General features: G+C 46.0%; 2 protein-coding genes across 2 annotated transcripts; one reads left to right on the top strand and one right to left on the bottom strand.

Annotated features, from left to right (window-relative positions):
- Window positions 1-3,516: 3,516 nt before the first annotated feature.
- Window positions 3,517-24,752, bottom strand: LOC149336024 (chorion peroxidase-like). Its single transcript, XM_089554642.1, has 15 exons — window positions 24,438-24,752; window positions 22,616-22,779; window positions 20,206-20,350; window positions 19,122-19,339; window positions 17,191-17,388; window positions 15,953-16,108; window positions 15,286-15,387; window positions 14,860-14,973; window positions 14,103-14,235; window positions 10,780-10,989; window positions 8,695-8,823; window positions 7,125-7,343; window positions 5,832-6,001; window positions 4,269-4,374; window positions 3,517-3,654 (listed from the first exon to the last, which is right to left on the bottom strand). Exons 1-15 carry the CDS (start codon window positions 24,458-24,460, stop codon window positions 3,594-3,596), a joined length of 2,148 nt encoding a protein of 715 aa, XP_089410768.1. The 5' UTR covers window positions 24,461-24,752; the 3' UTR covers window positions 3,517-3,593.
- A 57,967-nt stretch (window positions 24,753-82,719) lies between these two features.
- Window positions 82,720-131,201, top strand: LOC149336023 (chorion peroxidase-like). The gene is made up of 15 exons (XM_089552528.1): window positions 82,720-82,785; window positions 102,120-102,283; window positions 103,606-103,738; window positions 104,685-104,914; window positions 108,503-108,700; window positions 112,185-112,340; window positions 114,867-114,968; window positions 117,856-117,969; window positions 118,194-118,329; window positions 120,383-120,592; window positions 122,463-122,591; window positions 123,509-123,727; window positions 125,695-125,864; window positions 128,158-128,260; window positions 131,083-131,201. The coding sequence occupies exons 1-15, from the start codon at window positions 82,766-82,768 to the stop codon at window positions 131,138-131,140; spliced, it is 2,142 nt and encodes a 713-aa protein (XP_089408654.1). The 5' UTR covers window positions 82,720-82,765; the 3' UTR covers window positions 131,141-131,201.
- The last annotated feature ends 12,978 nt before the right edge of the window (window positions 131,202-144,179 follow it).

Raw genomic sequence — 144,179 nt, 5'->3', positions numbered from 1 at the left:
AGTCTCCGTAGCACGTCTCCGTAGCACAGCTCCGTAGAACGTCGCGTTCTTCGGAACGAGGGCTGTTAACGTTAATTTTGTCCTACGTTTCCAAAGATCCTTCTTCACAGCTAGTTCAGTGAACTGACATGGACGTTCTCTCGATGGTGCGTTTCAGTGTTCGTTGAAATAAAACCGGCTTATTAATGAATTTTGCGGGTTCTGTCGCCCATAATCGCTAGTAGTAATTTATATGGCTTAAAATAAGAGAATTGTGCTTTAATTATTGTACTGGCACCAGAGTAAGTAAAAGACAAGACTCAGAAGAGGTAGACGGAACGATCGCTGGACATCAAGTAGTTCTTTACACCGAAAGGCACTTACGTACACAAACAGATAGGGGCAGAAACAATTCGTGAAATGCAACATTAGTGTGCGTTATCACATTTGTATTTCATGGGAACAACCATCCATGAAGGCAACTTCTTTCCGCGATAAGACCAAGGAAGAAGTGCTCACGCAATTTTCAGCTTTGTTTTTAATGCACTAGGCGTCTATAATATCTGTGCAAAGCTTCTTCTATTTATCCTACCACATGCGTGTGGGGTTAAACGGTGGCTGAAATGCTCCATATTTTTTGCACGTTTTACAGTGTTCTGCCAGCCCTTTCAAAAATCGCCTATAGACTGTCTAAAGTTTTTTTTTTTTTAAAGCGATGTTGATTGCCTCAGGGCATAAAACGGTATGTAATGATAGATGCCTAAATAAATGAGAAAAGGTTCGGTGATCTAATGAAATCCAGGAGTGAACGATGATGTGGTCCCTGCGTCCAAGCAGTACATGAATCAGGATTGTTCGGCGAAAGACCCGCTGCCGCCAGGTGCCGGATTCTTGTCGGCTTCAGCGCCAGGCAAACCCACAGCAGCCGGTGAATATCGGCCTCAGTATTTGTTTTCTTGCAGACTGGACAGCTATGGTGGAGGTATAAACCTTGGAATTGCAGCCACTTTCGTGTCAAGGCTGGAATTACGGGAACCCCAACCCGGATCTTCCGACACGCAACCTCCTCTGCACGGGTAAGACCACGGGGGAGGGTTACCGTACACGGAGGGATTAAAGCCCGTGTGCGGCGCTGGAGGTGCTGCTTTCTTGTTAAAAGGAGGGTGGTGTCATCTGTTCCTGCGTTCTTTGATTTGTTTTTCCCAACCAGCTTATATGGTTCCAGAATTTTCTGGCCCCCTTTTATTTGCCTCGCGAACTTCAGCCAGCCGTTTATCAGAGTACTGCGTCATTTTAGCCTGGACTACGACCTGAACTTGCTGTTTCTTTTGTCGATAAGATTCCCATTTTTCGCCTATTTCCTGTTCAGGTAACTGCGCCCTCTTTGCTTCTCTGAGTTCCCTTGAAGCCACCCGTCGTTGTTCGATGGCCTCCTTAATTTCCATATTCCACCTGCTTCGTGGTTTCCTCTTTCCTCTCCAGCGGTTTACTTCTTTCATTTGTTTCATTTTTGTAGCGATGAGCAGTTCTAACTGATTCTAATCACACTTTTCCATGGGACGTTTCTCGATTACTTCTTCTATATCGGCTGATATTAGCACTATTTGTTCATCGTTTAATTTTGCGCTGTCTTTTTGACTTCGCTGCATTTCTCTTTTGACTAGGGCTCCCAACTGTAGACTAATACGTTTATGATCACTCCCTAGGCTGTACTTCCCCTCTTCGTCTATTTCCATTATTGCGAGCTTGCTATAGATGCCCTGCGACACTAGACACTAGTCAATGGTTGTCTGCCTGTTACGGGATTCCCACGTGATTTGTCCCTCACAGTTAGTTTCTCTACTGACAATAACTAGGTTGTGCCGCTCACACAAGTCTAGCATTAACTTCCCGTTACAATCTGTGTATCCATCCAGATACTGGATGTGGCCATTCATGTCTCCAAGCAAAATAATATCGACACCGTCTCCAATCTGCTTTATATCGTCATTGAGACACTTAACTAGATCCTTGTTTTCTTGCCTTAATTTGTCCCCGGTCCTTAAATAAACTACCCCTAGCCTTGTCCTTTTGCCAGCAATTGTACCTGATATCCAGACATGTTCTTTGCAAGTTGATTTTATTCTTTGCGGATTTGTTCCTTGATGTATCAGCATACCTACTCCTCCTCCCTTCTTCTCCGTTGTTGTTCTGTTGCACCCTTCCCAGACATAGCCATCTATTAAAGGTGGATCTTCTAGATCCCTCAGATGTGTCTCGCATAGAGCGTACACACCTACTGCTTCGTCCTTTAACTGCTGTTCTATTTCTAGCCATTTCGCTCTCTTTCTATCCCCTTGCATGTTTATGTAACTGATCTTGGCGTTAAATTTCTTTTTCGTAGTTTTCTTTCTGGGCCTCCTAGTGGCCATTTTGTTGGGCTCAGCCGCCATTGTTACATTTACTACATCGCTTCTACCTACCCCTACGCCCTGAGCCACCGTGGACCCCCTAAAAAAGCTGCCGCTCGGCCTCCCAGGCGCCAGCCTATCTCTTCTCCTACCCCTCCACTGAAATGGATGCCATCTCGTCCAAAGTCTCTGCCCAAACCTGCTCTGTGCACTTCCTTGTTTATGTCTACAACCTCAAAGCCTTTCTCGAGGCCTAACTGCCTTATCTCTCGACTAAGATTCACAACGTTGTTAGCAACCTCTACATTCCTTCCTTATACCTCCGGCACTGTACACACCACGGTCTGCGCTTGCTGTGCTATCGCCCTTATACCGTCAACTCCCTCAGCTAATCTTTTCCCTACTTGTGCGGCGTTACCATTCAGGACATCATTTAGCCCCGCCGCTACCACTACCAAGTTACGCCTTGCAACATTCTCGGAAAGTTCACTTCTTGTCGCTCTCAGAACATCATCCATTGTCCTACTGGAAACACCCCGACTGCTACCCGCCTATCACCCTTCACACGGTCCAGAATAGCTTTTTTGCAGTGCCTCATGTTTGAGTCACCAGCGATAAGCACTAGCGTACTCTGCCCCTCCCTCCTCTCTTGCGGATCTTGCTGCCTCTTATCAGCGACTGTGACCTCATTTCCTGGAATTAGCTCGTTCCCCTTCTCAGTATCGCTTCTCGACTTCCCAGCTGCCACCTGTGCGTAGCTGTTCCTGCCTGAACATGTCTTACCTAATGGCTTATCGCTGTCCATGCCAGTGCAAGCCCCATCCACGTGGCTGGCGCTGGAATGCCCGCCATTGTAGCTTCCAATGGCGGTGTCAGCAGCTTTTGACTCCAACTGACAAAGCGCCGGCGTTGGGGGCGCCATCTGGCGAAGCGCGGCGGCGGCAGCTGCTGCGGTTGCTAGGCGACGGCTCAAGGTCATTCGTGGAGTCGCCGCCACGGCAAAAGTGCGGCCACGCTGAAGAGGCAAAACGGTGGGCGCAGTGTTGTCGCAACAACAACAACAAAAAAGAAAAGAAACACCCAGGAGAGTTTCGAAAGTCGTGTTTTAAGTTAAAAGAAGGCCGCGATAAAAAATCATCACTCCAGGTGAATCGAACGAAACAGTGTGAAAGAGTTTATTAGAGGGTAGGCTGTAAGGTGGTATCAGTTTTCATGCAGTTTTCACTAAAGCCACAGTGAATAGTTCGGTGCCGGAATTCCATTCGCGCAGCTGGCGACCTGATTGCTGCAAAAGCCAGGGAAAAAAATATTGAGTACATTAGTAAACATGCAGATCGAAAAAAAAAACGCCTACACTTAGTTGCAGTAAGATTTTGCAGCTTTATACACAATCCTTCTAACTGGTATCAGTTGGAACCGAGCCAGACCTAAAGGGGACCATTTGCGCATTTGGATATAAGGTTTGTGCTTGGTCGCTCTTCAGTCAGCCATCATTTCGGTGGTTAGCGACTAGTGTAATTAGATCGTGAGTAGCGTAAATTAGACATGTCGCTTGGTGCCGTAGGCTCGAAACTGCCTCATTAATGATTTTTAACTGATCGCTTCTTTTTTATTCTGTCGTTGGCTATACATTAGCCGGACAGCTCTTCTTCTGATTTTCTTTTCTATACTATCATTTGTCTTGACCAAATGGTTGATCGTTTGTCAAATTGGCAACCCAAAATATAGCGAGATTGAATGATATCTGGAGTAATATCGCTTTATTCTGGCAGTACTGATTCCGGCAAGACAGTTGTGCTTCGTAAAGCATTGTATTCCTTTAATGCGACGAAATAAAACACACTGTGCCCGGGGCGAACAAATAGCAAGGCTGGTGCGATTAACTATATTTATACTGACCTGGTTCCCACAGGGCGGAAAACGTTCTTTGGCAAGGACTGTATGGTGTCACTGGCACCGCATATTATCCTGGCAAACGACGTTTTGCGAATTTCAGCCAGCTGAGCTGCAAATGTAAATGACTCGTCTCATTGCACATCCGGTTGGGGCGAACAACACGGAAATTGTACTGAAAACAATCTGCACAAGGCTCACAGCTTCCAGACAAGAGCACGCAGCTGTGAGGCCAGAGGCAAAGGAAACAAAAATATACATAACATGAAAGGCATTTGAGCTCACTTAAAGTGTAGTCAGAGCGTAGCGTTTCCCACGGTACTGAATTATTTTCCTTTGTTTTTCTACTTCTGCGGGAAATGTACGTCGTACTCAGTATAAGAGGGCCTAATTTAAGCTCAGTGTAACTTCAGGACAGCCATTCTGAGGCTACGGTGGAAATAACCAGTCCAGGGAACTGTGAAGTAAATTGAATCAAACACAGACAACCACATGCGGAGGAAGACGACATGACATGTAACCACGCTACAGTAAACTTGTTTAATAGACACCTTTAGCATACTGTGTGCCGTGTTACGGTTGGCGCTACCGGAGTATCGCTACCAGAGAGGCGCTACCAGAGCAAAACACGTAACATTCCGTCGCGACCGCTTGGACGTCGGCACAACCCATATACCGGGTGTCCCAGCTAAATGTAACGAAACGTTTAAAAAAGGCGAAGTGTCCTAGTCCACTGAAACCAACTGAGGGTTGTTCGTAGTTGCGTGGCCTAGTCTTGAGTGTTTTTCTCGCCCTTCAAAGTTGATTAATTAGTTAAGTAATTAGCTAACTTCTTAATTATTGACTTCAGGAAGAAAGTGTCAATGAAAAAGTTTTAGATCGCTTCGAAAAACCGCTAGTAGTGCTGTCTCCCTCAAGTTACGATTTATGTAGCTTCATTTATTGGCCTTTTAAGAAAGTTGTCACGTGACCAGCTGCTCGCTCACTTCTCTGCCCCAATGTGCACCCAAACTCTCATCGAGGAGAGAACTTCATAAAAACCGGATTTTATTCTTTAAGGCGCGTCTTGGGACGATGAAGTGGCACAGTTGTCTTGTGGAAGCTTTTTCTTGTTGTGCGGGTTGTGGTTTAAGGCCGGTAAAAAAACTACTTTACGCAAATATTACTTTGCTGCAAGTGTCCCAGTAAGCTGTTTCTCAAAGCGGTCTACAACTTTTCCATTTACACGTTGTTCCGCAAGTCAATAATTAAAAAATTAGTTAATTAAGCTTAACTGATTAGTCAACCTTGAGGAACGAAAAAAATACTGCAGACTAGGTCACGCGACTCTAAACAACCCTCATTTGGTTTCCGACTTTTTGAAAAGTTGTTTAAAAAAAGTTTTTTAAAAGCTTGGTTACATTTAGCTGGGACACCTGGTATAATGCAGGGTAGGTGGGACTCGAGGTGGGGGCGAGTGCCCTCATGTTGGCTGGGCAAGGTTCGGCTTTTCATGCCTGTCGAAAGCTTAAGTAATGATGCCTTCCCTTAGTAGGCCTAATTTTCAGTGAGCAAGTAAGATGCGCATACCCGAGGTAAAGGAGCCCGCCTGCCCTCCGTGTTCGTAGTAGAAGCGGTCGCCGAACTTGACCCTGCTGAAGAGGTGCCCAAGGATGCATGCGAACGTGGGGCCTACGATGCCCCCGCTTACGGAGAACTCGGAGATGCCAGCCGTGAACAGGTCGATGTCGGCGACGTTGCTGCGGGGAGCGGGTACAGAGAAGGCTGTGTCAGATTATGATGACAACTTTCTTTAACACAGTTAAACAAGGCATTGTGAGATCAGAGCTAGTGCGTGGTGTATATTGGTGGGTTTTTTGTTTTTTAGCAGGAAGGGTGCCAGAATGCAGACTGAACAAAATTTTTACTTACGCATGGAAACATTCAAATATTTTTACTCTCTTTTATGCATTTGCATACATCGATAATTAAAAACGTGAAAAGCGCAAAAACAAACAAACAAACAAACGGGTAGTTGCAAAGAAAGAAATATACGACTAGATGGATACGGAAAAATTTCAGAGCTTTATCACGCAGACTGGGGTTAGCTTGCCTAAGAAAACTCTGTACCAAAGACATTCGCTGGAGTGCGGGTTAAGGCGAATTTAGAGACCTGCTGTCACTTTTATTGAATGAAGCATATCAGAATTAGTAGGAAAGTTGACAGAAATTACACCGATCAGATGTTACTCACTGTGGATGGAAAATTTTTAAGTAATAAATTGGAAGAAATAAATTGCTTTATGCTCTAGAAATGTTTTTGGTGCGCGAACGTTTATACACAGCAAAATGGGCCTAGCTATGTCGGCCATAGAGGGATGGAAGTCATGCAGTCACGGAAAACGCTTCATCGAATTAATTTCACGTCGCCTTCAGATTGCACGTACACGTTTCATACAAACCTTCATTGGTTTTAAAAATGACGAACCGACATGTGAGGAATTCGGAGACAAGCTAAGAGTCGACCACATTCTTCTGTCATGCACAAAAATTGACTAAATTAAGTCAATATAGTCTGCTATTTATAGGAAAAGAAAACCATATGCGCGATTTAGAACCAAGACATGCCGTTCCATCCTATGCTGCTGCTGGGAGAAAGTGCCCTCTTTGTATTTCCTGTATATTTCTGCTTTTTAATACAAGTAAAACTGCAAATCTCCGAGTTGAAAAGGTGTTAGTTTTTCATTCCAACAGCAAACACTTAACGGGTTTATTTGACCCATGATGTACTTAGTTGCATATGCGCAGAATGCCCAGCCCACCACCACGCATACGTTACTCCCGTAAAAATATCGTCGAAAACTAACGGAAAGGGAGGCTCACGTATAAATCTGCTTGTAAAGTTCGACCACGTTGTTGTCGATGTACTGCTTCAGCTGGTCAAAGGAGGTGATGGCGACGTTTGTGCAGAACTTGAAGTAGTCCACGTACGGTCTGATGCCGTGATCTCGGGCTCTCTGGATGTTGATGGCAATCAGGTCGAGTCCGAAGCTTTCGTTTCGCAGCCGATAAAGGTGGTGCGTCACGCCAGTTGTCACAAATCTGGACGCGAAGAACCACGGGATTAATGATGAAGCCCTGGGAATCTTGAAGAAGTTAAGTTTCGTGTGGTATTGGGCTCGTTGGACAGAACAGGACAGATTCCTTGCGTCTCGACGTAGAACACTTCGTCTTCGCCTTTTTCATAACCTTTTTCACCATTCTTACCTGCGAGAAGAACTTATCTCAACCCCACAGTACGTGTCACCACAGAAGGATCACGTCCTGAAGATTGGAATACCATTCTGCAGAACAAAAAACCGACTTTCATTTGTTCTTACTCCGGACTTCCGACGAGTGGAATTACTTCCCGCACCACTGGCACTAATTAATAATCACCGTTTATTTCAAGAATGCATTAGCATTGTATAGGTAGTGACATTGCGTAAAATTATGCTCATATTTCTAGGTTTTGTTCCTTTGTATAACTACTTCCCTCTATAATGCTGTATGGCAAATGATGATATTTAAAATAAAATAAATGAATAAATAAATGTCTGTCGAGCAGTTAATTTTAACATCTACCTGGCTCCAGTCTCTACAAAGTTTTAGTCATTACCACCCAACATCGGCCTTTGCCTATATATATCCTACCGTCCCCTTTTCGACTTAATATTTTGCGGAAAACGAAAGCTCGAAAACCTGGAGCAAAAAGGTCATACAAGCATAAAAATATTCGAAGGGTGCACTTAAGTTTCCTTGCGTGCGGAAATGCGAAAGCATTTAGAGTACTGCACGGGAAGGCAACCAGGAACGAACTGAAAGGGAGCGACGCAACTTCTACTCTCGACATGATTTTTGGTCTTTTTGTCTTATGTGAAGTCATCAGCCCGTCGACAATTTCTTGTTTAGACATGTTACTATCACGTGACTGGTTGATGATGTCAATCTCACTATTACTACTTCACTAACTCGTACTATCACTACGTACTATCACCTCGTACTATCACTACGTACTATCCCCTCGTGTACACATCACGTGGTCACGTGAACCAAGACGCAAGATATTGTGTCGCATCGAAATTTAGGTGCGTGTCTCGTATAGAACGGGCTATCGTGAGGGGCTCTTTTCGGTGGGAGTTGAGACGTCAGTTGATAGGTGTATGTTCGGAAGCGCTACATTGGGGTAATCACTATGCCCACTATGCACAGAAGAGATATGAAAAAAAAATCAATACTACGAAATACAGGTGTCATACAGTGCGCGCCTTACTTCTTCTAGTTCCAGAAAGTCGTTTGTGGAGTATTCTAATTGTTCGTTACTAAAAATCCGGAATCTTTGAGCTTTGCAAAGCATCACTCCGGAAGGGAACGCGAGTTATGTAGGTGTTTCTAAGTGCGTGACAATTCTTACTTGTCGAATCTCTGCGAGCGCTGCTTGATCAATCCCAAAATGACGTCATCCAGATCACCGTTGTAGAAGTTGAAAGGAAAGAAGTAATTTTCTTCCAGCTCGAACGTAAACAGCCCGTTCACTGTGTCCCTAGGAAAAAGGGAAGAGAAAGCAATGATATTTTATCGCTTTCGAACATCCGTATACGATCTATTTACGATTAAGCACAGTTGCAGCATTTACAACGACAATAACTGTGGACCATGAGCTGAGCTTTATTGTCGCCTTTGCGAGTAGTTAACACAGGTCAATATAGTGCTACTGCAGTTGCTCTAGCATCAAACACGTCAGGTTAAATGTCTTCAGGATGTTCTCCGCATGTTCAACATCGGCGTTTATATAACGTGTTACAATAATTTGACTTATTTTCGGTTACACTCAGAGAAGCATATATTATTAAACTATTCGTGTCCGCGCACTGCGTATTAGTGGTTTGATTACAACGAAAACAAAACATTTCGAAAATAGCTTCGTTCACCTATGATGATCATAACTTCCGATGAGGAATCAACAGGAAATAGTTTTAGGGGTTACAGCCTTCTTCAGAAGCCCAGTAGGAGTGGATAAGTGGTTCGGCACTGCCATGTAATGTGATGATGTATGTGGAATTAAACGTTTCGTATCTGCACGCGGGCCACGAAGGGCGGCGTTGTGGAGGGATCCGGATTAATTTCGGCAACCGGAGGTTCTTAACGCGCACACACACCGTACAGAAGCCGGGCGTTTTTCCAGTTTTGTATTTTCCTGCAATACGGGGACCAAATGTGTGAGATACGATATCCCTAAAAAAAGTTAAGGAAGACCAACGCCAACCACTAATTTATTTTTAACCCAATGTTTTGGGACCAACTCGGTCCCTACTTCAGGCGTGACTGACATACCAGCCAGCAGCAGCATTTAGCGGCCTTCGCTTTCCCTTTGACAAAGACGTGGCGGTCCCGAAGCGTTGGGTTAAAAATAAATTCTGTCGTTGTTGTCAGTGTTACTTAACTTATTGTTTCAAAACCGAGCCACGCGGATTTCCGTCGAAGATGTTCTCGTACGATATCCGCACCACCACGTTCTGATTGCCATTGTGACGTTTAGTTTCCAATTAACGGGCTTGATGCTAAGTGTTATACCCACTGAAGAGCTTTCACCCTAAAATCTGAAGAAAGCAAGCAGTCACAATGTTTAAATTGGTGCTCTTCGAGTCCCCCCTGACTCATAAAACTTGACTGAAGTTCAGAATGGCGCAAAATACACACACACAGGAAAAATAGGGGATGACACAAAGAGCGCCTACTACCAACTGAGTTTACTGCGGAAACACCCTCTTTTATAAGGCAAGACATATCAACTACGAACCAGAAGCAGAGAAAACACATATTCATGGTTTGAATTCATATTTCGAAACACCATCGGCAGAAAAGAAAAGCTACAAGAACGAAAAAAAAAACCGAATCTAGAACTACACGTGGCCGTCTAAGAAACCCAGCTCCTGGCGGCAGAGTTTAATCGACGAAGTGCTAATGCACGTGGACCCAGATTAAACTCTGCCGCCAGGAGCTGGGTTTCTTAGACGGCCACGTGTAGTTCTAGATTCGGTTTTTTTTTTCGTTCTTGTAGCTTTTCTTTTCTGCCGATGGTGTTTCGAAATGTGAATTCAAACCATGAATATGTGTTTTTTCAGCTTCTGGTTCGTGGTTGATATGTCCTGCCTTATAAAAGAGGGTGTTTCCGCAATAAACTCAGTTGGTAGTAGGCGCTCTTTGTGTCATCCCCTATTTTTCCTGTGTGTGTGTCTTTTGCGTCATTCTGAACTTCAATCATGAACCAACTAGCCCCAAAGCAAGTTCTTCATAAAACTTCGTGCGCCCACTCATAAATGAAATGCTTCCTCATTTCGTGTCTACATGAAGGTCGGCCTCCTCAGTCGTATTTATTGCCCTCATCAACATAGCATAGTTCATGCGGTAAACAAAATCTAAAAAAAAAGAAACACCGATGACACTGCGGTGGAGCTTCCCGTACGGGTTAGGATTGTCACACTGATAGATCGCTTACAGCAAGAAGCTTCCGTTGATGAGCGTGTGGCCGAGGCGAAATGCTGCCGCCGCGAATTCATTGATCATGGTGGCGTCCACTGAGGGATCGTACGTCGTGAACCCGCTTGTCTTGGGCGTCAGTTGAAAGCTGGTCATCGCAGCCGGACCTATCACCGCGGGCAGCCACTCGTTGTAGACGATATGCTGGAACTGGGACTCCACGATGCGCCTGAAAGAAAAGATGACAACTCCGACCTGAGTACTGGCCGATAATGGTTTGAGAAGGGTGCATACAAAGTTTGGTATCAACATGTTCTCAGCAGCCATTGTGCTCCGGTGAAAACGTTTGAAGTCACTGTGGGAAGGTTTTGGAAGAAGCTGCGCGAATGTGCGACTTCCACCAAGTGTTTAACGCTTCCTCCCCTCGTAAAAATGGTCTGTAGGCAGTCTACAGACTTGTTGTAGACACTGTTTCGTTCCTATATTTATTTTGTCTATTCATACTCTATAGACTGTCGATAGACGATTGTCGACTAAAATTGTATAGTCATAAATCTGTAGATGGTCTATAGGCTCTCATAATAGGATTTGTATTGTCTATAGACTGTTCTCTGGGGTTTGTCTATAGAGAGCCCATAGACTTTACAGACAGAAGTCTGAGGAAAGTCTATAGACTGTCTAAAAAAGTTTTTATAAGGGGTCTATCATTTTCTAAGAAGTGTTTGTGAGAAATAGGGACACATTTCTTGGACAAATATACTGTTGACACTCTCTCGCACTTCGAGTTGGTTCTAAGACTTCGCTAACGTATTTCGCCCAACCCGGAATAGCTGCAAAAAATAGACCAAATTATCGTTGATGCTCATTGGCGAAAAACCGATTTCTTAAGTTTTAGCGCCACTAAAAAAGTCTCTGCTTCGGCTATTGACTGGGCCTTCATTAACAGCATAATGTGAAGGTAGTAATTGTTTTTTTGATTGGTTCAGAATTTCGCTGTTCAAGGATATAATTTCAAAATGGAATATAAAGTTTTCACGCAAGATATTCCTAGCAGTGCTCTCGAATACGCGGTGCAGACCTGTGAATAGCCCCTGAGTTCCTAGCTTGCCTTCACAAACAGAAACAACTTACAGGACGCTTACCAGCGTGCAAGCGGAGACTTAGTGATATATATTTCAGGGAGTGTATAGAAAACTGTTTATTCGTTATTATTTATCTTCTTCTCTGCCAGAGTGCTGGTAACATCTCTATGCAGCTATTCGGGATGCGACCACTCAGTGTGAGGCGTGCGTGCGACGTCTAGCATGACGTCAACGCACGCTGACCAATCAGCGCAGCGCGGTGTAACATCGACGCCGCAAACTCGGTTGCCTGCCATTAATAGCTTTCGCTGTAAAAACGTGCATATACATTTATGAACATACACTGTATACTCCACTACGCAGACAACTATATAGGCTATTTATGTTAGTTAAGCGCGTTTGGAAGAGGAAGAAGATGTTGACGAACAAGAGGACAGGCTCGACAGAGTACATTTGCTTCTATGGGAGCTTCCGTGAGTAGAGGACGAGCAGCGGAAACAAGCAGTAAACAGTGGCCAATAGCAAGGATAACTAATTGTAGTAGTAGCAAGAAGAGCTTCGGCAGCGTATTTCGAAATATTTTATCGCGATGGGTAAGCACCACTGCTATTTATTATCAGAGGTATGAGCCACAATTGCTCTACAATAAAACATCGGAGGGGACGCATAAGCTCCACCTTAAAGGTATGACGCAGTAACTTTAAAGGGTTAATGCCCATACGTGCCGAATAGGTCATTCTCTACTATACATTCATAGATCGCTGGGAGACCTCATACCACTCCAGACAGGCGCAGCGGTGCAGCGGTTAAGGAATGCGCTACTGCCCTGCGATGGCAGGCGCAGCTAGTGGTAGGGCTTGGGCGACCCAGGTTTCTGTTCCCTTGCGACCAATCATTCGTTTAACTGCCACCTGCTACGGTCACGGGACCTAGGTGGCCCTCCTTGGTTGCGCCTCCGGGGATTTTTCTCTCGCAACATTGAAGACGCCAACAACAGATTTCATACCGCCACTTTGGTTCCGGTGGTCGTGTTTTGTAGCTCTGAAGCTTACGGAATGTGGAATAAACAATAATCAACTTTCACGCATTCCCTTCATGCATAACACATTGCCTAAATGTAAATGTTCGCTGAAATTTCAAAAATTCAGGCCTAACCTACGCACGCTTATTGCCGGAAGCTCGAAAAAAAACGGAAAACCACCAGCGAGCATTTTTGGTTCCTGATGACATGAAGCACAAACTTGACAAAGAGGGCGTAAGCAGAGTTCAAGAGAGAGTCGCAACATGCTAATCCTGAAGCATTTCTGTATTTCCGGATGCCTACTAATGAAAGGTCTGCATCTACTTGTCTCTCGTTATCAAGAGAGCGGAAGAAGCGTTTTATAGCACATTCAGAGGTCTACGCTCATCAGTTTTGTTCAAAATGACTTGACGAGACCTCTTTTGTGCGCAGAATTGTAGTAGACCTGCGGCTTTAATACTGTCATTCTTAAGTGCATTTACGGACCAGTCGCTGCATTTCGTACTGATAATCATCTGAGCAGTTGCTATTTTGCTTAGGTAGGTAGGATGTGTATACTTTTCCTAGTCGGCCTTATCTTTGTGGATATAATGAAAGAAAAAAAAACTGCTGGCGGTTTAGCAGTGCTATTCAGGAAATATCGTATGAAAGCAGGTTTTTGCAGGTGGACACCCGCGCCATGAACTTGCATGCGTGATTGAAAGCGCGTTTCCTTTTCTTAGGTTCGCCAGGGTCATCCATTTCAAATCTCTTTTATTTCTCCTCATTTTTGGTATCACGTGACAACCTACGGAGGCTTCGCCACACTCCGACATTTACTACGTTATAAAGCCAAAAAGGCTTTCGCGCTAAAATGAACACTTCACCCATCCATACAGTCGTGGTGCATGATGATTCTTCCCTCCATCTTAGCCTTTCCCAACACTGTCTGTCGAACCCCCCCCCCCCCCCCCAAATTCTTTCATACCCTTTCTCTCGTGTTTATGGGTACCAATCAAGAAAAGCCTCAAAGGCAGTTTCAAATCATGAGCATAAGACATGTAAGTTTAGAAATAAGGAGGCCAGGCTTTTGAGAGGTAAGCTCATGTTCTTCGGTTGTTAAGAGGGTTAATTCGATTCTCAATGCTTTAGCGACACTGACCACGCTTCGGAAGCACTGAAATACATCGCTCAGGAAGAAAGAAAAGAACGGTAGAAAATAGTCGATCACGTGAGGCAAATGCAGTCTGCAAGACTTACTTGGTGGTTTGAAAGTAGGCTTCGTCGGTTGCGCTCACTTGCTGAGCAAAGTATGTCGCGAGCAGGTTGTGGTGTCGCAGCCAAATAGTGTGGATCGAAGTGAGGCCAGGATGCTCGTTGACTCTCTCATCACCTCGAGACAGAAACAGGTTTCACGAGAAACATTACTCGAATAGAATAGTAAATGCAAAAAAAATCCACAAGGAAAAGTAGCTTTCCACATTTCACATTCATTAAAACCGGTGAAGACTTTTCACAGGCATAAGGAAACTTCTTTTCCTAAAGGTTAAATTATTCAGGTAGTTTAAAAACCATACTTGGTAATAACTTTACTCCTGAAACTTAATAAACAACTCCTATTTGGCTCTCTTTACCGCCATTCTACTATAATAGTAATGTTCTGCTCCCCTTGCTTCCTAAGAGCCCGCGAAATTTGGTATTGAGGCGAAATTTCTACGTAAACACAAACGATCTGAAGATTGTTTTTTGAACTTCACAATGTCAAAAACTTTATGGGCCTTCCCAAAGAGGCGAGATCTTCGCCCTTCATGTAGCCAACCCTAATTTCATTCTATTCAGATCCTACTTAGTAATGAGCTATGGCGCGTTCTGCTATAAGGCGTTCCCCGTCTTCAGAATTAAAAACCGGAGCGAAACATAGAAGCGAGACGAACAAATAAAAATTTTCAAACACTTCGGAAAAGAGGAAAGGAAACTGGCTATGAAATTGCCTTCGATACGGTAAAATGGCAGTTACCTGCTCGGAAGCAATACTGTCCTTTGCTTGGGTCACTGCACCGATCTCTGGTCGGATAAAAACTTCGGGGAAGAAGAGCGCCAGCCCCGGGAACTTGTTGGTACTTCAGAAGTCCTGGACGGGAAAGGCAGATGACGTATGTTTTTATTTATTCAGATGTGGCCATATCATCCTCACGAAGCGGTCAGTGAGAGGACGGTAACAGAAGCATGAGTAGCACTTAAGACACTTTAGGGCAGCTATCGTTGCATGGTGCATCTGGTGCAGTACTCGCGCATTTTTATTTTGCTGGCATATTATGAATTATTCAATTGCTTGAGCAAATTTTCAGAATGCGTGTGTTAATGCTCGATACTGCAACTGTGTCGCGTTAAAACGTTAATTTTCACCGGAGGATTGAAGTATGTTATTACATGCGATACTAACCTCCACTAAGGAGCCGCAGCCTAGTGGTGTCATTCTGACTGCTGCCGTAGATCTGAGAAGCGTCAATATATGACGTCAATATGTCCTGCTGCTCCCTGTAACCTGAGAAAAGAACGTGCGTTTTCACAATGCGTGGGTTGATAAGGCAGGCATATTTGTAACAGGAAAAAAAAAGCTACAATTAGATTGCAGAATGCATGAAAAGCATCAAATGTGTGGCATAGCTCAGAGAAAATCTAAGAAAAATTCTCCCGCCTGAACTCCTGTCTTGTTCCCCCTCAAATTTCGCACATAGCTGGCATTTAGCGGTAGTTTTTGTTTTATTTTACGTTTTGTGTCGGCACTTGCCTGAATTGCTGTAGAGTCCGCGGTCACTGTCAATGTGATCGGTGATTATATGTCTTTCCACCTGTACTGCTGTGCTAATATTATTTCAGTCAATGAAGAACATTTTATTGCAAATGCAGAGGCAGTTAAGCCGACATAAGAAAATGTAGGTCATGTCGCTCGTTTGTATTCGAGCTCTTCAACTTTTTTCTGTGTGCTTTTCCTTGTATAATGCTAATAGGCATAATTTCATGATAAGTTTGATATCTGGGGGCAAAGATTTGACGTATTTATGCATTTAAGAAGCTATATACAGGGAGTAAAAATGTGTGCTACACACCTAGTTGGCAGCGCGAGCAAGGAGCCGAACGTGGTACGTTCATGCAGGTCCTCCCGAATTGGGAGAAAAAAGGGTCCCCGGCAGGGATGTCGATGGAGAAGCACTCAGGCATGTTCCGTGTAGCCGCCGAACAGCAGTCGATCACATTGTTGGGATCTGGGCAGAAATACAGTACGCACAAATGGTGCGGATTGCTAGAACAAGCATATGCCCATTGGTCTCCTTCGAGGCGAACACAAGGGATCTATTTTACCGTGTTGAAATGTATTCTATGTAAGCAGCCCTTACAAAAATGGTCTATGGAGTGTCTATAGACTTCTTACAGACTCTAGTCCTTTCCTAAAGATATTCCCGTATGTCTATTCATAGTCTACGAACTGTCTGTGGAAGAAAGTCTACTAAATATATGCACATAAATCTACAGATTGTCTATAAGCTCTCTATAGGATTTTTATTGCCTATAGACTATTCTATGATTTGTCTATAGAGTGCCAATAGATTTATAGACAAAAATTTATGGACAGTGTATAGACTGCCTAAAGACATTTTTTTAGGGAGTATTGTTCTGCTGCTTTCCTGTAAGTAAGCTAGACATGAATGCTGCAAAAAAACAGTAGAGGGTCTACTGAAAAGCATCAATAAACACATAAGTAAAAAACTTAGTAACGTTGCGTGGCGTTTAGCGCCACGAAACGGTACATGGTCTACCAGGGTGGCCGCAGTGAATGGCTCTGGATTAATTTTAGAAAACCTTGAACCGTTTGGTGCACGGCGCCGACGATTACGCACGCAAATTTTCGAACTTTTTTCGAACCGTCTAGAGCTGTGTTCCCGAAATAACTGAGGCCAGCTACATTTGAAATACCTGCTGGACAAAACGGTTGAGCCATTTAGTGCCTATAAAACATGATCGGTTATCAGAAAAAGAAACGAAGATGGGTGCCTTGAAGGTATATGTTGCAGCTAGGAAGTGGTCGGTTGCTGTAGCTTTCTTCTTCTCTCACTCGGTAAGACGTCTTGCTAAAGAACATCGCAGCTGAGTTTTCGGCGTGGAAACAGCTTCGAATTATAAAGAAGTAACATAATGGGCATACATTTGTTATTTTTCATCTTCATCGTTCTATACCCGTGCTGTTCCTTTATCATGTCAAATCAACTAGCCCTCAGTAGCACCCTTGTGAACGCTTTTAGTGTTTGAAAATAAACAGTGATAGGAGCAGCGATAGTGTGCCACCTACTCCCAAGGTTGACAATCTCCTGCGGGTCGGGTTCCAGCGGTGCCAGGGCAAAGTCGTGGTCGATGAACTGTCCCACCTGCATCACCATGTGCGTGATGTCGGTGGCCGGGTTGTTGGCGTCTGGATGAACGGTGTAGGATATCTTGCGCGCATTGGGCAGAGCAGCCCCATTTGATGCCACTCGGGGTTTGCTGATACCTGAAAGTTGCCGGTGGGAAAGGTACAGCCTTTGTCAAAAGTTTAGAGCCCAGGGGGTTTGCTTCTAAGCACTATTGTGGCGCTCCTGTAGCACTAATGGAAGTCCTACGCATCGGAGGGAGCAGGACCAAAAATCTTCTTACCTTCAGGAGATTTGGGACGCTGAGGACGCATTACGAGCAAAGCAGTGTGGCCCAGAAGCAGACCCTCTGGGCTCTAAACTTTTGACAAAGGCTGTACATGTAAGGCTTCGGATTCTAATGAATATAGCAGCCTTGTAGCTATGTGGCGAAAATAATACACGCAGCAGAGCCCACAGCAAAGTCCAAGTGATATGGGGGCTGTGAGGTTAAATTAAAAATAACAAAAGAAACTCTTAGGTGATCCTCGGTGGATTGGTTGAATGAGTTAGCATGTTCATTGCATGTCTTTATATCCATTTTTACAACACAGTGCATCCCTTTTTTCGATCACTTGCTGTTTTCCTATACGGTGGTATACTTAGGTTCCGAGGTTGACACACCAAAGTATGTTATATGTGAGATGGCACATTTCGGTTCGTTATATCCAAGGCCAACACACGAAAGTTAGTTACATCCCAAGTGGCCTACTTAGGTTCGTTCTGTTCGAGGTTCGCACAATGAACTTCGTTATATTCGAGGAGGCGTCCTAAGGTTCGTTATATTCGAGGTGACGTAATAGAGTTCGTTATATTCGAGACGGCCGCGTGTGGCGGTGGCCGTCATTTCCGCTTAAGCAAACCCATCTAATGATAACGCATTAACAACAACTGCTGGAACCGCCAATTTGCTTTCGGTTTTCTAGAGGTAGAAGACGGTGTCGCGGTCTAGTGCACCACCTGGTACCCAGATACCCGACGCATATGTTTCCTTAGACCAGTGGCACGAACTGTACACATAAAGTTTATGTCGGACGCCCGTAGTCAGGCCACTGACGTATTTGTTTAGTTCCACCGCAGTTGCAGGCAACATTTTATGCGGACAACTGTCTGCGTTCAAACCAGCACAAGCAAATCGTGGGCTCGATGCCAAGCTATTGCCGATATATGGGCGATCACTGGCAAGAGTGCTTGTGCGGACAGGAAGCCTTACTCAGTGACATAATTTCTAGTATCACACAAAGCTACAGGTACTTCAAAGGAAGTGTGTATAAAAAAATGGCTGAGGCTTAACTTGGTTAAGCCTGGAGAATGCGAAGCATCATCGTGTCGCGTAATTTGGAGGCGCACAACCACAGCGACGGCGCGAGGTGGGCCCCCGTTTCTCCACTGTCGTGACGTCATCGTGTCACGTGGTGTGACGTCACGTATCACGTGATTTGGAGGCGCACAACCACAGCGACGGCGCGAGGTGGGCCCCCGTTTCTCCACTGTCGTGACGTCATCGTGTCACGTGGTGTGACGTCATGTATCACGTGATTTGGAGGCGCACAACCACAGCGACGGCGCGAGGTGGGCCCCCGTTTCTCTACTGTTGTGACGTCATCGTGTGACGTGGTGTGACGTCATGTATCAAGTGATTTGGAGGCGCATAACCACGGTGAAGGGCTGAAGTGGTAGCTAAAGTAGTATGCTTCGCATAAAAGTGTCCCATCACCGAAACGCCTGCACGGAGCTGACGCTTCACACATGCTTATGTCCTAGTCGCGTTGATTGCTGACCTTCCCGCCATTAGCCTGCATATGCTGGATTCTTATGGTGTGAAGTGATGTACCGTCGCTGTATGCGGGGCTCAGGAGGCGATTCATGCAGGAACCGGCCCGTCCCCAACCCGGATTCTGGAGGTTGTTGCAGCTGCCGTCGGCTTCACGGTACTTCTTAGTCGAGCTGCATACCAGGTTAGGCTGTGGGCATGCGTTGGCCAGCGATGAACCGGCGACGCTACCGTTTCCCAGCTCGTTGGTGTCCTGCCGGGATCCTGCACCGTCAGCGCTAGAGGTAGAAGGGAAAAAAGTGATTCTTAAGCGATGTTTGCACTTACACCTGTGGAACAGCGTGAAAGTCATAGTAGTTGCAGAAATGATTACCGTCACTCGAAGCCTGACAGTTACGGAGTGCCTGTCTTTTTAGAACGCAGTTCTTAGGCGCCCGTTCCAGCGCCCATTGCAGCGGCGGTCTTTGGCGTCGGCCTCGGCGTACCCGATCGAACGGGCGCATCGGAGGATTAAACTGTATTCCTCTCTTTCTATTAAGGCTTCTCCGTTTCATACACCGGCGGTGTTCAGAGATGTAATTAGATGACAGATTCAAGTTTACATCAGTTGTTGTCCTTATCAAAATGGCCATTTTCCTCCACTATTTAAGCTTTTTCTAATACAACTAAAAGCGCACGATTATACCTAACTCGATTGCCAGAAAACCTAGATACGTGTGATACTATACTACCACTACTACAGCTAATACTGGCACCAGTACTCTCCAGCTTAAATAACCAGTGCCTATATTACTGAAAGGTCTACTGCCACCAATAGCACTACTTGCAACGCTGATAGTTCACCTATGCCCCATTACTAGAAACCACTGGACTTATATTCTTCGGGACAAACTCCTCCGGGACTCTTGAGTCGTAACCGAAGCCAGTAGCTCTGTTATTGTTTATTGCATCGAGACCACATCTGTGGAGCTGGAAAGCACACACGTACAGCTTGTTCGCGAAATGAGGTCGTCGTCAGCAGGTACCACCAGTACACGCTTCGATTGTTTTCCGCGTATCGTGGAGACAGTTGGCCCTGCAGTACATCTACCATCCACAACCTGAAGTTCGTCCAACTTGTGCTACTCCAACTATTGGTACCAACCTCTTAAGCAGCTCTCTGGTGGTCTCCTCGAAGAGCCTGGCCACCTCCGCGTTCTGCACCGCTTCCTTGGTTGCTCGGCGTGTGTGGGCGTGTCGCTCGGAGGCGAATGGGCAGCCGCTGGAAGACCTGGCTGAGACTTCATGGCCTGCGAGTGCAGAGTGAAATTTCTGTCTCGATGCTCTGTTCACAAGTGTCGAGGATTATGTGGAGTCGGCAATAACTCCCTTAGAGGTCTTAGTGTTTTCTGCTGTGCCTTCCGCCGCGCCAACATCTGCGAATGCACACCATGCCTGAATGGCTAAACATTGAATCGAAAAATAGTGACCGTAATAAGAGCCTGCACTATCGCCTTACCGAAGAAAGATACTTCTAAACGGTGAGTAATGCTTCTTCTTCTTCCGCTTCATCCTCTTAAGAATGGTACTTCTTGTTCTTGTTCTTCATACTCTTTATAATGACACATACCCACGTGGGTGGATTGGCCAAGGCACTGCCATTGCTTCTTCATCTTCATTCAGCTCATGCCCCTTCTACACATCGGGTTATTGCTTCTAATGCATGTCGTGCACATCTTTGTGTCCTGAGTTGTCCTCAATGAATTTTCTCTTAAAGATGATTCCTTTATATCCCAATCTCCTCTTTCGTCATCCGGCGCCCTCTTCCCTTCGATGTGTATTTATAATACCGTTCTTCTGACACATTGGTACCAATAATGCGCTTACTTCTTCTTCCTTCACCATTCCCACTTTCCTTTCGCGAGTGTCTTCTACTTGAGTCGGTCCTGCGTTGTCTCCACCGAGAATTGCTCTCCCAAAGACGTATCTCTAGCCCGCTCTCTGCACCTCTTATTTGATCGTCCATGTGGCTGCTTTGCTTTCATGTCAAACTCTACCATTTTGCTCTCGACATATTCCGAAGAAAAAAAACTGAATATTCTAAAACAAAAAAGAGTTGCGAAATGACTATTCATTGGCGCTCACCCGCCGTGGTGGATCAGTGGTTACTGCGCTCGGCTAGTGACCCGAGAGACGCGGGTTCGATCCCGGCCGCAGCGGTCGCATTTCGATGGAGGCGAAATGCTAGAGGCGCGTGTACTGTGCGGTGTCAGTGCACGTTAAAGAACCCCAGGTGGCGGTCGAAATATCCGGAGCCCTTTACTACGGCGTCTCACACAGCCTGAGTCGCTTTGGGACGTTAAGCCCCCTAAACCAAACCATCTACTCACTGGCGTTCATATGCTTTCCAACTACGCTATCTGCAGATTTTGTAGCGTACGTGTACACTAAGAAATGCAGTAATCTTGTTTGAGAACATGCCCATGGAACTGCAATGTTTGTATTCATTTTAGAAGTATAAAAGTAAGAAAATATGCACAACTCCAGCTACCAAATTCAGAAAGAGGCTTAAAATGGTTGTCAGCCTACGGTACATGGCTGTGTGCCTTATGAGGAGCTTTAAACTCTCGGCAGACCAGGCAGCGCGTTTAAAGACTGAATGAAAGCGGCGCGATATCTGTTTGTCTCATATTTTGTAACCCGTATATTTGGAGAACTCCTTTCATTATTTGCGTTACCGTGTCATGCTGACGTAAAATAAATATACCGTCTTTGTTAGCTCAAATAATCCCTCTTGAAGAGGAAAGAAACTCCAAGAAGAACGCCCCTCCTTCGCATCCTTCTTTCATACTCCTCAATCACCGCGAATCAAATCTTACAGCATAAAAACAAGAACTATAGTTCACTTCTTCGTGACTTCGCCAACCACCTCATAGTGAAAGGCCTGCTATCCCCGCTGTCAGCAACGTGGTTCCTTCCCTGACAATACGCAAACATATTTGTCGTGTCCAAACACCACAAGTCACCGCACTATGTAGCACGGTCTGTCCTACCCCACCCTCATCTCTCAGTGCAGGCCGCCGCGGTGGCTCAGTGGTTACGGCGCTCGGCTGCTGGCCCGAGAGACGCGGGTTCGATCCAGGTCGCGGCGGCCGAATTTCGATGGAGGCGAAATTCTAGAGGCCCGTGTACTGTGCGATGCCAATGCACGTTAAAGAACCCCAGGTGGTCGAAATTTCCGGAGCCCTTCACTACGGAGTCCTTCATAGCCTCAGTTGCTTTGGGACGTTAAACCCCAATAAACCAAACCAAACCATCATCCCTCAGTGCCCTCTATTCCAAGGAAAGCAGAACCACTCGGAAGACAGTTGAACTCTGTCAACGCCGTGAAAGTTCTTGATGGCTGCATCAAACACATTGCTTGCTGTACTGAACATAGGATTTAAACCCTCTACTTAGTCCAGCTGAGCAGTTTTGTTGAATTTTCTTTCTCTCACTCTAAACGAATAGCACTTGCTGTTCACAAGATGATTTGAAAAAAAAAAATAAACGAGAAGCAACGAGGAACATCGTACCGTCAGCTTCCCGCTTGGCCCGGAGCCGGTTCAAGTCGCTCTGTCGTTTCACTCGCAGGGACTCCCTCGCCCTATCCGCTGCGGCGTCGATTTCGGCCGGACTCGGTTGCCAAGAGAGCACCGACGACAGGCACGCCACGATGATGACAGAGGTGGCTACATACCTGCGAGGTTAGAGCACCAGTGATCGACCAAGCAGCCCATACCAAGCCGCCTATTTCGGGATAAAGAAGCAAGCTCAATATTATCAGCTGCGGGTTTTCATCAACTCCTCAGCACCTTTAGTCTCATCAGCAGTGTCAGGGCGGATTTTCGGCGTGGCAGATAAGAAGGAGCAAACATTTTTGTATGTTATGCTGGATTTAACACCCGAAACAGCGCATTGACTATGAAAGAAGCCGTACAGTAGGGCTTTTAGACGAGTCAAATGGACCGTTTTCGCACCCAGGAGCGAAGCTGCGCTTGGTACCCCGTTGTCATTATTGCGCCTTTGAAGCTAGATTTGATTAATGTATTGCTTCTCACCTAAATGGGTAGATTTCTTGTGCGAGGGACGAAATTAGTTTGTTAGGATATAAGGAATAGGTTAATAGGTATATAACACACAATCCAGAAGGCGGAGCTATCCGGCAGCACGTATCAGAGGGTTGCCGGTTATTTTCACCCCCCTGCGGACCTTTACCGTGGTGAGAAATAATAGTACACGGGTGTATTTTCAAGAAAATGCCAGCCACATCCAGGATCGAAATTAAATCATCGTGCTCAGAAGCCGAACACCTAAACCGCTAAGCGACTGCAAGTTACGACAGTAAATGACGAAAGAAAAACATCCGGAAGGTATTCGTATGAAATCAAGCACACATAGTGCGATCTACACCACTCTCGTCGATTACACAATATACCATATTCCCTTGAATAATGTGCCGCTCTAGCCCAAAATCACACAGCCGAATTATTTTGCTTGTGGACCGTGTAGTAGGACTTATGCAGAATTTGTGGACGTCCTAAGTTCCGGGGTGATGGGAACGAGAGTACTAGTGAGTTTCAAGAGATTTGAAACTATGGTGATGCATAATGAGCTGCACAGCGTGGTCCAGACAGAAACACCTTCGCCGCTTTACTTTTGAGAGACAGTGTATGTAGTAACGTACAACAATATTCTTCATGATAGTAAATAGTATAATTGCTATGAATTTTCAAGAGAGAGCAACTATCTCAGAGTCTTTAGGGACGGATGGACTACATGCCATTCATACACACTTTGAGACCTTTCACCCATGTTCTGTCGGCTGGTTAGATTTCGTGGGAAGACTAAGAAAGGTCAGCAATTACAACATGGTTGAGCCGCCGCGTTGCCTCAATCCTTATAACGCTCGACTGCTGACCCGAAAGATGCGGGTTCGATCCCGGTCGCGGCGGTTGAGTTTTGATGGAGGCGAAATTCTAGAGGCCCTTGTACTGAGCGATGTCAGTGCACGTTAAAAAACCCCAAGTGGTCGAAATTTTCGGAGCTCTTTACTACGGCGTCTCTCATAGCCCGAGACGCTTTGGAACGTTAAACCCCTATAACCAAACCAACCAAACCAACATTGGTTGGCAATCCGCTGCAATCATCTGATGAAATTTTGGTCGTGAAATCACCGCCGTCACTTTTAAACGTAGCCATAAACATGCAACAAGCAGGATTTTTATAGCCCTGTCATTGAGATGGCCAGTTGAATGCCCAAGTCAACCGTAACACCTGTTTATGCCCGTAACAATAACTTGCACCCTCAATGTCATAGAAAACACAAGCGGGGGCTACCCCGACAAAGATCCATACCGAAAAGGCGTGTCCCGTGCCATCGTGGACAAGTGGGCGTTTACTCTTCTTTGACGCGAACAGCTCGCAGATCGTTTTTAAACACTGGCCGCCTCAAGCCACGTGGCGATGGTGAGGGCGGAAATGGCACGAAGAGAAGTTAACGGGGCTGCAGCACCTGTTCGAGCCATTAATAAAAGCCTCCCCATGCGTGAAAACAGTGTAAGGTTCTCAGAAGCAATGAAAGTCATGACTTTAAAAAACAATTCCAGTAGGTGCAGGTATGAGTTATCCAGTGAGAGAGTGAGTGGGTGAATGTGAATGTGAGTGAGAGATCTGCACTTTAATGCAGATTAAGACGTATGGCGGGGGGTGGAAAAGGCTGTCTCAGTCTACAGTGTTCATCCGTACCATGTGTAATAACATTATGAATGCTATTGTGCGCCTTGCCGAGTGATTGCATGTTGCGGCTTTCAGATAGCGAAATCGTACTCAGCCACAATAAAAAAAACAAATGTGACAGGATAAGTGCGTCACACAAGACACGTTTGCTGCTTCAACGCAGCTGCGATGTGGGGGTGAATATAGTGCTCACTTAATAACCAGGTGCGATATACAGCGGTTTTGATATTAACCGCAAGCGCATCTAGTATGGCTCGTGTGTTCCGAGAAAAAAGGTGAGCACATTCGTCTCCCAGACAGGCTCTCGGAACTTGTAATGTTTGTGGGCGACAATGTTCTCCGAAAATTTAAAGAGGAATAAAGTTCAAAACAGTCTGCACGAAGACACACTACCGTTAGGAGCGCAGCGCTACGTCGTCAAATCCGGATCATTCAACTTTACTCCTCATTTATCGTATGTAGAAACGATGTACGTACTGAGCCCGGAATTTGGATGCAAATCTGCTACAACGACATCGCTGCAAACTGACGTCTAATAACATTGATCGACGGCATAAGGGTGCAATACTACTTCGCTCTTGTGTGTTTGTGACAGTTAAAGCTTTAAAATCACATGAAAACACCACTCTCTAAGCAGTGCCGAAACTGATGATTAGGCTTAGCGGGAGAATGAGAATAAGCGGCCCTTTTGCGCATAGGACAAAGACATGACGCTGTTTTCGCTTACTGTGAACGCCGTCGGACACTGAACGTGAATTCAGTGAATATAAATGAGCGGATACAGTACATAAATCTACATAGACGGCAGTATGACAAATATTAGATTTGCCCCGCACTCAAAGAAGCGTCCCGGATGGTGTAATTACAGCGATATGCAGAGCGGAAGTTGCATAGCCCAGACCTCTGGCACATTACTCTTCATTAACGAGTACCTGGCAGCGCTGAAGCATGATCTGTGTTTGGGCTTCAATCAGATACCGAAAATGCATGCCACTAGATAGACAGAAAACCTTGAGGCTTCAGGACTGTTGGAGTGGGAAGAGCACGCTAAATCATTCTTACCAGCAACTGCAGACTTCAACACGAATGTCATTCCCACCTCTGATTGTGCAAGCTTCGGTGGCAGGCGAAAGAAGTATTTTCTACGAGCTAGTTAAGCTGTGGGGCTAGTGAAAGCCAAACACAACGTGAACAGTCGAACTCTAATGCTTGTATTGATGCCAGTCACTGCTCACTAGAAGCTACAGCATATTAATAGCAAATAAATACAGGCACTGTCCATAACTGCACGCATTGGTATAAGATTTGAAACACTCAAGAATCGAAGATGAAGACCTTCACCTTCTTTATTAACAGCCTAGTTCCAGATGTTGGAGACGTTACCCAGCAGCCGATGAAAATGCGAATTATTAAGCAAAAAAGGAGGAGTAGGAGGAAAAAGAGGAAAAGCTTTAATAAATAGAGGGGTTAACTCTCCCCTCCTTCGGTGCAAGCGTCAAAGGGCATTCCTTTAAGCTAGCGTGTGAGTTTCTTCACAGGTATGTTATGGAGTTCACAAGAGCAAGGTTACGGGCTAGTTGGTAATGCATTTAAAAGGAAGAAATAGCGCAAAGAAACACGGAAAGACGAAGAAACGGTACACACACGAGCGCTGACTCACAACTGAAATTTTATTATGGGGGAAAGACACTAAAATAGAAAACATGAGAGGGTGGGTAACAGGGCTGCTGCAGCGATAACCGGCAATCAGTGTGGTCGGGTCACAAGATGGCAAAAAAACGCGGCAGGGAACAAAAGAAAGTTATAAGCGATAAAACGACGGTGTAAATGACCTCGGAACGGTGGTCAGGCAGGTAACAGTAACAAAACAAAAAACAATGAATGAGTACCCAAAAAGGTGGGGAATGCGTAAAAACCATGAAGGACACAGATGAGAGTATACAGGTGAAAAAAAAAATATAAAACTATAAAAACGTGAAAGAGGTAAAATCTTTAAAAAGGTTCCCAAAAAGGGGGGGGGGGGACTAAAAGTAAGATAAAAGCAGTACCAACGAGGGATCCGTGAATTATTGAGCTGTGTGTGGCACACAGGAAACCTTAGGTGTTTGTCAAGTCACTCAGAAAATCCAGCTCTTTTCCTGCGGGCCACACGCAGCTGAATAATTCACAGATCCCTCGTTGGTACTGCTTTTAGCATACTTTTAGCCCCCCCCCCCTTTTTTTGGGAACGTTTTTTAATGATTTTACCTCTGTCACGTTTTTATATTTTTCTATATTTTTATGTTTTCACCTGTATACTCTCATCTGTGTCCATGGTTTTTACGCATTCCCCACCCTTTGGGTACTAATTCAATGTTTTTTGTTTTCTTACTGTTACCTACCGGACCACCATTCCGCGGCCTTTTACACTGTTTTTTTTTACCGCTTATAACTTTCTCTTGTTCCCTGATGTGTTTTTTTGCCATCTTGTGACGCCACCACACTGATTGCCGGGTATCGCTGCAGCAGCCCTGTTACCCACCCTTTGATGTTTTCTATTTAAATGTCTTTCCACCACAATAAAATTTCAGTTGTGAGTCAGCGCTAGTGTGTGTTCCGTTTCTTCGTGTTTCCGTGTTTCTTTGCACTGTTTCGTCCATTTAACTGTTATGGAGCCCAGGAGATTTGGTGTTAACTCTTCTTTCGCTTTAGTTTTCTCTCAAAATTTATTTATTTACTAGCATCATTTTTAAATAATTTCTGTTCACCCTAACCTCTTTGTTTCCGCGATTTTCATTCCAATCTCCTCTAAATCTCTAAAAATTTGTTTTTCGTTTTTCCAGATTCTCCAGTTTTTATTTATGAGCCGCTTGAGATAAGCCTGAACGAATTTTTTTTTCCTGTTTGGATTTGAACCAAACCGTGGCCAATCTGATGAACTAAAGCGGCTGTTTGGGCTTGTTGGTCAGTGATCATGGTTAAAGAATGCAGCGCGAAAAGACAAGGACAAACGAAGAGTGTTGTGAAGGTGTAGGTTGCGCAACCTGTTTGTGTCTCTGTGTCTTTTCTTCGTGGTTCGTCCCGTGGTTGCGCAGCCTACACCTTCACAACATCATGTACCAACTAGGCCTAACCCAAGTTTTATTGAAACGAAGAAGTGGACAGGACTGGCCAATCCTTCACCGGTATGTGCCATCGCTTCAAAGGAGTTGGGCGAGATTATGGGTGGTTTGGTTTGGTTTGGTTTATGGGGTTTAACGTCCCAAAGCGACTAAGGCTATGAGAGACGCCGTAGTGGAGGGCTCCGGAAATTTCGACCACCTGGGGTTCTTTAACGTGCACTGACATCGCACAGTACATGGGCCTCTAGAATTTCTCCTCCAAAGATGCGGTCCTCACTCCAGTGCTTCACTGGCTTGAACTGCCTGCGGACCTGTTGTATGAGGGACCGTTGGTCCTCCAGGCTATCGCTGGTCAGCAGCGCCTCCCACCGCTCAAAAGGCGTCTGTAAAGTGTTTGGCTTGGATCTACATCCCCACGAAATGTGGAAGAGTGCAGCGCGGGCCTGGCACCAGGGACAGGTGTCGGAGTATAATGTTGGGTGCATTAGATGTAGTCTGTGGTGGTTTGGAAATGTACGCGGGGAATAAATAGGTAAAAGCTGTGTTCATCGGCCGCGGCGGCCACGTTTCGATGGAGGCGAAACGCAAAAGACGCCCGTGTGCTGCGATGTCAGTGCACGTTAAAGATCCACAGGTGGTCGAAATTATTCCGGAGCCCTCTGTCCCGGAATCTCTCTCTCTCTCTTTCTTCTTTCACTCCCACCTTCCTCCCTTCCCTTACGGCGCGCTTCAGGTGTCCGCCGATATATGTAAGACAGATATTGTGCCATTTCCTTTCCTCAAAAACCAATATACCAATTTACCTGCGTTCATTAACCTGATTCCGACTAGGACTAAATATACCGTTATGAGAATAAAGAGTTTCTTAGGAACATTACGCGTGTTGGCCGGAACATGTGATTGTGAGAGGTACCGCGATTTGACTTCGTCTACAGCCCGTTTCTATACCACGTGCTCATTACATTATGAGCATATATTTCCTGATTACAGTAAAACGCGCAGTCAGTACTAACCATGAAGTGGAAATAAACGAATGTTAGGAGGTGCTTATCATGAACGCATTTTTGGGGACCATAAGCAAGTACAGCAAGCGACGCCATCCCATTCTATTTTCCATAGAAATGCCAGCGACTATCGAAAGCATTTAAGGCGATAGAACAAAGTTCTGAGAGCATGCCTCGCATTTATGCCCGACACACAATCGCTGTTACGTGCGCTGGACCGACTTGCATCTCTCTCGCTGACGGATATCAACATTATAGACATTGACCGCAGCGATCATTGGCTCTCATGGCCTCTCTACACTGCTAAGTTGATGAGATGGCGTGCCTACGCTTTACGCTATGGCTGTGCGCTGTGAAAATGCGTACTTTATTCTGTATTTCATTCTACCTCAGCACTCTTATCTCTCCGCTCGTTTCCTACCCTCCCATTTATTTCCTCCTCAGCAGGGTAGCAATGTCGGTATCTTCTTATGGTTTGAAGGTTTGAAGGTTTGAAGGTTTATTAAAACGAAATAGAAATGAGTTGTAAGTTTCATAAAAAGTTAGTACAGTAGGAGGTCCCAAAGTGAAAACTGTCTGGGAGACCTCCTCGCCTCCCCTCACCCTCTCCATCTATAGAAAAGGGCCAAAGAGTTCTCTTTAGTATGCACAAGTGCCGAAGCTTGGCGTCGGTGCCTGCTTTGAGTTTAAAAATATATATACGCATAAAGAACGCGCGTAAGTAAGTTAACGAAGCATCACCCGCTATATGAGGGCAGGCTGCATGACGCTATTGATAGTGCAGCAGATGTTCGTTATTCTCAAAGTAGAAGTAAATAAAATTGTTTATAAGAAATATAAGATTTTCAGACGCGCAGTATTCTATTTTTGTAATTTATACAACCAACGTTGTGCAGTAGCAATTAAGTTTATGATCAAATTGTTCTACTTCTGGTTGCCTCTGTGAAGATCTGAATAATGGTTGTGTCACACGCTACATTTCTGGCGTTATGCCGTATTTTGTCGCCCCAATGAAAGCGCTCGCATAATGATTGCTCCCCTTCTTTTGGCTTGCAAAAGTCATTTTTTCGTCGAGTAATAAACAAACTCCGTTCCTTTGTCGTGAAGTCTGCTGACGATGGCATCGAATGCTATGAAAGGAGCTTTTTTCAACGCCGAAACCACTGCGAAGTAATACTAGTTACATTATGTTGATCGTCAACACAGTTCTTACCCCCCCCCCCCCCCCCCCCCCTGGAAGAAGAGCCACTAAGAATGTTTCGCAAGGGATCCAAGAGCCAATAGAAACCATGTTTGCTCACAAAAACTCACAAGAGGTGTTTTTGGTCGATATGCCACATTATAGACTGCGGAAAGTTGTTGCTTGAGATACATGAGGAATGCTAAATTGCGATACTGGACTCGCCCGATGCACCCCCAACCCGCCAAGTGGAGCTGATATGGGTGCCTGCGCACTCCGGGAATCCCGGAAACGAGGCCGCCAACCTTTTAGCCCGAGGTTCTTTAAACCGGGCTCAGGTGGCATCGGATCGGGGATTCACGAAGGAGCGCATGCACTCATTCAGCGAGCTGACGCAATGCTACAGAGCCTCTCGCCAGCTCTACCCCCCGCCCCACCCCTCCCTAGATAACAGACACGCAACACTCTGGCGCAGATTACAAACACATACTCTCCCCTCGCCCCTTACCCTGACCCACTATCATCCCTCCTTCCCCACTCCTGCTTGCGCCCTATGCCCAGAACCCTTCGCTTCTTCCCTCCACATCCTTTCCCTCTGCCCGGCGGACCCTCCCCCGCGGGACCTAGAGAACCTCAAGACCTGGGAGGACTGGGAGACCCTTCTGCGCTCGGAGGACCCGGCCGTGCAGACCATCGCCACCGGCCGTGCTGCCAGTGTTATGGACCTCAGGAACATAAACACTTGAGTGCAGTGGGGTCGTGCGGGGACCCTGGGGCGTGCCCCGATTTCCTCTTCAAATGAAGTTTTTCTCTTTCTCTCTCTGTCTCTCTCCTGCGTGTTTACGACGACATTTTTGGACCAGGCAGCTTTCGAACCATTTTGAGCACGCGAAATTTTTTTCTGAGCATTTTAGCCCGCGCAATGAACGCTCCAAACAATCCTTTTAAACCCTTCAAATTCTGGAATTTTTTGGGAAGAAAACTATATCTATTATGCCAGCAAATATGGCATACCTTACGAGTGGGGTATCATCATTGCTATCCCCATAACCGATGTTACGTACACCGCAGGACAAAACAGCTATCCAATTGATCTTCGAATTTGCCGCTTTCGCGGGAGATTTGACATTATGTGCTTCTACGCATCTACAGATTTACCAAATTTCTCCGTCCAATTTGACTATATGGAGCCCCCTGCTAAGTTATGATGTCCTTAGACGCTTCAGCATTACTCTAATCTTATATAGGTTATCTATTTTTTGAATTTAATGACCCGCTCAAACTCGTTTGCTCCATTTGATTTCGGCAGCACATAATTATCTTATCATATTTTAGTCAACGTCGCCTTCTTTCTGGATATAAAGTTAGCGCTCCGTTTATTTTAAAAGGCAGCTTGCAGCGCTTTCTACAATTCAAAGTATTTTAGCAAATCTCGGAGGTTCCACTATGTGCGTAGAGTAGTGTCAGGGTGCAAATACCATATAATGTTTTTCTGAGGGGCACCCACAAGTTGCATTTGAGACTAGAGTGCCTAAAAAAAATCCTTAAAACCACATATTTTCCTCAAGAGAATTCCTTTCTCAAAATCTGGAGCTGCTTTAACTACTTGATTACGCATATAAATTTCGTTGAAGTTCCAAGATCTGAAATAATTTGGCTAAAGGTTTCCTTCATCCCAGAACCGTCGAACATTACTTTTGGTTTCAACATGCATACACTCTGTCTTGCGCTGCGATTCATCTCATGAAGCACTTAACATTAAATGCTGACATTAAATATTATCATTAAATGTCGGTTTAATAAGGCATTCTTTATTCACCCCAGCGCACAGATATTGCTCAGAGTAGCGCACAGACATGAAATAGCGTGCAAACCGCCTGACCAATTCAACGCAGTTTTGTGTGCGCTTCAGTCTTCTATTAGACTGGATGAGTAAATAAAGGAAGTTATCAATCAGTCTCGCCGTTTCCCGCTCTGTCCTGTGCGCATGCATTGCATTCTCTGGGCGTTTCATCTTTAGAGTAACACTTTGCTCAAGCCCTACAGTGCCGCTAAAGGCTCAGCTACCGTCATCTAACCGATGCCGTGCTGATTGTGCAAAACACCCCACACGCTGTAATAGTCCGGGATTTGTCGACACAAGGAAATCGACTACCCAAGATTACCATAGTACTGGAAATTATGACAATAATCAGTGTTTCAATCAATGCTTATTTATAGCACCCACGAACAGCGAGAGTGATTCTGCTAGCGCGCATTGTGAGGAAAGCACAACAAATAAAGAGTGAGGGAAACGATACCTAAATATATTGCACAAAACCATAGTATGCAAACAACAATCTCGAGAAATTCACCATGAAAACTATATAAAACTACTAGAGGAATGATGTCATAGATCATAATTTTAGAGAAATAAGATAATGAGACAAAATAGATGGAGGGTAACAAGAACACAAGACAGAAGTTGCATATAGGACATAACATTAAAACAGAAACCTTTGAATATAAAGATAATCCTTGCTGACAATTAGTAGAAAATAAAAGGAGGTTCAGGCCATGAAAGCCAAAAAGAGGATTGGGGGCTTGGTTTTACCGGTAAGGACAAAACGACAGAATGGCAAAAACAACAGTAATTGATAACCGTAGTAGATAATAGATGCAAACAAAAACAAATATGGCCAACTAAACAGAAAAACAAATTTCGCGAAACGAGTCCAAAGAACGTCAATACTAAATTCAACCAGAGTACATAACAAAAATGCTTCAACCTGTAACTTCAGGTCACACTTGGAGGAGACAGAAAATTAACGGTGTTTTCAAGCGTACCTTAAGATTGACCATGGAAATCAATGCAAAAAGCACCTGATAGCCCATTCAAAATCTCGAATACATAAGGCAGCGTCTTGATTTTTCATAGCTAGTAAATAATAAAAATATTATTTTATTGTCACGAAGTCCAGTGGCCAGTCTAAGCGATCAGAAGCCTGTGGGACTTGGCCCTACAAGTTTGCAGCGGCTCTATATATTTTAAATGCAATCAATGACAACAAAACTCCAAGATAAGCCGCCGTTTCAATCAACAAAAAGCCACCTGCTATTGACACAAGTAAAATTGCAAAATTAACGTAAATGACACGCGCATCGGTGAAACACACAAAGCAGAGAACACTCAAATTGAACGAAGTAGATCTTTCAGCATTCACATAGAATTGGCTGAATAAACTTGATCAGGCAAGTCATTGAAATCTTTGTGCACATAAACGCAGCACCTTGCTTCGCACTGTCTGGAGTTAGAACGAGGAAAGGGAAGACAAAAAAAATAATAATATAACAAGCTTATTTCCGGCATAAATGGAAACCAATATATATATATATATATATATATATATATATATATATATATATATATATATATATATATATATATATACGACAGAAGCCAACAGCCACAGAAACCAAGGGACACAGGGGATTTTTTTTTTAAGCTAATTTATTTATTTTGTGGTGTTGATCAATTTAGAATATTACTGAATATGTTATCGCTTAAAGCTAATTGATTAGAAAAGCAGAAGAATTGATCAACACCACAAAATAAATAAATTAGTTAAAAAAAAAAATCCCCTGTGTCCCTTGGTTTCTGTGGCTGTTGGCTTCTGTCATGTTTATAACGAGCCCCTCATTCCCCTTCCCTTGTTTGCTTAATTGCTTAGCGAGGGCCTCGGTTCTGGCAGCCTTGATGCCATAGGAAGCATAAGAGGGTTCTCACGCAGCTTCCACCCTCCCCGTTCGATGACGTTCTACGTCACACCTGCGGTTACTCAGGACGTTCTACGTCCGCCGCTTATGAACGTGGGTGGCGCTGATGAACACTCTCAAGGTTAGGTTACTTGTAAACATAAATACCCCCGAAAGCAGATGGTTTGACAGCCGTCGCCGTAGCTCAGAGGTAGAGCACCGGACGCGTAATTCGGAGGTCGTGGGTTCGGATCCCACCGGCGGCACATGGTTGTTTTTTCTTCTGCTTTTCTAATCAATTAGCTTTAAGCGATAACATATTCAGTAATATTCTAAATTGATCAACACCACAAAATAAATACATTAGTTTAAAAAAAATCCCCTGTGTCCCTTGGTTTCTGTGGCTGTTGGCTTCTGTCATGTTTATAACGAGCCCCTCATTCCCCTTCCCCTATATATATATATATATATATATATATATATATATATATATATATATATATATATATGACAGAAGCCAACAGCCACAGAAACCAAGGGGCACAGGGGATTTTTTTTTTTTTTTTTTTCGGATCCCACCGGCGGCATATGGTTGTTTTTTCTTTTGTTTTTTCTTCTGCTTTTCTAATCAATTTTCTTTCAGCGATAACATATTCAGTAATATTCTAAATTGATCAACACCACAAAATAAATAATTAAAAAAAAAAAAAAATCCCCTGTGCCCCTTGGTTTCTGTGGCTGTTGGCTTCTGTCATATATATATATATATATATATATATATACAGGGTCTGTTCTGAAAGTAGTAGGACTGGTTTTTTCCTGGGCGAACGGGCGGACGAGAGGCGGTCTGCGCGTGCAGGATCGTTGAAGGCGGATATTGGGAATGCCGGGGAAAATCGGCAGTCGGCTCTCGGCCGTTGAAGAGAGGAGGTCGCCTGTACTGTGAACCCCTTGTCGAAACGTCTCGTCACGAAGAATCATAGAGCGTTTATACTGGATCAGCGATACGCGATCAAATTTTGTGTAAATCTTAGTAAAACGGGCAAAGAGACTCACGACATGATTAAGGAGGCCTACGGTGAAACTGGCATGGGTAGATCAGATGTTTTTTGAGTGGCACAAGCTGTTCCGAGAAGGTAAGGAAAGAGTGGAAGACGACGACCCCTCCGGACGCCCTTCGAACAGCAAGACAGTGGGACTCCCTTGAAGCTATCAATCGTGAGGCTATGCGCGCAATAACATTTTTGCCTCGTTTGACCCCCAAGCCGTGCTTCAGGAGTTCGCCCAAATTAATACTCTCAGTGAACTCATCGACCAGCGGGTGGCAAACAGAGCTCGCAAACAGTCTCTACAACTTCATCGTTTAAAGACGCTCCCTCCGTGGTCGTATTGTCAGCTCACAGACAATCGCCCCACTGTTTCCCCGTCGGTATCAGCCGCGCATCTGCCTGAAGGGTGCATATTGTACACCGATGCGTCACATACTGCAGAGCGGGGAGTTACCGCTGTATATAGTCCCTCCCATCCGCATCTCAACTCTCGTGCGACGTACACCGCAGATACATGTACCCCCCTGGCAATGGAACTTCAAGCCATTTACAATGCCATTGCTTCCCTTCCGCTCGTTCCCACATTCAATGCAGTTCATATTTATACAGACTCCCTCGCCGCCCTTAAACAGCTTAAGGTTGTTCGACGCACATTCCAGATTACACAATCAATTCACCTACTCTGCGCAAAATACCCATGTCCTGTACGCATACACTGGATTCGCGGTCATGCTGACGATCCACATAACATTCAAGCAGATGCTATAACTAACATTGACACATCAGACGACCCGCCACCTTCCCCTCTTCCCCCAGATCCGTTCCTGTCCCATGTCTCCGATTCACAAGCTCTGCGCCAGCGAACACGCGCTCTAATTCCTCCGTGTTCGCACCCTCTCCCCCGTAGTCTAACTCGGCAGGAGGAGGTATCAGTGCGCCGGATTCGGGCAGGGGCGGCCCTGACCCCATCTGTCCGTTATCGGTGGGGTGATAAATATCTGCCAGCAACTGACAGGTGCCCTCACTGCGGCGCTGCACCGGACATTTGTGATGTGCGGCACCTGTCGTGGACTTGCCCAGCGACGGCCCCTATTAGAAAACGGCTCCTCAGGGAGGTCGGCCTGTGGTGGAACCGCGACGGGGACTATGTGAAGTGGACTATGGACAATCACTTCACCAGCAGCCTATGCGAGTACCTCGCCGAAACTGGTCTACACTCCTTCTTTTAACTTTCTGTAACCTACATTCCACTCCCCCTTTTCTCAACTTATGCCTCAAGGCAGACTTCACGAATAAAAAAAAAACAGCAAGACCAACGAAAATGTGTAGCGAGGGAAACATTTACTTAACAGTGATTGTAGAATAAGTATCAGAACGATTGCTGATGACTTGAGCATTCCTCAAACCCAAGTTTTTGAGATCGTGATAGAAAACTTATCCATGAGGAAAGCGTGCGCGAAGTTGGTTCCGGCAGTGTTGTCAGAGGAGGAAAAGGCCAACCGCTAGGATCTTCTTCATCATCTGAATGAGGACACCGATAATTTGCCCAGCCCAAGGCGGCAACGCTGCCTCAGCCCCCCTACAGCCTCGACTTGGCCCCGCCAGACTTTTTTCCATTCCCGAGAATAAAATCGACGCTCGAGGGGAAACATCATGGATCGGTAGAGGTGGTTCAACAGGCCGTGACGAGGGAGCTAAACAGCATTCCGGTCCAGGCGTTCCTGGAGGCGTACGAAAACTGTAAAACTCATTGGCAGCAGCGAGTAGGTGCGGAAGGGTGCTACCTTGAAAAATTGTAATCGTTTGTAGTATTCTTTCGAATAAATTTTGTTTAAAAAAATGAGTCCTACTATTTTCAAAACAGACCATGTATATACAGGGTGTCCCAGCTAGCTTGGACCAAGATTTATAAAAAAAAAACAGCGTTCTTCAGAAATGAAATTACGTGGATGTTGTTAGCGTTTATCTGAAGTTACAATACCATTTTTTCGCTCCTACTATTTAATTAATATTCGAGATAAATAAATTAACTTCTTAAATATAGCTTGAAACGTTCAGTCATCAATAAGAAAGTTGTGGAGCTCCACAAATATTGTCCAAACCAGGAAATTCCAACGAGGTCGACGTAGCGTGGCCGTTTTTATCCGGGAAACCGATAGCCCGCGCAGTTTAAAAAAAAGCACGTGACAGCGTGATTTTTTTGACAGCGTGGTTACACACACACACACACACACACACACACACACACACACACACACACACACACACACACACACACACACACACACACACACACACACACACACACACACACGCACACACACACACACACACACACACACACACACACACACACACACACACACACACACACACACACACACACACACACACACACACACACACACACACACACACACACGCTGTTTAGGAACGTGGGTGGCGCTGATGAACACTCTCATCTTTGGGCAACTTCTAAACATAAACACCTCCGAAAGCAGCAGATCTGACAGCCGTCGCCGTAGCTCAGTTGGTAGAGCACCGGACGCTTAATTCGGAGGTTGTGTGTTCGCTTCCCACCGGCGGCATGTGGTTGTTTTTCTTCTGCTTTTCTAATCAATTATCTTTAAGCGATAACATATTCAGTAACATTCTTCACTGATCAACACCACAAAATAAATAAATATAAAAATATCCCCTGTGTTCCTTGGTTTCTGTGGCTGTTGGCTTCTCTAATATGTATAACGAGCCCCTCGTACCCCTTCCCCTGTCTATATATGTATATATTGTGAGCACTTTATTCGGCTTCGTCGTCGTCGCCTCTCTGGCTGCGACTTCATTCTCTTTCACCTGTAAATTCCCATCGTCATCGCTTGGGGCTGTTCGCTTGGAACACGTCTATTGCAGAGGGCTAGAATAAACGTCTTACGTGAAGGCTTCCCTTACACGTGGTGGAGGTGCACCTTGGATTCCCCGTGTTCTCTTTCCACGCTTCCCTGGAGCTGCGTTCCGGTCACCGCTTGTGTACTCTCACTGTCATGTCTTAAGAGGAGAACGCCGACGGCCCAGGTCCCTCCCGCTCGCCCTCTGCTGCCCCCGCAACTTGGACCGTGAGCAGCCGTCAACGCGAACCTGAGATGTTTGCTGGCCTTCGCGGCGACGACGTCGACGACTGGCTTGACAACTACGACCGCGTGAGTTCTTTCAACCACTGGGACGACTCCCTTAAACTCCTCAATCTGGGCGTTTACATGAGCCCCACAAAAGTCGGGTTAAGCAGGCTGTCGGGCCGAGAACCGGTTGTCGGGCTCATGTATACGCTAGGGGGTCGAGCAAAGGGACCGTCGAGTCGAGCTGGGCCAGCCCGACTGCAGGGGGTGGGTTGGCTCTGCCCGACCCGGCTGGAAGGAGCATTTATACGCTGCCGCATCGGCTTAGCGCCTCCTCTCCTGCCTCCTCTCCGGTCTGGCTGGCGCTGTGCAGGAACTCGGAGCACTCGGCGCGCGCGCTCTTTCTTAACGGCCTGTGCATGAGGGGCAGTTGCTATCTATCGCCGCAACTTTGCACAAATTGCAACTTTGCACATATTGCTGAACGGCTGCTCCGAGTACTGAAGAAGAACTTGACGACCATATCTTATGCAGCCACTGCTATCGGCACGCAAAGCAGGGAACTAGTAGATGGATCTCAAAACATTGGAGTCGGCATGCAATGATGGCGCATAGTATTAACGAATAGGGCTATATCATTTGCGTCTAGCAGGAATAAAAGTGAGGCAAGATATTACAGGGCGAAGCCACGGTTAGGAAAACATTTATTTTCATCTTCAGGGCTGGCACAGTCTCTGTTGATACTTGGAAATGTATGAATAAAATAATAGCACTTGCCGTTTGAAAACATTCGAAGTATCTGTGCCATCTGTTCTCACCGCGTGAAACACACCAGATCAGAAAGATCCTTTGCTCTTTGGAACTCCGATATCGTTTCACATGCTTAGGACTGAAAACAATAACAGGCGCTGCTTGTAATGGCTTATACAACATTGTTGTGCGGCTCGCAGTTCAAGGGATGTCAGTTACAGCCTTAAATGCTTTGGCGTTGGCTTGTGGATGAAACCAGACGGCTTGTCATTTTGGTTTGTCAATTTCTTTGTGTAGTTGACGAGAAGAATTCGGAGAAACTTCTCAGAAATGAGCTGTGTTAAGCATTTGGTGTGGCTTCTGTCAACCCATTCCGGGCAGCATAGGACGGGTGAATCTTCTAGATGTGGTTCAACGATTAGATACAAGACTTCGAGAATTTCGATCGTGGGAGATACTTGACCGCCTTTTCAAAAAAAAAGAAAAACGCCGGAATCACTAGAAACCCCGGCTTTGGATAGTGGTTTTCACCATGCTTTGTTCTCTCGGCGCCTGCTCAGGCCGTAAGAAGAGAGCGAGAAAGCGCGCGCGTCGAGACCGGCCGTGCTCGGAGATTTTTTTTTCCGGCAGTGGAGACACCCATTAGAAATCAAAGCGAGCCGCTGCCGGCCTCGAAGACAGCGCGCACGTGAACGGGAGAACCAACCGGCCGGAAAGAGCAGCAGCGGGAAAGGGAACTTTTCGTCTGGGCGTCTTTCCTCCTCTAGCATGCGTGTAGTTTGCGTGCTCGACGCTAGGGGTAGCGACGGTCTCTGCCCGACAGAAAACCGGTTCATGTAAACGCGGTAGGGTCGGGCTCGTCAGCCCGACATCTGGCGCACCCCGACCCGACCCGCAGCGTCGGGCTCCATGTATACGAGGCTAATGTGTCCTTCTATTTGACTGACGTCGGACGCACATGGTTCTTGAATCATGATACGCATATCCCAGATTGGACAAGTTTCAAGCAGCAGTTGCGACAGATTTTTGGCTCTCCGGCTGTTCGCTCTGAAGTAGCCCAGAAGAAGCTCGCTGACCGTATCCAGCGCCCTGCTGAGTCGTACACTTCTTACATTGAGGATGTACTTGCTCTCTGCCGGCGTGTCAATGCCACAATGACTGAAGCTGACCGTGTTTGCCACGTCCTGAAGGGTATCGGCTCTATGGCGTTCAATGCCCTTGCCGTCCAAAACCCTACGTCCGTCGATGCCATCATAGCGACCTGCCAGCGCCTCGATCAACTGCTATCAATCCGTTCGCAACTTGACCCGGCTGCCTCCATTTTGCCCACCGACTCCGACCTGCGTACCCTGATTCGAGCGCTCATTCGGGAAGCGCTTCTCACACATGGTTCTTCATGCCTGATCGAACCTGCTCCTCCTGCTCCGTCCTGTGCTGGTGCTGGCCTTCGCAGCATCAGTAAAGAAGAGTTGGCGTCGATCACCTGCTCTCTGGCACCCGACACCCCTGCTCCTCGCCCAACACCTACGTACGCTCAAGTCGCTGCCATGCCACCTGTCTATGGTCCGCTTTCAACGCCAGAGCCGCCACGTCATCATGTCACAGCTTTGGCACCTCCAACCTCAACGCCCCCGTTCTACTCGCCCTGGCGCCCCAACCGCCCGATTTGTTATTATTGCGGCATCCAGGGCCATATTTCCCGTTTCTGCCATCGTTGCCTTCAAGACGAACGTCGCGGGTATGAAGCCTTCGAAAGCGCCTACACACCTGGTGGTCCCTCTCATCAGCGCCGTTCCTTCACTGACTCTTCCGGACGTTCTTCTTCACCTCCCCCCAGTTCTGCTCCGCCTCGTGATTATCTACCCTCCAGAGCTCGTACCCCTTCGCCGTATCGCCGCTCTTCCTCTCCGCTCCTGCCGGCTTCTCCCGCGCCTGACCTTCGCTCGGAAAACTAGCTGGTGCAGTTTTTGGAGGGAAAGCTGCATGCTCTGGACACAGACAAAAACCTCCGGAGCGCCCGTCCAATATGGTTTTAGTGTGGGTTGAAGGTTTAAGGTTAGAGGCTTTGATTGACACGGGCGCTGCAGATTCTGTTATTCATACTGACTTATGTTGTCGCTTGCTGAAAGTGTAAACCCCGTCAATGAATAGCAATAATAGTAATCAATCTCGCAATGAATATTAGTAGAGGTCCTAAGAACAACCCATCGGTCCTGTTGCCGGTGCACTAATCACACCGCAGCAAACTGAAATAAAGGCAAAAGATATGTGGCGAATATACAGAGCATACATAAATACAGATAAAACACAAATTAATAATTTAAAATTCAGCCTAGGAGGGTAGTGATACCGAAGTGGGCCTTCATAGCAACGTGATATTTTCGGGAAAACGATAACAAATAAGTGCAGGGCTACAAAATGAACAGTGGCGAAGAGATATACTATACCAGGTTTACACTGGGCATTTAATACATGAAAAGCACATAATAGTACAAGATAGCTTATAAAAGAAGATCTAGAGGACAGATATATTTCACCGAAATATTATGTATGCCTCCAATTTCAAGCAGTTTCACCGAAATAATGGCCCTCAGGCGTCTGAAGGGAAAAATCCTTAATAAATCAATCAATCAGTAAATCAATAGATCAAGCAATCAACTATTATTTTTAGTGCCCAGTGTAGGCTAGGTATTTTTGAAGACATAGTTTGATAGGACAAAGATACACAAGTGATGGAAATACACTGCAAATAGACACATACAGGTACATCACAATACAAATAATGAAAACGAGAAATACATGATAGAAGTTAGATCAGACGAATGTAAGCATTATATCGCCGATCACGTATATGACTAAAAAAATGCAGGGGACACTTAACCTAGGCCTTAAGGGTATGACGCGGTAGCTAATGGGTAAATACCCATACATGCAGAACTGGTCTTTCTCTACTTAAAGGGAGGGTGAAATGGTTTTTGGAGAATTCGAGGTTATTCGAGAATTCGAATCTGTGAAACTTCTTGGTAATGCGTGCAAAGTAGTTTTGCGCTAGCATTTAAAATGGCGACGCAATCACCGATTAAAACCAGGACAATTTTCAGGCTTCTCTTCACTGCGTTGGAGAAGTTCGAAGAAACTCCTGGGGACGTCATAACTGACTACATTTCAGATGTCCACTTCCTTCGTCTACATGCTGCCATGCGTCTTTCGATGCTGCCAAACAATGCTTCTTGAGCTTCACCTTCGACGGCATTCTTTTTAATCCTTGAAACAACCGCTTCTTCGCTGGAAACTTAGCGCCGCCGTACGTGACGTCATCACTGGGGCCTCTGCCTGTCGCTGTGCACTGCAGGAAAGCCTGAACACTGATGCCCCTTTAGTCGGCGATTACATCAACATTTCAAATCCTAGCGCAAAGGGATTTCGCATGCTTTACCTGCAAGTTTCAAGCATTCTGCTCGGCTAAAATAATCAAATTCTAAAAACTCTTCAGTTGCTCTGAATTTCGATGGAGGCGAAATTCTAGAGGTCCGTGTACTGTGCGATGTCAGTGCACATTAAAGAACCCCAGGTGGTCGAAATTTCCGGAGCCCTCCACTACGGCGTCTCTCATAGCCTTAGTCGCTTTGGGACGTTAAACCCCATAAACTAAACCAAACCTAACCTAATGGATCCCTGGAAGTGCTCATACCACTTCTGGCGCAGTGGTGCGGCGAGAGAGAGAGAGAAAGGAATTTTAATGAGAGAGAGGTGGAGAGGTCGGCCGGTGGTAACATGGCCCTGGTCTGCTACTCCACACAGGGGAAAGGGAAGAGGAGGAAAAGGAAAGTGCGAATGAAGGCTGATGATGGCATAATACAATGAGTTTCACGGGTGATGTCCACACACACACACACACCACACACACCACACTGGCTGGCACTCGCATCGCGGTGAGTAGACGCACATAAAACTCATATAACTGGTGTCAGCAATACAAACACCGACACATGTCATTAACCATGTAGGTTGTGCACAGGCGGTCACAGACGAGTATCCAGGCCTGTTTCACACAAAAAGTTGAGCAGGGCCTTTGTCACACGGCACCAATCAGAACGTCTCGTCCTGGCGCCCAGAAGAGTTTCCTCAGAGAGAGGGCGAGAGTCCAGTCGTTTCACGGTCGCCTCCAATGTTGTTCTTTCAGCAGTATAGTTCGGGCACTCGCAAAGAAGGTGTCCAATAGTCTCTGGAGTGTGGCACTGTGCGCAATTTGGGTTACTTTCGATGCCGATCTGGTGTAGATAGTGTTTGGTGTAGGCAACGCCAAGCCGTAGCCGGTGGAGTAAAGTCCCATGATGTCGCACCACCATAGATGGCAAATGTAATCGTGAGCCAGCGTCAAGCTTACAGACGCGGTCCTGTTGATGACTCGAATCATGCCAGTGCGACTGCACAGTGACCTGCGATGTCAGGTATTGGAATGGCTGGGGCTTGTGCGACCCAGGTTGCTCGTCCCGAGCAACATCGCGCTACCAATCGATAATTTAACTGCCATCTGCCACGGTGGGCAGAGTTTGTTCACAATCCAATGGGCAGGTTGTGATTGCACAACAGGGTTGCGTGACCTATGCGGCCCACCTGCCTCCTAGGTGGCTTCTCGGGGGATTTTTCGTGGATTGTTAGCTTACGGTGAAAGACGCCGACTACGTCGAATTTTCTCCGACAGGAGCTTCTTACCACTGTTGCGTTAAAATTAAGGCGATGGAATAGTAGCGATAAAAAATTAAGACAAAGCAGAGAATCGACAAAAAAAATGTTAGGTATGTACAAGGACAGTTATAAGTGAAGTGACAGCAGCAGCAAACAAAAGATTCACATAGGATAGTGAAGCAAGAAAATAGCTTACAAGTAACATCACCGATTCAGAGGTGAATAGGCTGCTGTGCAATGAATGCCGGCAGTCAAGTTTAAAGAGCGTTTCGAACTTTTTTTTTATTGGAGTTTAACGTCCCAAAGCGGCTCAGGCTATGAGGGACGCCGTAGTGAAGGGCTCTGGAAATTTCGACCACCTGGGGTTCTTTAACGTGCTCTGACATCGCACAGTACACGGGCCTCTAGAATTTCGCCTTCATCGGAATTCAGCCGCCGCAGCCGGGATCGAACCCTCGTCTTTCGGGTCAGCAGCCGAGCGCCGTAACCACCGAGCCACCGCGGCGGAGCGTTTCGAACTTCAATCCGGAAGGAATACAGTGAGTGCTGAAAGAGTTCGCGGTAACGTGAGTACTACATATTATGTCTGTTGTAATCTGAAGGACAGTGCATGATGGTGATATGGAAAGTGGGAAAATCTTTCAGTTCTATTTGGTGGTGCTTTAGAGGAGATTTCAGTCTTGCTCTGCTTGCGCGTATCAAGCCGCTCAGGGAAGAACGAGGATTAGAAGTTGATGAGGAAGATGGAGGGTCATCAACGCGGTAACAGAAACTGTGCTTGCATATTGACAAAACCTCTCTTTCACATCATCAATGACCGAAATCCTTTAATACGCGACAGACAACAACCATTCGGCGAAAAGCTCGTAATTTTAGAGACCAAATATGAGTGCAGAATATTAGCCTGCAATCAATAATCACCTCGTGGCTTATGATTTCAGATGCACGAGGGAAATGTGTATTATAAACTGCATATGAAAACGAAATCTAATATGTTTTAAGGGTGGGATATGAGGCACCTCGTATCACTACTATTGATAATAATAGTAAGTTAATTTTTTGTTGGCTACAAAGATAGGCGAAGCAGCGAGGAAGCTGGTGATCTGAATGCATTCAACTCCAAGTGGTGGCCTTCCCGGCATTGCAATTTGCACATTTATTTCTGAGCCACGCCTGTTCAAAAGCCTACGAAATTAGATGCGGAGTCAAAACAAATCCTTTCCTGTCACCCTTCTTTTGGCTCCCTTTTCCCCGGGCTTAATTTAAAAGCGGATCTTCCTCTCGAAGCACCTGCCGTTATCCGGGCGAGTGGCGAACTCACAGGTGTTTTAACGAACACCAAATGGCGGAAGATATCTATGCACTCTTTCGAATTGCAGATGGCATGGAAATGAAGGGAGTCGGGCTGCGAAACAAACTGTGTGGCAAGCTTTGTGTGGTGCGGCAGTTCAAAGGAAATGCAGTACCCTGCACTAGACACGTGCTGTCGGAGACTAGCAGGCCTCCACGTGCGGTCCCTAACGTGAGTTACGGTCTCCGGTTTGACAGCTTGCGCCGTGACACGCCCATTTTTTCCTGGCACCGGTGCCGGATGCGGGTAGCGTTCTGTTTACGCTGCACGGGAGTTGATGTGGCACTCAATCTCTTGTTCAATGCGTCACTGAGGCAGCGGATATTACTGGCCATTTTAAACGCAATGTGCAGACGTACACAGAATATTAAAATGTGAGTCCGCGAGAAAAAAAAATCAATTCCTGCGTGGTCAGGCAAAGCAGGTCAGTGAAGACGCTAGAAGAATATGCATGCAAGATACGGGTGAAATGCTTGGGAAAAGGGTTGACGGGCCAGTGATTGGTTTAACTGGTGGTGGCGCTCTCTTTTATTACTCCCAAAAACAGGGGACCAGTCCAAGGACCCGTTGCGCTGGCTTAGAGGAGGTCGGCGGGGATCCCTTGGGATGTCGCGGCCTCCACCGCGCGCTGGATAAGCCGGCGTTGGTCTGCCGGCTCGGAAGTACGCAGGAGAGACTCCCACGCCTCTGGGGTGTTTGAGTTCTTTGTCTTGTAATGTGTACAAGTCCGCACCATGTGTATGAGAGTGGCTGGAGTTGAGCAGTGTTTGCACATGGGGTCTATCTGTTGCGGAAAGATCCTGCTGTATAAGAGGTGGTTTGGAAAACTGCCAGTTTGTAGTTTGCGCCATTGGACGGCCTCGCGTCTTGTTAGAACACGGTGTGCGGAAGGATAGAGACATCTTTCGAGCCGGTAGCGCTGGAGTATGTCCGTGTAAGTGGTGAGTAGAGAAGCGCGTGAGATATTAATGTCAGAGGAAGCAGGGAAACTGATCATACACTCAGCTCAGCAGCTGAGATCTCGGGCGAGAGTGTGCGCCTGGGCGTTTCCGCTGAGCGACTCGTGGGCTGGAGCCCAAAGAAGTAAGCGAGAGTTTGAAGAGGGTGCATTAGAAAGGAGAATGTGTAACGCCTGGCAAGAGATACGGCCAGCATCGTAGTTACTGTGAAACAACTTAAAATCCGCCTCGTTCGGTAAAACCCACTTATCTTGACCATCGACCCGATGCCTTACAGCAAAAAGAATGGTGGGCAAAAATAAACACTGAGAAGCGATATACCTGTATGACCAGTGAGGGGGACGCGAAAGCACACCACACGTCAAAACAGTTTGCGTCGAAGCAGGGCACAAAGAACAGCACAGCGACAAAACAGCACAAGGAAAAAAACGCTACAGCAACCAAACAGCACAAGGGTAAAACAGCAGGACGAAAGAAGAGCGCAAGGAAACAACAACACGACAAAACAGCGCAGCGGAGTACGATGCAGCGCTGCTGGAGGGGTGAACTATCATAGCCATAACTGCAAACGATAAATCACAACCCATTCTGCTGCTAGATTTGTAGTTTTTGAGTGCTCGTTTCGCTGGTTCGTTATGAAAGAGGCCAGGCTCATCCCTTGAAGAACACCCAGAGCCCTACGTCTGGCGTATTTGCCACAATTCGGCATCATGATGGTAAACCCGCCGTACCGATGCTTACGGAACTTCTTCATGGTTATTCATTCCATTGCGAGACAGAAAAAAGTGGATATTTGAGATCGCGGATATTGCCCTACCCTGGTCCATAGTCAGTGAAACGAGCACTCGTTAGTTCGAATGGTCGCTGCCGTATGCGTTGTGATTCACCGTTCGCGGTTGTGGCTATGATACTTAACTCCTCCAGCAGTGCTCCATCTTACTCCGACGTGCTGTTTTGTTGTCGTGCTGTTTTTCCCTGCGCCCTTCTTTCGTCGCGTTGTCTTTTCGCTGTGCTCTTTTGTCCGGCATGCTGTTTTTTCCATGTGCTGTTTTGTCGCTGTGCTCTTTTGTCCGGCGCGCTGTTTTTCCCCTGTGCTGTTTTGTCGCTGTGCCCTTTTTTCCCCTGTGCTGTTATGTCGCTGTACTGTTTTTTGTGCGCTATTTTTGGGCATGCTGTATGGTCGTGAGCTGTTTTTTCCAGCGAGAATTCAAACACAAAGCGTCTATTAGCGTGCATAATAGGGCTTTAGGCGCACAACATGGCAACTTCTCGGCCTGAACGGCGCTGCTGAGAGCCTACAACTGTATCGGAGATGACCTTGTAGTCAAGTTCTCTGATTTTAGAGAGAATCTCATACGGCCCGAAGTAGCTGCTAAAGTTTCTCAAAAAGAACAACATGTACATACCCGTACAGTGTCTGCATCAAGCATTGGTAGGGTCTGATTTTCAGCACCTGATCGATTTCTGTAACTGGTGCCTAATCAAATGCGAGGAGAGCCCTGAGTTTTTAGACAGCGTGATGTGGACCGATGAAGCGCACTTCTTCAGAGATTCAACGGTAAATCTGCACAACGCCCGTTATTGGTCGGCCGCCAACCCACATTGGGTACGAGGACAGAGACATCAGGTTCGGTGTTCCGCAAATGTATGGTGCGGGATATTTCAAGGACGCATTGTAGGCCCCTACTTTATTGATGGGAACCTCACCGGCAGGAACTATACCGAGCGCATCGTAAATGATGTGGTCATGAACTTTGCCTGAGAACTTCCGGTTATAACGCGCTGAAGTTTATCTGGTTTCAGCATGACGGGGCTCCACCACACTCATTCTCTCGTGCTGTGGACGTTTTGGACACGAACTTTCTCAGGCAGTGGATCGGGCGCGGTGGACGACTGCTTGGCCACCGAGGACACCAGACGTATCTCCCATGGACTTTTTTCTCTGGGGATACGTGAAGAATAAGGTTTATACGACGCAGCTCTCCAGCCTTGATGACCTGATGCATAAAATTACTGTGGCCTTGACAAACATTCCTCAGAACATGATTGAGGAGCGCTCTGTCCGCGCGATGAAAGATCGTTTTTTGCTGTGCATTGCCATGGAAAGACAGCTTTTCGAGCACGTGATGCAACGCTCTTGTATTGTACACGGGTAATGGAAAGAAATGCGAACAAAGCAGAGCCTAGGCGCTTCGTTATTCGTATTTCTTTTCATCGCGCTTTTACTTCGGTGGTAGCAGAAATACGCTAGATCCTTTCGCGATGCATTCTAGGATACCTCTAAGATGTTTTTCTTACCACCGAGGTAAAAGCGCGCATTTCTTGCCTCAAAATTACTTACACGGAAAAAAACAAAACAAGAACAGTCGGCGCGTAACTTCATTTCACATCTGAGAAAAAAAGGTCAGTGATGCCAGTTGATGCTCTTGATATGTTGGAATGGGCAGGTTAAAACTGATATACAGATAAACAAAAATCGTACGATGCAAACAGTTCATCACTGTAACTAGTCTAAGCCGCAAGCCGTGCATTCAGGCCAAGAAACTCGTTCGCCAAATGCGGCAGCCAGTGACTCAGCTTCGCTTAGAAAGCAAGGCAGCAGAACTGCCCCCTTGAGTGACGCGAGCTTTTAGGTTTGGCTGTATGCCCGCATCGGCCACGCGGCTTCGATTTCACGCTCCGCGAAGACATAGAATATCTTGCCGCGTAGCGACAAGCCGATTCGCATTTTCGACATTCTAAAAACGGATATGGTTATTACTAACGGTCGGCTACAAATCACTAATTGTGAGCGGCGGCCTATCGACAATAGTTAAAAAGCTAACTATCGGAATTTAATTAAAAACATTGCTAGTTATCATGATTCGCCTGTTTTTTGACGTCCGCCAGCACTGAATTTTTTAAATATTACTTGTTTGGTTTGGTTTATTGGCGTTCAACGTCCCGAAGCAACTCAGGCTATGAGGGACGCCGTAGTGAAGGGCTCCGGAAATTTCGACCACCTGGGGTTCTTTTACGTGCACTGACATCGCACAGTACACAGGCCTCTAGAATTTCTCCTCCAAAGAAATTCAACCGCCGCGGCCGGGATCGAACCCGCGTCTTTCGGGTCAGCAGCCGAGCACCATAACCACTGAGCCACCGCGGCGAGGCTTCAAATATTACTGATCACTTTCATTTAAAGACCTGGTAGAATCAGAATTGAAAAGATTTGCGAGTGATAAAATAATTCTACCGCATTTCCTCAATTGAGTTCTAAACCCCTTCGCGACTGCTTTAAGGCTTAGTACAGAAAATCCGGCGTCTCGTCGTCGATGCTGTGAGCGTTAAATATAATAAATTATTTATCGCTGTGAGCGACGAATAACCTGCGTAAGGTGGCTCACGTGGCAGCTTCCAGAAAAGCAACCTATAGGTGGACTACTTATATCACGTGACCCTGCAGTTTCATCACAACCTGCCCAATCGATTGTAACCAAACTGCCCACCCTGGCTAGTGGCAGTTAAATTAACGATTGGTCGAGAGAGGCTGCTTGGGCCATCACAGGGCAGTGGCGCATCGTTTAACCGCTGCACCCTTGCGCAAGGAGTGGTATGAGGACTCCCATGGACATACATGAGTGTAGAGTTGAGAATGGACAATTCCGTATATATGAGCTTTAAATCATAATTCCTATCGCGTCATGTGAAGCTGGAGCTTAAGTAGTCCCTCAAATTTTTTTTCTGTTAAACCCGCCAGCCTATTATGGCATCAATGTTATTGTTCACATGAATTATAGTTCTGTTTTCAGCCGGGAACTAAAAATATATGCACGTGCCGAATGCGGCCAAGTGAAAAACCGGAGTTTCAAAGGCAGAAACGAATAAAGATACATACAGTCATAAATCATGAACACTCTTATAAATCATGTAAGTTTTCATGTGTGCCACTGCTCTTCCTAGCTCTCCGGCGACTTGTACCGATTTATTTGCTTTCGTTTTATTATACCTCTAACCTACCTTAAATCATGAGGTTCTTGTGATTCTCACTTCTCATTAAAAACCTATACAATCTAAGCTTGGAACAGACTACGAAAAACTTGGCGGCAATGGAACACGAATTTTATTAATGTGACGGCTTTAGTTTTCACATCATGTGAGTTCGCGTCCTGAGTCAATAACAAAACTCGCTGATTGGTAGAGAAAGGTCAGGTGACCTTGTGAGGTCACAACTGCCCACCGGTTGTGAGTGGCCTGCCCATCGCACCAGGTCGCAATTAAGTTAATTCAAATGAGTTGTGACCTGCCCATCGTGGCACTGCACAACATGCCATTCGCGTCTTACATACGGTAGTAAAAATGTCGCTGATTGGTCGCTAGGGCGATGATGTTACAAAGTCACGTGACCACGGAGCGAAAAGTCAGAACCGAAAAACAAAGGGGGGGGGGGGGGGGTGAGCAACGGGAAAGGGCGCTATAAGCAACTTGGAACAGATTCTCGATGGAGTCAGTAAGCGCATGATTATGTTCGCGCATATGTCTAACATTGTCGGACAAAATTTTTAAAAATTAGAAAATTGTAGTAAGCTGCTACGGAAACATTGAAGGTCCATTCTTCTGATATGGAACAAAATCTTTCTTTAAAGCGTTTGGATCGATCGCATCCAACAGTATAAGGCTGTCAAAGAAAACCAATGGGAACCCTCTTGGCACCCACAAAACCGTTAATCGAAAAAAAGAACACAAAAATTCCGTCAGGTGATCTGAGGATATATTAATTGTGACATTTAAATCTTACTTTTATATAAAAAAATTGCGTTCATAAACGGCTCCCCGCTCAAAATTGCAGAATTGCAACAAGTGCAGATTTGTTGAGTATGCAACTGTGTATGTTGAGAAGGAATTGCCCAAGACACACAAACATATTGCAGCAACGTTGTTTATACCGCGGTCCCATTCAAAACTTAAGGTGATTTAAGCGTGCCCATATTTTTATCCTTATATTTCTTTGCCCACTAAGTACAAAGAGGCGAGCGTTGAATGATTTAGGGTTAGTGTACGCTTTCTTTTATTGATTTCATTTTTTTTTATTGTCTATGTTTCGATTTACTATACATTATATATATGTGTTCTTTAACTTTACCACAGCAAACATTTTTCTCTCCGTCCTTAAATCAACCATTTCAAGTGTTAGCTCTCTTAAGTCTACTACAATTAACAGCAAATCTTGTCTTTTCAATATTTGTCTATAAAGTTCCCTGTGTATTGCGTAACGTAGTCTCAATAGGTTCGTACATACGGACGTGCATACATTTTGAAGCTCTTTTTTTTAGTAGCTCTCAAATAGACCCTTTTGCTGGTTACAGGACCACTACTACTTGCCAGATTGAAATCAAACGGGGCGAGCTTTGTCGCCACTCGCAGGAATGAACGACTTCAGACTATGAGGTAGGAAGCTATACAAACGTGAAGACGAAATTCAAGTACAGTGCGCCGCCGCGGTGGCTCAGTGGTTATGGCGCTCAGCTGCTTAACCGAAAGACGCGGGTTCGATCCCGGCCGCGGCGGTTGAATTTCTTTGGAGGAGAAATTCTAGAGGCCCCTGTACTGTGCGATGTCAGTGCACGTTAAAGAACCCCAGGTGGTCGAAATTTCCGGAGCCCTCCACTACGGCGTCTCTCATAGCCTTAGTCGCTTTGGGACGTTAAACCACATAAAACGAAAACCAAACCAAGTAATAAGCAAGTAATAACCAATAATAAGCATGGTTTAGTGTATTGGGGCTTAAAGTCCCAAAGCGACTCAGGCTATGAGAGACGCCCTAGTGAAGGGCTCCGCAAATTTCGACCACCTGGGGTTCTTTAACGTGCACTGACATCGCACAGTACACGGGCCTCTAGAATTTCGCCTCCATCGAAATTCAACCGCCGCGGCCGGGATCAAACCCGCGTGTTTCGGGTCAGCAGCCGAACACTCTAACCAATCAGCCACCGCGGCGGCTGCTTATATTATGTGTAGCCTGCGTCACACTTTTCTATTTTGCTCGTGGGGTGCACGACTCGGCAATAAGAGCAACACGAGGACATTACTCTTGGGATGGGGATAAACGCGACACGTGGAAAGTTCTATACGGATATGAACTGAATAAAAAAAGGCTTATCTGATGACTGACACTAAAATAGTCAGGTCAGTGAGTATAGCAGTGCGTCCTGATACGATACCGGTCGCTATTGGGTTGAATGAAAAACATACCTTTGTTTTTACGCCTCGCAAAAATTCTGCCTGAAGTGGGAATGAAAAAAATCGATTTCATCATTTTCACGCTATTCTTGACAAAATTCGCGGAAAAGACAGAGCAATGCAAGTATTTTGGTAGGAAGCGAGGACTTACGGTTTTAGCGCCAAAGTGTTGTTTCTGTGGTAAGAGTAGTTAGATAAAAATAACAGCACCATGGCTCTAAATGGATACAAAGGTTGTGATGATTATATTGTTTAGGTGAAGGTAAGAAACGTCTAGCATAAATCAACTTACGGTGGACGAGGTTTTTCTGAAGTGGCTGTTTATTAGAAGGAGGTGCTAGTGCCAAACTGCGGCGCAAGAAGCCAGAATTTTGTCGACAGCAGTAATGATGCAGTCTGTGAGCGGGATATCATTGAGTGAAATTTCCTGAGACCAGGTCCTGAAAAGAATAAAAGCACCGGCGAGATTTATACTAGAAATGATACCAATCACATGATTAAGGCAACAGTTTAGCATCACTGGGGGTGTAGTGACTTTAATGGTGTGGTAGGATGCGTTATACCATGCTTTTGCTTCAACTTCGCAATTCTAGACGAACATATATCCATTCCAGAGAACTTAATAGGATGTGGCTAGTTTATGTGAATATATAAAAGAATAGCACAAAAAGCGCTTTCTAATAAAATCACTTTATCAAAAGCGCGAAATATGCTTCAGAAAGCGCACGAGGAATTGGAAGTGAACAGGAATCAGCGTAAAAATGTTCTTATGGGATCCTTGGTGAATCGTTTGAATGCGTTTGCAGCCAAGCGTATCAGAGGTTCCCACACTTAGGTTCACTAAACGAAGGTCAGCATATGAAAGTTCGTAATATCCGAAGTGGCATACTTAGATTGGGTGTATTGGAGGATAACAAATGAAAGGTTTTATCCGCGGTGGCATACAAAGGTTCATTATATCCAAGGCTAATGCACGAAAAGTCGTCATTTCGGAAACGGCATAATAAGGTGGGTTATATCCCAGGTAGCATACTAAGTTCATACAGGTAGCATACAAAGTTAGTCTGTAGCCCGGTGGGCAGCTGGCGCCAGCGACTGGCTACTAACAAATGGCAGTCGCAATTTCCGCTTGCACAAAACCCTCTAATGCCAACGAATTAGTAATTGTTCGCGGAGTTCTAGAGATCCTAACTCCCGTTCGAAGGAGCACGAGTACAGTTTAAGGCGTTTAATAATTCTTATTATACAACGCCTGTATGAACAATTTTTTAGCGAAGCTGCTAGTCCCTCACATGTGGCATAAGCGCGTCGTTGGTTTAACGCATAACGTTGCCATGACGTCACGGCCATTTGACCAAGAACAGTACGCCACGCGGTGCTACCGTCACTTGACTTATACGAGGAGCCCTGTGAACGGCGACGTCATCGACAGCCAGAAGCCGCCCGAGCGGGGCTCCGGATAGAAATGATAAAAGCATAAATCGCACAAATACAAGGTGCTGCGCTAATAAAATATTTTACGAGAAACCTTATTGGCAAGGGTTTCTTTTTTACACCGCATAATTAAAAGGTCAAAAGGTGAGTGAAAAACCTCGTCATGAACAGTGGAAGCTAAGCTTCCAGTTTGTCATGTTTCAAATACATTACATGGGATTAAAGAAAATTTCACGCAATGAAAACTCGGAACTTTCTACTAGACAAAGCAGTCCGTGACCTAACAGCAACTCCTGTAAAGAAAATAAACTAGTAATTATAGGCATACGACTATTAACTTTTCTTAAACGTTGCAACAACATTACAGATCCTTCGGCCGACTTTAAATTCTGATGAGGCCTTTGCATATTGAACGCAACAATTACTCTGCGTACAGTCACAAATAATCAATATTTAAAGAAGGAAATTAGATAAACTACAAAGTATATACTGATGGTAAGGAAGGATGAACTATTCATGACGAAAACTGAAGCATCCGCCTCGCTTTGGGCAGGTGCTGCGTTCTATCCCCAGTGCCACCGGGTGACCACAGGTTTTCTAATGGGTACGAGAATGAACTCCGCATTGGGCTCGGCTTTTATGCGTTGAAATGCTTGGGAAAATGGTCTCGGACCAAACCGTGGAGCTGAGGCGCGAGTGATTCATTGTGCCGTCGTTCGCGAGGTGCTGGGTTAGATTTCCAGGGCCACCGGGTACAAACAAAGGTTCCTGATTGGCACCAGATTCCACTTGGCCTGGTGCTTGGCTTTTATGGTTTGAAATTCTCGGTGAAAGGGTCCTGGACCAAACCTTTTTCACTTAGGGGCGAGTGGTTCGTTCCGCAGGCTCTATTGATCAAAATGTTCTATCCATCATTATATATCCATAACTCCATTCTATCCATCAAAATATGGCTGCAAGTGGGAGCACGACAGCAAGGGGGAACACGTTTTTATTTAAGAGAGGCAAGACAAAACGTTTTAATTTGTACGTTAGGAACTAACTAATCGGAAAGAATCGATTAGAGTGATCTCAATGAGAAACTTCGATCGACTCTTAAGGACAGGCAGCTTTGCAGAAGCGTTGGTTCTCCTACAGGATTTCCGCGAAAATACGCGCAGTGATTTCAGCGGCAATTGTTGTTGTTGTTAACCTCGTATTTCAGCGGCAATTCCTTTTCGTGTTTTGTTTCTTTCTCATGGGGGTGCTTGTATCAAAAGCAGCAGGGGTTTAGGCTTGCATGCCACGCACTAAGGGGCGATAAGTGAAAACTGTACAGAACGGGTTCATCGATGAAAAACATCCGGTGCAACGAACGGCACATGGCGGTCTGCTCTGACCGATGTTGAGCGAGATGCTTTTCCTCTATTTCCACCCCTGATACTTTCTCTCGCTCTTTCTACGATTTTTTTGTTTCCTGTTCAATAAAGACCCGTGCTTGGTCGACATGTGTGCAACTCGCAGGTAATACACGCCTGTTACTATGCCTCGTGCTATCGCCTGGTTTTATGAAGTCTCAAAATGACAGATCCGGATACACCAACGACCGATCTTTTTTTATTTTATCGCAAAGATGTTTTTCATCCGGCTGCAGCGAATATCGGTCCTATGTGCGATTGCTAAAACTGGTCGCCGCCCTCGGAAACAACGTGCCTGACCTGCCAAATATCTTTGGTCAGAGCAATGATTTTTTCGCTTTCATTTGGCGTGCTAAAATGCCGAAAGCATGAACACATCGCTACAAGCAACTGTTAGTTGGTATCAGATGCGTACATTATTTAGAGTAAATGCAATTCACCATGCATGCCGCGTACAAGTCTTCAAAAGGGAACAGATAAAACAGCAGAGAGATAGAGACGACAAACTGCAGCGGCGGCCTAGTCGTTCGTTTGAGCATCCGCTTCGCATGCGGGAGGTGTAGGGTTCGATCCCCACTGCGGCCGGGTACCTGCCGGTGATGCAATGGGTAAAAGCTTTCCGCTGGCCCAGCATGTTCACGCAGAATCTCTCAGTACTCTCTCCTAATGAGTAGTTGAGAATATTCCCATTGAGTTACGCTGTGCTTGCACTGCAGCGGTGCGGTCTGAGCATCCGCCTCGCATACGGGAGGTCCGGGGTTCGATCCTCAGTGCCGCTGGGTACTGTTGCGGCTCAGGTAGCATGGTCGGGTCGGAGAGGGGATGAGGGAGGTCGTAGACGAGGTTACGGGAAAGACAGGAAGAGGAACTTTATACAAGGGAATTTACATTATATACAAACAGCAACTGAGAGAACGTCTCAGTAAGAGAGTCTCGATAACAAGGAGCTTGATGAAGAGAAGCTACATGACGATGAGCTCGATGGTCAGGAGCTACCCGGCCGTACAAGGCGCCGAGTTTTATAGCCTTTCCTTTCCCTGGGCTCCCTAGATGGGGGCCGGGCCTGCCGAGGAAGGAAAGTTCACTGTGGCACCCATCACACAATTTTCATTAGGGAACACGCCCCCGTCACGTGTGAGGAGAGAGAGAAGGATGCCATCTGCGTCGCGCAGACGCTGGAATATCCACGAGCAGCGTTCCCGCGCTTTTCATGTGGTCGCACGTGCGGGGCCCAGGCCACGTGCAAGTCCGCGCGGTGTAGGAGAAATGCTCGCCGTAAACTTCTTCCTGGAAGACGGACGCTGCTGTCAAATTTGATGACTGGACTCAGCTGGCCCCCAGGCCCATCGGAATGTCAAGTATTGCCGGCCTTGGCAGCTAACTTCTTTCTGTAGAAGAGGGTGCACTGCAGAGCTGCGCTGGCCAGTTGCGGGGTGGATTACTGACGCCGCTTCCGTGGCTAATTCAGGCGTTGACTCCGCGTGCCTTTCGTGACTCGTCGGCATTCCGCTGCAATCGCGCCGATTTTTCCTCACGGCGATGGCGAAACGTAACAGTATCCACGGGTGACACAATGGGTGCAAGCTTTCCCCTGGTCTGTTTCTCGGGTTATCTGGAGTGATATACCTGCGAAATACGCCTTTCACCCGCCTTGGGCATAGGAAAAAACCTTGTTTCATGGAGCTCTTTGGCCACAGATGCCCTTGCGCCATACATATTCATCATCCAATAATATACAAATACGTTTGAAAAATTGTCATCCCCGCAAGTGGTGGCTACCACCGCCACCTGTCTTTCACTGGAATCCCGCTTTGAGACATTTGCCTCCTTTATGTCAGTCGTGAGGGGGTTGTAATTGGCCCATCGGAAACCGCAGGTACTTTAGTGGACGGAGGAGGCTGGGGAGCGGCAAGCTGCAGACGCCGCCTTGGCGCCTTGTTGCTGCCTCCCAGTCTGCCCTGTATTATCTTTGCCAGGTGAGCGAGTCCCGCCCCAAAAAAGAAACAGTCGATCCAAATGGGCGTAGCGTGGTGTCGACAGGTGTTCTTGTTTAACGTCATAGCTTTAAGGAGCTCGCGTCCCTGAAAAGCCGGCGTTGTCATCTGCGTCGGCTTCGTTGCACACGAGCGCAAATTCCATGAAAAATCCCCAGACAAGCAACCTAGAGGGCAGGTAGGCCACCTCGGTCACGTGACCTTGCAGCGTCATCACAGCATGTCCACCGGATAGCGGGCAAACTGACCACCGTGGTAGGTGGTAGTTAAATTAATGACTGGTCACGAGAGGTCGCTTGGGAAGAGCAACCTGGGTCTCACAAGCCTCATCTATGGCAATCCCGTTAGCACAGTTAATCGGCCAGTATTGTAAATGTATTGGCAGAGGCAGGTCCTATAAATGACCAAGTGATACCCGGCATTTCCAATATTTGGTCGATTACCTGTGCTGGATGGGATCACCCGGCATCCAAGGGCTGTGGTGCATCGCTTAACTGCTGCACCACTGTTCCCGGAGTAGTAGAAGGACTCCGACGGATCTATGCACATATGGGCATTAAACCATTAAAGCTATCGCGTCATACCCTTAAGGTGGAGCTTAAGGGTCTCCCACATTTGTATTAACGTTTCTAGTGCCACCCATCGTCGTCTGGCCCGTCGATGAAACTAAGCCTGGCATATTATCCGAGGCTGAAGTGCTGAACATACGGGACGTCTGGCCAGTTCAGTCCGGCACCCTCCTCCTCTATATGACCAAGTGTAAAGTAGTCGCCGCTGCCTGCTTTTTTCTGTAGAGTCATTGTGTTCCTTGGCTCAGTGGAAATCTCAGCTGTCATGCAGGCATTGCGGAATCAGGGTGTGGAAGAGTGTTATGTGAAAATATTGGAAGATATTTATAACGACTGGACAGCTACCACAGTCCTCCATAAAGTGGGCAATAAAATTCCCATACGGAAAGGTGTCAGGTAGGGAGACACGATCTCGCCAATGCTATTCACCGCCGGCTTACAGGAGGTATTCCGGGGCCTGAAATGGGAAGAGTTGAAGATAAGAGTTAATGAAGAATACCTGAGTAGGTACACAGGCAGAGCAAAACGGTGGGGTTGAAAATTAACATGCAGAAAACGAAAGTAATGTTCAACTGTCTAGCAAGGAACAGTAGTTCGCAATTGGTAGCGTGGTGCTGGAAGTAGTAAGAGAATATGTCTACTTAGGGCAGGTAGTGAGCGCTGATCCGGATCATCAGAGGTAAATAACTAGAAGAATAAGAATGGGGTGGAGCGCATATGGCAGGTTCTCTCAGATCATGAATAGCAGTTTGCCAATATCCCTCAAGAGAAAAGTCTACAACGGCTGTACCTTACCGGTACTCACCTATGGGACAGAAACGTGGTGTCTAACAAAGAGGGTTCATCTTAAGTTAAGGACAACGCAGTGAGCTATGGAAAAAAAATGATAGATGTAACGTTAGGAGATCGGAAACGAGCGGTCGGAAACCGCCTAGTCGAAATCAAGAGGAAAAAGGGGGCTTGGGCAGGGCTTGTAATGCGAAGGCAAGATAACCGGTGATCCTTAAGGACCACCGGTTAAACCGGTGAAAACCTCTGTCATTACTTCCGGGACTGTTCCGTTACTGCTTTTTTAGTTTCTCGTTTCAAATCTCTTTGCTCATCGCGCATCACACCATCTGTTTACTCACCCCTTCTCCGAGACCCTGCTGCTTGTGCTCGTTTCCTTCGAGTGGTTCACCTTATAAGTAGTACAATTCCAAATTATTCAGGCTGATTTTTCTCTTTCCTCTAATTTCTCTTCCCCAAGCTTTGCACAGAGGAGAGCCCCGTGCTCCTTTATTGAGCATAGGCGGTTTCGTTGTGGCCTGACTGTGACTGCGTCCTTGACTGTGTGACTGTAACTGTGTCATGACTGTGTGACTGTGACTGCGTCCTTGACTGTATGACTGTGACTTCGGTTTTGTCTTGTTTTGTCTTTTATTATGTTTTTATTTTTCTGATTTTTATTTTGTGGCCGGCACTCAGTGCTTTCTTAGACTGTTACTGTGACCATGACTTTGCAGTGATTTGGGTTTTCTCTTTTTTATTATTATTATTTATTCCGCGGACAGCACGTTGTGCTTTGGTTGTCTGCCTGCGACTAACTTTTACTGTGATGAGGCTTTTGTTTTCTTTTCCTTTGAGTTTTTTTTTTGTTAAATGCTCTGTTTTTCGCTTAAATTTTTTTTCTTCTTTGCAACATTTAGTTCTTTTTCATTTATTTTGAATTGACGTTAAGCCTGGCAAAGCATTGCTGCTCCAGGCATCCTCTCCTTTTTTATGTTTTTTTACCTTTTTTTACCTTTCTTTTATGTTTTTTTTACCATAGTGTACCATATCGTGGCATAACTTGCGTAAATCATTAATAGTAGATGCGGCATTTTCGCTACTTTCGACGCCAAAGGTATGAAAAATATGTTAAATAGTGAAGGGGCTCAATCTGAACCTTGTGGTACTCCACTATTTCAGGTGCAATTATCAACTCATTTTTTATTGAAGCGGTCAGAGGATGATCGGTCCTTGAACAGGTTACGTCCAACTTCTTTATATGCAAGACAATGACCTTGTATTCCATATTCTCAGGTACCTAGGCGTGTGACACGTTGTCATATGCCGTCACCACGTCCGTAACCACCACCGTTCGCACATGGTCGCTATGAGGAGACGCGTGCATTGCGTCTTCAGCCGGTGTAGTCAATCAAGTTTCTGTGCCTATATTAGGCCACAACCCAATTTGTCGTTGAGAAAATTTTTGCTGCCTCTCTAGACGCCATTAGAAGCGCATGGCAATCAACATGTATAAATTTTGCAAATTATTAGTGAGGTAGGCCGTAATTACTGTATGCGGGTTGGAGGTTTTCCAGCCGTTGATATCGGGACCACGGCCGAGTGCTTCCAGTCTGGTGGAATTTCCGCCTTTTGCCGTACCTCATTTGTTGAGCCACAAGGGCATCAATGGCTTCTCTTTCTGAGTGTCTGAAGGCTTCAGATGGCCCACTTACATATCCGGCTTTAGTCTTTCTCTCGCTTCTTCAATAGCAGCTAGTAGCTCCGATGCTGCATTGGAGCTGCAGGCTTCATACGTGTATAGGATTCTCGGAAGTGGTGGGGAGGCTTGGTATGCGCGTCTCACGGTTGCTTGATGACCTCACCTTATTTTCTTGCAATCGCTGGGATGTTCTCTGACTTCGGCGAGTACACACACACACACACACACACACACACACACACACACACACACACACACACACACACACACACACACAAACACACACACACACACACACACACGCGCGCGCGCGCGCACGCACGCACGCGCACACACACACACACACGCACGCACGCACACACACACACACGCACACGCACACGCACGCACACGCACACACACACACACACACACCGGCTTTTCATGTAACGGGACTAGTAATGGTTTCGCAACAAAAGCCAACTAAAGGCAGTCACATATGTAACCAAGCCTCTCCTTTGGGTTTGTTAAGGTATTTTAACGTCGAATGCTGTGCACGGGTTAGCCATCCATCATTCCGGCTGGATGAGGAGAAGGGACGCAGTTTTGAAACAGGTGCAGGTATAAAATAGGTCGCGCCGACAGCATCGCTGCAATGCATCACGGCGCGCGCAGTTTAAGCAGAATGGGCGCCGCTCTTTACAGCGAAATACTTTTTTCTTTTCTGCCAGCCACCTACAACCACTACGGCGCAGACAACAACGACCGGATGCGAGTGAACTGCGAGCGGGGTTCGGCGCATTCGCTAAGAAAAGAGAGCGGGTCAGGGACGCACGAGGGCTGTTTTTGCAGCTTTGTCTACGCACATGCGGGCGTGTGTGCACATGTGTGCGTGTGTGCGCGCGTGTATGCGGAAGGAAAGACATGAAGGTGTATTTTGCTTTGGATAAGAAGAAAACACAGTTACGTGCGCATTGTAACTGTCTCGCTCAGTGCTTAATGTCAAGACTTACTTAGGTTGAGAAATGACGATTGATTGGAAGCATGCAGAAGCAGGAGAAATTGAAACAAGTGCATATAAAAAAGACAAACTACAGCGGGCTATCTGAGAGGGAGGGATGCAGCGGGCTTCACTGCCACCGGTAAGAAATACTATGTAAGTTTAAATAGAGGCAGTTGAACAGGTAGCCTTTTCTAAATATGTAGCTCAAGAAATGGTGAGGGTCACGGTGCGTTAATTTGCCGCACTGAATACACAGGGCGTGTCATTAAAGACAAACTATTTTTAATAAGTAGGCTTTTTGAGTTAGAAGATCTATTTTTTCTTATAGCATTGCCAACGGTGTAGTACATAAGAATACAGCTAAGAAGTGCTAACTAGCAGGATTCATAATAAAACAGCGCAAAAAACGGTGGGCCAGAGAAAGGAGAACACATTACCAGCGCTGACTCGCAACTAAACGTATTATGGTTTAAACCTTCGTATTGCCCAACTCAACGTTTTGCGAACTAGCAGGCTAACAACTAATATTGAATAGTGAGTAGCCTACGGCAATATTAATATGTTTTTGGAATATCGAGAACGCGGTTACTCACAGCGCTGTGGCCCAACAAAATTTGCTACATCGCGCCAAAATGCATGAGCTTTCGAGAACCTTGCAGACAAAGCAACCTCTCCAGGGCACGTAATTTGTCGAAATAGCCTTGTTTTCTTGCCTCCGTTTATGTACTGGTATGTTGTATTTCCACCCTGCTATAATCCCTTTTGTGGATTGCAGTATCTGTAAATAATAATATTATGAAGACAAGAGATTCGCACGCGCATTGAGTGGGTAAAGGCGCAGGTATTAAGCATAATATAAGTTAGAGCTCACATGTAGGCCTCATAGTTACAAAAGCGTCCAGCAGGCTCTGACCGCCAACAAGATAACACCCCTTTCCTGCGGCCTTAAGCGCGAACGAACGGACACTACAATGATACGTGGCAATATTCCAGTGAAACGGGCTACTGCGTGACGTGGTTTGTGTTACTAATCAGAAGCCTTTGTTATCCGCGGTCGTATCTTCGTCAGAGTTAGGAAACTTCTATATACACCATTGTCTAGCCAATAAAGACACCAACGCCAATTCTTTCCACAGCGGCAGGAAGGAAGCCAATTGGGGCTTCCTATCGTCGTCATGATAACGGCGTCCAGAAAGAAAAAAACTGCATCCCTGAGTGGGGTTCAAGCTACCGCCGGGGGACGTGAAGCAGTTTCACGGCACCTCAGATAATTTGGTCACTGCCACTTTGTTCCTTTATTGCTTGGAAGTACAACCACCTGGATTCAAGCCTGACTTAACCGGGTCCCATCCTGCAACCATACACACAGTCACACCAGCAGCCTGCTCTCACTTTATCCGCACGTCAAAATTCGGGAAGACACATGCATCAAGCAAAGACAGCCAGTCAGGAAGTTGATCCTGCGCACCATATAAAGCCCCCCCCCCCCCCCCCCCCCCCCCGCATCAAAGCACACTGCTCTGTGAACAGAGACTCCGGTGAACGTGGCAGCCCTGCGTGTTGATCTGCCATGCGGCTCTTCCAGAAGCTAAACAGCCCCATGAACAAAAGATCTTATAGCATATGGCAAAATCGAAATGTCCTTTTTAGAGTTGAAAAATGTCCCCCCTACCCACAAAAAAAAACACAAGGCATCACAAAGCAACACAAAGCAATGATCAATAATTTCTTGCTGCTGACAAAAGCGACACATAACAGACCATGGGAAAAAAAGCCCCTTTTTCACGAAGCCGTGTTTTGGCAGGTAAGGTTGACCTGTGAAATTTGAAAAAAAAAAGTCCTATATACGGTGCACCCTGTTTAATACTCTGCTCTCAAGAAAGGATAGATGAGGCTGCCAATACAGCCGTACAGGAAACAACGACTTAATCAAAACTTTTGTTATCTGCCTTTTGGATAAACTGTATAGGTAAATGTTTCGGCGACTTCTTTAAGAAAACCCCACCAATGCCCCTCACTCTTCTGATCAGTGGGCGCAAATCGAATAGGAAAATGGACACTTAATCGTCTGTTAAACGCAGCTAGCAGGAAGGGATGGTTTCCTGTTTTAAAAAGGAAAAACCTTGAAACAAGCTGGTGAGTAAACAAGTGCTGAAAACCGGCTCCACCAGCCTCCAGAGAGAGAAACCAATTATCTCGACAAATAGGGTCCCATTGAGAGCGCCACGCAAAAGTCGCAAAACTTTTGTGTGGCTTTTTACTTGCACTTTTTTTTTGCACAATGAAACACTTTCACGAAAAACGTAGATGAGCTTCGCAACCAAGCAGATACTGCAAACTTGTGAAAATAGAGGCAGCTCCCTATCCAATATAAACCGGTGTTTGTCGCTTAACTGACGAGATCTGACAGTTCTCTTCCAGTCGCAAGCTGCGCTTAAGTAGTTGAAACCGATGCTAACCGAAGTTTCGTACATCCATCTTCGTTGCAAATTAAGTGTTTTTGTTAATAACTCTTTTCTGAGTATTTAATTTCTATAGTAACATAATACATTTCATCTTGCTCCATCTGTGCTCACTTCTTTTTTTTTTTGCTTTGTTGAATCGCGATGTAGAGCTATGTATGCTTGTTAGACGCAGGCCTGCCATCGATACCAAAGGCAGGCTGACTGTACGTCATCAAGGCAGAAATTCACTTCCACATGGAACAAATTAGCATTGGGGGACCCTTTTTTACTGAAGAGACGTAGTCAGACAAACAAAAAGAACATCTACTTATTACGCTCTCCAGGGCTAAGCGATGATTGTATGCTAAAAGTGTTTCGTTTTATATTGTTTCTACATGTACATAGGATTCCACAGAAGCAATTATAAATCAGTGGCGATGAAAGGGGGCCAATACATGGAAAAGTGCCAAGAAGAATCCTTGAAGGAAATGAATTTTATCAGGAAGAAGCACCGCGGAAAGACTGCTGACTGTATTTTCTAGGAAAGGTATATGAGTTGCTCACTTGTGATAGTTTCTACTCCTTATGAAAATGCTCCCTCTCTACTGTTTCTTACACAATTGCAGTTCGTGTTTTGTGGGCACATTTATCTTTATTTACGTGATTGCGGTTATCCTTTTCTTGGTCGTGGCGATAGGCCAGCCATCGCTCGGTGATAGAACTCGTATCGCTTTAGCCATGCATCAGAAATCATGCGTTAGAATTGAGTCAGAAACCAGTCAAAGAGCAGCAATGTAAAGTTTTAATGGGAGCAGGCCAATATCTCGCTCAGCCACGTAGAGGGTACGCTATGGTCAAAGGAGCTAACACCCTATAAGTAGAAGGCAGTGGATGTCCAACGAAGGCAGGAAAGCTAACATGTCGATGGGGAAGCGACTAGGGGTATGGTGATTGTCCATCAGGGAATCTGTACATTGAGAATGCAACCCAACAATAGACACGGGGTATTACTTAACGCTTGATTTCGCTAGGAAGTCACTTCCGTCTTGGCAAGCGTCTTGGTCCTCTGCCAAGTTCGCCGAACGCGCCACCGCCGCCGGAACTCGGTGAGCTCATATAATGCGTAAGAAACAAAAATATGATGCCATTGCCACGCCAGTTCAACGTGCTGTCGAAAACTCAATTCGAGTACCGGGAGAAGCTGTGTACCGAGGACGTACTCGTGCAACTCAGTCACGAGATGGTAGACGATCTTAGCTGGACGCAGCCACGTGCCGTCTTCGCGCTCGACCTTAAGAACGTTTGGGATAGCATCACGCATGACGCCATTCTCGACAAACTGGCGGCTACAAACGGCGGGGAGCAAGTATAAAACTTCGTGCGCTCTTTCCGACACGACCGCATTGGAAGGATTCAGTCTGGAGATGGCTGCTCCGACATGACCAAATTACATAGGCGCAGCACGGTGTCGTGCGTTTTTGCTCTCATTCCTGCTCTTAAACCTGGCAATGACGGCTCTCTCCATCACACTAAGACTATCGACCTCATAAGTCACGTCGTCCACGCAAACGACATTACCATATAGACCACTAATGGCGCACACGTACAAAGTGCCCACTACGAGGCAACGGACACCACTATTACCTACGCGCTGCTAGTGGCACTAACGTGCTGTCGCGAGAAGTTTTAACTGCACTTGTTGCACTCACGCTCGTCCGACACATCACGCCTCACGGTAGTTCTCAGTGGACAACCTATCCACCACAAAGATAGAACTGTGCACCAGGACTCGGCATCCAGGAGAAAGACAGAGTGGACATTACGGTACAGCTGCTCTCCAGTGCCAGATCCACACGCTCATGAACATGGTACGGCGCGTGTCCAAGAGATGACGCGAACTGGAAGACACAGGCATCCTCCGACTGCCACAAGTCTTAATCTGTTTGCGTCTAACATTGCGCCAGCTGCTCGCGAGACAACGACGACGGCGCGAGGGATACCAGTTCGCATCTGGACGATAACACACTCCTTTCTGCCCCGCCGCGGTGGCTCAGTGGTTACGGCACTCGGCTGCTGACCCAAAAGACGCGGGTTCGATCCCGGCCACGGCGGCCGAATTTCGATGGAGGCGATATTGTAGAGGCCCGTGTACTGCGCGATGTCAGTGAACCTTAAAGAACCCCAGGTGGTCGAAATTTCCGGAGCCCTTCACTACGGCGTCCCAAATAGCCTGAGTTTTCGAGACGTTAAACACCAATAAACCAAATAAACCAAACAGTCCTTTCTCTCGTCAAGCAGAGCACTCTCGAAGAAAAGTTAGACATACACAATTCCAGCTAAATACAACGCCTATTGAAACCTCGCACTTCCTGCAATATCCTTGAGCGCCTCAGCTAGTCAGTTCCCGAGGATACTTTCACCAACGCCGTACAACCCATCCATGACGAGCGCGCTCCGATCCGCGTCTCACCTGTACTGCTTAATATGCACCCGGACAGACATGAATCCCGACACTAATTTGATGGACATTGGAACGAGAAGCTCTACCCTAGTACGTGTTATGCACACACGTCTCGCAGCTTCAAAGACGAGAGGGAAGAACCGCAGCGGTGGTTGACACCACCGGCTCTAGGTACTCGTTTCTACAGGACTTCAAGGTACTAGGCACGCCCTGGACCTCGAAAAGCTCACCATAGTTAAAGCTATAGATCATGCCGTACACACCTTACGGACTACTACTATTGAACCAGTCATCATCCTTAAAGACTTGCAAGAAGAGTGTATACGCTTCCAATAAGGCCGGCTCAAAAACCATACCGTGGCACCAGTAACGGGAAGCGCATTTGCCGCTTCCTCCTCCTTTTGCTGCATCGTCTATGTGTCAGTGCATTCGCAAGTTCCTCGGATGAGCGCATACTGGAATATAGCTGCCGATGCGAAGATCCAACTCCACGCAACCTGGTTTGGGCCCCCGGTCACCAGGGACTCCAGGGAAACGAACAGGCCGATCAGGCCGCCAGCGCACTCTCTCCCCGGGCTATCTGCCTGTCCTTGGAACGGTACTCCCAATCAGACAATCTGGCCCTTACATTCAAACAAATCACCGATTACTACAAGGAGGAGCGCCGGCGCTACCCGGCCCCTTGTAAGGGTCTGGATCACGCTGACGAGCGCCTCCTCATCAAAATTCTTACTAGCACTGTACTGTGCCCGGCGGTGCTTAAACATTCCAATACATCCTTTGATGGCATGTGCGAGTTCTGTGGGGAGGTGGCTGACACCTTCCACATGGTTTGGGCGTGTCAATCATACCTATCTATCCCCCCCAACCACAACCCCACCAGAAAGGACTGGGAGGCGGCCCTGCTCGGCTGTCAGTACCTAAAGACCCAAAAGGCCTTGGTTCAACGGACGCGGGCGGCGTTGCTTGCCAATGGGGCCCCGGAATAGGGGCTCCACCTAGTATTGTGAGAGAAAAGGGCCAATAGGGTCCTACCCCAATCACCTTTCTGTGTAAATTTAATAGATGATAGATGCTTTTCACCACCACCGCCTCGGATGAGAGGGCACACAACCTTGCCTGAGAAGAATGAAACTGGGTTGCCTTGTCAATAGTTTTGGATGTGGCCAGGAATGCGGGGCTGGTTTTGAGAGTGCATTTCTCATACATGGAGTACTTAAAACTGCCGCCGGCATGTCCCTTCCCCCCCCCCCTCACCCTGATCGCGCACTCTTTCAAGAGGAAGCTGTCCTATACGGGCAGCTACAGAAAGACACAATCCCAATGCCTCAAAACTTACATGTCATTCATCCTAGCGACACACCCCCAACATGCAGCTTTTGCTTAGACCCGACGAACCTATACCACATTATCTGAGAATCTTAAAGCACCCCCGAATCTCTCATCGCCTACTGTACACATAACAGAATATTCCGAACAAGTATATTTATTCAGCTGAAACTGGTTCTTGGAGGCAATTTTTTCGCATATCATAAGATTGCACTATAAAAACTAATATATCCGAAGATCCCTACTCAGGACGCTCCTAGTTTACTGCTGGTCATTGCCAAGAACGCACTGCATTAGTTTTATATGGCGGTCTTAACTACTCAGCTCGAACGCAGACAAACTGGAAAAGCAAGAAACCAAGAGAAAAAGGACCGACACCGACGCCGACAAAGATGTCGGCGTGAATTTCAGGAAAGAGCTAAGAAGAGCTGATCCTATCAAAAGAAAAAAATACATGCACAAGTGTTTTGATGAGCGCTCGAGTACTTATATGACTCGGCAGGGTATAGAGGGTTTAATCGGGGAGCGCGTTTGCGGGCAAAGTCTCGAGAGCGTGCTCACTACAAAATCCTTAATGCGACGTCGCCTATGAAATGGTTGCGCAAATGACGTTGTCGCTGATTTCACCAGCAAAGGCTATTGACTCAGTGCGATTGAAATCTGTAATCTAGAAGGACGAACTTCCAGATTTGTCTCCGAGACGTGTTTCAAGACGTTTTTGGTGCGACATGGACGTCCAGTGATGAGGATAAAGTTTGCACAAGGCGAGAATCAAAGGTTTCGTGCACGAGGTGACCGTCTGATCACGGATGAGAGCCCTCTGCACACGACGATAATATACTCAAGTGCCAGCCCTTCCATATAGTAAAACGCTATTAGTAAATTTGCGCTGATAAAGCTGAAAGCGGTCACTCTGCAAAAGAGAAAACATAGCTATCAATCTTCCTAGCAGGGAGCGCAGGTTTAGCATCCGGTTCGCGCACATGTTTCCTGTGTACGTTCATAGCGTGCAAGCCTGTGAGGATTGCAAATTATCTGCGACCTAAATCGTAACCTGCGTATGTTTTTCACAATGTAGAGACCTCATTTACAGCAATAAAACCATCAGAAGCCGACGTTAATGCCACAAAATGCAGTAGATTCCGGAGTTCTGAAGCCAGTCTATTGAAGTCCCTTGAAAATAAAATGTTGGCAACAAAACTTTTATGGGTCTATGGAGGCTTAATGTCCCAAAGCGGCTCAAGCTATGAGGGACGCCGTAGTGAAGGGCTCCGAAAATTTCGACCACCTGTGGTTCTTTAACGTGCACTGACATCGCACAGTACAGGGGCCTCTAGAATTTCGCCTCCATCGAAATTCTAGAGGCCCGTGTACTGTAAAATTCGATTGCCAGCTGGCTTTCCGTGGTTCCGCACAAGCTCTTTCGGCAGGAAATTTGAATTTGCTGCTGAAAGATTTCAAGTTGAAAGCAGAATGTCTTCTTCTAAAATTTAGTTCCTCTTGAGGTTTGTGATGACGTCAAGAATAATAAGAACTTTTGGGATTTCTGGATGGAAATACGTTGCGGTGCCACACAGATTGAGAGACCTGCTCATAGATGAGGAGGTATTCACGTCGTCACAGTTTGCATGCGAAAACAATTGATTGCGAAGAAACATGTATAGTCCTATGTTTTACAGCAAAAATAGATTACAAAGTGCTCAACCGCGATAGTCTCGAGCCATCCATCCCTATATCAATGGATGCGCCCCGCCCGTCCCAAGGCGACAAAGGTAGCGCGACGGTCGACGACAAAGCCGCCATCTTCTAATTATGGGGTAAAGGATGACCAATGGGAAGGAAGAGTTACACATTATCTGGAACACCATAATATGCGGAAACCTATTCCCTGAGCCCTTAGTTTTAAGCGGTACTTTACCGTGGCACTTAAAAAAATGGGGCTCGTTCTCTCATCGTCCTCATAATCAAATTTGTCGATATTACCATATAAAAGCCCAGTCCTTAAGCCAGTGACGACATAAAGCTTTTACCTCATTCAAGGTCAAATGGATGCAGCGAGTTTGCTGATGCCCGGTTTGAGTCAAATGCCTGCGACTGTCGATGGCGCCCAGAGTACACGACAGTGCTGACTGTACTGAAATATTACTGCCTTCAGGCACTGCCTTCGTGGCATGTAAAAATAAAGACGTTCCTTAATTACGGCAGGTAATGCTCCAGTAGCTCCTCAGCCCGTCATGCGTGTTTCTATTAGTTTTGCCTTCCTGCCTGGTTATTGCCGCTGCCTCGCACAGCCGTCACGGTGTTACCTCTTTTACCTCATCTGCAACGAACTGTGCTAGACGAAATTTCTCGCAATTTCAGAGCTAGGAAGTGAGCCAACCTCGAGATTTTCAGGCCCAAAGCAGTCTACTGAGATCAGGTTACGGGTGATGGGCCGATGCACTGGGCTAAAAAGCGAAGAAATATATCTTTCGGTCGCTAACAAATGGAGAATTTACTTTATCAACAAACCTCCGCACAACCTGCAGCAGTAAGCAGGGCACTAAGTTGTAACACTTTGTTTGGTGAAAGAAATAAATGTATAACTCCCAGAAATGTAATATTTTATTTTTTAAATGTAATCAGTTTTTGTCTGTGTGGGCTGCACTCGTATAGCACTCAATATTGCAAAAGAAGATCACAGTCGGGAAAACGCCGAGTTTCACTAAGTGTATTTCTTTCGGTACTGTTATGAGCGTTTCTCTCTTCAGAATCGCGGCCAGCAGGTTTTGTGGCTGCAAAAAAAGTAACTACGCAGTTTCACACTGAAGTGTTCTAGAACTGTCAGAAACGAAGGGAAAATTTGACACCAAAGCGCAGAATGTCAAGCGCTTGCTCGGGCGTTTGTTCGTGCTCGAAATTTCCTCTTTTCTTGGAACTGTACTCACCAGCGTATAAATATGCGCGGTCTGACACTTTATATCCACCGTATGACCTCCCTTTTGTTTTTGCATTCACCGGCATCTGCCGACCCTAACTGCGCATATTTCCACGTGCCCTAAAAACGTGCACTTCAGCTGCACCCTTTCCATCCTGCCTAGCGACTTTTTCCTGCCTTAATATTCCTTTGAAAAAGATAAAAACTGCTCAGTATTCGCGGACATGGTTAAAGCAGTCGTCAGGAAGAGACTTTCGAGGAACTGACCAAAACGACTGCGTCAGTTATATGCACCTTCATATTTACTTCGTTCTTCAGAAAAGAAAAAAAAATGAAAATGTACCAGGTTTGCTTTCTATAGAACATTTATGAACTTTGCATGTGATCCACTATAGAAAGTGAAAGCGGCAGGCACTTTTTATATTTTTGCAATGCTGCATGCAGCATTTCCGCCACATTTTAGCCACGAGAGAAGTCAAGTAATAAATATACACGAAATTAAGCATATAAAGTTCCGTCCACAACGGCTGCCTATATTAGGAATCGCCAGACGTAAACTCTTTGGCACTACCACTGCTGCTGTAATGGCCACTTCTTGTTTGGGGTAAGTGTTCTTGTAGATTTTTGTTGCATATTCCTTCTCAGCAGAAATACTAGAGTCGTGTAAGAGGAGAAAAAAGGGTTCCATGACTGAGGAAGCATGGATGTTTTCGCTTGTGGGAATAATTTATACAATGTAATACTTAACTAAACGAAAGTCCCACTTTCAACAATTGGCGTGATTGTGCACCCACGTATTAAACTATACATACTACGTCTCTGAATATGCAAAGCACATATGCTGCGAGTTAAGTTTCATGCAACTAGCGCGAGTTACAACGTACAACTGAAAGCGCAGTTTCGTGATGAAGATGTTAGAAACATTTAAGCAGCTGAATTGCATTTGGTTTCGGATTTCAGGGGCCTGTCCCCCGCTTTCCATTTAGCTTTCTGCAAGTTCTCATGCTTTTCCTATGTCCTATTTTGGAAAGGCATCATCTTTTTCCATGCATTCTTTCTTGGAGAATAGATATTCATGGCGGTAATGATTTTGTTTCTTAACAGTGAAAGGCCCGCTTGATTAAAAAGCTGGATGCGTATACTATCGGTCAGCGTGAGGTTGGGCCAATGGCCGGATTTCCCCAATAATTTTATGCCAAGTAAACAGAGAGCTGGACCGCGGGAATTTTAATCAATGGAAAACCGCCCAGTGGCTGAACCTCACGCAAAAAGATTGAGGGCCATATTAACCGCAAATGACCACTGTTAATCTATGTTAATTGGGTCATTCACTCCAGTTATAGTTGTGCGCATTATCTGCTATGAACACATGCTTCAGCACCTCCGAATCTCTTTGTCCCGCAATACCCTCCATTCGGTTTATTAGCAGACTTCTTTTTTGCGCACACAAAGACCGCAGGGTAAGACAAGGAAGACAGGACGGAGCGCCTTTGTAGGCGCCTTGTGTCGTCTTTGTGTGCGCAAAAAAGAATTCTGAGAATTCTTTTTGAGAGTTCTCTGAGAATTCTGAGCCCCACAACGCATATTATTGGTTTATTAAACTATGGGGTTTTGTACTTGTCAACCTAACACAATGGGCTGTAGACACGTCGTAAGGTGAAGGTATTGAGATTAATTTTGACCATAAGCAATCCTTTAACGTTTTTAAACCTCATTACACGGCGTTCTGGCATTTTTCCTTGGATGAAAATCGACTTTTGGTCGAGGTTATTTCTGACACCGAAGTTCAAAAGAAGTGAAAGATCACTTTTTTGCATTAAAACGCGGTTAAAAACACAAGCAGTTCGTTTTCAGTCAGTAAAGCTTACACCTGAGCACAAGCAGTATTACTGCCCAAGTCGTTGACTGGAACTCACGAACCGCTTTTGTAGCTCATTGAAGGGTTGACCGGCTTTACGATTCTAGCGGACGGGAGATTTCAACGCGTTATTTTGTAGGCATGAAAGTGCGCATAGCGAATGTTTGCTGTAAACGCAATCACGACATTCTTGTAGCGAAAAGAAAATCTCACAATATAGCGTTCGCGGAACTACTCTGGCACTCATCCGTTCTTATTTGTCACAGTCACCTGTATGTAAAGGTTATTGAATTTCCTTTAACCAAGCTGTCTACCACAAGCGAGATACCGCGGAAGAACATCTTAGGGCCCTTGTTATTCAATTTGTACAATAATTACATTGTTAACGTAATAAAGGGTCCCCATTTCATTTATATTCCGATAATGCAAAGCTTTTGTTCAGTGGAGATCACCATGACAAAATAGTCAATAAGCTGAATGATACACTCTTACTGCTTGCCCAGTGGAGTCACTGTAATGACCGAAAACTTAATCTGAACAAAAGAAAAGCTATTTTTCACTCAAAACTAAAGGTAATAAAGATCGCTCGGACAATTAGCTTGAACTGTAGCCTACCTGAAATTGTGAGTACGTTAAAATATAACTTGGAGTGTATTTCACAAGTAAGTTGTTCTGGAACGCACACATAAACCGTGTTGCCATAAACGCTTCCCGTCTCAATGGCCTGTTCTACAGGCATCTTCATATTCTTTCGGTTTGACTCAAATTACTGCTGTAAATATCTATTCATACCCCACCTACATTATTTCCACCTTATATGGGGCACGTCAACGTGTACCAACCTCCAGATGTTTCGGTGTCTACAGTGAAATGCTCTTCGAGTAGTATTTAATCAGCCCTGAGTCTACCCCGCAAAACACCAATTCAACAAGGCCAATGTAATAGCCATTCTTACTCTTTACGACTATCGCCTAGCTCAGCGTTAGAAACAAAACTCAAACAGAAGATTTCCTTTTTATCTTTGTGGCGGAACTTGTGACCGTCGTACCAACGTACTCACTGCATCAGACTAAACTGTACAGTATACCTACCCTACGACCTAACTACGGTGCGCCCTGCCTGCCCGTTACTTTTGAATAGATTAGCTGACAGGGGCCTTGAAATAGCCTTTTTTTCTAAAGGCGATTTATTGAATTTCCTGAAAGACTAACTATGTTTTCTTGGTGTGCTACCTTAGTGTCGTGTTACATTAAATGATCCCTTGTGGGCCATGATTTTGTTGATCTGCATAGGTCTTACGTAAGGTATGCACACGCGTTTCTTCTACAGCCTCAAACTTGCATTGGAATACCTACACTGCGAAATTTTATTTGCTTTATGGCGTAATGTTTTTTGAGTACAGTCACCAGTTATTGTCTGCCATTCTTGTTAATTACCTTCGATTGGTTATGTTCATCTCAATGACTTCGTTTCTCTGCTTGTCATGGCTTTGCTCTTTATAATATTCGAGCCGGTGCAAGTATGCCTTTTTTACATTAGGCCCAGGAGCCAGTCAAGCTCATAAGATTTTTTTCTTCTGTGTCCTCTGCCTTTTCTTCGGGCGAAATAGAGGCTGATTGATAAAGGGCAATCGATCGAGCGACGCCTGAAGAAGCCCATATACTGATAGATGGTGTTATTTCGAGTTTATTCTGTGGCTTATTTCCAAACCAGTGCAAATTTCTTATTGGCGTCTGCTTTGCACAATCGCACCACTTTGTTATTGTGAGAAATTTTAAAGCGTTTAAGAATTTTGTACCTCGAGTCCTCCACATACAGGACGTTTCTGATTATAGAATAAAAGCATTAAGGCACTTCTATAAATTCAAGAGAGTAATCTTTTTAACGGCAGCTGTCCGTTTCACGGGTCAGTTTCAATATGAGCCAGAAACAAATCTTTGGTTTGATTATTGTTAACTTCAGACTTAAAAAAAAAATAATCGACCTCTGCTAAAGAGATGCTTAGTAATAACCCGATCTTACATTACCAGGCCGACCTTCAAGCATGTTGTTGTTGTTGGCCTCTCCTGGTGTGGCACATAACCGCAGCGGGATATTGACCAGGGTGCGTTGCAAATTCAAGCAGTAGAAGCACATTGACGATGTGCAGTTATAGCCAGTAGTGAAATTTTGAGTTAAATAATTAAATTAGAAAGTTATCACTGAAAAAAATCTCTCTCACGCAATGGTATAATCATGAAGTGAATAGTGCACTGGTTTTAGACTTATCCCCTGGCGCTTACTCAAAAGGAGAAAAGAATCGGAACAGAAGAGGAAGAATAACACCATCTGCCGGGCTAGTTGGATTCGATCCATATGTATCAGCAGCGCGAACACAAAACAGGAAGGAGGAGACGATAGTACAGAGCGGTCTGTACTACCTTATCCTCCTTCCTGTTTTGTGTTCGCGCTGCTGATGCATATGAAGAGGAAGCAGCAATGGAGCGAGAGAGATCTCCAAATAAACTCTTCGTAAACCACCGGTAGGAGAGGAGAAAGTGATCAAGTGATTAGGGAAAAAAACCTGGTCGGCAAAAATTAAAAATCAATCGTGGTAATCTCCAACGCAAGAGGCTCGCGACAGCTCGCATTGCCGTGAACTGCATGGGCGGACGCTCCAAGGGAAAGCCAAGTATTGAAAATCCCCTGTAGCAAGGAAAGTCTCATGACTCCGGTAGTGCAAATGCTGGTTACATTGAAAGCGTGCTTTGTCGAGTGCACAGTGTTTAGAATAAACGAAACCACAGGTCCAAAAGCAGATATTTTGCTAACAAATCTCGCATTAGATTAGAAGCGATGCTGCGGTGTCCAATTAGTAAGTTAAAACGCACCTCTTTAATGTGCAGTCCCTCGAGCATCCCACGAGCCTTCGAGCGCTTTCATGACCACCCCATTTCAATCTCAAGGGCGATAGCCTGGCATCTTCATTTTCTTCGCGATTTTGTCCACGATATACCTGTGCAATAAATACCAAGAGCGGAACTTTATCACATCGCTATAATATTACTGGAGAGAGCACCAAAACCATCACAAAACGTTACTTAAAAATTATAATTTTAAGCGCCTTTCTGCTTGCGACCCACGATGATGCATGGAGAATTCTAGGATTCGTCCTAATGGTAGCAGTGAGCACCGACGCTACAGTGAAGGCCAAAGTGACAGACTCTGAAGTAAGCACCTTTATAGGAAGACGCATACGCAGTAAAGCCCAAAAAATTATCTTGAGCACCTCTTGGCCATAGAGACAAAATTTAAGAATGCAGCTTGAAATAAATCCTAATACTCCTAGCGATTTTTTTCGTCCATTTCTTTCGAGAGTTTTAGCAGCTGATACCCAGGAACTTCGCTTCTGTGGAGAAACCAAGTAAAAAAAATAACATCTTCAAAACAGTGACAGCACGCGGGATTGGCTGTAAACACTGATGCCCGAGACCTGCACAAGCCTGTGGGTAAGCGTAAGAAAATTTTAGGGGACAAAACAAGTTCCAGAGAAATGCCGAACGAAAAAAAGGCATATCCGCAGCGGTTCACACTTTTCTCTGAGAGAGCACTTTTGTACACTAGAAATTTTCCGGCCGTCCATCTGGGTGCCAGGCAAACGACAGGTGGTAAGAATGACACCGGCTCGTGAAGCAGCCCAGAATAACTTAAAAGGGTAAGTTTTGTGTAGTCGCCCAGGCTCATACTTGTTTTGTACCTGGTGTGCGGACTGCGCTGCACCTCTTCCTTGTTCCTGGAACCTTGTCACTTCCACAAAGCGCAGCCGTTGGTGACTGTATTGCGATACAAAAGGCAATCACAGTTGATAACAAAGCAAAACAAAAACTATTCAAGTATTTCAAGATTCGAATGTGTGTTAGGGCTGACATTCTTCTTTCGTGCATGCGAAAGCGGCTGTGTCCTACACAATAAGCCACGCTAGTGTTTTATTTTGTGTTCTTTTTTGACGAATGTGCCGCTTGTAGGGGTAGAATTTAAACGAGCCGGTCTGAACGTGTTCTGTTTTTCACTGCCAATTTTTCCTCGCGGTGTATCTCGCCATGTCCCTTCTGTAACTCTACGTACCAGTGTAGATATGCCACGGGTAGAAGCGAGAGCCTGCCACGTGCATATACATGGTTTTTTAAAACAAAATTTTATTTTTTAAAACAAAATTTATTCAAGTGAATAGTACAAACGATTACAATTTTTCAGGTAGCACCCTTCCGCACCCACACGCTGCTGCCAATGAGTTTTACAGTTTTCGTACGCCTCCAGGAACGCCTGGACCGGAATGCTGTTTAGCTCCCTCGTCACGGCCTGTTGAACCACCTCTACCGATCCGTGATGTTCCCCATTGAGCGTCGATTTTATTCTCGGGAATAGAAAAAAGTCTGGCGGGGCCAAGTCGAGGCTGTAGGGGGGCTGAGGCAGCGTTGCCGCCTTGTGCTGGGCAAAAAACGGGGTCCTCATTCACATTATGAAGAAGATCCTACCGGTTGGCCTTTTCCTCCTCTGACAACACTCCCGGCACCAACTTCGCGCACGCTTTCCTCATGGATAAGTTTTCTGTCACGATCTCAAAAACTTGGGTTTGAGGGATGATTAAGACATCAGCAATCAATCTGATACTCATTCTACGATCACTGTTAAGTAAATGTTTCACTCGTTACACATTTTCGTTGGTTTTGCTGGTCGAAGGGCGTCTGGAGCGGTCGTCTTCCTCCACTCTTTCCTTACCTTCTCGGAACAGCATGCGCCACCCAAATAACATCTGATTTACCCATGGAAGCGTCATCGTAAGCCTCCTTAGTCATGTTGTGAGTCTCTTTGCCCGTTTTACCACGATTTACTCAAAATTTGATCGCGTATCGCTGATCCAGTAAACGCTCAATGATTCTGCTTGACGAGACGTTTCGACAGGGGTTCACAGTACAAGCGACCTCCTCTCTTCAACGGCCGAGAGCCGACTGCCGATTTTCCCCAGCCTTCCCAATATCCCCCTTCAACGATCCTGCACGCGCACACCACCTCTCGACCGCCCGTTCGCCCAGGAAAAACCCAGTCCTACTACTTTCAGAACAGACCCTGTATATGCGGACGGACGGACGGACGGACGGACGGACGGACGGACAGACAGACAGACAGACAGACAGACAGACAGACAGACAGACAGACAGACAGACAGACAGACAGACAGACAGACAGACAGACAGACAGACAGACAGACAGACAGACAGACAGACAGACAGAGGGAGGGACGGACGGAGGGAGGGACGGAGGGACGGACGGACGGACGGAGGGACGGAGGGACGGACGGACGGACGGAGGGACGGAGGGACGGACGGACGGACGGACGGACGGACGGACGGACGGACGGACGGACGGACGGACGGACGGACGGAGGGAGGGACGGACGGACGGACGGACGGACGGACGGAGGGACGGAGGGACGGACGGACGGACGGACGGACGGACGGACGGACGGACGGACGGACGGAGGGACTGACAGACAGACTGACAGAGAGACAGTGATATGGACGGACGCAGAGCCTGTCGGCCAGCAGGCAGGCTTGCAAGCCTGTGAGCGGGCGGTGCGGAGGTAGGAACTGGAAAAACAGAAAAATAGATAGATAAACAAGACGGGAGGGTCAACGACAGATGTCCTGGCGAGTATTTCTAGCGTCTTCCTTACTAATAAAACCGAATATGAGCAATAAAAGGCAAAGCGTGAGTCATAATAAAGGAAAAGAATAAGCCCTTTAGGCCCAGTGGTTTGGGCGAACTGGTTGCTATCGTTGGTGTAGAAAAAATTCGCAGCTCAAATTAAACGCACACACCAACACAAGAGCAAAGAACGTCCTATGTTGTTCGTTACTGCTCTTGTATGTGTGTTTCAGTTGCGCTGCGAATTTTTTTTCTTCAGGCCGGCTTATGTTATGGTTCTAAGCTAGACAACTGGTATGCTTGTGAAATACAATGTGCTTCTTAACAAAGACTGCTAAAAAGACACCACAGAATACTGCGGGCTGACCGTCAAAGTCATGCGTTCATACCTTTATGCCCAAGCTTCTCCTAGCGCCGTCGTTTTGAAATGCACTTATGATTCCAATCTCTTCGGAAAGGCTAACCATCATTCAACTTCTAAGAAGACCGACCACAGGCTGTACCTTAGATCTCGTTAAAGGTATACATTAACTTTCACTCCTGATTTTTGCCCTTTTTTTTTGCAAAGTGGAGTACTATGACACGTGGTGCACAGACTAAAGTGATTTGAAGTTTTTCCCATCATTCAGGCCGTAAAGGACCGAAGCATTTTCCCCGGGATCATGGCAACTTAGTTTCACAAGAAAATTACAACGCAGAATAAAGATCCAAACTGCCGTCTAAAGTCTTGTATTTCTTTCAGCCTCATTGCAGGGATAAACTGGGCGCGCTCACTTTATTCCGATTAGCTAACAGCTGTATCTTACCCGTACTCACCTACGGGGCAGAAACGTGCAGGCTAACGAAGAGAGTTCAGCTTAAGTTAAGGACGACGCATTGAGCTATGGAAAGAAAAATTATAGGCGTAACGTTAAGAGACCGGAAGCGGAAAGAAATGACTGAGGGAACAAACGCCGGTAATGACATTCTAGTGGATATCAATAGGAAGAAATGGGCTTGGGCAGTTAATGTAATGCGAAGGCAAGACAGCCGCTGGCCCTTAAGGGTAACTGAGTAGATTAGAAGAGAAGGCAAGCGTGGCAGGGGGCGGCAGAAAGTTAGGTGGGCGGATGAGATCAAGAAGTTTGCGGGTATGGGGTGGCCGCATATGGCAAAGGACAAGGTTAATTGGAGAGACATGGGAGCGCCTTTGCCCAGCAATGGGCGTAGTCGGGCTGATGATGATGATGATGAAAGGGATCTCTTTAAATTGCGTGAGATTGCACACGAACATAGTTTTTGCACTGCGGAGCACCTTTCATCAACGCTGACTTTATTTCAATGATTTCACTGTTGGTCATCTTTCACTGACTCTCCCAAACTCGGCTGAATTTCGAAGGGCATTTAAAGAAGGCAGCTAGCGAGGGCAAGATTTTGGAGCGAACTTTTAAAGCTTGGACGAGTGGTTCCAAGAACCGCTTTTTAATCCGTGGAGGACCGCCGACTCAATCCAGCACAATGTGTGTTCCTTCTGCAGCAGTACGTTTGGAAAACTTTAACCGAGGGATGCCATGTGAAAAAAGATTTAACTGCGCGAAAGGGTTAGGACACAATAGAGACACGTTCACGACACTTAGAAGCGCAATTGACTGGGCTTCTAAGTGTCGTGAATGTGTCTCTTTTGTGTCCTAACCCTTTCGGCAGTTAAATCTTTTTTCAGAAATGAACCAACTAGCCCGGCAAATCCTTTATGCCATGTGACCTGTGTCATTTTTGTGTCGCAGCCGTAAACAACCCCTTCGAAATGCTGGGTAATAAAAGTCGGCTGAATGCTGGGGTTGTTTGGAGAATCGGCTCTACGGGGTCATAGCAACCAGGTGCATCTAGGTTTATGGGGGTTTAACGTCCCAAAGTGACTCAGGCTGCGACGGGCGGCGTAGTGAAGGACTCCGGTAATTTCGACCACCTGGGGATCTTCAACGTGCACTGACATCGCACAGTACACGGGCCTCTACCTACTCGCCTCCATCGAAATGCGACCGCCGTGACAGGGATCGAAACCAAGTCTTTCGGGTCAGCAGCTCAGCGCCATAACCAATGAGCCCCCACGGCGGCTCCAGGTGCATGTGGCCAATGGCATCCTAGTACGAGGCACGCTGAAAGTGCAAAACTGGGGCTAGCTGCAAAACGTCCACAAGTGCCCTCTACATCTTGATAAATACCTGCCTTTCGTGGTGTAATAAAAAAAATCCAACATATCTTCATCTTGTGCATTGGAGGCAAAAGAGTTATGGCTCAAGAAGTCACCCTTCCAAGAATTTCGTAGTGATTGGAGCGCCACGCCTTCCAAGTTAGTTGGTTTGTCAAAATTATCTTGCCGTTCTCAGTGGCCGTATACTCCTGAATTTCTCGTTCTTTATTTCAAGATTATCGCAGTTTTTGAAAGAAGGAAGCGCTTTTATAACCCAACAAATGACCAAACAATTGATTTACGATAATTTCTCCATCCGCTTGTATGCGGCCTTTTTTACGCTGTCCTGAAGTTTGGTCAACTGTTTAGGGGAAACTCCCACGGTGGAGTACATTTGTGATAAGAGTGTAATTATTCATTGGCATCCACCCAAGCACAGCCATACGGCTACAAAAAAAAGCTAAACATTTTTTTCAAAAACTTCGTAGTTAAAGAAAAATTCGTACTTGTCCGGGGCCGAACCCGGAACCACCGCTTCATCGGAGCAGTCGCTCTACTAAATGAGCTAACCGGGACGGCAAGCTTATGGTAGGGCGGGAGCCAGTTGATCAATAACTCAAAGTGGGAACAGTGTTGGCGAAACGAACACTGACCAACACTCTTCCCACTTCCCGTTATTGGTCAACTGGCTCCCGCCCTACCATAAGCTTGCCGTCCTGGTTAGCTCATTTGGTAGAGAGGCTCCACATCAGAGGCGCGGCTGCTGACCACGTGACAACATGACGTCACAGCAGAGGAGAGATGGGCTGCCGGCTCGCGCGGTCGGCAGCGGCGGTGGAGGCTCCACATCAGAGGCGCTGCAGCTGACCACGTGACGCTACAGCAGCGGTATAAAGCTGAGCTTGCCTCGCTCCCCGGGCACTTACGAGGCGGCCAGGTGTTGGGATGCCGCCTAGAAGCAGGGCTGATTTGAACGAGAAGCGAAAGCTTCAGCGTGCCACAGAGACCGATGAAGAGCGGGATGAACGTCAACCAAGGAAAGCCATGTATTACCAAGCCTAGCCATCAATATGCTTCGCATCTGACTAGGCTTAACCTTAGCTAAGCCTCAGCCATTTTTTTCTGACGGCCATATAAAATGAATGAGATGTGTTGAGTATCCGAAACTCACGCGACAGTTTTGAATAGCCAGCGTCCCGCGGAACGTGGCGGAAGCTGTAAAAGCCTTTGCGTTCGCAGTAACTAACCCAACAATTAAATCTATAGAAGCCTGTGTTTAGACTTCCACAGCTTGAGTGTACTTTCGCGGTGGTACTAAAACAATGATCACACTCTTTAGCGCAGGCATCTTTCCAACAGCCCATCAGCCCGTTGTAAATATACTTCCTGATCCTCCATTTTTGGCACTTTAACAAGGCAGGCACTGCGCCTGCCTCGCTCAGCCATCGCGTTGTTGCTTCTCTTGTGCACTTTGAGCCACACTAAATAATATCGCAGACATTTGAAACCTGAGGAGTAAGCCGACTGGGAGTTTTTCGCGGGTAAAGCACTGCTCAGAGATGACCTCGGCCCGAGGCTTACTCCCACTGGAAAGAGCGATAGAAGGAGAGCTTCCATTCGGAAACAAACAGCGCATTTATGCACTCATCTGCCTGCGTACAGCTTTCATGAGTACGCATGGAGTTATAGGTATCAAAATTTACGATTTGAAGATTTTTTTGTTGATAGGCAGAATTGCTTAACATTCAGATGTTTGACTTAAATAACAATCGATTTCTTCTTTCCGACGGATAAGGTTTCGCGCTAGTTGGTGATTCATGACGAAGAGCTGCAGCGCAACAAAGAACAACCGACACTCAGAGCAAAGTTGACATACAAGCGCTCGTATATCAGCATGTCTGTGTGCGTAGTGTAGAATTTATGGTCTATAATTTATAGTCGACAAAGATTATAGTCCAAAGTCGTCTCAGATTCATTTCGTAAGTTTGTTTCATTATTTCATGAATGACACCACATTAATTATGTATGTATCACTCTCTACAACATTGGAGAGCAGATTTATAAGTGGGAAAACGCAGTAAACAATTTAACAGTAGAGCCCCCCCTCCCCCCCACGCATACATATACACACTATACAAACGCGACTGTTCTTTTAAGGTTTATTTTGCCAACAGTTTCGGGAATGGTATTCCTTGACGAAGGGAATACCATTCCCGAAACTGTGGCAAAATATACCACAAAAGAACAGTCGCGTTTGTCATAATGCTGCACCTAAACTAGTAACCTGGCCAATTGGAACCCCTACCAAATAATATATATATATATATATATATATATATATATATATATATATATATATATATATATATATATATATATATATATATAAAGGCTGAAAGAAACTATCAGGTCAAGGCGGACTGCCACTCGCGAGCTTAAGCGTTTTAGAACGCTTGAAAATACACTGTTTTTCTCGGAAACATACTCACCAGCTTATCAATTCGCACTATGCGATGCTTTATGCCCTCTATGTAGCCGCGTTTTTGTTTTTGCTGTCACAGACACCTGGTGAACATGAACGATGTACCTTGGCACGTGCCCTGAAAGCTGACACTTTACTCTCTGACCTTCCTATCCGGCCTGTACGCCTTTTCTAGCTATCATATTCCCGAAAAGAGCAATCAAAAACGATTCACTTTTCCCGGACAGCTCACAGTGGTCGCCAAGAATACACTTTCGAGGCAATGAACTCCACCTCTATCTTCTTTGCTTCCGGTTTCAAACTACTCCATTTCCCGTCATGTTTCCATAAAACAGTACAAACGATCGAGCGAAAATGAAGCTTGTCGCGGGATATAGAATATTTTATGAACTGCCCATGTGATACAATCTGCAGGGTCGTAGCGGCGAGCAGTTTTCCTTTTATGTGACTCAGCTAGCAGCACTTCCGCCACATTTGAGCCACCGGATGAAACAAGTGCTGAAAAATCCGCAGAAACCTTAACACAAAAACTCACACTCCAACTAGGCGTCTGCCTATATTAGGCGTCTGCCTGAAGCCGATTCCCAGGCATATCCAGTACGGCAGCAATGGACGCTTCTCACTGGAGGTAAGCTTTAGGGTTCATGCGCACTCTTTACGATAACTGTGGTCAGCAGAAAGAATGCTTGAGCAGAGTAACGGAAGAAATTGGTGCATGATCGAGAAAATGTTTTGTTTTCGGATAGAAGGGGAGGGGGGTCACCTAATTCTTTCATCAAAATATTATAAATTAACAAACATCGCACCATCTGATGCCACATCATACCTTATATGCGAAATGATGCACTCGCCGAGAAAAGCCACAATTAAAAGATTTTTTTCACTAGCGCTAATATTAGTGAAATAAATATGTTGCCCATTAACGGCTCTGGATATACTACGAGTTTTAGGCAAATAGCGCAACTTACAAACTAAGTATGAGCGCCATTTTCGTGCCGCACAATTTGTCAAAAGGTGCTGTGCTACTTAAAAACAATTTAAAACCGCATTCATCGCAATCACAAAATATTTTGCGCTCTTTTTAAAAAAATCTCTCCCGTGATCCATAGCTGCCTCTTTTAATAATTCGTATCGTCTACCTGTCCTACACTGTAAAAAAAAAAAAATCTTACGTCTTCTTTCCAGTTGTTGATTTTTATGTATTTTCTACCGGTCTTCCGTCTTATGGAATGGACACATACGACGATGCGGATTTGATTAATCTCATGACTAATAAGTTAAGTGTGTGTAACTTGTGAGAGGTATATGTCCCCAAGCGCTTTACCTCAAAAGGACCAAGCAGCGCTCTAAGAAAAAGCTTTTAACCACTGTAGCACATGTGGCCACATTTCAAGAATACCTAATATTAATATTGCAGTGCCATTAAGGACCACATTCATAAAATATCGTCACCATTATCCAATGTTAATTCAGTATTTCACTCGCGCCATCGCCTTACACTGACGCTAAGTGCAGACGCACCAGCCGTAGCTCCTCTAAATCTATTTGTTGCGGAGGTACTCCATTTGTTCGAATAATTTATCGGCTTTATACTTACCAGAGCAACGCTGAGGGCCGTGAGAAAAGTCGAACAGTGGAGGGCACCGGATTAAATTGGGCTCTAAGGATTAATTTAAAATTTTTTTGAAACCTTACTACAGGAGCATTTTTGCATTACACCACCCCTGTGACGCCAAGCTTCTAACTTGTGAGCTTCTAACTCCTAACTAGTGGATACTTGTTACACTGAGCTTCTAAACCACAGACTAAAGAACTATTGGTACTTAACTTTGATACACTTTTGCATACAGCATTGGAAAGGAGAGAGGCAGTTTACTTTTTTATTGGGGTAGAAATGGTTTTATTCTCAATCTCTTGGCGTCGTTTTGGCTTATTCAAGGGTGTCTCATGTCTAAAATATATTCAGGGACAGAAATGGCGAAGGGTTCATTCGTGTACATAAAAAAAAGTGTCTTGTGTCTATCCATCGATCAAAACCTTAAGTCTATCGATCAAAACCTTAAGAAAAAAAAAAGGTTTTTCCACTGACAGTTGTGTAATTAGCGTAAAGTGTGTCATTTACGTTTTAATACTTATATTATCTCCAAAGCAGCCCAAACTACTTTTTAGCACTAGTTGTCAGTTTGGTTAGCAGGTTCGAAAAATTAAGTGGCTCAAGTACTTCACTCGAGCTACGTTCCTGTCCTTACAGTATGTGCAGATTAAGGTACCTCTAAAAGTCCAAAGAAACACCTCAGCAGGGCATTTTTAGAGAGCCGGATGAGATTCAAACATTCGAAAATGTTAAACGTTTCATTAAAGGAGGGCTATTTTTCTGCGTGAGCATACAAAACACTTAAGAAATCATTGATTAAAGCGGCGACTATTTTGAGGCTACTCACAGCGTCGGAGAAGTGCGGAGATGCTGGATGATGACGCTGCTGGCGGTATATTTCAAAACTCCGCTGCAATCTCCACATTTTCCTGTGCATTGTCGGATGGCGACAAAGAGCGTTCCTTGAAGTTTTTAGCACTAATTGAGTTAGTTTTCTTCATTGAGGCAAGCATTCTTGTTTTGGGAATGTAGTGCCGCCATATATGAAGTCATGCGCCCACCTGCGCCCAACCCGGCGCTGTATGCTGCGGAGAAGCCTCAATACCATGGCGACTTTATTAGTCTGTTCGCCACCACTTCAAATACTAGCGCAAAAAATTATGTCTGCTTTACTCACAACTTTCAAAAATTTAATTCGTTTAAGCTCTTCGGATTCTAAAATCGTTTTATATGCCTTTTAAGAAAAACTGCCCGTCAGTCTTTTTAGCATGCTTCGGTGTGAGTCAAAAATTCATTTTAAGCAAAAAAGATAACCTCTAGTTTGAGGCATTATTGAAAAGAACACTACCGCTCTATATGCATCTGTTAAGGACATGCTCAGTAATTATAACTATATCTTTATATAACCAGGCAAGCCTTAAGCTGGTCCTGATTATATACTGTTTTTCTCTCCATAAAAGGGCGAAAATGTGATGTTTTCAACCTCCTTTAAGAGAAATACGCCGACACATATATGGGCAAGACAGTCGGGGTATTACTTTCTTTATCATGAAAAGATTTTAATCTCTGGCAACTAGCAAAAACAGTTTAAAGCCCTTTACAACGTTTCCGAAATGTGCATCTGTAAAGGTAGCAACAAAAGTGTGTTAAAAGAGAACATGTTTTCTCGCTAAGAACCGCCAAGATGAAGACCGGCGCATCCTAGGGCCCGACCACGTTCTAGCACTGAGGACGACGTCACAGTGAAATCCCCAGTGACAGCGTAGACAATTTAAAGAAGCGCATGCAAACTAAGCCTTTTCGAAACAGCTCCTGGTTGTTTTCTTTCGAAAGGCTTAGCAGCTGAACTCCAAAAACTTGGCAGGCGCAAATAAATCTGATTGAAAAAACAACGTTTAAAAACGATGACAGCACTGGACGCACTTGCTTTAAACAGTGCTTCCGGTGACAGATTAGGGCTGTTAGGTCTAAGAGTATTTTACCCACAATAGAAGTCCTCGAGAAATACTGAACAAAAAACACATTCACAGCTGCTCACGCATTTCTGTTACAGAGACTGCTTTTCTGTGTTTCCTGTGTTCTGACCGCCGTTAAGGGTGCCAGGCCAGGGAGTGAGGTTAAAAATGACGACTAGTGCTCTAGATACTGATTGCCACAGTCAGCGCATCAGAGTACAGTTTCCAAAGTCAACGAAATTTAGTTTAGTAGCGCAGGATAACACCCCTGTCACGCGCGCAAGCTAAGTGCACTTACGGCGAGTGGGCTTCGGCATCTGGAGCGATACTTTAGGCCACGCGGTGCTAAGCGGGAAAGCAAAGTGCACTCGCAGGAAAAAGATGAGACAGAAAATTAGCTAAATTTTGAAGAGCCCGTTGAAAAAGAAAAAAATGTTTTAAAAATTTATTGTTGGACATGATAGCGCAAATAAAACCACCCAAAACAGTTTTTAACAATAAAAAAATGAAATAGAAGATGGAGCCAGGACAAGCCAAGCCTATCCACAATTTTGACAACATGCAAGATGGCGGCGCGCTGCGGAGAAGGATCTGATCTCGTTCTTTTCTTGCTTTGTCTTGCTTGTAACTCTAACGAAGAAATCTTTTTTTTTAAACTGTGTTACAGCAAGTAAAATAAACATTTTAGCACTTTTTTACGCACTATGCATTCGTGCCACCGAAGTCGCTGCTGGCGAGGCTACGCACTCGGCCCTCAAAGTGTGTTCTGTGAACGCACTCCGACCTGAGTGCGCACTTCAGCAAGTGTACTTTCGTTAGGCCGATTAGCTGCTCTAGGGTGCAGTTTTAGCGAGTGATACTATTCCTGAGTGCACTCTATTTTACGCGCTTGACAGGGGTCTAACACTCGTTTTGTTCACTGCGTGCAGACTCTGTTGTTTCTCTTCCTCCTTCCTCGACGGTTGTCACTGCTATAAACCACAGCTGTTGGCGGCAGTATCTGTTCTCGCTTCGGCGAGTGCGGCTTCAGCCGCTTATCTGTTCTTGAGCAGCGTCCGCTCCGGCGGACGCAGTTGTTGCTGCGACGCGCGTCTTTCCTTTCCTCTCTTTCCTTCCTCTGATCTTTGAACTCTCCTCTATCTGCATGTGGCAGCGGTGGTGGCTTGGCTAGAGCCAGTAGCAGGCCCGTGCAATTTCCTTTTCATCCTTCTCTCAGTCACAACAACAACAACAACCGTATTGCGACCCGAATGGTAACCACTGTAGGTAACAAGGAAAAAGAGCTGCGTAACAGACCAAAAACAAACCAAGTTAGTTAGGATTTGGATGTGGATTAGGTTCGAGATTCCCGTTTTGTGGGTGCAAATGCTGCATCGTCCTGCGGGCTGTTCCGTGCATATTCGAGTTTGCTTCACTATTAAATGGAAGTGCCACTTGCAGCATATTAGCGCTCCCCGTTGCGAACGCGTTCCGTTCTGCTTTGCAATATTTTCCCCCTTTGTGTGGCTCGCCACGTAAGCTTTGTTATTGTAGCACGTGTAGGAGCCCAGAAATGGGCCCTTCTAATATGTGAGAGCCAGGCAAGAGCACAGGTATGCGGACAGACGGCAAAGACAGACAGGCGAAGGCCTCAAGTCGGTAGAAAGTGATGGTTTTCATTACTTTTTAACTTCCTCGAAGCGACCTGAAGACGCCGCAGGCGAATACAGGTGTCCAGCTCTTGAAGTGCCGCAAGGGGCAGCTGTAGAGAAAGGGTATCTAAGGTAAAGATATTCATGTGACGTCACGGGCGCTATTTTGCAGCACAGTGCAAACCGGAGCAGCTGGCGATAAGCCGATTACATACGCTTGCGAGCATTTCGTCGTGCTGCATGCACCACAAAATGGCCGCCACTGTGACGTCAGTGCCACTCACTCTAGAGAGTACTGACCGACGCACAGCGGCCGCCATTTTCTTGTCTGTGAAGCACTGTGAAAGCCCGCACGCATGTATGATTAGATTATCGCCTCCTCCTTCGACTGCTACTACTGAAGCCGCACCCTGAACAACAAAATGGCGCCCGTGACGTCACGTGAATACCCCCTATAAGCCCCTTTAGTCACTGTCCCCTGGTGTTACCCTCGTTTGCAAATCAGTTATGGGCGAGATTCGTTAGCTGTTTGAGCTTCCCTCTCGTGAACATGTTTCCGCACCATCGGCCTCGGATTTGATCCTATATAGAGTGCAGTCCCAGGGCTTCCTGCCGCGACAAACCTTGACCACTGCCTTTCATCATACGGGGAGAGTGCGCTGCTTACCAGTTCATGTACTGATGTATAGCATCGGAAGAACTCCCCATACGCCCTTAAGTTTTGGCAAAGTGCACTCGGTCACTTCACTAATTGCAAGAAATAATCGTCATCATTATTAATTCAAAAACGCTCACTGCAGAACATACGTGTCTCCCGCATGTCTGGAATTAATTCAGACCAGCGCCAACTGCGTCTACTTTATCGATGAAAAAAAAATCGCAGATGTCATTCATCCACATTACTCTCTGTCGCCCTTGTTACATTTGTCTCCCTCGGAATTTACTGCCCTACCCTAACGCATAATCGGTTTTCTACTCTCCGATTTGCATGCTTTCCTCATGCCTGTCTAGTTGTGATCTCAGCTAGGGTATTAATAAATCCTCTGTGAACGCTCCTCCAAAATTACATTACAGTCAAGAGAGACGCACCGCACGTACTGTGAGGATCTGAACCATCGACTTCAAAAAAGCAGCAGAGGCATACTAGAGTGCAGCAGGCCTATCTTAGCGACGTGACGCCGCGTCGCATACGCTTGACCTTTGAAAGGGAGAATATTTCCGGAATTTGGCGTTGAGAAAGCCGAGGATGATGGCGCTAAGCAAGCAGTGTGGTGGGCAGGCTGGATGGCGACCTTTGAGGAATTCTTCTGTAATGTCCTGCTGAGGCTTGCGGACGGTTCTAGCAGAAGTCGTATTTTTTATGTTTGCGTTGAAAACGTTGGCACGAAGTTTCTTCCGAAACGGAATTTTAGGAATAGTATTGTTTATCTCCTTCGTGTTTAGTGCGGTGTGCTGTGTTTTGAGTTTACATTTTTCATGACTGTGAATCCTGAAGAAACCTCAAAAATCAAAGGAAACCCGGATAAAATGGCTAGCACTATGACGCCGCCACGCCTAAACTGACAGTCCCATCCCATTGGTCATCCACTTCAAGTTCCGTGTCCGCGTCTCCGTGCTACTCTATTCACATTTTTTTTTCTCGGTAGCCAGTAACGGCCTTCCCCACCATATCACTCTGAAAACATCAGACATGGCAGTTGCGCGAAACACACACACACAAGACAGGTTACGGTGTGTTTCGCGCAACTGCTATGTCTGAAGTATTGAACCAACTAGCCCGACAACACGTTCTACTTACTCTCAAAACATGCCCACAGAAGTTCGTGACTTCTGGGACATTCTGCATCTTGTCAACTCCAATCATCATAAAACACCCGAAGGGGTGTTCAATTATGAGCTGTCGCTTAATGAGAACGCTGATGCGAAAAACTCGTGCTCTTAACTCATTCACCACAGGCATTTTAAAGCTATTTTTAGCTTTTGGCCCGTGGTCTATTCTGAATATGTACGCACATTTGAAAATAAAGTTTTGTGGTCTTCTTAGGTCGGTAATACTCACATGAGGTTGGCGTGTTAGCCGTCATGCGCTTCCAGGGGTCCGAGGCATCCTACGTTAAAAACAGGTTGATAGTGACTTCGCGCTCGTAAAGCGCAAAACAATCAATCTTCCAAGGTGAAAATGTTGCCATCAATCTCTCTTAGCACAGAGCGCGCGGTTAGCATCCGGTTCGCACACAGATTTCCTGTGTACGTTCATAGCGTACCAGGGTGCTTACATCGTAAATCGCCGGTGATCTAAATTGTAACCCACGTGCTTTATTTTTTTTGCATGACATTGAAAAAAAAATGTAGGAACAAGATAATCACCGGAAGCTCGATATTACTGCGCAAATATAGAGTGAACTCCAAGCATTTTCTTGTCCCTTCGGACGAAACGTTAATGTTTTATGAGACGAACTGCACTACTTTGTTGAGAATAAATGTAGACGGGTTAACCGTTGGTCTGCTCGAATCATTCCTTTGGGTGCAACTGTTGGTCCAAGGCGAGCAACGTACCGGAGTAACCGTTAATCCAAAGAGTGAGACAGCTGTAAGCAGCCTATCTAGCAACAGCACGATGTGGGAATCGAACCGCCATTTATTTTGTTGGGAACCGGGTGGCCTATCCACTACATATACGCGACAACTTTTGAGCCTTTCTAATATGTTTGTTATATACGTACGTAGCATGGAGCAGGTAAGTGTTGTCCATTCACGATTCATAGCACTTATTGCTGTTATTCGTACAGTCTACGGCAGTTTTACTGCCGTACGCTTCCGTATCAGACTTTTATAAGATTTAAAACTTAGACGACGCACTTGAAAATGGGGGTCTTCACGCAAATAAAATGTGATCGAACCGTGTGTGTATTGGAGCGTGGTGCTTCCTTGCTGGCACGGACGAGCATGTCAAAGATTGTTGGCCAAAATATTTGTACATCTGAAAATTGCACGGTATATTTATAGAAATAATGATGTTAATGGTCCATTCATCCGATTTGTAGCGAAATCTTTCTTGTGAAGTTTTTCCATCTCTCGCATGAAGCAGTTACGACTGCCATAGAAAACCAATGGGGGACGCTTTCGACGAATTCGTAAATGGAAAAAAATGTAAGCCTGTTGATGGTTTTGGTTTTACGTTGTTTAACGTCCCAAAGCGACTCAGGCTATGAGGGACGCCGTAGTGGAGGTCTCCGGAAATTTTGACCACTTGGGGTTCTTTAACGTCCACTGACATCGCACAGTACACGGGCCCCTAGAATTTCGCCTGCATCGAAATTCGACCGCCGCGGCAGGGATCGAACCCGCGTCTTTCAGGTCAGCAGCCGAGTGCCATAACCACTGAGCCACCGAAGCCTGTTGACGTAATATCTTCCGATGAATTGACTGTTATAGTGAAATCTTACAACGTACGAAAAAAATTCCGTTCATAAACTCTTTTCAGTTCAAAAATGGTTTTGTCCAGAACTGTCGGGTATGGATAGTGGCCGCGTTCTAAAACTGGATCCTTCACGCCGCCATGTTGGCGTGGTTCTATGTACTTGCCAATGCAGAGCATTACTGCGCTGCCATTGAGTGTAAAATAATATTACAGCAACGAAATGAAATTGCTTATATGGTTTGCGCGTAGGACGCGGCTCACACACATACACGTCCCAAAGGCTTTCTTGGAGCAGAAGTATCGGCTACCGCACTGATAGCGACGGTGTTCGCGTGCTCTTACGGACTTCGATTACAAAAAGCATACAAGTTCATAAGCAGCAAGCATGCCATCAAAGCTAGTGACTTGTACCGGAGCAGAACAAGGCAGCGTTCGACCGTCCGTTCGTCTCCTTGCTATCGGTGCCTTAACATTGCGGCCTTGAAATTTGAACACGACTGCTTCGTCCCGCAGTTAGGCTTTCCGCTGTCCAAAAATCTTTTCCGGGGACTAACAGTCGTCGATGCTTCCGAAAGGACGAAAAACCGCTCAAAGTGTACGCCCATGCCTTCTCGGGCTACTGTACTACCAGCTCGGTTTTATACCCAGCAACAAGTGAAGAACGAAGATAACTCTAAATTCCAACAAAAGAAGAGAAATATATTAGCTCCTGGAGATGAACTTCGCATTTCATTCGTAGCTGTTATTATATTAAGATAAGCTGTTGGTTTGTACTGTTAGTGAATGTTGACGCGAAGCACGAATGACGCAATGTGCTCTCAGTTTAGAAAGGCAACTGTCGTCCATCGTCCAGAGTAAATTACAGGCCTACATTTGCGTTTTCGGAAATTTAGCCTGTAACTGTTTGCAGTTTACGAACTTGCAAATGGTGATAACCGCGCCAATGTTAGTACTACGAAATTGTATTAATTAACAATTAAAGCGTGAGTCAAAGTAGGACGAATGTGAACTCTCGTCAGTGCCGCTCACATTCAATCTTTAGTTTGAAAGGGAAAAAAAATTATAAAATTTTGTTAATTAAAATGGGCATATTTACGGGACAGACAGCCGCTAAAAGGACACCCTAGAACACGCCCGTTGACCGTCAGTGTCATGGGTTCATGCATTCATGGCAAAGCCTTTGCTCTTTGCGTCCTTCTAAAGTGCACTTGAGATTCTAAGCTCTCCGCGAACTCTATCCAAGGAACGCGAACCCAAGTGTCGCCTTAGAATAAATGCAAGATATATGTTTTTCGCATTCGTAATTCTCGTTTCTTGGAATTGTTAGCGAGTGACTGCGACATACCTAGTCTACACTCTAGCATATCTGAGAGTTTTCACTGCCGTTTAGACCGAGCAGGACCAGTCAACATTTCTCCACGTCACGGCCTGTTACTACCGTATAAAAGCGATGGTGCGGAATAAAGGACTCAATCGGTTGCCTAAATTTATGCACCACTTTCAGTCTTCTTAAAGAGGTGAACTGCATTCGAGTGATTGAATCAAAGTAATTTAAGTACTATAAATGAACGACCTGAAGATCGCCAGAACAGCAGCTTGGGCTTGTTGGTTATTCATCTTCAAGTAACAGTGCAAAAACACAGACGGGACACATACAACAAGAACCCACAACGAGCATTGTTACTTGAAGCTGAAGATCGCGTCAGACAGCACTGCAGAAATGAGTAATTACTCCCTTAGCACATAAATGTTTTTTTCACCCAGCAGTGAGACTTTCATAACTCCCAACTTAGTTTAAGTGATGCTGCTGTGGATCCTCTTTCCCTGACTCTCCCTAAAATGGTTTTTCAATAAAGCCCACATCTGGTGAAGGGAGGGAAAAGTGCAGAATATTCAAAAACGCTCCCACTATTTCCACGAGTCGTTCGAAGAGCCGTTCTTTAATTCGTCAAACTGCACAGACTGAATGCAGCGCTACTTCTGTTACTTCAGCTGTAGCTTCGTTGGAAAATTTACCAGGGAAAGTCTACCTCACCATCGCCATTCTTTTTCATAACGAACTGACTACTATATGCTTTGTATCGAGAGAGCCATCCAAGCTAGCTCAGGAGTAAACTCTCTCGAGAATCGGCTCTTTGTGATCATAGCAACCAAGGGGCACATCGTCGATATGATCCTATAGAATTTGGAGCAGTGTCCAGCTGTATACCTGTCACTTTGCACCGTAGAATGGCGCAGACTAAATAACTTTTTATGGGTAATAAACCTCAGCTCGCTCTATTGAGATCAACATCAGGTTTCTATTCTTCTAGCGAGTAAAGCAAACTCGCAGAAATTAACGTGGTCGACTTTTCCGTCTTTCAAGTTCCTTAAATCATGGACAGTGAGACTGCCCGTAGCCTCTTTTTAGTCGATCGTCCGTGAACCTATGCAAGCTACCCAACACACACAAAGTTGCAGACTCTGCTGAACGCAATATTATCTCCAAGTTGGCTCTACATGGCGAAATTCAGCGAATTATTAGGCTGCTTGGCAGTGGAATATTTCAAAAGCAATTCAGCCATTTTCTTCATCATGCTCCCTTTCTCGCAAGTTAACGCGACTGGCGCTTCAGTTCCCTCACTTACCCGTTGATGTGTTGTGTCTTTCCTCTCGTAAACCATGAACTCTGCTAGGTGGTATCGAGAGCGATTTGAAGAGCCGAGGAATAAGTCGACCTTGTTGTTTTTCCAGGGGAGACAACTGTAATCAGAACACGTTGTGATGGGCGTGCCTATTCGCAATGAAAAGAGCAAGTTTACATGAGCTCTCAGTTGGGAAGAAGCGGCACATTTTTTTTTATCGCTGCCCTGCGTTCAGCTTACAGCAGTACACAGGATATATAGGTATGCAAGTTAAGTATATGATGTCGTTTTAGCTCGCTAGCACCGGTGGGTCACTAGCGAAAAAGGCGCGATGTCCTGGTGAAATTCGGAGTAACTTGGGTAAGCTAGGAGGAGCTCGTAACAGCTGCAGCCAATGGGCGGAGGTCGTCGCGCCAGCTGCAGTCGAGTGGAGAGAGGGTGTGAAGACAACAGCGAGAAAACGCGGGCAGGCAAAGGATGAAGTCGCCGGAGGAACGCACAGTGGAGCAAATGGTAGATCATCGACGAAGACAGTCCTTCCACACATTTCGAAGCCGAGCGACGAACACGGCCAGGTGAACGGCAATGCAAAAGAAGAGAGCGTTAACGTGATTCAACCGATCAAATGGATATAGTGAGGTGGCAGCGCGAGGCAAGCTAAACGGGATGCGAGAACAGAATAAGAGCCAGAAACGCGGAGAAAAGCGAGAAAAAAGAGGTGAATGATGAAGTCGCTGAAGGAACATGCAGTAGAAAGGCGAGGATAAGTGGCTTTAGAGACAGCCGAACAGAGTGAAAGATGACACGAATCGCAAAGAGAAGCTCAAGCGGTTTATCGCTTGTGCAAAGCCGACGAACGCCTGCAAGTGCTTTTGGGTGCAACTTGAAGTTTTAACCTTCTAAAAAACTGAACTAAGGAAAAGAAAGATATAGGAGAGCAAACGTGCTAACGCACCGAAGTCGCATTTAGCCGAACAAGGTTAACCGCAGACCAATTTTTTTTATGAAATTATAATTCTGAGGTTGATTGGCTTATGGGGTTTAACATCCCAAAGTGACATTACTATGAGGGACACTCTATGCTAGGGCTCCGAATTTATTTCGACCACTTGGAGTTCTCTGACGTGTACTCACAGCGCAGCGAATTGCGGCCGCTTCAGCCGCCTCGAACGCACCTCTTCAAGCTGTACAGCTGAGCGCCATTACCACTGAGCCATCGTGGCCAAACGGAATGTGTAACTCTGGGATAAACGTCTCATTGTCATTATAATCAATTTCTGATTTCTTTATAGTGCGCTCTTATACATATGTTGTGAAAAACGGGAGAATATTTTACAGCGTGTGGAAGTTAACTAAATTACCATATTTGTTTCATTCATAACTGTACCACTTTTGGGAACCTGTCAGAGCCGAATTTGTAGCGGCAAAAATAAACGGTTAGTCTCGTAGTCATATGTTATACGAATATACAGGGTTAAGAAAACAATGTAACGATGGGCTGCGTATTATCAGCAGCGGGCTTAAATACTCGTTGGCGCTCACAGTTCCGTTCATTCTCGGAAATGCAATCAACAATTTATCTTTCCGTGCTCTGTGTATAATTATTGCGAAAATATGGCCACAATTTTGTTTTATTTCCATGGAAACCTGCTCAGCATACGCGGTATACTTTGCTATGCAGTTTAAAAACTAGAACCTCTGTTTGTGACCGGAAAGAAGATAGTTTGGGTGTACTGATTACAACTTGACGTTTTTCAGCTTTTTTTTTGCATCCTTAAATTTAGTTTCATCTGTCTAAGCAAACAAAAAAGAAATGAATTAAAATCTAGATGGTCGGGTTTCTATACAACATTCTAAAAACTATCACGTGACTAGATCTGCAAAATGAAAGAGGCAAGCAATTTTTATTGCTCTCAAATGCGGCCAGCAGCATTTCCGCCACGTTTTAGCCAACGCAGAACACACACAATAAAAATGAAACGTGCCCATCTCAGTACAAAAATCGCAACCGCAGCAGGCAGCTCCCTATAATAGGCATCGACTGACGCCAACTATAAGGCATTTCCACCACTGCTGCAATGGACTCCTTTCGTTGGCGGTAAGCTTTAGCTACTTTGTATGGCTTTGATGCGATATTCCTTTTTAGTAGAAATACAATAGCCGAGTAAGAGGAAACATTTGTCTCAGTACTGCAGAACATGGGGTGTTTCCAGATATGGATATCATTTAATCAATAAATGATAAAAACTACAGAAAAAATAAAATTCAGGGGGGGGGGTGCACTTTGTTGACCTAAAGTGCGGTGAGGCGAAAGCGTTTAGCGCGGTGTTGCTTCTTGGTTCACTGATGTGTGATTAAGATGTTAATTAAGTACACAATTGTTTGTGAATCTTAAATGCCGGAGACACTGGAGGGCGTTTGGGAGGCATTCGTCTGATTAGACACATTTCGTCAAACACTCTCCAGCGTCCTAGACAAGATCTACATATGCGCTGGCAGGAAATAGCGTAGCCATTAGCACGCTCGGCTGCGGAGCGGAAGGATGGTGGTTCGAATCCCATCGTGCACAAAGATTTTTTTCTTGTCTGACTAGGAAAGCGTGACACCTCTGTTGACAACGATACGGCATTAAAGGCTTTCGCCTTAATATTTTCTAATACGTTACGCAAGGTTGCGCTTGCAAATCGAAGACTATACATCCATTATGTGTGCTCTAATAAGAGATATAGTTATGCCAGGAGTTGACGACTCTGGACAGTCACTGTGTTTTATTCAACTAACGCGAGCTGCAGCGTCGAGTTTGGAGGGCAGTTTCTTTTTAAAGATCCTAGAGGAATATGCTGCTTATGGTACCTTGAAACCATATAAGCATACGGTATTACGGACGAACCTTTAGACTTCATTAACGTCTTTTGGAGCCGCATTACAGGCATGTGTTTGCCGCCAATGAAAGTCTGTGTTTGACTGAAGCTACTTCTCACACCGCGCTTCCAGAAATAAAGTAGTTTTAATCTGGAGCGCTATTTTCCCTTTAAGCCAGGTATTCAGGAAGAAGGATTATTCATGACTGAGTCTGGGTCAGAGCTTAGTACATGCGGTGTTACCGCCAAAACCATTGTCCCGGTGTGATAAAACACGTTTTTTTCTAACCTTGAACGGCGTTTCGGCATTTGGAATATAATCAAAGATAGAGAGATTTCGCCGGGTTTTTCCTTTGGCATGAAACACGATCCTCGTAATAAATCGCTCTGGTAAGCAACGCCCGGGGCAGAAAAGTGCTTTCAGTGCTTTTTGCGAACAAGCAGTGGCAGACGATATCCTGCCCAGTTTATTGACCGCTCTCTGCAGGCAAATGCGCGAGCTTTGCAAATTTGTTCGAACAGATATTGCGCTGCTCTTTATTTCTGAGTGGGCTTTTTCTTTTATGAAGCATGAAGCAGAATATTTCTAAAAGTCGTAAGGCGCAACCCCTTAATGGACAGATGTCCGTCAACCTCATGACGAAGTAAGTGTCAGCCATAAAATTAATTTTCGTTCAAGTTTCAAATCAGTTTAGAGTAATTTTCGAATTAATGCCATAAAATGACCACTCTTAACAGCTATTGAGTAAATAACACATCTTTTTTTGCAAGGTCTTACTGTTGTTCTTGTAAAAGCATATATTAAGCTCTGTTATTACATCTAATTTTGTTAGCCAGATCCGATAGCGGTTCCTCGCTTAGCCCTACATTTTTGTCAATAACAGGGCGGCAACTTGACATCAGCATTCTACTGTTTGCAATACTCGCTGCCGTATATCTCTGAAAAAATATCAGGATCCTGAACTCCCAACCACAGCTGTGATACTGCTTGTGGAAGCCAGCCACAGACAGCCTTAGGAAGCGTTGCTGAGACGAGCAAGTATAAATGATCCAACAGAAGCGGATAAAAAGTAAGGGTGTTTTTGGCAGACGGACCACAAGGATGCGAGCAGCAGCCTACGAAGCTGCGACGAATTTGAGCAGTAACCACAGAACGTCACAGTGAAGTCCGAATAACAGCGTCCGAAGTAAACACCCTTATTAGGAAAGTGCTTATGCAGAAATATCTTTAAAAAGTCACCACAAACAGTTTCTTCGCTCATAGGTACAATTTAAGAATCTACGGTTAAGGTCTCTGGAAACGTGTGTATTCCGACAAAATTATAGTGAAACGCTGAAGTTTTAAGAACGAATGAGTGCACTCGAGAAGTTTTTTTGCGCAGTGTTGAGGGCGACTTATTCAGCGTTGCTGGAAAGTCTAAAGGACTTTCAGGCACAGAAGAACTCTGCAGACTAATACGTACTAGAACCCCAGGTGGTCGAAATTTCCGGAGCCCTTCACTGCGGCGTCCCTCATAGGCTGAGTGGCTTTGGGACGTTAAACCCCAAAAACCAACTTAAACAAAAAAGGGCCCGATCCGAAGGCGTTCACACCTATTTCACTTGCAGGCACTGGTTTTGTAAACATTGTTTTCCAACCTAGCAGACCTGAAAGCCACTGTCATGAGATTGCAACCTAGTTTGAAAGGCCAACCAAGTTGAGCTGAGCAACAGGTGCTGACATTCGGTTTGCTCACAGCAAGCAGACTCTGCTGCTTCCCAACCTCGCGGTGGCTAAGTGGTTAAGGTGCTCGGCTTCTGGCCCGAAAGACGCGGGTTAGATCCCCGGCAGCGGCGGTCGAATTTCTATGGAGGCGAAATTCTAGAGGCCCGTGTACTGTGCGATGCCTGTGCACGGTTAAAGAACACCAGCTGGTTGAAAAAAAAAAAACGGAGGGCACGTTGGCTCTCTAAAGTGCTGCAAGGCGAATGCGTTTTCTGGCGCACTGTTAGCTTTTTATTTATCTTTATTTTTATTTATTTTTTATTTTTTATTTTGTTTCTTATTTTTCATTTTTATTTTTCATTCCATTTTTAGTTTTGTTTCTTTTCTTACTTTTAATATTTTTTATTTTTTCTTCCCTTGTTTTTGTTTTTTATTCTTTTTATTTTATTTATGAAACCCATGCGTTCACTAGATGCGCCTTTATTCACGCTCAAACCTTGAGCCTTCGTTGCGGAGTGGTAGCGTCTCTGCTTCAAATGCCAAAGGCCCTGTTTCGATTCCAGCCTCGACGCAGTTTCTTTTTAAGTAGTGACGCCGAAACGCGGACAAATCTGCCGACACGACAGCATGAGGCATTAAAGGCTTTCGCCTTAATATCCGGAGCCCTTCACTACGGCGTCTTTCATAGGCTGAGTGGCTTTCGGACCTTAAACTCCACAAACCAACCAACCATCCTCGTAATACCGCGTTGTTACAGAACGCAGCAGACTGTACTCTCATTGCAATTTTTGTCGCAATATCGGCAACTAAGATTGAATACTTCACTCAAGAGCAGTGCGTCAAAGCACAAGAAAGCGATCTGAGTAGAAACAGATCTTTATCATAGTTAAGCTTGTGGCGAAGTTGCTCTGCTGTCTATCTTGAGCTGATTTCGGCTTAATTTGCTTTTTTTTTGACGCAAGCGTGCCAAAAGTCTGCGCGCAATGACATATTCATCGTCAAATTTTGAAAAGCATCCATCCGATATTGTCGGGCAATGTTAATAGGACACAAGCAGGGAAACAGCACGGACAGAAAAGTAGGCCCATGCAGAGTGCAATGTCAGTACACGTTAAAACCACCCGCGATCTAAATTCTCGCGGAGCACTCCACTACGGCATCCCTCGAAGTCTTTGTCAACTTGAGATGTTAGACCACCTATACCATACCATACCATACCATACCATACCATACCATACCATACCATACCATACCATACCATACCATACCATACCATACCATACCATACCATACCATACCACACCACACCACACCACACCACACCACACCACACCACACCACACCACACCACACCATACCAGACGCAGAGATAGATACACAGCGACATAGAGAGAGACATATGTTAGAAAGAGCTTTAAAAAGAAAGAAAGATAAAAGTGCCCTGCATACAGAGAGACTGACGGACAGGTATGCAAACTACTGTGTCTTGTGATATCCATTGTTAAGTTTCAATGCTTTGACGCGGCCTGTTGATGCCGCAGGCAAGGACGAGCATTGCACTTTCCATGCACTGCAAGCAGCAGCTGTCGATAGACGCTAGTGCACCTTTCGCCGCAGTCCCCAGCTGTTATTTTACGCGACTACAGTGTACCAATGAACAACTTTCGCCAGCCCTGTTTCCAACAGGAGGTTCGCTCGATAACATGTTTGCGCACCGTTGGCCTTGGCTTTGAGATTAGCCAAAGAGTGCAGTGGCAGGGTTTCCTGTCGGCATAGCCCTCGACTGCCGCCTTCCTTTCTGCGTGGGGTGCGCACTGTCTACGTGCGCATTTACTGAGCTACAACTTTGAACATCCACATAAGCTGGTGGTTATCGCTGAGAGCACTGAGTGTCGTTATTTGCTACACAGAATCATCTTCATCGCGATAATCAGCAGCAGGAGCAGCCCAACTGCGTCCAGCGCACAAAAACATCCTCTATCATTGACCTCTAAATGACCCTTTCCTATACCAGATGCGTCAAGCCTATGACACTCTAAAAACTTTCTATTGTGATCCGTCCAGACTGCCGTCTGCAGGACCTGCTCTGTTTGGCCCTTTGAAATACACTTTGCTATCGTAGGGAACCAGCATTGATCTCTCTGTATCATTGATCTCTCTGATGACCCATGGATGTCATCGATTTTCTTATTTTTTACCTATATATTTGTTTCTGCACACTTCAGCATCGCATGTGGCTATGGCAGGAGGAAATAAAAAATTCAAAAGCAATGGTAGCAATCAGCGGCACAAAAGATGCTACAAAAACACGAGTAAATGCAAAATGAAACACTTCAGCTGGAAATCGCAGAACCTAGAAATTATTTCAAAAGTAGAGTATGTCTAGAAGCGGGGGGAGAGGGGGAGTTTGATATTTAAATTTGCCGGAAAGAATTAAACCCCCATAAACCAAACCAATCAACCAACGCGTGGTGTGGCGTTCAACCGGCGGCGTGGCGGCTTGTCACTCCGCCATCGGCGGAGTAATACTTAGTAACACGCGGAGCGATCTTAATGGACCGAACAACGCTTGCAACGAAACGCGATGGCGTTCCGCAGATCACACAAAAAATCATAGATCCGTAGATACCGCGGTATTGCAAAGCTCGGAAGTGGGGCAGACACGGGACCTCTGAGAAAGGGGAATCGTGATCACGGAGGCACCACAAGGAAAGATGGGAGATGTGCGCTAACGCGGGAGCAGGTGGTGGAACGCATCATCTCGATCAGCTGGTAAAACACCATGGAAAATCAACTAACCTGTTAGTTGACGTTGACTATGTTTTCTGAACCAGAAATATGCAATGGTTTTATCAAACTATTGCGTCGTGTAACAAAAAGGGCAATTAAACTCTTTAAGGGGCTGTCTTCATGGTTTTCACTTGCCAATCGCAAGGTGATGAGGTCGAGTATCGCGCGAGCAGAGAGTGCACGCGTATTTTTATTTCCTTGGGCTCAGTTTGCACCTCTGATGTCTGCGACTGAAACAATTTGTTCCCGAAAACTCCCCCCCCCCGACCCCCCACCCCCCGAAAAAAATAACAAAATGACAGCGAAAACCAAATTTTCCAGAACGCTCTTTAGCGCGTCTTAAACTAGCCACGGCCATCTTCGCTCCAAAGCCAGCTGTAGTCGTCCTACTTAAATTTGAAGCCTTCTTTTTTTAGCCTAAAAGTACAGTCTTTGTCAAAAGTAACCAGGCAGCATGGTTTTCTTGTAGCTCGTACAGTGGAGCCCTTACAACTTCCATAAAGCGGAAATGGTCGTTAAAGGTAAGGACTGGGGGTCTTCTCACCTTCCAACACCTTTTTATCTTTAGGAAAGCCACAAGGGCTCCACTATACAAGCTAGAAGCAAACCATGCAGCCTGGTTACTTTTGACAAAGACGGTACCTGCCCAGGAAACGAGTGCTGGCAAGATATTATTGTATGCATACTTCCTGAGGAATACTAGTAAGCTGCTGTTCATGACCTGAAAGTGCTTGGTATTCACCCTGTCCGTATTCTTGTGGCCATTCCTTTGCCGACATTCGGTTCTTGTTTCATTCCTCTCCCTGGACACTTACATTCAGAACCCCTTTGAATATCTCACCGCCTGTCCTAAACAGCTGACACCTTGCTGCAGGCTATGAATTTTTTTTTAGTTTTCCTCACATTAATTCCTAATTTCCTCATTTTGCTTTGTACATTAAAGTCCTGAATCATGCGCTACAAAGTTTTCCCTCAGTTAGTTAGCCAGACAATGGGATAACGAAATAGGAGAATCCGCAGGTACTTTCCGTTGACTTTCATAACCTTTTCATTGTCGAACCCTAAGAATACCTCCTGAAAACAAGTGATTAATAACAGTGTAGGGATTGTGTCCGACCCTTGTCTGACAGCCCAAATAACGGCTCCTGTTTTCTTGATCTTAGACTAGGTTCAGCGAATAGAAACTGTTATATTTCGTAATAGGCAGCAACAGTTCTCTAAAAATAATTCCCTGGTACACTGCTTAAGTGAACAGCAGGGATTACAGACGCTCACTTCTAACTTGAAAGGAATGTGATTTGCCATTTTCGTAATACATGTTCTTTTGTATTAATCGGCCTGTGCTTTGTAAACAGCGTATTGGTCTTCTATGCGCTTACAGGATATTCTTGATATCGCTCGCCGTCCTCGTCACGGCTGCTGCGTCCGGAGCATGGGGTCTAAGCGCCAGGGACGTGGACGCAGCCATGGAAAGGGCCGAAGAGACGCTTCGAGCTGAGAGAGCTGCCGCGCTACATGCGACACGTACACGCCGAGACCTGTCCGGTAAGCTCCGACACGAGGCGAAATACGCCGTGAGCTCTTGACCGCCGTGGTGCATGTGACTGTGAGCCTTCGATCTTAGTACATCATAATTTCGGTTAAACTATGTAAAGGCGCTTATACAGCAATCCAGAAACTTCATAGCTGTGGAGAGAGAAATATAGTGTTCTCTTTTTTTCGAAACTTTTCGGACAGAGGGCGCATATTTTTAATCGCACAAAACAGGCCAGAGGCATCAATCGTGGTCTGAAGACTTTTGGATAACACTGTACGTAACACAGGAGTATAGAGATAATCCAGGGGGGGGGGGGGGGGGGGGGGGGGGGGGGGTATGATGGCAGGTGTGGGAGATGGTACATCCCGTAGCCTATCCAGACCAAACGGTGAATTTTATGACAGACCATAACGCCCGGGTTTTTCTGTGATGAGCCTTCTAATGCTGTCGGATTAAAGGAAAATTTGGGGTAAAGTAACCAAAATTGAAAGATTAGACGCGAAGGTAAACGACAACTTGAAGCACGAGAAGAGGAAACATCCGTGCCGATGCCAAAAGCGCTCAAAAAAATGGAAACGGAGACTGGTCACGACAAACTAAACAGTTACGCCGCGTGCTATGAAGGAAGAAAGCCCATTCTCGGCTTCTTACAACTGAAAGCCTTTCATAGATCTCTCAGTCATCCATTCTGTGATTGTTTTACTTAAAAGAAAGAATTTTATTGTTTTATTAGGAGAGGGAAAGGGGGGCAATGCACCAAGAACATTAACAGAACATCCCCCGTCTTGGGTATGGCCTGTAGAAGTAAACAAGGTAAACAGCAAGGGAAGGAAAAGTGATTGTTTTTTTTTCCTCCCCAGCTCTCTCGTTACCAGAGCCGCTCAATAACGAAATTAGACCTTGGTTTGTTGCTCGTCTTTAATGTCATGGCCTATATCATATCTCTCTATTTTACTGAACTGGTGTGCAGCACCCACTGTCGAGAATATATCGCCCAAGGGATTTCATTATAAGCCGTCAAGTGTGATTCTCGTGCCACCACTGGTAGTGATGAGCTACTGAACGGCTACATTAAATGCTGCTCTGATTTAATATATTCAGAACGCTGGCAGTGCAAAGTTAGCCACAAAACGCGACCGCTAAGCAAACCCGACGGCCTTTATACTTCTCAAAAAAAAGCGGGCTGTACAATACGCTGCATATTTTTTTTCTCCTATGCATTTGTGTGTTTATGCAATCGTTCCCATTTTATTTTATTTTCCCCGAAAAATGAATGGATGTGTTCTAATTGGAAATCAAAATCACCTCCTCTTTCACGTGTCTCTGGCAGAAGGAGGCCGCGAAGCCGGCTGCCCCTATGCCTCGATGCGCCACCAGCACAGTCGTAGGGCTACCAAACAGGCAGCCGAGCACTCCGAGGTGGCCCGGCTCTTCGAGGAGACCACCAAGGAGCTGCTGAGAAGGTATGTCCCGTTCGGGCACGCTAATGGCGTTGTTCTGCCAAATAACCCTGAGCGAACAGAGCTGCGACTCCTCCTGGAAGTCACTCTAATGTCTCATGCTCCCGCGAACCAGCGGTGCGCAATATTTGTTTCAAACTGCCACTTTTCTAGTCAGAGAAGCTAATCCCACTCTCCCGGCGAAGATATGCAGAATCTTCTTGATGACGATGCCTGATGATGCCTAGACGATGATGAGAATGCCTAGAATTAAAATTTTAGCCTCACTTGTGATGTCCAACGTGGGTCGTTGACGACGCTCGACCAATCACGTGGGCCAACAGCGCTTGCTTATATATATATATTTTTTTAACTGAGCATGTTATTTACTATGAGTTTTTTTTTTTGCTGTGTTCGCATAAACCTGCCGCTGCTGATGTTCTTTAGTTAGTTTCATTTTCTCATGCTGTAAAAAATGCCGACAGTCGAGAGAAACAAAACATACACAACTGACACACATGGCGCACTGTTATAGCAGTTGTTAAAGCCCTTTTTTTCTGAACGATGGTAGTGTTATGCGATCATTAGCCAGCCAACGCATACCGCTGAATATTGCATACCACTTCATGACCACTCCACGACTTTGCACAAACCCATTCCTGGCCGTCGACCATAATGCTGCACTGAAAATACTTTCTCAAGGATGTTAACATCTGACACCACGCCGATGATGCGACGCGTAGAAAAATATATCGCTAGCTGTGTCTTTGAAGCACTTTAGCACTCGCTAAATGACGTCAACAGATTACATTAGGTAGGCTTGATCACGAGATAAGGAAGTTGCCTTGAAGATGATCGCCCTTCCCTACTAGTCTCTCGCATGATCTCTTTAGAATGAGCAGTGGGCCGTTTATTGAAGAAGTAGTAAATGCTGTTCTCTCCTGACCAATAATGAGACGCTAAACTGCAGCCTCAGCGACTCAAGCGAGGATGCCTGGAGGGAGGACGAGGTCGAAAGACTTGAAGCGGTGAACCTCGCCTCGACCGCGCTGTCCGGCTTCTGTCCACTGACCGGCGTCAGGTGCAACGCGACCAAGAAGTACCGCGAAGCCGACGGCACGTGCAACAACTTACAGAACCCCGGATGGGGATCAGCCGGTTCTTGCATGAACCGCTTGCTACCCGCGGCGTACCAAGACGGTAAGCTGGTTAGCACTATCTACAGTCTAAACGACTAGAGAGCGAATGTTGCGAATACCAGAACTTGCGCAGACTTCAGCAGAAGCTAGTACTTCGAGAGTACTGGGCACGTGTCATGCGAGCATTTGTATCGCTCTGTTCAATCACAACTACACACTACGAGGGGGTACCCAAAAGAAACCGTACTTATTTTTGTTTGAACTTATTTGTTCACATTTTAAGCCCAGACCTTCAGTCTCCTTCTAAGTATTCCCCACTTGCAATGATACGCTTGTCGAATCTTTCATTCCATTTTTCAAAACATTGTTTAAATACATCTTTTGTGATGCTTTACAATGCCTCCGTCGTTTTTTTCTTCTCCTCAGCAACATCAACGAAACGCTTTCCATTCACCTATTTTTTCATTCTAGGAAACAATGAAAGTAGCACGGGCCAAGTTCGGGAGAGTATGAGGGCTGAGGAATAGGGGTCATGCCATTTTTGGTCCAAAATTGTCGTAGAGACAGGGCTGTGTGAGCAGGGACATTGCCATGATGGAAAAACCAGTCACCCGACCGCCACAAATCTATCCGCTTCCACCGCACACCGCCAATCTTTTCGAAACATCCAGGTAGGAAGCCTGGCTAACTGTCTGACCCTGCGGAACAAATTCTCAGTGGACGACTCCTCTCACGTCGAAAAAACAAATCAGCATTGTTTCGAGGTTTGGTTTCTCCTGACGAGCTTTCTTGAGGCGAGGTGAATTTGAAGTTTTCCATTGGCATGATTGTTGCTTTGATTCAGGATTCGATTCAGGAACACTTGAGTTGTCCCCATAGCATCGTCCTTGTACGTCTTTCTTAATATTTCAAGAGTTTCCATTCAACTTTTTCCGAGCAAAAATCAGAATTTCACCGGCGCACGCTGTTCACGAAAATCGCCCATTGCAAAAACGACACTCACACAAAACAGTCGTCACTCTAAAACTCTGCCTAAACTATTCTGACCTCCTTCAACGACGGCACTCGGCTTACTGACTCTGCAATGTTCGTTCTATGCGCTCCTAGTGGCAAAACGCGGTACCACAGAAGCTTTGCCGACCAAAATATTTAGTCCGGTTTCTTTTGGGTACCCCCTCGTAAGGTCCCCGCGCGACTTACGGTATAGTTTAGTCTTCATGTCGCGCTGCCTAAGATTTTAAGCCGAAAGCCTTTGATTGCTCATGCTCGCGCTGTCCGTCCGTGCGCTGGAATCGTGCCAACTGTGGCCTCTCCTCCGGCGCAACCTCCTCCCCTCCTTAGCAACCGGCGCGCCGGTGGGGGGCGCTGCTGTGCATAGCAACCGTGACGTCACACAGCAGCGGTAGAACGAGAACGTGCGCTTCGCTGGAGGCAGCTACACCACCGCTCCTTCGCCAGACGTCTCGTTGTTTGCAGTGCAGTGAGTGAGACGCATGGCTCCGAAGCGGCCCAGTGATTCCGCGCCAGGCGGTTCGGGGAAGCGGCACTGGGTTTACCACAAGGCTTTTGCCAAGCACACTTTAGGAATTTCCGAAGTGTCTTCGGTAATTTTATTCTCGAGAAAGCACCCGAAACTGCGATAATTATTGCGGTTTATATTTTATGCATTTCTTGCATCAGCGATAATAAATTGTAACGTTATATGAAATACCCCTGTTAAAATTCTCAATACGGAAAGTAACGGAATCCTAACTTCATACGCTAACAGCCGCTATTTTCCACTTCTGCAGGAAGGACCACATCTTAGCATGAAGTGAGTCGAGATCTCGGGTTTGCCAAGTTGAACGATGCAGTATGTAGATTGAAGAATTTCTGATGAACTAAAATTACAATTCCTTCTATGAGTAACATTTTAGCTTTTCAGCAGTCGTTTATTCTAAGTTTATTCTTTCAATCAGTGGTTTATTCTGACATAACTATAATATATGCCGTTTTGAGGCATACGTAATCTTTTTTTCCACGCCACAGTCCCCCATTCTTTGCTAAACGCATCTGACAGCAGGTCTCTACTCATGTAAGCAATTCATCCCTTGTGCTTAATTGAAATAACCTACGTTTGCCTATTGCAACAAACGTCAGCATCACTAAATTTCAAAACAGCATTACTACGGACTACTTGTACTCATAGTTTGTGTTATTTTTTTCTGGCGGCTGCCTGGTTGGTATTGCTCATATTTGTTTCCGCTTTTCGGTTGTAGTTTTTCAGTATTGTTAGAGTACAATAGACTGTATTGTCATGATGTATTTCAACCTGGATCCCATTCTTGCTTACGTTTGTTTGTTGAGGTTTAACGTCCCAAAGCAACTCAGGCTATGAGAGACGCCGTAGTGAAGGGCTTCGGAAATTTCGACTACATGGGGTTCTTTAACGTGCACTGACATCGCACAGCATACGGACCTCTAGAATTTCGCCTTCATCGAAATTCAGCCACCGCGGCCGGGATCGAACCCGCGTCTTTTGGGTCAGCAGCCGAGCGCCGTAACCACTGAGCCACCACGGCGGGCCATTCTTGCTAATATATGTACACTTATATTTTCCTTTTTGTATCTGCCTTAGTTTTTTACCTTTGCATATGTGCTTAGGCTGCCTCCTATGAATACTCTAGATTGCGGTCCTTAGCAAGTATACTCAGTGAATACGTCGATAATAATTTGATGCTTCTTTTTGTGGCCGGCAACAAAGCTGCTCCATAAAACCTAATATTTTAAAATTTTCTATTCTAGACGATTTAAAAAAAATCTGGCAAAGTTAATTGATGTTGCCTGCGTACAAGGTGCTCAATTTTCGATATACAGCCTCATAAATTTCTTTGATATAGGCGCAGATGTTAATTTCTGAGCGCTTTTGGCCCTCTGCCACTGTTCGTTTGAATAAAAAAATTATATTCATACCTTATATATTTTTCATAGTTAACAAACACACACTGGCTTGTTAGTGGCCAGTACTGCAATGCATTTCCTAACCGCGCAAGCCAACATAGACGTCGGAATGAGGAGGAAGAAAAAAGCGCTGTCCACCGTCCATGCTTGTTTGTACGGTTATAATTTGAATATTCTTCGTGTGAGTAACCTGCTCTCTTCTAAATGCACGCCTCACAAAAATTAAACCGAAGACGTGAAATAAAAAAAAGAACTAGGCTTGTGCATAGAATCAACACGTTACCCAAGGAAACCTTAAGGCAACTACTTTCGCGTCATTGAAATCAAGTAATTACAAAAAGCTTAAGCTGAACCATTGCCGAAATTGTGCTCAACGGTTCGCTCACCAGAACTTCCAGTGGTCGTCATTCACACGGTGTTCATACTTATCTTCGGCTTCTTTGCGTAGCAAACTATTTAATGTACTTAACGCCAACTTATGATTTTTGCCCCTCTAACGACGTAGTTTCTTGCTGATATATTCACACGAGGGTGCCTAACAAAGCTGCAAACACACAGCATAGGCAAAGCTTCTTCTATATCACACTTGTTTATATTCTAGGTATGTTTCCTGACACCTTGAAGAAGTGTCTGACACAAAACCCCACGTTTTAAGCTCTCCCTTCTGTGCGGTCGCCTTTTACACTGCTTTGCTCACCACCATGCACAGGCGTGAGCTCGCCGCGAGTGGCGGCCGACGGCAGTGCGCTGCCCAACGCCCGCAAGATATCGTACACCGTCCACCCCAATACGAGCCACCCAGCCACGGACATCACGCACATGGTGATGCAGTTAGGGCAGTTCCTGGACCATGACTTTGCCTTGGCGCCGCTTATGCCTGACCCAGGGGAGATCATCAACCTCGGGAGTGAGTGTCGCATTCTTTGTGTAGTGCTCACTTAGGACCTTATCCAGTGATGCGAGCTAGGTAATGAGCCTCTCTTTTCTCTGTTTATTGAAGAAGTGACATCAATCCATATAAAGCGTTCGAAATGTTCTTCCTTGGATCACCAAGGACTGGCGGCCTATACTTGTGTCTACATTACCTAAGCGTTATAAAAGGGGTGAGGCATATTAGGGAGAAATGGGGAAAATAGTGATATCAAGCACTGTAACAAAGTAAGCTCCAGGGGGGTGTAAGAGATGCGGTCATTCAGTCTGGAGTGACCTCCTCGAGTGTTATCTCCACGGTGCTTGAAATTTTGAAGCATCACTCATGGTCTCAGCTTTATCCATATTTTTGTCCCCCCGCTGATGAAACAACGCAAGGACAAGGGCCACAAAGTATCAAGAGGTCAGGGCATTCGACCAGACATTAATCAGCGGGTTATACGTGTGTCTCTCGTGGCTTTTTCCCTGCATTTTTTCATAATTGGCAAACCAGCTAGCCAAGAGGGAACTTAGTTATATGAAGCCTTAGTTTTAGCTCTCGGTTGACATTGCTTGAAAAACTGAAAGCAGGAACAGCCCGCCCAGGGTAACGACAGGAACCGCAAGTATCGGACACATCTTCGAACTCGGTGACCGAAAGTCATGGGCAAGCCCAGTGCTTTTTTATGTCGTCTTTTCGGGATCATGTCTCCTAATTGCGTGAAACAAAATTGTGCGCTACCCCACGTCCAGTGCGGAAGCCATGCCCTTCAGTCTGGTGCGCAATGTTTCCCGCTTTGCGCCCATAGTGCATGCCGTAGATTGAGCAAATTACGAAACTCCGGGAAGTGGTAGTTTGCCCCATCTGATACTTAAGGCTCGAAGATGAAGCAGATCGAAAGCTTTTACTCCTGTTTACATTACTAGCCCTGAGGAGAAAGTTGAATGCGGATGGCTGGGAGTTTAACCAGCAGACGTTTTTTTTTTTTGGCTATCATGAACCGGGACAAACAGAAGGATACGTGTAAAGGCAAAAGATGGAACGAAGAGATGCGATGAAGGAATGAGGTTTGTTAAAGTGATTCGGGCTATGAGTGACTCCGTAGTGAAGGGCTCCGGAAATTTCGACCATCTGGGGTTCTTTAACGTGAATTGATATCCCCCCGTACACGGGCCTCTAGAATTTCTCCTCCATCGAAATTCGGCCGCTGCGTCCGGGATCGAACCGGCGTCTTTCGCGTCAGCAGCCGAGCGGCACTCAGCCACAGCGGCGGCGGAGAATGACTTGAGGAGAACTGCTCTTCCAAAGACATTCTCTTGAAAAAACGTGGGCCGTGACGATGCTAAAGTGTCGACCTACCATCTGGGAAAGCCCCTGGGCCAGATGGGTTGAGTGCTATATTCTTCAAAACATTCAAACACTACGTCGCTCAACTGATGCTCAAATTATTAACAGAAGCTTATGAAAATAATCAAGGTCCATTGTCTTTTACTACCTCCCACATTGTTTTAATTCCCAAGACTGATGACACGGAGAAACGTATGTTGGTGGGGTCCTGTAGACCAATCAGCCTCACAAATGTGGATTACAAGGTGTTCATGAAGATTTTAGCCAGCAGATTGCAAAGTGTAATCACCAAGTTAGTTGGGCCGCATCAAACCTGTGGCATCAAAGGTCGCAGCATTGCCACAAATATACATGTTGCACGAAGCATATTAGAATGCGTTGACGCGCTTGGCAGTCAAGTAGCTATGATGTAGCAAGATTTAGCAAAAGCTTTCGACCGTGTTTCTCATGACATTCTTTTCTCCATTCTAGAGCATGCCAACCTGGGTAACGTAATAGTAGAAGGGGTAAAAATGGCTTACGCAAATTGTACGACGAGAATTATAGTTAACGGCGAACTTACCAGCAGCCTCATAGTACGCTCGTCGGTGAGACAAGGATGCCCGCTCTCTCCCCTGCTTTTTGCAATATATCTCGAGCCGTTGTGCTTGGCAATTCTTAACAGTGACTGCATTTCTGGATTCAAGCTTCAGGCAGCCGAAGTGAAAATCCTTGCATACGCGGACGACATAGCGGTATTTTGCACAAACAGAGACAGCATTCGTGAAGCTACGAATGTGGTCGAAAAGTTCTGCGACCGAACTGGATGTCAGATAAACTGGGGAAAAAGCTCAGGATATTGGCATGGGGAATGGGATATTTCACCATATTTTTTTTCTCGACTGCAATGGACTGACTTACCGACGCGGTACCTTGGGGTGCCCCTAAAAAGTTATCGCGATCCCAGCACACACTAGAACGAGGAGACGTTAAAGGCAAGAGAGAAAGCGGACGCGTGGCAAGGAAGGCAGCTGTCAATCTTTTCACGTGCCTTTGTGTGCAATGTTTTCTTGATTTCTAAGATATGGTACGTGATGAATGTGCTCTGTGCGTCGCGCAGCAATATTCAAAAAATCCATCGAGTGTTTGCAGTTTTTCTTTGGGCGTCGACCTGGGAGAAAACCAGGCGAACAAACTTGTTTATTTCAGTCAAAAGCGGTGGCGTTGGACTGGTTCATTTGTTTTTGCGTCAAGTGGTGTCGCGCTTTATTTTCCTTCGTGATCAAAATGACATATTTTTGAGAACTGTTATGCAAATGCGGTTGCAAAGGCTGCTCCCCGGAATCATAGTGTCATCGTGTGAAAACATGTGTGCTGCTGTAAACGGATATTTGCGTGAGGTTGTCCTTTCCTTCAGGTTGTTGGAAGTGCGTTTTTCACTAGAATACCTGTATAACGTTCCCAAAAAGAAGCTGTATAAGGATCTGGTTGATATTATGCTGCCGCCACCTTTGTATCGTGCGCCTTACCGTGGAGGCCCAGGGCAGGATATTTTAAAACGGGTGAAAATGATGCCGGTCCGGCCGACAGTGAAAACATTCTTTTTCAAATTGGACTCTAATACACTACCTGTTAAAACCTGGCTCCATGAAAAAGGAATCTTTGTCCCATGGACAACAAATTGCCTGTTATGTAAGCAGCCGGAGACAATTGAACATGTTTTCCTAGACTGCTGGGACGCCATACTTTTCTGGGATGTCCTGCAGAGAACCATCAAGAAAGAACTACCACTGCACCCTTATGGTATCAGATTTCTACCAGTTGATCGCAAAGAGGTACCCTATGACTTATTAATGCTTCTTGGCCTCCAGAGCTTGTGTAAAACGCGAATGCAAGTAAGGCATGCTGATATAAACACTCGTAGTACAGGTGAGAACTTTGTTGAAAGTGCTGTTTATCTGCGGGAATGTTACCAGGCGCAGCGTGACCCACCCCAGTGGGTAACACTACTAGATGATCTAGTGAAACTTAAGAAATTTTAACTTCACCCGTATCAGCTCAAGTGTAGCTGAAGTGGTCTTATTGTTTTCATGTCAATCTCGAAAATAAAGAAAAAAAAGACGATGCTAAAGTGTCTTATGGCGGGGTACCACAGATCCCAACAACGTCATCGACTGCTGCTCGCCAGGGCGCCGCAACGCCTCCAACTGCTTCTCCATCGACCTGTTCCCGGACGATCCTTTCTTCGGCCAGTTCGGCCAGACCTGCATGAACCTGCCCCGATCGGCAGCGTGCACTCGCTGCACACTAGGCAAGTACTCGGGCATTTCGTTCGTAGAGCTGCGGTGATTAGTCATGTGTGAGGAATTCCTTTATGCCCTTACTCAATTCTAAGGTGAATCATTCCACAGTGCCACCAGTAGCCAATTCACATCCCTAGTTGGGCTACCACTTTTACACAGGAACAGTGAGGAGCATAGCTGAGTTTAAAATTTTATAATGAACTAATTGATCCACACCGCAGCCTCGGTGACGCTATTCTGCCAATACTTTTTACTGCACCAAGGTGTACAGGGGAAGACAGTGAACTTACAACCACTTTTCTCGACTTTTGAAATGAGGCTAACAGTAACATTGCTGAACTTTATTTCATAATCTATGCACCTATATCACCCAATGGGAAATTACAGCTGGGGATAACAACAATAATCAGACATAAAAATCAACACTATACGAAATATAAAAAAGAATAACAGCACTCAATGAGGACAAGCCTCAGGAAAGACCGATAGAAGCAAGGTAGAATGTGAAGGTACTCTGCCAATTATTTCATCCAAGGTGTTCCAGTCGTTTATGGCAAATGCAAAAAAAACACTGAGAAGCATGCGCGCCGCAGGTTAAGTTTGGAAACTCCTTTAAGCGGTCGGTTCTAAGAGAAATATGCTAATGGGCCTTGACGTAAATACTTTTTGGCAACGCCATTGTCACCATTAAATTTGCTGTGAAAATTTAAGTCACCAAAGGCATCATGGCGGCCTGTAAATAAATACATTTAGTTTATAAGGTGTATTTCTTTGAAACGCATTTTTGTTGCGGATGCTAGCGGCTCGGGGTTACATATGCAAGAAACAAGCTGTCCAACAAAAAGTCCACGACTGTTAGTTTCCTTTCGGGTCGTTCCGCGCCAGATGGGCTAGACTCTGTGATCGGCCATCTTCAATTTCTTTGAATAAAGTCAAACTACTTGGTATTTCTTTGGTAAACACTCAAACATCTGGACTTTAAAAAAAATTATTGGCGCCTTGCCAGCCATCTTAATTTGGCAGATGTTATCAAAACATAGCGCAGTAAAAATTTTGAAAAAGAATTAAGTATTTCGCGTACGCCTATGCAAGTTTCTCTTGTACATAAAAGAAATTGCGCATTTATTGCTGTGACTGCAAATGAATTTCGTTCATTTTTTCCCAAGCATGAAACACCGAAAGAAGTGCACAATCATAAAGTTTAGATTTTTTAAATTAATTTTGACTGTCACATCAGCTTTCAAAACTGCTTTTTGCATTCTTCATGGCAGTCGAAAGAAATAAAATATATTATTGAATAATCTTGCTTTCTATCCAAAATATGAACGTTAATACATCGCACAGTATAATTCACTGGCGTTTATTTTGGGAATATTATTCTGGACCCTTCTTGTTTTAAGTGAAAAGGTGATTTTCCAAACTGAGCACCCATGTCGTACACCGATGTTACTCCATGCTCGTTTTTAACTGCACTCCCGCGGCTGCCAGAGCTAAGGAGCCACATTGAAGAACCACAGTGCTCCAAGTTAATGCTCCGGATTTCAGGTGTCGAAAAGCCGGTCGGCGTACTCTTTTATATTTTGTTGCCAGGAAATCTCGTGCCGCCAAGTGCGACCTAAGTCCAGCTTGCACAGTTTAGAGCGATGGCAGCTTCGTGTGAAGAAACGGCCATGTCGGTGAACCTCGCGTTAAACTGCGGAAACTGTCCGGTCATTTGTTTCTTTTTCGCAACAGCGCCCGTGAGCAGCCGGTCCATGTCCAGCGAAACATCGCCTTTCAGAAGTGAAGCGCTGGTACTCATTCTCGTTAGCTCCAAAGGCTACGTGCAATACATTAAAGAGCGCGTACTGTGCATCGCTGGAGTGGGCCGCGGGCGTCAAACTTGCAAAATTATTTTCACTCTTGAAAAAAAAAAGTGTTCCCGTTAAAATTCCTGAAATAAATGCCACTAGACTGTAAGACAGAATAGCATCTTCTAAACAGATTGATGCTGCCAGATTAGTACCCCTACATTTGCCCTCATAAAACTGGCAAAAGGAGAAAGCATTTTGGCTGCCACCGCGGTTGGCTAGGATGTGCAAAAGGAGGGCAACAGAGGTCGGCTGCTCCATTACATTTTGAAGCAACATATTAACTCTATGCGCCTAATACTTGGAGCCAGTTTTTCTTTTCGGAGCATTTGCAGTATACATAATTTGAAAGTTCGAAATTATATTTAAAAATCGTTTTTCTTTTCTTCCAGAGGCAATCTTCTCTGAAAAACTAAATTGTCGTAACAAGAAAGTGTAATTAAGAAAGTAAAAATAAAACTACGCAAAAAAAAAACAATATTAACACACTCGTAGGTTCTTGTTCGTGAACTTTATTAAGTTTTCAACTGATGATCGGATTAAATGACTGCTTGTGGAAATGTGGAAACTGTATTATTCTCTTCATTGCTAAACAAACAACGGTTTGAAAAATAGAGACGTCCTAATATAACACCCTTCTTTAGTACCACCGTTAAAATTGTGATTTTTTTAACTGTTTCGCAGGACAGCGACAACAGCAGGACATTCTCACTTCCTACATAGACACGTCTCAGATATACGGGAGCTCACAGGCGGATACTCTCAGACTCCGATCAATGTCCGGCGGTAAGTTCAGCTTTTGCAGCGAGAATTATGCGTATTTTTCAATAACAGGAAACATAAAAATGCAGGGTTAACTGGAGTGATATTGATAACGTGTTTGTGTTGCAATGTACGTAGTTCGGATGATACTGTGGTAATTATGATGATAGACAAATGAACAGCATAAATACGTTTTGCTTAGAAGGCTCTGGGAAAGTGTGCAGAATATGGCAGATGAGCATTGATGATTATGTGCCAAAGACCCCGCGGTTAACTGGAATCATGCCAGTTTCGTCCACAAGATTGGCACCGAGTACAGCGTAACAATAAAAACGGATCAAATCCTCAACCCTTCCTGAAATGAAGTAGCGTTGGCGGGTGGTCTAATAATGTAAGCACTGAATTTCGTACCTGAAGATGTAAGAGACAATATGTTTTGCAGTAGAATATCTTTAACACGGAAGGAACAAAGTTGTGTGTGGTTATGGTTGGTTACGGCTATACCGATTCCATGTGAACAGCGGATCTAATTTCCTCGGTGGGTAATTAGACCTGTTAGGAAAGGAACATGCAGATATTTAGAGATCGTGACTTATAACGGTTTTTTTCAGTTAAGCAAAAGGCGGCTGAATCTTCGGACAACAAAACCTTAAACGTAATACATACGCTGTAGACGATGAGGCATGCTGTTGCTTATTTTAATTCCGACTGCCGGTAAGGCCGCGACGTCCACCGATTATTCGTTGTATAAGCTTTTCGCCTTTAGGAATCTTTGAAATATTTCTGTTGATATACATCTTTCATAAAAACTATTTACACTGGCAACACACGCTTTGTCTGATACTATACTAGTCGGAGTTAAGTGGTAGCGTTAATGTAATGAAGACGACGTCGATGCAGATACCGCGCGTAAACTCTTAATGGCTCCCCTACCTTCCGAATCGTAGGCCACCGCAGTAACTATAACACAGATAAGGCTTATAGCGATGTATTCGTGACCTAACACAAAAAACAAATTCGGCGCAGACACTTAAGACTGCTTACGTGCGGGAATGCTGAAGCATTACTGTCCCTAGGTGCGTTTACACCCACACACAAAGGAGCGCGCGTACGACACCACTCGGAAGTCTGTACGGCGAATTGTTGCGTCCTAATTTTGACACGAAAACTGGTTTCTTAGGAAAGAAAATAGCGCAGTAACTCTCTTACATCTCGGTGGACACTTCAACTACGCCTTAATTGAAGAGGTAAAGAGCCCGGGAAGGCATACAATTGAATGTTCATATGTCTTCAGTTCAAATCCTTCTCTCAAGCTTGCCTCCAACTTGACTAGGACATGAATGCAATATGCAAGTAGAAATTGTATGACATCACCCCTAACGCTGTAGAACAAACTGTTGCTTCACAATTGTGTACGAATGCTGTCGGGAAAACTGGCGTCCATCGAGGTCGACCAGAGAACAGAACGACGTGGATATGATTGCCTGAAGTGGCGGTGCTCGGCTTGCCGTGTACGTCATGCAGCCGCTTGAAGACGTCACCCTATTTTTCTTGCCATCGCTGATATTTTCTGTACTATCTGCGAGTAGAGAGAGAGAGAGAGAGAAAACTTTATTTACACAGGACTTTGGGGCACGCCCCAGGGTCCCCGCACTACCCCACCGCACTCAAGTGTTTATGTTCCTAGGGTCCATAACACTGGCAGCGCGGCCGGTGGCGATGGCCTGCACGGCCGGGTCCTCCGAGCGCAGCAGGGTCTCGCAGTCTTCCCAGGTCTTGGGGTTCTCTAGGTCCCGCGGGGGAGAGTCCGCCGAGCAGAGGGTTATGATGTGGAGGGAAGAGACTCTACACGCCGCACTCGCCGCTGGATTTTCTTGTATTGGGACTAGTAACGCTTTCGCATTAAAACCAAGGTCTTCCAGTCTGACAGCACGACTGCGGATCCAATAATGCGCATATTTCTCTGCAGTTTGCAAAGCTTTCTTAAAGATGGCGCCACCTAATCGTTACTTTGGAGTTACTCCTCCTTCCACTCGATGACTCTGCACTCGCTTTGTTAAGAATGAGGTGTGGGAACTACCTTGGATTCGCTTTCTTCATTCCTGTACAGCGTAGGCACAGAGTTTATATAGCTGTTCTGACATGCCCGTCGGAGAATTCGAGAAGGGAATTCAAGCGTACCTTGTTTGGCCAGTTGGTGCATGGTTCAAGGTAAAAGAAGAGCGGGACAGGTTTCGTTGCGGGCCATACTCTTGTGGGAGGTCGTTTCTGCTGAAGGACAAATCCCAACATAAAAACGCAACAACTGTTTATTCGATTAGTGGTGGCAGCGGATGAGCATACCAACGCTACGCTCGTCTCGGTAGCGGAAAGAAAAAGCCGCCGTTCCCATCCGGGCAGCCTGTTTTTGTAGCCACCGTCGGCGCCGCATGCCTCGGGTGACGCAGCGGTGGCGCTGTGTTTTATCGGTAACGCAGTCCAGTGGGTAGCCGTGTTAAGCTGGGCCGGATGATAACAAGGCGGAGGCTGCGCGGAAATATGCGCAGGGTGTGTCGCCACACTCTCTTTAACAAATTATCAGCTAGTAAAATACAGTTGTGTGCCAGCGTCCTGCGTGACACTCTTTTTCTCATGAACGAGTGCTGTCCCTCTGGTCTTTTACCTTGAAGAGTAAAAAAAAAAAAAGTTTCCTCTTCGAAAGGCTTATGGTGTCTTCGCAACAACACTGGTCATATTTGCTTGAGGTATCAGTTTCAGCGCTTACGGTCACTCTTTGTATGTAATTGCGCAAATTAAATAATGTCTGCCGGCTGTTCTCTCTTCAAGGACAAACGCAATAAAAAAAGAAAGTTTAAATTTGCTTTTATATATCCTCCGGTACAGTTTCTGAGCATGACGTGCATATGTGCAGGTCGCCTGAAGAACCAGTACTATATTTTCGCCGGAGAGCTACTTCCTCGTAGTTTTCACGTCAACGAAGACCGCTGCAGCAACCCCTCGAACGGACAGTACTGCTTCAGAGCAGGTGAGTTGTGCTTTGCTGTTCTATAAGACGGTCGTTGTGGTTCCCTCCATACGCAATGCTTGACAAGTTTACAGCCTCATTCAGGAGTTTCGTTTTAATTTACTGCTGTATATGCTACGTAAGGCCGACTACATATCTCAGTCATAAATACATAAAAAAAACGCCCTAGACCCTCACTGACCCCCGGAGGGAAAAAGAGGTGAAAACGCATCTATTCTGTGCAGGTGATGAACGTGCTAACGAGCATCCAGGATTGACGGCCATGCACACTACGTTCCTCCGCCAGCATAACCGCATCGCGGGTCAGCTACTTCTGTCCAACATATTCCTCAGCGACGAGCAGCTTTTCCAGAGGGCCAAGTGAGACACCATTGGCAATATGCGTAGAAGACACGAGTGCGATGTGCACTGACGGTCGAATAGGGCAGTTTGTGAAGTACTGAGCACAAATTAACTAAAAATACACGAATTTGCCGATGGAAAATAGCCCTGGTTAAACCTGGAGTGACATTCGAGCTCCGCCGAGCAGCCAACTGATACAGCTGCGACACCTCTCTCCATTTCCACTCCCGCCCCCCCACCCCCCCCTCCACTCGACCCGGCGCATGCGCACAGCAGTTGCAGCTCGGTTTCGCCGGCGCGCCGCGCCGCCGGCGGCGCGCCGGCGGCAGCAGCTGCTCCGCACCACGTGACCAACCGGCCCAAGGCCACGGCGCCGCCACGGAGCTCAAAGGGTGCCGCGCTGAAGGCTCGAAGAGCTGGCGTAGTGTAGCTCTCGCTACAAAAAAATGCTTATCTGCTTTGTATTACTCACGTAATATTTTCTGCCGGAAAATTGCGAGAAACCTGTGTGGCGTAAGCATGACATTATATTTGGGGCCCAATAATAATCGTACTTTCCGAAAGCGTCGCTGAAAGAGAGAATAAAAATCAATTCGGAAGGCACCTCTGCACTCTTCAAGCGCGGCTCCATCCGAAACATCAAGTAGAGCAACGGTAGACAGCGGACACAGGCTTGGTGACTTTAAGCTTTGCTGCTGGCACCCCACCAATGCTCTCATTTAAGTTTTCTTTCAAATCGCGGTGTGTAATGTCCTCTTAGCATCCGTAACGGTAGGGTACGACGATATATAGCAAAATTAAAATTCCTATATATAATCCGCAATCAGAAAACAGATATACAGAGAGATAATTATTTCCTCGTTCTACTGAAAAGATCGTCATTCTGAATCATTTCAAAGCTGTTCTCCCGTACGTTGCAAGTGCCCAAAACTTTCAAAAGTAGTTCTTTCCACATACCTCGGAGAAATGGCACTGTCTTGGATACGCTGATGTCTCTATGTTCGAGCGCTCAGTACAAGCGTTCCTCTGGTGAACTTTATTGCCTAAGCCGCAGCAGCGCCTGTATAATTTTGAAATATACATATAAATAAAAGAATAAAAACTAAAATCCCAGGCAAAATCATGAAAAGTATAGCAAAGATCAGTCAGTGTTTGGAGAACGGAACAGAAAGATCATAGTAGCACTTTCTTAGAGCTAGCAGGAACATTGCTTATATTCAGGCTCGTTAAATTTATAAGTTTAAACGAATGCACTACAGAATTGTTGCAAATGTGCAGAAAGCTGAAAGAAAACACAAGTCACAAACGATATTATCGTGTTGTAATTGTAAAATTTGGTAATTCCAGCGTCGTAGGAAAACCGCTTCCTGCACTCTGAAGAAACGGCGAGAATCAGATATGAAATGTCCCTGGCGGGAGCGCATATGTTGTGTATCACTCGACTGAAGTCCTCGTGGGGCTCGCTGAAGTCCTAAGACAATCTTCGCGCTGCATCTATTTCGGCTCCAATGCGCGGGCCAACGTTGACTTGCGCCCATTTGATGGTCCACTTGATCTTCGTGGAGCTTATCAAAACCCGCAGGAAAATATATACAATCGCATGTTCGCAGCAGTACGACCATTAAAGATTTATGTACAGTTTTTACAACTTCTTGGGTACTTTCCGCAATTGAGAAGTACACTGACCTTCGCTTATCTATTTCAGTTGTGCGAATTACACTCAATCGCTGAGCTTTAGGAGACGTTCAACACTTCTCTTTCACTGTTATGTCACCACAATGCAGTAGATTTTCTATACCGTGTAATCATGTTACTTGTAAGCCACCGTATGCTGACTGCCAGCAGCGAAAGGACAATGTAGTTACTCCGATTATGCTCACTGCTCGTCTTCGGCATGCTACCCGGCCCCACTTTTTCGAATTACTTGTTTCGTGACCATGCGTCAACCACATCACCCTGTGAGTACATCTCTAGCACTATTGCCGAGAAGAACGCTGATTACACATAAGATTTTACAACCTTCACGAATCACAGACCGTACAGTTCATTCTCATCTATATTCTACCCCCAGGCGCATCTTGGAATGCCAGTTCCAGCACATCGTCTACTCTCAGTGGCTGCCTATTATTGTGGGACCGCAAACCATGACCCGTTTCGGCCTGACGCCCCTGACCAGCGGCTTCACCACGTACAACTCGAGCACAGACGCGACCATGCTGAACGCGTTCGCGGCCGCCGCCTTCCGTCTTGGACACACTCTCATCGATGGAACTTTCCACGCGTAAGACGCACCTTGTCTGTCAATTTACGCCTGTCACTATTTGGTTGCCTCAAGAAAACTATACCGGGTGTTTTTTTTTAGAAGGTCCAAAATTTTTATAAAAAGGTAAATTGCTTTAGATTTATTTTAGCACTGGGGCTATACTAGAGGCTACGGCGGGCGCCAGGCAAGAGGAAAACTTCTTTAATTAGTTCGCTGATTAACTAAATATGTTAATTAACTTTTTTAATTTTTGTTTTAGGGGATATGTTGTATTCGCAGAATTGGAGATCGTCCTCTAAACAGTCCAACCGAGAAAAAACAATTTTAATTAAAAATTTTTCACGCAAGTTACGAGGCGCGAACAATTCACCCCGGTAGGCATCTTCACACCGTAACGCAGCGGCGGGAGCGCCTCTGACGTAGTTCACTCCGCCCTGCGCTTTGCGTCACGCGTCCCGGACTGGCGGCCTACGCTATCTCTGCTTATCTCGCTTTGCTCCGCGGCCTCACGGAATGCCGCGCTGGAACAAAAACGCATTGACACAAAGTGCAGGGCGGAGCGAGCTACGTCACAGGCGCTCACAGACGCTGGGTTACAGTGTGAAGCTGCCTACCAGGGTGACTTTTTCTCGCTTCGTTACGCGCGCAAAAAATTTTTTTCATGAAAATCTTTTTTCTTGGCTGGACTGTTTGGAAGACGATCTCCAATTCTGCTAATACAACATATCCCCTAAAATAAAAATTATAAAAGTTAATTAACGTATTCAGTTAATCAGCGAACTAATTAAAGTAGTTTGCCTCTTACCTGGTGTCCGCCGTAGCCCTCAGTATAGCTCCAGGGTTAAAATAAATCTAAAGAAATTTATCTTTCTTTAAAAATTTTGGACCTTCTAAAAAAAAACACCCGGTATAACTCTGTTTTCTTTAGGCCTCTGTTTACCTCTGTTTCTATAGGCATGTTTTAACTTTTTTCTATAATCCTATTTTCTTTATATTCGATTTAAATTAACACACGACTAGGTGAGTGTACTTCAGCTTTTCTAGTGCTCGCTAGATACAGAAGTGGTCAATTAAAATATCAGCTTACAGTCAGTGGATCTTACAGCTACGTGTCGCAAAAGACTTTAAGTCTTTCAGCTTCCGAGTTTACTCCTCCTCGCGCTCTGCAGGCAGCGGGGCAGAAATAAACAGACCGAACTCCTGCTGTTAGACGTCTAGGCAATACAAGAAACTTAATGTGCATGTTCGGAGGCTGTTCTGTCCTGTCTCGCCCGTCTTTGTATTCTCCCGGTGAGTCTTTCAACGGCCGTAGCATTCAAATACACATTACGGAGTCAACAATATCGTCGTTGGCAGCACTGTTCGGCATTAACTCCCACGTTCACCTTGTGTTAGACTGCTGCTTATCCTGAAACAGAGAGTCTAAGGTTCTGCATGTTAAAATGACGGTTATGATGATGTCGCGTCATACTGTCATTAGAGTGTCACGAAAGTTGCGTCTTTTCATATCGAGATCATGTGGACATGGCGCAGCCTTATTCAGTATGCATTCATTGACGATTAAAAAAAAAACCTAACCGGCGCAGCCAGTGCCTAACATGCATTAAAACTCGAGATCCGTTCTTGTTAATCAGGCTTTACTTAAGTCTTCATTTTGCAGTAATTACTTAATTATTGTAGGCTGCGTAAAATGCCTGAAAGAACAACTGCTGCAATGTTGCGGACTTCACACATCTTACAGCTACACACGCAACTCAGACGCGAACCCCATTATTGCAGCCTACAAGGAACTAGCGCTGCTAAAATTGCATTGTTTTATGCCCAAAGCTGCAAAGAACTTGGTATCGTCACTAACTGATACCGCATGTATATGCCGTTGCCGTTTCAGCGATAGACTTTTCTCAAGCAGCACCTTCGAGCTGCAGAACAACTACTTCTTCCCGTTCGAGTTCTACAACGGCTTCCTCGAGCCTGTTATCCGGGGTCTCATGCAACAGCGTGCTCAGACTTTCGACAGGTGAAGTATATGCTAGCCAGCCAAACATTACCACTGTGTTCAGCGAACGGAGCATCGACAAACATCACAGCTATAGAATCCATCTGATGCGATAGTCGTTTATGAGCTCATTCCTCTAACGCCAGAGAAACAACAGCTGTCATGTCAGCCGACTTTATCCCGCAATACTAAGGGCATCTGAATACTGGCTGTTGCAGAGTTGCGCAGCAGTTTGATTAATAACGTTCACACCACGAAATGATAGAAAGCATACTTCAAAAGAAAGTGATGATGCGCGGAGTTATGCGGCGTTCCCCTTACAGTAGTAGTAGAAGTATAATAATTCTATTTGCAGTCGTTATTGCAATCAGCACATCTGCGTTCACTGCAAGGCAAATGACTCCCCCACCGATCTCCGCTTAACCTCCTTCTGTGCCGGCTGCAGCCCATTATGTACGCAAACTTCCTAATATAGTCTGCCCAGCCAACTTCTGCCACCCCGTGCAACGTTTATCTTCTATACTCGCGCCCATTCGTACGCTAAGGGATCACAGATTGCCTGTTCGCAGCATTCCATGGCTAGCATGGATTGCATAAACCCGGGTTGTCGCCTGACCCACTCCGCTGTCTTCGTGTGCTTTGATGTTACCTCTACAATTTTCTTTTGCGTAGCTCGCTTCGTCTTGATCTATTTCATTTGGAGCCAACTGTCTAACTTAAAAATTTCTGTCATTTAAGAGACCGCTGCTTGTGGCGTGTATGTGGCAGCGAAGAATGTCGCTCCCCGCCCCAAGAAGCCTCCGCATTAACTGCTGGAGGACCAGCAGGGTTTGGTGATTTTTGGTTATTTAGGGTGTGTGACGTGCCACAGTACAGAGCTGTCCACAAAGTGTACACATCGCTTTACACCACTTATACTGGCACCGCTACTTCTACAGGGATGTGACTGACGGCGTCACCAACCACCTGTACCGGCTCCGAAATGACAGCTTCGGCCTGGACCTCATCGCGTTGAATATGCAGCGGGCGCGTGAACACGGCGTCCGGCCTTACGTGGACTACTTCTACTTCTGCACGGGCGTCAACCTGACATCGTTCGATGCGTTGAAACAGTACGTGGACAACGACGTTGTCGAACTGTACAAGGTCATGTACAAGTAAGCACGCATTTATCCCGTCAATAACTGTGTCACTAATGAGGAGCCTCTAATTACTGCCCCTGGGGATGTTAAATGCTAAAAAATTGGCTGTGGTTTAGCTCTGGTTAACCCTAGTTGAACTATGAAAGCAATTCAGCGCGTTGTCTCTTCCTCGCTTCGTTCTTTCGTTGTTGCGTCTCTTTCACGCTATACATAACGTCTAGAATCCTCTGACGCGAAGCGCATATATATATATATATATATATGTATATATATGTGTATATATATATATATATATATATATATATATATATATATATATATATACACACCACCCGCGAGGCGACACCTCGACTCCCTCAACCTCAGCGGAGCACATCGTGATGGCGACAGCAGCGGCGTCGACGCCGGCGCCATCTGTTGGAGCGCGGCTGCGGTGTTGCTAGGCAACGGCGGCTCAAGGTCGTTCCTGGGCCGCGGCATACGGCTGAAGTGCGACCACGCGGCGAGCCGAGCTGGCTGGCGTAGTGTTGGTTTCGAAATAAAAACACTAAGGATGCGGCAGCCTTAGGGCATCTGGACCTTTTGGATGTGTGCAGGCCAGACCGTATTTAGCGGGAACACTTTGGACAGTGGTTTTAAGGTTCACGCAGATCCATCTACTGGCGCTTAACCAAGTCAAACATGATCGTACAGTGCGATAGGGCTAAGCCACTCTTGCAATGCTCCAGCTTCTGCGCGATTCTTCCGCAGCTGGCATTCCAAGATCAACGGAACTCGTTGGTCCAGTGTCCCCGTCAAGTGTGGTCTTACATGCAAAATTAGAGCCCTCTGCATATTGGCAGCGTCACAACCAAAAATCAGCGCTGATTACCTGACCGAAGCCGGTAGACATTCGTCATATCGTTGCCATATCGTAGCCTCCTGGTGTCACGTGACACAGCAAATGCATATCGGCTGAACAGACATTGTCTTCGGTCACAAGGTAGCCAAAGGATGCTATGATGCTACCCAGGAAGCGTTGATTAGCTACAAGAAACCCATCCCTATAGGTCCAAATATGTTCACTTGGCTTTATAACGCAGCGCATTCTCGGGTTATTCGTGCCAGTGATGACGGGAAACCAAAATGCCTGTATTGCGAAGCAGACTCTTGAAAAAAAAGTCGTGTTTACTCTCGGGGGTAGTTACTCGTAAAAGCTGCCACAATACATAGAAGAGGCGGGGTCTCGACCACCAAATGGGAAAAAGAACTGACGGTCGATTTGCGTAGTTGGGCCAAATGGAGATTAGGTGCGCTGGCGCTTCGGTTTTCACTTCAGTTCCGGTGTTTGGATCCATTGTTCACGATACTGAAGTTGTTCGGATAGAGATAATGGGTTAATGCCCATATATGCGGAATTGGTCATTCTCTACTTTACGTACATTAAGCCCTTGTAGTCCTAGTACCACTCCTAGTGCAGTGGGTAAGTGCTTTAGCGATTCGCCACTGCCCTGCGATGACAGGTGCTGCACGAATAATGAACCTGTCATTTAGTCGTTCTTTTTAGTTCGGTAGAACTACTAGGCGCATTTTTCGAATTCTGGCTACATACGTAGGCACGTACGTACGTAAGTCCCTGAAGCCTGCTGTGTGGCAGCGGCCCACCCACCTACCGGGTTCTTAGCTGCCCACCACGTTCATACACCTGGAAAGCTTATACCTAGGTAGAGGCCTTCAAGGTAAATGCCTTCAGTTTAAAGGCCTTTAGGTCAAACGCCTTTGTGGTGATGGCCTTTGTCAAACGCATTTAGGTTAAAGGCCTTATGGTAAAGACATTTAGGGTGAAAGCCTTCATGCTAAATAGCTTATGGGTAGAGGCCTTTAGGTCAAATGCTTCTAGTACGTAAGGACTTTTACTGCAAACCTTAACTAGAGCTAACGAGTTATATTCCGCGCTTAGCCATGCTAAACTGTCTGCTATTTTTTCTCGGTCTTTCGAACAGAAACGTCCGAGACATCGACCTGTTCACCGCCGGCATTTCTGAGTTCTCCGTGCCCAACGGTATTGTGGGTCCCACGTTTTCCTGCATCCTGGGTCACATGTTCCAGCGACTCAAATACGGCGATCGTTTCTACTACGAGCACAAAGGCCAGGCAGGATCACTCACGACAGGTCTGTAGATCATTCGCCGGCGCTGATTAATGTACAAAACTTCCCGCCACAAAAATGAAAAAAAAAAAAACCTGTGCGAATTCTCCTCGGCATCTAGAAGCTAAAAAATCAATGGCGCAAAAATCATTGCGGCACTGGATTTCTCGGAATTCCTACGCACTCAAGCAATGTAGATTTTGACGGCGGAAAAAAAAGAAGTAGCAAATAAGGAAGAGCAGAAAGAAAACAAGTAGTTTGGAAGGCCAACGGCCGCATGCATATAGTGTGGACAGAGGAGACTGGTGAAATAAATGAGATTCATAAAAGTGAAGAAACAGAGCTCGGGCCTAACGCTCACAAGCGGCCACGTGAAGGCCGCGGAGGTACTAAGGCCCTGTTATAATCAATTAGTGCATTCGAATTCCCAACTGCCCAGAATTTATTTTTAAAAGCCTGTACCGGACACGGGCAGCAGTAACAATACCCGGGCAACAAAAACAGAGACGTGAGAAAGGCAGTGGACACTGTAAAGTGCCGTCCTTGCCATAAGTCAATAGGTCGCATGGTTTGCTTCTTACTCATATATTGGAGCTCTTATTGCTTCGCAAAAGGTCAAAAGGGCTTTAAAAGTAAGTACAAGAGTTCTACGTAAGTTACAGCAATTTATAGCTTCAAGGGTGGCATAAGTGATCGCTATACGGCTAACAAACAACACATGAAGCCTGGCTACTTTTTGCAAATACGGCAGATGCATGTGCAAGGAATGTTCGACACACTGGCTTTTAAGAAGAGAAAGGAGAAGGCGCACCGCTTATTTACGTCAGCAAAAAAAAAAAGGCATACCACAAGACATTGCTGCGAGATTCGTAAGGCTGATGACATAACTGCGCTTAGTTTGGCCCACTCTTTTACAAGCTCTCCTGCTTGAGATTTTCCTAGCATGGCAGCTAAAGACCTAATAACATTTGAAACAATACATTTAATTGGTTGCGCTGCCTATCAGTTTCCAATTAATCCTGACCACGAGAGGCAGCGTTTATACGAAGGAGCCAGTTTTTTCTACTTAGAGGAACTCTAGTCAGCCGCTTATGCTTAAACTTCCTGCAATTCCATTTCTGAAGACTTTTGCTCAGGTTCCTAGCTGAGTTATCCCAGGAACGCGCTCTGTGCCACTCAAGTACATTGCTATCTGCAGGGAAGTGGCACAGAGGCACGAGGCAAGAAGTTGAAATGCCTCATGCTTAACAGGTTTCCTACTCTAGACATCACGGGGTATGCTGGTGTCGCGATGTGCGGCTGCATTGTCGTGCTTGCCGCGGTAGTTCAAAGAAGCTTTTCCACTGGATGGGTTAATAGTGTCAATCTCGACGCCACTTGCAATTAAAATAAATGCATGAAACTTTCCTTACTGAGAGTTCGGTGGTCGTTAAGAACTCTAAATATCCTAAGTTATTATAGAGCCCTGCATTACCGCGCCCGTCATGGTAAACGGCCTGTTTCGTCTTCATATGAAAGAGCTTCGACACCGCTTCTTGCAAATTCGCCAGAGCAGTGACATGTTTCAAGACACAAATTTCCGCATTCAGTCTCGGGATAATCTATATTTACACTGCCATATGACCGCCCCGAGCACGTTGCCGCAGCGCCTGCACACTGAGCAGGCTTTTTACTTGTATTCTATTCAACTCTCTTGAAGCTTCCCAACTGATATACAAAATGCATGGTAGTCGGGAATATACTTCTTCGCACCACCAGACGACCGGCGAAATGATAGCTGCATTTGCATTCATAATAATGATAGGGATTCGATTTCATTTTAAAGGGGCAAAGATGCTTACCCAGAGAGCACCATGGCTAATGGCCTCTTGGTCAGCACCAGGCGAGGTCGAAGGTTCATCTTTCGAAAGCACGAATTTTTCATCAACCGCGAGTTTTCTATGAAAGCTGTATAGCTTTCCTTAGTAGATGTACGGTTGCGCATGGGTGGATGCTAATGAGTAATTACTCATTTATTCCATATTTATTAGCCTTGCACCGTAGAAGATCCCAAGTAAGCCAGGGAAGTTTTTTTATGTCCACCCGGCGGCGGGGGTGGTGATCATGCCCTGGTCCCCCGCATATGAGGCAGATGCTGAAACCACTTGGCCACCACTGAGGTTCAGCTGCCTTAACACTAAGGCTATCGTGTTTTAGCTCATAACCATATAGTAAATGATTAGAATATAAGTAACAGCTTGATTGCCACGGCAGCAAAAAAAAATTTTTCGAACTGTGCACTGTGAATGTTCTCTTTCTTTTTTTTTCATGTTCACAGAGCAGCTTAATGAAATCCGACGGATTACAATGGCCAAGATCATCTGCGAAAACACGGGTGTGGATTTGGTTTCGCCAAACGTGTTTCGACCCAATGGACCAGGGTATGTATCCACTGTTTTCTTTCATGTCCAACTTTCTTGGACAAAAATTTTGAATATCGAAAAATTGTAAGATAATACTCTTATCGAAATACTAGAGGTAGTGGTTCATTCTTCTGTTGTGTAAGCTGTGTAACAAATATTTCTTTTAACGTGTTTCCATCGATCGCATCGATCAGTTAAGACTTCCATAGAAAACCAATGGCGAAAGCTTTGGATGACAGCAAAAACGCTAGTAGCAAAAAAAATACTTCATGACTGTCGTCGGGTGGTCGACTGATATATTGATTGTTGTACTGAATTCTTACATTAACTGAAAAAATTACGCTCATAAACTGTTTCTCATTCAAGAATGCTTTTGTCCAGAATTGTTCAGTATGGTATGCCCTGAGCTCTCTACAGTTGTATGACCTCGCCAGGGACGGAATCTGATGATGAATTTAGAAATTTCGTGACACAAAGGGAACACAAAGCTTATCGAGTAAAGCGAATGAACATACTCCTGCTAGTCACAGATTTGTGCGTCGCCTGAAGCAGGTCCTTCGGTCGATGTAGTTGGTGTCGTGCTACCAGCCCAGATCGTAGCGTAAGGTTGAATTGCGGCTCTTAGACGAATGTATATGAATCGCTTTATAGCCATTATGGTCTTTTGTTCTCGATAGGAATATGTAGCACGTTATACATATGCATTTCCCAGAGTCGGCTGCACCATGTGTTTCATAAGATGATTTCCTGAATAGCTCTTCATCATCATAAGCCTAGCTACGCCCGCTGCAGGACAAAGACCTTTACCATATCTTTGAATTAACCCTGTCTTGTGCTAGCCGCTGCCACCTTATCTCCGCAGCCTTGCTATCACATCCGCCCACTTAACTTTCTGCCGCCCCTGTAACGTTTTCCTTGCCTTGGAGAGTTAAGGTTAGCCAACATGACACATCACGAGGAGTAGGACAGTACAGTAAAATCTGAATAACTTAACTTAAATAGCGAAAAAAATTGATCGGAACGATGCATATTTCTTGAAAGGTACTGCACTTATACCCTCGGTAATCATAATCATCTCTGCTATAACACTATATCACAGACCCTTCTCATAAAAACGCCGGCTGTGAGATAAATGTCGTCCCGTGTGGCACCTTCAGCACTCTCGCAAGTCTCAGCCCTTTTGAATGTAGTTGCACTATATGTTGACGGAAGCAAGCGTTAAGTTTTAAATACTTCAAGTTTTAAATTAGCAAGTTCGATTTAGATATAATTCACTAGGTAATGTAATGGTCCTTTAAATTCGCTTCCATTTCACTCGCATCATCGAGGGCGCAGAGTAGCCGTTCGTGACGAGAGTGCGGACACGTCGCCGCTCCGAAAGAAAGGAATCAAAACAGAGGGTAACTGGAATAGTATGGTTGCATATGCGTGGTTCAGCTACTCTGGCCTCACGCTGCCAGGAAACTGCCATCACTGCGTCAGCAACATGCATGTATTCGAAACATCGTGCAATTTTTACTTTGTTGTATCTGAAGTGCACTTGTGATTTTCATGACGTGCTCTAGCACAGCAAACTAACCTGAGACCAAAGCTTTACCCCCCCCCCCCCCCCCCCTCAGACACACACACAATGTATACACTGGGTTGGTAGTCCCGTACCTGCAGCACTATCCTACGCAGCCTTGTCACAGCTCAAGTAGGACACACTCCATCGCTGAGGCTTCATGAAGCGAACAGTTTGAAAAGTGCTGCAATACAGCAGATGTCGTTTCCGCTCATCTTTGATTGTTAGCAATAATTATGCAGCCTTTAAGGTTGAAAATGCCCACCCCAACTTAGACGGCGCTTCATAGGGGTGGAAGAGTTGCTGCTCGAACTGACAAAAACACGAAGTTTTGTGTATTAAACGGATATAAAAGCGCATGGACACAGCGTAATTTCCTTCTTGACTATTATTCCCGGAAGCATTTGGGCGCAGTATTTAAATTGAAAAGAATGAAAAAAACCTGCTCGTTTCTTGTTGTCATAGCTGAATTTCAGCGACAGCAGTGGAAAGGGGAAATGCCGATGCCAGGCTGGGTAGTTAGACATTCTGAAAACCGATGTGAAGGAAGAGTTGTAGAGTAGGCGTGATCATGCGCGGCCGTACGCCCGCACCGGGAATGGAGTCACACACTGCCGTGCACCGTCTCTCATCCATCCATTGAAGGCGGTAGCCACCCTTCCTGATACGCACTGGCATGGCAGACAGAAGGGCGTGTTTCCATGACGTCACTAAATTCTCACCAATCACCATGGCGCGTTGCAGCTGCTCTGTCTCTCCCATTTTCACCTCCCACTCCTTCGGGTTGCGCCGACGTCCTAAAGCTGGGCAAAGTGCAACGTGCCCTCAACAGTTCTCGCTGTAAACGTCCTCACCTTCGCAGCCTAGTTACACCGAGGAAGGGAAAGCAATGGCCAGCGATATCAGCCTCGTTTCAGCCCAACCTCCTCTATGCTCTTTGTTTATAGAAAACACTCCGAGAACCCCATAACCCGCAAGGCGTAGAAAAGCAGTGCGAAGATATTTCTCACTTATGAAGTGCCCGTTTTACTTCCCGTTAAGCATGGCACCAGGTGAACAATTAAAATCGCTATGCTCTCGTTATGCTTGTTATACCTACAGTACGTCGTTACATACACAACAGGCTGCCTCCAACGCACCAGGAGGCCGCTGTCACCAGCGATAAAACTCAGAAAAAGCCCCTTTCGCGAGCGGACACAAGAAAGCCTTGAGCTCGCTAGCCGTTCTTGGGCGCGACCCCGAGCCCTGATGCACAGATCTTTTTTCTTTCTTCCAGAAATCAGCAAACATTCTGCCTTTTGTTACCCGACACGAACTCGAGGCCCTGGGCGTGAACAAGACACCTGGTTCAAGGTCTATAGATCTGAGTACAGAAATAAATTGTACCCTACCAGACCTGAGAAATGCGTCAATCTCTAATTGAATGACTGTCTGCTGCTTTCTGCCCATCATGTTGTTCTATCCGCTGTGAGAACCGAGAATAAGGTGGCTGATTAGGAGCGTAACTGTAGGACTACGTTGTGCATTGCTTAACTCAGGCTTCACGCCTAAGCCATTAATATTTTAGGAGACTGCCAGTTTTGTTCGGGACTGTGTGTTATTAAAAACTTATGAGGTGCGTCTCCTTACGTGCGGAAATGCGAAAGCTGTGCGTGGTCCTCCACCTGCGCCATCTGCTGGGCCATATCCGCACATTGCGAGAGGGTTTTTAGTGGGTGCGGCATGATGGCGCTACGAATTCGCGTCAAGCACAAAGGAAGTTAACCGGAAAGCGGAGGAACTTTGGTAAGCTGCATCAAGAAGTTTTTGGCAGTGGAACTGTTACCCACCTGAACCAGGAAGTGAATGCCGTCGATATCGTAACACAGCTGTGCACGTCATACGGTCTTGGCTGCATGACAAGCGGGAGGCTTGTAAAGAAAGCTTCGGCGTGAGGGAAGTACATTTCCGACACTTCCGACACCTGCGAACCACACATCCCCATACGCATTCAAGTTACATGCCACACACCCGGACTCCTTTGATCGGGAAAGCCACTTCTGTAGCCAGTTCTCCAACCTACATCTTATGGTCTGGGCCTGTCAGGCCAATCACAGATTAGTGAACATTGGTGAGCCAACGACCTTGGAGCGGGAGGCGGCTCTTAGCAGCTCGCAGCTCGAGGGCCAAGTCCGGTTCCTCCCAACCCGTAAAGAGTAAAGGAGGAGGAAGAACAAGGGTGCGAAGGCGCACGTGGGAGACTGGAGTGGAGAAAGAGGGGATACGAGTGGGAGGAGAGAAAAAATTGCAGAGATTTAGCGCTTGTTAAACGTAGTGATACGAGCGGAAGCTCTGTTTGGCTTAGTAAATCTTGTATTGCACATTCATTGCCTTGTTCTGGTTGTTAGCTGGTAGCGCCTAAGTGCTTCTTCTCGATGGGCTATATACAGGGTGTTTCACTTAAGACTTTCTGCAATTTTTAAAAATAAGCTATTTGAATTAGATGCGCGCTTTTTCTGGCATAGCATTGTCAGTGGTGTAGTACATCATAATTCAGCTAAGACGTGCTAACTAGCAGGCTTGTTAGCCAATATTTAATAGTTAACTTTTAAACTATTACCGTTGGGCTCCTTAATTATTGAGAGGCATGCAGCCCACCGTAAGTAATGTCCATATCCGTTTTTAGAATTTCGAGAACGCGATTATCCTCGGCGCTGTGGCCCAACAAATTTCGCCTACATCGCACCAAAATACATGCGGTTTGAGAAGCTTGCAGGCAAAGCAACCTCTCCAGTGAACCTAACTCGTCGAAATAGCCAAAATTTGTTGGGCCACAGCGCCGAGGATAATCGCATTCTCGAAATTCTAAAAACGGATATGGACATTACTTACGGGGGGCTACATGCCTCTCAATAATTAAGGAGCCCAACGGTAATAGTTTAAAAGTTAACTATTAAATATTGGTAAACAAGCCTGCTAGTTAGCACGTCTTAGCTGCATTATGATGTACTACACCACTGACAATGCTATGCCAGAAAAAGCGCGCATCTAATTCAAATAGCTTATTCTTAAAAATTGCAGATAGTCTTAGGTGAAACACCCTGCATATAGGGTGATCAGACTAAGCCTGGCGCCGGCGGCGAAGAGTTGACGAACTCAGACCGGCGCGCGCTTCAAACCTCTTACACCTGCCAATCTCTGTCCAAGCTCCCTAACCTCATGCCTGGGCAAGCTTTTCAAACGCGTTGCACTCGCCAGACTCATCCACCACATGGCGGAGCAAGACCTCTACCCGCACAGCATGGTGGGCTTCCGTCCCCATCTGTCGGCACAGGACGCAGTGCTCCAACACACACAGGACATTTTCGATCCTCTCATTCCGGGTCACACAAAAGCTGTCCTAGCCTTGGATCTCTCCAAGACCTTTGATCGCCTAGACCATCAAGCGATCATGGTAGCCCTCTGCCCCTTGAACATAGGTGAACGTATGTACACCTATATTCAAGCATTCCTTACTAACCGCATGGCCGAAATTCACTTCGGTCCCCACATATCCCCCCATACACCCTTAGTGGGATTGGCACCCCTCCAGGGATCCGTCCTCTCCCCTTTTCTCTTCGATGTCACTCTCATTCCCCTTTCCCACAGTCTAGAAGCGATCTCTAACCTTCGTCATACACTTTATGCCGACGATATCACGCTATGGACCACCCATGGCAGTGATGGGGACATAGCAAATACTCTACAATCGGCAGCTAACCTCACCCAAACACATGCGCGGAGTATCGGACTCTCCTGCTCTCCGGAGAAGTCGGAGCTCCTTATCACCCGCCCCACAGTCCGAAACTGCCCCACAGCCCCCATCATGGTGACAATGAAAAACCGGCCCATCCCGGAGGTAAACACTCTCCGGGTACAGGGCCTCCATGTACAGAACAACGGGAAAAACACACTCACCATACGGAAACTCAAGCAGACAACGGTGTCGATATGCTATCTAGTCCGCCGCGTTTCTGCGCACCACCGGGACATGAAGGAGCATGACCTATGTCGTCTCATTCATGCCTTCGTCCTCAGCCGCTTTCTCTTCACGCTCCCCTACCTGAAACTCCAGGACGGGGAAATCTCAACCCTAAATGCCATGATCCGAACAGCATTTAAGACAGCATTACACCTACCCCTAAATACCTGAACCGAAAAACTCCTCCAACTAGGCCTGCACAATACGATAGGGGAGCTTATCGAGGCCAACCGACAGGCACAATACATACGTCTCGCGTAAACCACCACCGGCAGACACATCCTACACACCCTCGGTATCCGCCTACCATCCACGGATCCCACACAGCTGCAGGTCTCCAGCCACATTCACCACGAATTATTTCTTAAACCTCTCCCCAAAAGCATGCACCCCACCTCCCACGAACCCCGCCGCAGAGCTCGCGCACGGACACTCCACAAACACACTATATCACGGAAACGTATGCCGTTTGGGTGGATGCCGCATGCACGGGCGAGGACGCGGTTGTAGCCATCACGAACCCCTCCCTCCAACCGATTGCCACTCTTCACATAACCCCTACTGCCACTTCGGGGGAGGTCGAAGAGGCCGCCATTGCCCTGGCCATCACACGCACGGAGGCCCGATATATTCTGTCCGACTCTAAAACTGTCATACTAAATTATTCTCGCGGGAGAGTTCACGTCCTTGCATTTCGCATACTGAACTCCCTCGCCGCACGACCACCCCGTTACATGGAGCTGATATGGGTGCCTGCCCACTCCGGGAATCCCAGAAACAAGGCCGCCAACTCTTTAGCCCGAGGTTCTCTCAACCGGGCACCGGCGGCCTCCGACCTGGGGTGATCGCGGAAGCGCATGCACTCATTCAGTGAAATGACGCAGGCCTGCAAAGCCGAGCGTCGGCTCTACCCTCCACCCAATCCCTCCCTCAACAATTACCATCAGACACTTTGGAGGCGGCTCCAAACACGCACTTTACCCTCCCCTTATATACGCTCGCGCTATCACCAAGACTTCGCAAACCCCTCCTGTACCCTCTTCCATCACCCCAAAGCCACTCTAGACCATATCCTTGTCCTCTGCCCGGCGGATCCTCCTCCGCGGGGCCTGGAGCACCTTACCACTTGGGAGGCATGGGAGACCCTACTGCGTTCTGAGGACCCGGCCAAGCAAGCCATCGCCACAGGCCGGGCTGCCAGCGTCATGAGCCTCCGGGGCATAAATGTTTAAGTGCAGTGGGGCCGTGCGGGGGCCCACGGACCTGTGTGTCCCAAGCTCCCCCGTTGAAAATAAAGTTTTCACCACCACCGCGCGCTTCATACGTGGCAAAACTGAGCCACCAAGCGCCGGCCAGCAGATGTTAAACCATCGCCATAGGGAACCCAAGCTCAAGTTTGGGAGCGCGACGCCAGCGCCGCAGCGGTGAGCAGCGGAAACTCGGGGCGGCGCCGTAGCAGACGCCCTGCTAGCTTTGTGTGCACGCGCGACGGGAGAGTCGCGCGAGGCGCAATCTTCGCGTTGACAGACGCGGTCTCGGCGAAGCAAAAAGGAGGTAGTACGAAGGCCGTAATGTAAAAACCAAAGCGTATGTACACGGTGATCCACTCTTACCGCGAACACGCGAGTATGCGGCCGCGCTCTTCGGAGAGCCAGTGAGTCTGTCCCTACCATCCACGAAAAAAGTGGCAGACGACGCGCAGGCAAGTCGCTCGCTGCTGGATTTTCCAGCCTTGCGACTGCGAGTCGCAAGCCGCTGGACTAATCGGCGAGACAGTCGAGCTTTTGGCAATGACGCCGTCCGCGGACAGTCGAGCTTTCGGCAACGACGTCGCCCGCGGCCACGCCGGGCGACGAGCTGCGCTGCTCCCTCGCTGCCGTAGTCGTCGCTAAGCCTAACCATTTCGCATCGTTGCTGCAGCTGAGGGCACTTCGGAACTGGCCAGCGCTGTAATAAAGGTGCTACTCGCGTCACCGTTTTACTATGTTCACCGTCACATAATAAAACAAAGACGTGATCGATTTCCGTGATGCCTTTAACTGCGGAGCCAGGTGACAACAGGCGAGCAGGACTGGGCATCAGCAAAGCGGCTTTGGAAAAGAAATATGCTTGTATCGCAGTTATCACTTCTACCAGCAGCTCGGTATTGGCCAACGATCCTCAAAAATGATTCATTTTTGACGTTGCTCTACTCCAGGGTTTGGTATGAACGCGAACAAACAATATTAGCGTATTTTTCTGACGGCGGCGGCAGGCCGGCCCTGAGAAGAGCGCCGCTGTCGCTGTCATCATGACGCTTATACGACTGCGGTGCACATCAATACCGTCACGACATCCTCCTGGTCGCCGTAGTGCATTGCGAATCGCACCGAGCGCGAGTGCAGGAGACGCGGTCAAAGCAGACGAAATTCTCGAAAGCGCGCAAGCAATGTTATTCCGGAGAGTTTTCGTTTCAAGCGAGAAGGCGACCCGCAGGTCGCACTTGCAAGTGTGAACAATGGTGGTCAAATGTTTAGGGGGTTCCCCCAAGGTGAAGTAGAATGTTGACGAACTGTTGCCTGGTCGCATGTCCTTTCGACTCGCACGTAAGTGGATCGCCCTGCGCATTGCATGCAACAACTGACAACTACGATCAACAAGTGTCTCGCTTTATTTCGCAGAGCTGATAGTACTTCGCATATTTCGAGCACATAATTATACAGGGGACTTACCTCTAGTTACAGGTCATACAGTACGACGTTAATACTCACTGGAGAAACGCATTTTACAGTCAAATGGGCCTCCTCATCGTCGATCGTCTGCTCCACACAGTAGACGCGACTAATCAGTTTCCCTCCTTAAATTAAGTTTGCATTGCAGTACTGCGCGTCAGTCTGAACGATCGTATTGTGGCTCATGCAGGCGACACATCGCGACAGCGCTGGCGCACGCACGTGCAAGAAAGCGCGCGTGCAAAGAAGCGTGGTGAAAGCAGCGCGAGCAGCGAGCAGCGCCCCAGTTTTTACTTTTCTCCCATAGATGGCGCTGCCCATCAGGCGCAGCAGCGCCACCCGGCGATGCTTTGGGAGCCTATAGCGACGAGGCTCCAAGCGAGCGCAGCTGCGTTGCCTCTCCACAGCGGATCACGTGTTGTGCCGTCACTAGCCACACATCTACTCCACCCGCTCAAGGTCAATCGCGCACCAAATTTGATCTTGTTAGTGTTAGTGCGACAGTAGAGCTTTCGCTATAATACAACGACAAAGCACCCGCCGGGTTGGGAAAGTGTGGCGGGCGGGGAGGCAAACAGAGGATAGCGTAGCCGTGACGTAATATTGTGTAAGACGAAAGCAATTCGTAAATGCGGAGCGGGAAAACGAGAACGGCGCGGGCGCGTGCGGAGCCTGCGCTTATGTCGCGCCCTAAACACTTGGTGCGACATTCTGTACGGTTGTGAAGTGAGTTGTGATATCTTCTACAGTGCGATAGAAGCAATTTCATCGCGGAGTGAAGTGAGGGGTCGAAGGATGCATGGTGTTGTCCACGTGTTGGCTGCTGTTCCTTCAAGTAGTAGAACAAGACCCAGTGAAGAAACGATGTAAGAGAAAACGGGAAGCTATGTCCGGAAAATAAAGTAAGCAGATGAAGCAAGCAACAGCAGCGCCGATTTGAAGTGCAGTAAAAATGTGAGAAAGGGAAAGCAAAGTCTCTGCTGGAATTGCAAAGCAAAATGGAATAATCGCTACCTTGTCAGTGTAGCGTCGGCGATGATGGAAACCATGCGCTCGCATTCCATCAGATCGGCCATCGATCTCCGCGTATTTTTTTAGAGCGGAAGCTGTACTTCTAACATACAAATGTTCAAGGTCATATCGCTCCGAAGAATGACCTTCAAGCAGCGGAGAGGGGATGTGGCTCTGACGTAATACCATGTGACTCGTCGCGCCTCAGCGCTGCTGCGGTGCGCGGAGCCGGCGGCGTTCGCTCCCCCTCGTAACTGCGTTGAACAACGTGATTCAATGCTCACCGTGTAGCAAAGTAGCAAACGTCCTGGCGGCAGCGCCGGGGCAGAACCAACTTTGGCATGCAGTCGGTGCACAAGGACGGCATTTATTCAATGTCTCAGAGATTTATTGCCAAAAAAAGAAGGGGCAAGGAAAGGAAATGGAAGCGGTCGTGGCTCTCGTCGAAAAGCGATTAGCAGAGCGATAGAGGGCACACGTGACCTTGACGAAGCAGTTCAGTACGTAGCATCCCAGTTGCACTCAACCACTTTACTCGCCTTTTATCTGATAAGATAATAAAAAGCGCAAAGCGTTGCTTGACGCTCCCAGATAGCCATGGAAGGTTCGCACGTTGGAACCGGTGCTTCGGCTCTGTATCACAGGCGGCTGATTTAATCTGAACATTTTGTGATCAAGTACGCGCTCACGAAGGATAGAGCGAGGAAACGTGCTAAGATTGAAGCACAAAGCGTAGAAGAACGAGAGGCTCCTCGAACTTGCGCTCTGTAAACTAGCTTCAGCTGCTTTGAACCCCAGCCAATTTTCTTTTTCTTTGCGAATAGTTGTTGAATTACTGAAATAATTGGAAAATACGTGCGCAGGTTCTTTCCCCATTAAAAGCCCTTGAAAACGGCTGTATTTTTGCGTTATTCTTGCAGTATCATCAATCAGGCGAATGAGAGGAAGCGGCGCCCGTGCCAGGTACTCCAAGGAAACGAACAAAAATAAATCCGTGCTCTCTGCAGCTCACGTGGGCCTTCGTTGCGACATTTCCAACACATGGCGCCAGAAACCGTAATCAATCTAGTTCTCTATCTATCGTGACACTCATGGCGGCTTCACTTTTCACAGAAGAGCTCGAAGGACTCCTAGAGCAAGTGCTCGCCTTGCCCTTTTGAGGCTGCAGCGCGCGATGCCTGCATGAAGACCGAGTGGGCTGCATGTGAAGGGAGACGCTGGCCACTCTCGTATCTCAACATTATTCGCCACAGTATTTTTTATTAGGCGAAAGCCTTACTTATCACTCAATAATCCGGCGTTGACCAGCCGTGCAGAAGGATGAAAAGGCTATTGCATGGGCCTGCGGACTGGCTCAAGCTGAGCCACCACCGCTGCCACGTGCAGCTAGGTGATATGTCAAAGATATGAGAGCAAATAGTGACAGAACAGACGCGCGTCGCAACAACCGCGTCCGCCGAAGCGAAGACCCCGGCTGTAACAGATACCCAAGTGCCACTCCCGAGGGAAAATTCTACACGCCCATGTATTGTGCGATGTCAGTGCACGTTAAATAACCCCAGGTGGTCGAAATTTCTGCAGCCCTTCACTACGGCGTCTCTCGTAGGCTGAGTTGTTTCGGGACGTTAAACAAGCACAAGCCCGTGGACTCCTGGACCCGTAGGGGACCACCCTGGAAGATTTTTTTATGTGTGTAATAAAGTTGTTTCCATCCATCCAACCAAGCGAAACCAAACCAAAGTTATTTTGTTTGCATGCACTTGAATGTTTTAATGTTTAAATGGAACGAATTTACGTTTGCTGTATGGAGCGCCCAGTGTGTCTTTATTTGTTATGCGTTTTCCATTAATGTTCCAACACGCGTGCGTTGACACCTTGGCACGTGACCTCCGTGCATCGCACGTGCTTGTACAGCCTACTTTCTTACTTTGTCTGCGGTGGTTAGTTGTACGTGTGGCTGCCTTATTTCGGTGTACGTTAAAGATCCCCAGGTGGCCGAACTTATTCCGCAGCCCTCCACCACGGCACATCTTTCTTTCTTCTTTCACTCCCATCTTCCTCCCTTCCCTCAGGGCTTGTTTGAGGTGTCCACTAAGAAGTGAGACAGTTAATGTGCCATTTTTCTTTCTTCCGAAACCATTAATTTTGCCTCATCTCGTGCAATAAACGTCTGTGCTTGTGCCAACCTAAGCTTCCTCGTTCCTTAAATGGACATCATCGGGCTGGATGGAACGCGTGACTCTACCTGTGAAGCTGAGATACAGAGAACAGGCAGGGACCCTATGTAGACCACGAATAGACGCTATGTCACTGCTGTTGCTACACGACTGCTTAATACTGAGGCAGCGAAATGAAGGAATGAAGGTGTGTTTTAGTGGCAATGCTTGCTGTGTACCCGCCGAGGAGCACCCGGGTTCGAACCCAGCTGCGGCGGCAGCGTTTCGTTGGAGGGGAATCCCGAACGGCGCCCGTGTGCTGTGCGATGTCAGTGCTTGTTGATTAATGGTTTTTTGCAGGAAGTAAATGGTGCAGCAACTGTACATCTCGGTGTACATGTGAACCGCACCCTAAGAGAAGGGGTAAAGGAGGGAGTGAAAGAATAAAGGGAGAAAGCAGTGCAGGAGTGCAGGGTTCCAGGTAAATTTCGACCACCTGGTAATCTTTAACGTGCACTTACATTTAACAGCAGAGGGGCGCCCTTGCGTATTTATATTTCGCAACACACATTTCGGGCGTTTATGCAAAATCCCACATCGGACGGAAATGATTACAAGCGTGTGTAACTAGGCTTTGGCCGCTTTTCGTTCCGGCTCGATCAGGTACATCCATTATAGGGGAAAGTAATAATTTTATTACTGCGAAACTTCTGAATTAAACTTACAAAAATGTGCATTAGCATCTGTACGTACGGAATTCAAGTATAGTGTTACGGCATTTGCGTATTTGTATAAGTATTTTAATCTCAACGGTGCTGCCTCAGTTACTGCTATCTTCTGCCTATTGCGTTCAGTGAAGGATACTCGTCACGCTTACTTTCTTCCTTTCATTCCATCGTTATTGTCTGCTTCGGTCGAAACATCGCACGTGTAGTACCTTCTTTAGGCGAGGTAATGCTACCAGTGGTGTTATGGTTACTTTTGAACTTTGTGCTTTGTCTTCGCGGCCAGCATGAGGCCTCATTTTTATTTCCCTCTTCACGCTGTGTGGCCTATATATCTATTGTACATCGTCTTCCACGCTACTTGAGTTTTCCCTAAGATTCGCTATCACGTGAGAGTAATTATTCTCCTCTTGGCACTTTTCTGAGTGACGAGCACATGCCATTTAGTGTGTTCAGAGTCATGTTTCAATCGAGAAAGGTCAACAAGCTCTGCGATTATTGCGATCGCGACGATTCCCAAGAAGCCTTGGTGATATATTTTTGCAGTCGCTTTTTATTGATTTATGGCAAAAATCTCGGCCATTGAAGAAACTCATAACGCTGCAAACAGCAGAGAGTCAATAAACAACTCCGCGTGCGCATTTCGTCCATCATAGAGGAAGGTCAGCAATATTGCATGCAACTTGCACAACAGAATTGAGTAAAGTTTTGTGCCGCCTTGAAAGGAGCCCTCAGTACAGCTGAAATCTGGTCCATCATCCGCACTCTCACTTAACCCGGAAAAGTCAAATCGGCCACAAATCGTTCACTCCAAACAATAGCTCAACGGACGCTCTGTGGACGCATCATATTGGCGACACTCACTACTTCAATGATGAACTCTGGGAGAAGGGCATTGCACCTCAGGACTGGCGACATGCTGAAATTATCCCCATTCCCAAGCCCGGCAAGTGACCGTCACTTGATTCCCTCCGGCCCATCTCCCTAGTAAAACTCTATGAACGAGTCATCCACACCAGCCTCCAAAATTATATTGAAGAGATTGAACTCTTCCGCCCTACTATGGTGTGGTTCTGGCCAGCGTTTTGGGCCCAAGACGCCTTCCTGCTTCATCGAGAAGTGCTTATCAACATCCCCAGAGGTCACAAACATCTCATCTTGGCCTTAGATTTAAAGGGCGCCTGCGACTACATATACCATGAGGCAATCCTTGAAGACATAAATGACGTCAACGGCGGAGAAAAGGTCTTTGCTTACGGGCGTGCGTTCATTACGGGCCGCAAGGCCACGATACACATCGGTCAAACTCGCTGCGAGGTCAAAGATATGCCACGCAAAGGCACACCTCAGGGAGCTATCCTTTCCACCTTCTTTTCAACATTGATACGCTCAGGCTGTCGCGTGCACTACAAGCACTTCCAGATGTAAGCTTTGTTATATACGCGGATGATATAACCATATGCCAAAAAGAAACCGCCCTACAATCAGCAGCCCGGATCGTAGAGGTCTTCGCCTCTCAAAGTGGCCTCCACTGCGGCCCGGAGAAATCGGAGGTCACACGTGTACATGGCCCGAGATACGTCTCTAGAGGTTCCATCAACCTCATGATCAAGGATCAAGCCATCAGGGAAGTTAACCTGATCCGCATTCTTGGTCTTTGGATACAGAGAAACCTCCGGGTTACCCACACCATCCAGACTCTCAAAACCATCGCAGACCAGATAGCCCGCACGATCAACCGCATTACCGAGCATAGCCAAGGAATGCGACAAGAAGACACTCTTCGGCTGGTGCAAGCACTGGTACTTAGCCGAATGACATACAGACTACCCTTTCACACGCTAAAAAAGGGAGAGGAGCAGAAATTTGACGCCATCATGAGGGGGGTATACAAGACGGCCCTTAACCTTCCTAAAAACACTTCGACGGAGCGTCCGACCGCCCTGGGAATCTTCAACACTTTTACAGAACTAACAGAAGCCATCCGTGCATCTCAAACCGTAAGTCTTCAGACCACCCTAGTTGGACGAGATATATTACGCCGAGTAGGCACATTTACGCACATCCGCGCACTGGAAGCTCAATCCTCTCTAGAAAGACAACACAGGAAATACATCAGTACGGCCCCGATACCGAAACATCTGCTTAAAGGCGTTCAATGCAGTGCATATTGCAACCGCGCAAAAGGACGCAGGACGAAGAGAGGAAAGCACAGGACAAGACGCGGAACTTCAACTAAAGTTTACTACAGGAAAACCACATTTATACAGGAACCGTAATCACACCTGATAAACAGCCGAAACCATCAAATAACACAAGCGCGTGGGCGCGTGTGGCACAAGTTAGCATCTAGATAGTTTAAGTCTTTCTTAGATTATTAGATTATGTTTATCAGGTTTATCAGGCAGCGGACCACCACTTCTCTACTTTATTCACTGCTTCTGTAAAGGCCCAAACACCAGCGGCCGCGGAGAACACCGCCGTGGCATTACGAGTCCCAAGGCCAAAGCGCTCAAGTGATCACAGGCTCTCAACACGCGAGTCGAAACTTCCTGAGAGGCCAAGTTTCGAAGCACGTCAGCCGGCTCCTGGGCACTGCACCCGTCATCAAGCACCACCAAATTACCTAGATCCCAGGACACGAGGGACTGGAGGGAAATGAAAGGGCACATGCTCTAGCTCGAGGCATCATCAACCGAGGGGGGCCACAAACCGTGCCCGCTTTAACCCCTCTACCTTCCAGGTACGACCAGCGCCTCGAGTTTCAGCGTCTTCGAACAAGACACTTCCCCCCACCTCATAGAGAATTAGACACCCCAGATGCCGTCTCTTGGCGACAGTTAGAGACGAACACATTGACAAACCTCCACGATTTACATTTCATGCGCCCAAAATTATACTCCGACACCTTTTCCTGGTGTCAGGCCCGCCATACACTCTTCCACATTTCGTGGGGATGTGAAGCCAAACCAAACAGTTTATAGACAGACGCCTTTTGAGCGGCGGGAGGCGCTGCTGACCAGCGATAACCTGGAGGACCAACGGGCCCTCAAACAAAAAAGTCCGCAGGGCAGCTGAAGCCAGTGGAGCCTTCCAATGAGGGCCCTACCCATAAGCTCGGACAACTCCTCTTCACTTTGATAAAGTTTTTCCTCCTCCTCGAAGCGTCGCACGTGTACCTCCTTTAAGCGGGGTCCCAGTTGGGTTATGCTTACTTTTGAACTTTGTGCTTTGTCTTTGCCGCCAGCATGAGGTGTCGTTTTTATTTTCCTCTTCACGCTGTGTGACCCATGTATTTCTTGCACATCCTCTCACACTCTACTTGAGTGCTCCCCAAGATTCGCTACCACGTGAGAGTAATTCTTCTCCTCTTGGCATTTTCCTGAGTGCCGAGCACGTGTCATTCACTTTGTTCAGAGTCATGTTTCAATCGAGGAAGACGAACAAGCTTTACGATTATTCTTATCTCCACAGTGCCAAAAAGTCTTGTTGCTGTCGTTTTGGAATTGTTTCTTATTGTTTCGTGGCAAAAAGCTCGTCCTTCGAAGAATTCGTTTTAGTTTTGTACCAGCCTTTCAGTTTTCTTATCTGCGTGGACGTCCGTGCCTATCGTCGAAAACCGGATAAAGATACTCGTTTCTGCAGCCCTTTCACATGCCATTTCTCCGTGTTGTTTCAGAATTTGAAAGGGCAGTAGAAGTGAGTATTCTCATTTCATAGACGCCCACGCTGAAAACGCATTGGAAGGCTGGCGCGATACAAACGAATAC

Source organism: Amblyomma mixtum, chromosome 7, assembly GCF_055824585.1.
Source record: "Amblyomma mixtum isolate Tamu chromosome 7, ASM5582458v1, whole genome shotgun sequence".
Classification (NCBI taxonomy): domain Eukaryota; kingdom Metazoa; phylum Arthropoda; class Arachnida; order Ixodida; family Ixodidae; genus Amblyomma; species Amblyomma mixtum.
This window is presented reverse-complemented; position numbering and strand designations above follow the sequence as displayed.

Excerpts from the sequence above, each read along its gene's own strand:
- LOC149336023 (XM_089552528.1), top strand. The coding sequence starts at position 82,766 with ATGGACGCTTCTCACTGGAG. Across the intron at positions 114,969-117,855 it reads ACTCCGATCAATGTCCGGCG|GTCGCCTGAAGAACCAGTAC; the intron begins GTAAGTTCAGCT and ends GCATATGTGCAG. Across the intron at positions 123,728-125,694 it reads CTGTACAAGGTCATGTACAA|AAACGTCCGAGACATCGACC; the intron begins GTAAGCACGCAT and ends TCTTTCGAACAG.
- LOC149336024 (XM_089554642.1), bottom strand. The coding sequence starts at position 24,460 with ATGGCACGGGACACGCCTTTTCG. Across the intron at positions 22,780-24,437 it reads GCACGGGACACGCCTTTTCG|GTATGTAGCCACCTCTGTCA; the intron begins GTATGGATCTTT and ends CTAACCTCGCAG. Across the intron at positions 8,824-10,779 it reads ATCAACGGAAGCTTCTTGCT|GGACACAGTGAACGGGCTGT; the intron begins GTAAGCGATCTA and ends CCTTTTTCCTAG.